The sequence below is a fragment of the Cololabis saira genome, chromosome 4, assembly GCF_033807715.1.
Source record: "Cololabis saira isolate AMF1-May2022 chromosome 4, fColSai1.1, whole genome shotgun sequence".
Classification (NCBI taxonomy): domain Eukaryota; kingdom Metazoa; phylum Chordata; class Actinopteri; order Beloniformes; family Belonidae; genus Cololabis; species Cololabis saira.
Window position 1 is genome coordinate 2671843 of NC_084590.1, and position 144179 is coordinate 2816021.

At 43.7% G+C, this 144179-nt stretch overlaps 3 protein-coding genes across 4 annotated transcripts in view; 2 read left to right on the forward strand and 1 right to left on the reverse strand.

Moving 5' to 3' along the window:
• LOC133442188 (tektin-1-like) overlaps positions 1-9936 on the reverse strand; it is a 10110-nt gene extending 174 nt beyond the window's left edge. The window contains exons 1-6 of the mRNA XM_061720137.1: positions 9756-9936; positions 9500-9665; positions 7689-7811; positions 4050-4190; positions 2888-3113; positions 617-792 (exon numbers count right to left, since the gene is read on the reverse strand). Coding sequence (XP_061576121.1) covers positions 617-792; positions 2888-3113; positions 4050-4190; positions 7689-7811; positions 9500-9665; positions 9756-9936 — 1013 coding nt within the window. The remainder of the gene's footprint in view (positions 1-616; positions 793-2887; positions 3114-4049; positions 4191-7688; positions 7812-9499; positions 9666-9755) is intronic.
• Positions 9937-12013: 2077 nt separating this feature from the next.
• tmem97 (transmembrane protein 97) lies at positions 12014-17131 on the forward strand. Its single transcript, XM_061718673.1, has 3 exons — positions 12014-12202; positions 12936-13080; positions 16586-17131. Exons 1-3 carry the CDS (start codon positions 12089-12091, stop codon positions 16861-16863), a joined length of 537 nt encoding a protein of 178 aa, XP_061574657.1. The 5' UTR covers positions 12014-12088; the 3' UTR covers positions 16864-17131.
• Positions 17132-22232: 5101 nt separating this feature from the next.
• On the forward strand, positions 22233-91252 carry ulk2 (unc-51 like autophagy activating kinase 2). Of its 2 annotated transcripts, XM_061718672.1 has the most exons (28): positions 22233-23182; positions 36086-36178; positions 36391-36432; positions 50629-50661; positions 52826-52862; positions 54022-54195; positions 57744-57817; positions 60223-60324; positions 61105-61163; positions 62057-62139; positions 62231-62281; positions 62367-62449; positions 63395-63563; positions 65235-65292; positions 72416-72565; positions 74873-75018; positions 76751-76843; positions 79547-79860; positions 80901-81049; positions 82544-82653; positions 82804-82932; positions 83313-83554; positions 83639-83817; positions 85379-85497; positions 86037-86194; positions 86282-86417; positions 88551-88651; positions 88682-91252. In XM_061718672.1, exons 1-27 carry the CDS (start codon positions 23093-23095, stop codon positions 88613-88615), a joined length of 3138 nt encoding a protein of 1045 aa, XP_061574656.1. In that variant the 5' UTR covers positions 22233-23092; the 3' UTR covers positions 88616-88651; positions 88682-91252. The 2 variants fall into 2 exon arrangements, with proteins under 2 accessions (XP_061574656.1, XP_061574655.1); XM_061718671.1 differs by having other exon boundaries at positions 88551-91252.
• The last annotated feature ends 52927 nt before the right edge of the window (positions 91253-144179 follow it).

Below are 144179 nucleotides of genomic sequence, written 5' to 3' on the forward strand. Positions count from 1 at the left end.
AGACACAAACACAACCGTTTCTGTCATATTTATGAACACAAACATCCATCAAAACCAGACATGAACGCTGCATTTCAGGGTCAGAGTTTTCTTTTAGTTGTTTGAACACGATCACAATTAATTGATAGTTACCATCTTGTGCTCATAATAGCCTACTGTATTTCCAACAAGTAGAAATTGCTATCATGATATTTAAAATCTTTGTTTTAGTTTTACATACATTCATCTTTACTTTGGTATAGCCCGGGGGTCGGCAAACCGCGGCTCTAGGGCCGCAGCGGCTCTTTAGCGCCGCCCTAGTGGCTCCTGGAGCTTTTTCAAAAATGTTTGACATTTTTTTTTCCTTTTTTTTTCTTTTTTTCCCTTTTTTCTTTTTTTCCTCTTTTTTTCTTCTTTTTTTCTTTTTTCTTTTTTTGTTCTTTTCTTAATTTTTTCCTTTTTTTCTCCTTTTTCTTCCCTTTTCCATACATTTCTGGTTTCCGACCCCTGGTCTAGCCCATGGAAGTCATAGGTCAAACACATATTTTAAATACTTTTAAAATAGGTGCCTGTGAAATAACATGCGCTGTTCTTTGACACGAGAAGTGAGTGTGATCTGAGTGTGATCTGTCCTTACTTGTGGATGTGAGTAGTGAGCTGCTTCAGCTCAGCGAGGAGCCGGCTCTCTGCTGCATCGTGCTCTCTGCCGGGTCTCAACCGGTCCTGGACCAAACTCAAACGATGCTCATTCTCTCTGACGGCCACTTGGAGATCCTCTCTGATGCTCTGCTGGCTCATAATCTCGCTCAGGATCTAAATGGAACAGAGCCGTCACACCAGAATCCACCAATACTGATGCTATTTACATTTTATTTAAGTGTACAAATGCAACTATGGAGTAGTGTGGGGGAGGGGGTCAAAAAAACAGAAAAAAAACGTGGAATTTGAGGAAACCCGAGAGCTAAAACTAGATTTAATCCTCTTTTTTGCCATAATTTCCTAATCTTTTTCTTATTCAATCCTAGTTTTAGTGATTAAGAATAATATGTTCCTCATTGATAGTTTCAACACAACTGACATGCTGAATTTTTAAAAATCACATCACCTCCACACTGTAAGTACTTAAACCATGATCCTTTTGTCTGCCCTTACACGTACAGTATATCTACACTAAAAATGGGCTTTGTAATTTAAAAAAAATCTTGTGCTATGAACAGAATGTTTGCAAAATAACTTTTTATTTCACAAATGCAGATCATTTTCTACACAAACGTGTAAATCAAGTTTTGTCATCCTGTAAACGAAATATGCTTGAATATTCAAGTGCAAACTTTGAAATGATGTGCAAACACTTATTTACAGCTGCAAAATCTTTGACCCTACATTGATCCCACATGTTTATCCCTCACTCTGCTGGTGATGACCTTCTTCAACCAATCAGAGTGCAGACAAACGCCACAGTGACAGAAGCAGATGGAGGATGGTTTGGGTTGGTTTTTTTAAACTACAGCCAGTCTAACCCCACGGGGGAACAGATCGATGGGCGGAACTGCATTTGCAAAATAAGTGTGCCTGAATTGAAATTTGTTTTGAGAAACACAGGAATTTTTTTTTTTAAAGTTGGAAGCTCTTCTGATATGCCCTTTTCTTCTATTAAGATTTTTATTCACTGCTTAATCGATTGTGCATCTCTTACAATGACAGCAAGCTCACCTGAAAAATGGGTATATTACAACTTAAGTCAGGGATCTTTAAATACATTTTTTTTTCAAAACAGTACAAGAGAAGCAAATAGTAAAATAACAAAAATGATGATCATCATCAAGACAACTTATCTAACTGAACAAAGAAACAAGACCATTACTGAGGCTTATTGACCAAAGGAACTGACATTTCAAATTAAGTTAGAAATCATAGTTAGGGCCCGAGCACTGACAGTGCTAGGGCCCTATTGTATCTGTAGGAATTTCTTTTTTTATTCTTTCTTTCTTTCTTTCTTCTTCTGACGAAATGAGGGCCTTTTTGCCTCCCTAAACGTGCCCCAAAAGTCACCCAATTTTGCACGCAAGTCAGGCCTGGTGAAAAATTTGATATTTCATGGTTTGCATTAATGGGCGTGGCCTAACGGCTCAACAGCGCCCACTAGAAAACTTTGTCTCAAGCCCCACAATACGGTTTGACGTACATGCACGACAATCGCTACACACCTGTATCATGGCACAACTTAAAGAAAAGTCTCTTGGGGTCATGGACGAAACCCAACAGGAAGTCGGCCATTTTGAATTAATCGTGTAATTTTGGCGCAATTTATGCCATTTCTTCGGCCGTTAAGGCGGCCCGAACCGTAACGTGCACCCAGGTGTGTTATACATCAAAATGTGCGTCTCCATCCTGCAACGAGGCGCATTACTTTTCTTAGTCAAAAAGTGTTACCGTGGCGACGCTAGACGCCAAAAAGCACACCCCCCCTTCATCTGATTGGTCCATATTTGATAGTTCCTACTTTCTGCCATAACTTTTGAATGGTTGGATATAGAGAGTTGTGGGTGGTGTCATCCCCTAAATGTCCAGGCCTGAAGAATCTACATCAAGCCATTCAAGTTTCCACTGCAGCCTGAACGTGCACAAGGGTGGAGGGACGTTCATCGCTGCTTGCAGCTTTAATTATGCTTGAAACTGTGTATTCATTATAGTTATATGACACTCATATAACACTAATAATAATAAATTATTGTATACTCTATAAAAGAGTTAAAGTTAATGTCTCTTTGCAGAATGTAAATACTTAACTGTTCTATTCAAAATTATATCAGATTCCCGACAAATATTGTGTTGTAGAAATAAATGAATTGTGCCTGTCTATGATTAAGGAGTACCGGTACACCCCCCCCCCCACACTATTCCTTACCTTAGGCAGTTTATCCTCCACCTGGCTCTTGGCAACCTTCATGTCCTGAGCGTTCTGCTGGATGGCTGCTGTTGTAGCCTGGAACTGCTTGTGCATGTCGGCAGCAGTCTGCTCCAGCACGGACTCCACCAGAGCCCGCAGGGACACGGAGCTGCTCTGCTGCTGCTCCGCCTTGGCTAGGTTCATGTACGAGACGTTCTCACTCTGCTCAGGAGTCACTGCCACACTGACACATTCAGAGGAAAACAAAGAGCTGGAACTAAAACATTTTATACACAATTGCACGGCAATAACTCCATCCATAGAGATGAACACCACAATACAGGACTGTCTCAGAAAATTTGAATATTGTGATAAAGTTATTTATTTTCTGTAATGCAATTAAAAGAAATTAAAAGAGTAATTAAGATTAAGATTCCCAGAATATTCTAATTTTTTGAGATAGGATATTTGAGTTTTCTTAAGCTGTAAGCCATGATCAGCAATATTAAAATAATAAAAGGATTGCAATAATAAAAGATTTGAAAAAAGAGAAAGCAAGTATAACTTAAAAGGAACAAAGATTTTTAAAAAAAACAAGATTCAGGACTAAATTGATGGAACGTTGTGTTTCTGTGAAAGGAATCAGTTAATGGAACAATCTGAATAAAGAAAACAAAGAATCCAAATCAAACATTACATTCAAATGAACAATTAAAGCCTGTATGTTAAGTAAATATAATGAAATATGTTAGTTAAGTTTGATTGACATACCCATAGACGGCGGTTATTTTATTTTATTTTAGTTTTTTATTTACTTAGTTGTTGTTTTTTTAATTTGTAATTTATGTCATTTGTGAATTTATTTCTTGGAAAAAGGGGCAGATTAGATAAGATTCTTCTTCTTTCTGCTCCCTTTTCATTCAGAATTTATGAACATTTGTATTTGTATTTGTATTGAATTGAATTGTTTGTTTTATTTTTTGAATGAAATAAAGAATAAAATGAATGAATGAAAATCACAATATTCTCATATTCTGAGACAGTCCTGTACAACAATAAACCATAGCGTCATCTGACAAATGTTAAGTAGGTTTCCCTTGTTTCCCCAAAGTACTAGTGACGTACTGGTGGACAGACATACGTTTGTTTTTGTGAAGAAAATCTAAATAAGGTAGTTCACCTTGGTTGGCCAGCGTTGTTGTGTTCAGACATCTGCAGGTTGTTGGTGTAACGGCTGTTCATTAAGGAGTAATCCACGCCCTGAGCTGTAGATAACTCTTTTAGATCCTGTTCTAAATAGTACTTTGCAGATCGATTCAGTCTGGGGAAGAAAAAACAAAGCTTTGTCCCGAATAACTCCCAACTCTTGTATTTAATATATACGACGGAGTATTAGGGCCAAACTAATACAAAAACAAAAAGGAAATTACGAGAATAAAGTCATAATAATCAGAGAATAAAGTCGTAAAATTACGAGAATAAAGTCGTAATATTTTGAGAATAAAGTTGTAATATTACGAGAATAAAGTCGTAATATTAAATATATTATAAATATATAAATAGAACTTCATAAGATGCTCAATATTCCTCATTTTAACACAGGGAGAAGATGCTCTTCCTGTTAGAGTTCTCATGAATTATATTCTCCTAATATTACGACTTTATTCTTGTAATATTACGACTTTATTCTTGTAATGTTACGACTTTATTCTCCTAATATTACGACTTTATTCTCGTAATATTACGACTTTATTCTCGTAATATTACGACTTTATTCTCATAATATTACGACTTTATTCTCGTAATATTACGACTTTATTCTCGTAATATTACGACTTTATTCTCATAATATTACGACTTTATTCTCATAATATTACGACTTTATTCTCGTAATATTACGACTTTATTCTCGTAATGTTACGACTTTATTCTCGTAATATTACGACTTTATTCTCATAAATTACGACTTTATTCTCGTAATGTTACGACTTTATTCTCATAATATTACGACTTTATTCTCATAAATTACGACTTTATTCTCATAATATTACGACTTTATTCTCGTAATATTACGACTTTATTCTCATAAATTACGACTTTATTCTTGTAACATTACGACTTTATTCTATTACGACTTTATTCTCATAAATTACGACTTTATTCTTGTAACATTACGACTTTATTCTATTACGACTTTATTCTCATAAATTACGACTTTATTCTCGTAATATTACGACTTTATTCTCATAAATTACGACTTTATTCTCGTAATATTACGACTTTATTCTATTACGACTTTATTCTCATAAATTACGACTTTATTCTCGTAATGTTACGACTTTATTCTCATAAATTACGACTTTATTCTCGTAATGTTACGACTTTATTCTCATAAATTACGACTTTATTCTCGTAATATTACGACTTTATTCTATTACGACTTTATTCTCGTAATATTACGACTTTATTCTCGTAATATTACGACTTTATTCTCATAAATTACGACTTTATTCTCGTAATATTACGACTTTATTTTATTACGACTTTATTCTCGTAATATTACGACTTTTTTCTCGTAATATTACGACTTTATTCTATTACGACTTTATTCTCATAAATTACGACTTTATTCTCGTAATATTACGACTTTTTTCTCGTAATATTACGACTTTATTCTATTACGACTTTATTCTCATAATATTACGACTTTTTTCTCGTAATATTACGACTTTATTCTCGTAATATTACGACTTTATTCTATTACGACTTTATTCTCATAATATTACGACTTTTTTCTCGTAATATTACGACTTTATTCTATTACGACTTTATTCTCGTAATATTACGACTTTATTCTCATAAATTACGACTTTATTCTCGTAATATTACGACTTTATTCTATTACGACTTTATTCTCGTAATATTACGACTTTATTCTCATAAATTACGACTTTATTCTCGTAATATTACGACTTTATTTTATTACGACTTTATTCTCGTAATATTACGACTTTATTCTCATAATATTACGACTTTATTCTCGTAATATTACGACTTTTTTCTCGTAATATTACGACTTTATTCTATTACGACTTTATTCTCATAATATTACGACTTTATTCTCGTAATATTACGACTTTATTCTATTACGACTTTTTTCTCGTAATATTACGACTTTATTCTCATAATATTACGACTTTATTCTATTACGACTTTTTTCTCATAATATTACGACTTTATTCTCGTAATATTACGAGAATAAAGTCGTAATATTAAATATATTATAAATATATAAATAGAACTTCATAAGATGCTCAATATTCCTCATTTTAACACAGAGAGAAGATGCTCTTCCTGTTAGAGTTCTCATGAATTATATTCTCATAATATTACGACTTTATTCTCCTAATATTACGACTTTATTCTCATAATATTACGACTTTATTCTCATAAATTACGACTTTATTCTCATAAATTACAACTTTATTCTCATAATATTGCGACTTTTTTCTCGTAATATTACGACTTTATTCTCGTAATATTACGACTTTTTTCTCGTAATATTACGACTTTATTTTATTACGACTTTATTCTCGTAATATTACGACTTTATTCTCATAATATTACGACTTTATTCTATTACGACTTTATTCTCGTAATATTACGACTTTTTTCTCGTAATATTACGACTTTATTCTCATAATATTACGACTTTATTTTATTACGACTTTATTCTCGTAATATTACGACTTTATTCTCATAATATTACGACTTTATTCTATTACGACTTTATTTTCGTAATATTACGACTTTTTTCTCATAATATTACGACTTTATTCTCATAATATTACGACTTTATTCTCGTAATATTACGACTTTATTCTCATAATATTACGACTTTATTCTATTACGACTTTATTCTCGTAATATTATGACTTTATTCTCGTAATATTACGAGAATAAAGTCGTAATATTAAATATATTATAAATATATAAATAGAACTTCATAAGATGCTCAATATTCCTCATTTTAACACAGAGAGAAGATGCTCTTCCTGTTAGAGTTCTCATGAATTATATTCTCATAATATTACGACTTTATTCTCGTAATATTACGACTTTATTCTCGTAATATTACGACTTTATTCTCATAATATTACGAATTTATTCTCATAATATTACGACTTTATTCTCATAATATTACGACTTTATTCTCATAAATTACAACTTTATTCTCATAATATTACGACTTTATTCTCGTAATATTACGACTTTATTCTCGTAATATTACGAGTTTATTCTATTACGACTTTATTCTCGTAATATTACGACTTTATTCTCATAATATTACGACTTTATTCTATTACGACTTTATTCTCGTAATATTACGACTTTATTCTCGTAATATTACGACTTTATTCTCGTAATATTACGACTTTTTTCTCGTAATATTACGACTTTATTCTCATAATATTACGACTTTATTCTATTACGACTTTATTCTCGTAATATTACAACTTTTTTCTCATAATATTACGACTTTATTCTCGTAATATTACGGCTTTATTCTCATAATATTACGACTTTTTTCTCGTAATATTACGACTTTATTCTATTACGACTTTATTCTCATAATATTACGACTTTTTTCTCGTAATATTCCGACTTTATTCTCATAATATTACGACTTTATTCTATTACGACTTTATTCTCGCAACATTAGGACTTTATTCTCGTAATTTCCAATTTTTTTTTGTCTTAGTTAGGCCCTAATATTCCGTCGTAATTATAGGAGTAAAGAAGTGTTGAGTTTTCCTACCGTGTCTGCTCGGTGAGCTGCTGGAGCACCTTCTGCAGAAGGGAGGCCGCCCCCTCCGTCACCTGCCTCTCCTTCAGCAGCTCGCCCTGCGCCGCATCACGCTCACACACGGGACTTTTCCTTCTGCAAGCCACAGCAAAAAGGCCTGTCTTTAGCAAACTCCTCTTTTACACACCACTTTTCTTTCTGAAAGTTACCGTATTTTCTGGACTATAAGCCGCTACTTTTTTCATAGGTTTTCAACCGTGCAGCTTATACAAAGGTGCAGCTATTCTGTGGATTTTTCTTCCACCGCTCGGGGCGCTCTAACCGGAATTAGAATCAAAACTAAGACAAAATAAATGCAAAGAAGAATACGCTACTTCTTCTTTAGCAGATAGAAGTAGAAGCAGATTTCAAACAGATAAATAGATAAATAAATACTGGTTATTTTCTCTTGGTTCTGTCCCGTTTTAATCAGCAAAGTTACTGCCGTGTTAAAAGATACTGTTAGGAAAGATCTATTTAGGTACAAAATGTACATCATTTACAGTTCAGAATCCTTCTGTACATGTAGTAAATATCTAATCTAACAACAGAAATATCTGCGGCTTGCATTTTTTTTTTTTTTTTAATAGAGCGGATGCGGCTTGTATATCGTTTTTAATTATTTTTTTTAAAATAGAGCGGATGGGGCTTATAGTCCAAAAAATACGGGTAATTTTTTTTTTTAAGAAAAAGGAAAAGAAAGAGAAAAACACTAGAGAAGACGGGTATAAAAAGGAAGTGCTTCAAAATCACTGAACAGACTGATCAGCATATGATCATCATCATTTTAGTTAGTATGTATGTAGCAGCTTTTGTGTTAAAAAGGTGAATGTCCCTGAGCTAAAGTTAATTTCCACAATACTTATTGAAGGTAATGAGCTAATAAGAAATTGTGTGTATCTTATAAGCTATATTATTTTATGTTACTTTATTAAGATTTTGGTTCGAATGTATTTTTCCATTTGTGTACTGCAGGTAAAACTTAAAGCAACTTAAGTGTGCAGTTTACAGATATGTTACAGTGAACTGCAGTACTTGAGATGTAAGTCTATACTGGTGTAGTTTGTCTATAAATTCTGTTTCCACAAATGCATTGTTGTAAAATATGATTTCAACTTAACAGTTTGCACAGAAGTGTTGATGTAAAATGTGATTTAAAAAAGGAAGGAAACACCGTATCAGTGGCGTGATCATTTATCCATTTATCATTAATTTATGATCTATGATCTAAACCCTACGATCCACAGTGAGGAAAAACGTATTGAAGATTATGGATTCTGTTAGAGCCAATTTGTATTATTGAATGACAGGTATGTGTGTGTGAATTGTAGTGCCATTTTTGTGCTGCAGGTGGTTTATGGAGCCAGGGAATATGTTTTATAAAGGTGAGGTTTCCCTTTGGCTTGGCATGTTGCAGTTTGGTCTTGTTTTACTGATCTCATGCAAGTTTTATAATATAAGTGCATGTAGTTCGTTGGTGACAAAGGAGCTTTTGTATACCAATAAATACCCCTTTTTTTGAGCATCATAAAGGATGTTTATGGACATTCATTCAAACCACTGACTGACAAGGAGACGCGTCATCTGTTTAAGGTTAATCAGCGTCTCAGTGACTTGTAGGTTTGGTTTGGGTCAAATCCATTCAAGTCACTACAGATTCAAACTTAAAATTCATTGAAAACTGACAGCTGCTAAATGCTGGACACAAAAACGAATGCAAAGTTAAGAATTGTATGCTTTAAATGGTCTAAGATGGTCTCATTTCCATGATGTGCCTGCTTCACCTCTCCTCCAGACAGAGATTGGTGACTCTCAGAGACTCTTTGCTGGCGTTGAGGGCTTTCATCCCTCTGCTATGTAAGGCTGAGAGGACATCAGTCTCCAGAATCATCTGCTCCAGCTTCAGCTCCAACTCCTCCTTCACAAACTGCATCTTTCTGACCTGCTGATCTGAAGAGCAGAGATGAAAATGGTCCATGCCGACAGGGGCGCCACCGGGGGGGTGGGGGGGGTGGCGGGGAATCTCCTTCATCTACTTACCAAGTTGCTGTTTTTCATCATCTTGCATGCGTTTGCATGTTTTGTCAAAATCAGATAAGAGCCTCTTGCACTCTGCCCTGAAGAGCTCAGAGTGGTTCAGTGCTGCCTCAGCGCTGTTCAGATCCCCCCCGCCCTGCTGGGGGCCCGGGGCCCGCTGGGGCCCGCGGCCCGGGAAAGACATGCTCCTCCACTGGCAGGCAGCATGGGGAGGGAAGAGAAGTAAATGGTAAAACAGCAGTCACAGAGTTGAGGGGGGATGAGGGGGGACGGCATCCCCCCCTGAAATAAAACGGTCCAAATCATCCCCCCTGAAATAAAAACGGTCCAAATCATCCCCCCCCTGAAATAAAAACGGTCCAAATCATCCCCCCTGTAAAACCATCCCTCCTTTCCATCTCTTATGTCATTTCATCAATGAATGTGGTTTTACTGATATTTCAACATTTAGAGTCATCACCAGAAAAATAACACCAGAAAAATAACTTATTTGACAATCTGCCAGTGGGACAAGATGTATCTTCTTATTACAAGCAAAAACATCTTTTTCTACTTATTTTAAGTGAAAATCTACTTGAAACAGGTGAAAATTGTTGTTTTTTCCAGTGATGAGTCTTCCAGTTCTGTATTGGCTGAATAAGGCTGGATTTATGGTTCCGCGTTACACCGACGCAGAGGCATACGGCGTTGGTTAAGCGGCGACGCATACCGTACGTTGCGCGTCGCTGCGTAACGCCGTAGGGCTACGCCGTCGTTTTAACGCAGGACCATAAATCAGCCTTAAGAAACAGTGCGTCTCCGCTAACGGTAAGTGCAGGCACGGCCAATCAGAACCCGACCGGTGAGCAAACCAACGATTAAACATTCTTTACAAAGTGATGGATTATGATATTAGCTCGTTTTTTTACTGTTACAATATCATGAATCCAAGCCTTGCCTTTGTTAATCAGCATTAACAGGAATTTTATCACCATTACACAACCTCCTTCAAACTCGAAACTCTTATTCCAGACGTGTTGCCTGCTGTTCCTGGCAGTGTCATAACGTTATCCAAAGCAAAGAAATCGAATAACAAACCAATCAATACTCAATTATAAATAGAGGAAAATAAACAAACATACCTCGTTTTTTACGCCTTAAACACAAAATACACCAGCTACTCCGAATGGTGTCAGACACAACCAAACAAAGAGGTTGCTATAGCAACACGACCACGCCACGGACGAACGCTTCAGTTTTTTGTAACTTTCAATAATGCAAGTTGATTATATGAAAATATATATTCAAATATGGTGTATTTGGATATATATTTTATACGGTTTCGCGGAGTCAAACCCCCCGCGTCGCCCATATATTTATGTTAATGTTTTAATAGTTGCCACCCGTCCCTTGAAATACGGAATATTTACGTAATTGGGAATTAAAAGTTGCGTTCCGTATTGAACCAAAACGGACATATAGTATGCTCTTATCTATTGATGTCATAATATACAGGTGAAGGTCTGAAAATGTGAATATATTGCAAAACTTAATTCATAGTAAATTCAACTAAAGGTGAAACAAATATCTTATTTCCCACTACATTCAAAGTGAGATATTTCAAGCCTTTATTTGTTATAATTTTGATGATTATGGCTCACAGTTTATGAAAACCCCAAATAAAAAATCTCAAAAAATTTGAATATTTTATGAAATCAATAAACAATTCAATCATCAAAATGATAACAAATAAAGATTTAATATAGCTTGCTTTCCATGTAATGAGACTATGTAATATATTAGTTTCACCTTTTAAGTTGAATTATTGAAAGTGAAGAATGAGTGAAGAATATTGTGTAAAAGTTAATTTAACTTTTACACCATATTCTTCACCTTTATTTAGTTTAGTTATTTAGTTTATATTCTACATCTTGGCTGATGGACATACTGTATATGCATAATGTTTTTCATTATTATACATTATTATTTCATTATTTTAGATAATGTCCTTTTTTATTATTCTATTAAATCATCAATTTCATAGGTTAAATGACATATCAGCGTTTTTATTTGAACTTGTTGCAGCACAAAAGCTCCATACATTTAAATGAAAGAGCATTAAAGACGTTGGCTGGCTGGTGAAGATGCCGTTTCGATGCTCACATTTACGAGGAACACCTGAATCGCCCGCGGGTATTGTGAGAGTGGATGGTGCGTTCAGGAACGCCCTCGTTTCCTTTGAGCCAATGGGATGGAGTGTGGGAAACAGGCGTTTTTACGACACACTGCTGCTGCGAGCGTGGACTTCAAACTTAACTCATTTTCGTCTGTCATTCACTCTGAATGAGTTAGAGACAATGTCCGTCCGTGTATTAGAAATCATCTTTTTCTTTTATTTTGCCACTCACATTCCCATCACGTTATTTATCGACTTACAAGCCCTGCTGCCTGGACATGTGTATCCCCAACCGGTAAGTGCTTTAACATGAACGGAGGTGTTTGCAGGGGCGGCTCCAGACGTGTTTCCTAGGGGGGGCCAGATGGGGCCACTTCAATTCTTGGGGTGGACACCAAAACTAAAAGCCATCATTACAGCATTTTATTATACTGTTGTAGTATGTGTTGTAGGCTCAGAAATACTTTTTTTTAACTTTCTAACTTGTCTGCATATATATTAATGGTTAATACCATGTAGGTAAAAACCTAAGGCATATATATATATATTATTTTTGTATTTTTTTTAAATATATATATATATATATATATATATATATATATATATATATATTTATTTATATATTTTTTTATTATTAGGCTCAGAAATACTTAAAGAAACGCCGACTGATATGCATTTGGCCCAAATAATTTGGGATGAAAGGCATAACTGATGATAGAATCTACAGGACTGTCTCAGAAAATTAGAATATTGATTGATAGTGATTTTCTGTAATGCAATTACAAAAACAAAAATGTCATAAATTCTGGATTCATTCCAAATCAACTGAAATATTGCAAGCCTTTTATTATTTTAATATTGCTGATCATGGCTTACAGCTTAAGAAAACTCAAATATCCTATCTCAAAAAATTTGAATATTCTGGGAATCTTAATCTGGTGCCCCCCCCCCGGTGGCACCACTGGCTGTTTGCTCTGAATGGTCTGTTTCCTCACCTGCGACCCCCCCGGTCTCTGTGATCCCCCCAGCTGAAGCAGCTCGTGGGCTGGTACGCTGAGGCGTTCAGGGACCCCCTGCTGCTGGACCCCCCGCACTGGTTCCGCTCCTTCATCCTCTGTGAGGCCGTGCTCCAGACTCCCTTCTTCCCCGTCGCAGCTTACGCTTTCCTCAAAGGTAAGTAACTCCCATGCCCTTGGTATAGAAAAGATTTAAGGATCTTAATACTTTAGTCCCCCTTTAAACAGTTTCAGTCTGAGGAGCTTGTGTTGCGTCCTTTTGCGTCAAAAGCAGTCTAATTAATTTTATCATTATTTCTTCCATGTTGAACACAAGCAGGTTTTTGATGGCAGTAGCTGGAACTCACTCCCTAAAGCCTGAATTAAGGTTCTGCGTCAAATCGATGCCGTGCCTACGCCGTTGCCGTGCCACCGTCGTGAACCTTCGGACTTCTCCGTCACTCCATTTCTCCACGGTGCAGTTCCCCCCGTGACCGCTAATTTGTGATCTTTTCCTGAATGGTTTATCCGACTTTTTCCGGTCACAGTGAATGAAAGAGATAAGGACAACTATTGTGCAAAAAAACAAAACCAAAAAAATCACACATACCCGAAGAAAAGAGGCTGAAAGTTCACGACTGCTTCAAACCGGAAACCGGAAATGGGTTGCTACCAAGCAAACCAATCACAGCCCTCTCGTCTGCGTCTGGTCTGCGTCGCCTCGACACGTAGTTACAATTTCTGGGAGGTGCACGTCAGTGACGGCGTCAGTGACGGCGTCAGTGACGGCGTCAGCGACGGCGTCAGCGCCGGTGTGTGGTCTGCGTCGACGCGTATCCTACGGCGTAGGCACGGCGTCGTTTTGACGCAGAACCAGAACTCGGCCTTTAGGGATGAAGGCATTATAGGACGGAGCTGGAGCTGCAACTACCGTTTTCGTATCGCTTTCATACAGTGTCTTGATAATTTGCAGTTTAAGGCTGAGCCTACCGTTAGTTTTTAAACTGTAAAAAGTAAGGGGAAAAAAAACATGATTTTGAAAAGACGGGGGGACGTGTGTCCCCCTGTTGCGCCGGGGAACTCACGGCGTTTAGCGCAGCAACGGCGTGCTGCCACTCACTCGCTTTATTTTATTGTATACTATTTATATACTTATTCTAACTTTTACTGTGACCACCAAATAATGTGGTTTTCCTGTCCTCCACATCATCTACAACATCTAGGTCTCCGTGAAAGTCAGTGTCACGGTGGCTGGACACCCTCTCATTCATTCTGACGCCAAACAGGCTGCAGGAAGCCACTGCGCATGCTCAGCAGTCTCATTCATATGCATTTATGGGCATTCAGCTGCGCAGCCTTCCAGCTGGTCTGTGATTCATAAAGGAACGTTGCGTGCAAATCTGCGTGCACATGGTTTTATTGATCCGGATTTTTTTTTGCGCCCGGCATTTTCGGCTTTTGAGTGTACGTGCACTTTTAGTATGAATTCTACGGAGTCCATTTTAAATGAGGCCCCTGCTGTTAAAAGTGCTCTGACACATATTAGGGCCCGATTTACTAAGATCCTAAATAAAGAGTACTAAATTGCGTGTGCACTGAAAAAGTTTGCGCGTGCTGTTGTTGTGTGTTTTGCGGGTGATCAACTAAGATTGCGTGCGCAATTGATAACAGGTGCAAACAGCAGTATTTAAATGAGGTGTTGTGCGTCTTACAGTTTGCGAGCGCAGATCTGCGCCATGGAGTCTGGATGGAAAGCAGGATATAGTCGCAAGCGCAAAATGAAATTTGACACGGTGGAGTTACAAATATTAGTGGAAGAGGCAAATAAACACATTCATGAACTACAGCAAAGACATTTAAACATTACCAAAAGAAACGCAATATCGGAGAAAATCTGCGATAGAATAAATGCAGTTATAAGATGAGGTTAAAACAGAGTCGGCGGCAGAACAGATCTAATAAGGGGGCACATAATAACCAGCGATGTAAATGCTTAATATGAGTTTGCCATCAACGATCACAGCAAACCAGTTTCAATTACACAACATACTGCAAAATCTCTTTTTAATACGCACACACACACACAAGTGTATTGTGCACCCAAACTGCAAAAAAACAAAAAACAACGACGTACAGGCCACGTCTCTCCCTCCCTCCCCCGCCCTCTCCATCTCTCTCTCATACAACGCATACACACAAAAATGTGAACGGTGAATCTCCAAATTTAATTTGACGAAATTAGACAGACCCAAACATTCCACATTTGCGTAATAATAAACGCCAAGGCTGGCGCCATGAAGTCAATTAAATGCATGTCTCACCTTTAGAAGAGTTGCACATCTTAATTTTCCTATTTCACCATAGATCACACTTTGGGAAGCCTTCTTTATATTTTAGCGTTATTTCCGCGTAGATAAGAGTGAGTTTGATGCTCCTTAATAAGTTTTGTCCGCGGATCAACATCATATTGTGATTAATAAGCACGGGTTTTAATTAAATGTAATTTACGAAGGATGATTTCACGTTCAATAAGATAAGTAATTAATAAAATACAAAGTTTGGCACAAAGGCTTGGCCTGCTTGTGGGCGAGTGGAGGGCGGCACAATAAAAGAAGGTGGCAAGATATAAGGCGAAGAACTAAAGAAAAAGTGGCCTTTAATAAAACTTGTGCAACCATTTTTAAAATAGCATGCAGCAGAATAAAGACTCTCTCTCTGCGTATTCTTTGATTTTGGATGTCGCCTCCTTGCCACAATAACAGCAGCAGCAGATTAGCACCTTCCTTTCGAACGTATTAAATACAGACGCAATCACAATACGCGCAATTACTTTCAGGCTTGGTAAATCTTATTGCGCGTGGTAAATGGACCAATTTGCATCTTCCCCTCCCAGTATTTAGCAATTTCTGCCGGGTACGCCCCATATTGATTATTCATCAGGGCAAAAGTACTAACTGAATTGCGTGTGCTATTTTGCTCATTTGAGAGGTGCAGTCGTCTTTGCACGCTGTTAGTAGATCAGCTGGCACATTGGTTTGCAGGTGCTGTCAAGTTTGCACACGTTTTTACACACGCAAACCTTTAGTAAATCAGGCCCTTAGTGTATAAAATGAACAACAAGGGTGAGAGCACGCCCCCTGGTGGTGAAAATGTGGAGGAACACATTCTGTCAGATAAAAACCCATTAACTCTCACTCTCTGTGTCCTGTTAATTAAAACGTTTAAAATCCAGCCCACAAGATTTGTACTCAAGTTGAAATGTTCTAAAAGTCTTTGTGTTAAAATGTGCGGCTGGATTGTATTAAAAAGCAGAGGAAAAATCAATAAATAAAAGCCGAGCATGACACCCGCTTCCTTGGAGATGGTTAAAAAGCAAATGAAGAAGAGTGAGTGTAGAATCCTCCACTCCTCTTTTAGGCCTGTAGGCAAATTGCAATTGGTCCAATCCACTCTCTGTATTTTTCAAGATTTCCAGGGCCACGTGTAGATGTTCTACCAAACCGATCTAACGAAACAGATGGAAAGGTGGAAGAACAAGCTTCATGGTGTCTGGATTGTGTTCCTCTGGATTGGACATGGATTGGAAGCTTTGAGTTTATCTGTGGGGGCTCCTAAGATCCAGTAACACGCCATGGAACGCTGGCATGAGCCCCTGAGTGATGTTGTTCCTGTTCTCCTGGCAGGTGGGTGTAGGTGGATCCGGACCCCGGCCCTGGTGTACTCCACACACGTGGCCACCACGCTGGTCCCCATCCTGGCCCACATCCTCCTCCACCAGTTCCCAGGGAGCCCCCACCCCGGCCCCCAGACCCCCCAGGAGCGCTGGCTGCTGGTGGCCGTCTACGCCCCCTACCTGCTGGTGCCGCTGCTGCTGCTGCTCACCATGCTGCTGTCCTCCACCTACAGCGCCCCCAGCAGGCCTGGAGGAGACACGGCCACAGCCAAGAAGAAAAAACACTGATTTACTCCGGATCTGGCGTCTTTATTTCTTTGTTGTGTGAGTCGAGGAGAAACTGCTTTAAATCAGCCAGAATGAGTCATTCTGTTTGAATTAAAATCCTTATTTGTTAGAATAGGCTTTGTGTTTTTGTATCCACGCATTAACATGCTGACATGGAAGTGTAACACGACCAGGACACATCAGGATTGTGGCTGAGAGTTTGGTTCTGTATTTTCGAGCTCTGGGCTGATTTCAAACAGATATGAACATTGAGAGGAGACGGGGGTGGGGGGGGGACTGATGAAGATGGTCAGCATCTTCAATTCAATTCAATTTTCAATTCAATTTTATTTATATAGCGTCTAATACAACAGAGTTGTCTCTAGACGCTTTACAGAGACCCATACCCAGAACATGACCCCCGAGCAGATATTACATAAACAATGGCAGGTAAAAACTCCCCTAGTGGGAGAAAAACCTTAAGCCAAACAGTGGCAAGGAAAAACTCCCCTTTAGGAGGGAAGAAACCTTGAGCAGGACCAGGCTCATCAGGGGGGACCCTCCTGCCGAGGGCCAGACTGGTGGGTCAGGGACGGCAACAGCACAGCAGGCAGGTGGAAGCAGCAACGGGATGACCGGGGGTGGGGACCGCAGGGGACCGCAGGCCAGCACACAGCTCCCGAAGCTCCGGCCCAATCAGCAAGTCCCAGGTTGGGGTGCAGGGTCAGGAAAAGACTTGTGCTCCGTAATGCAAGCTACAAGCCACCCACGGCCACCTGCAGGACAAAAGAGAGAAAAGGGAGGAGAAGGGGGGGGCAGCAACGGGATGACCAGGGGTGGGGACCGCAGGCCAGCACACAGCTCCCGAAGCTCCGGCCCAATCAGCAAGTCCCAGGTTGGGGTGCAGGGTCAGGGAAAGACTTGTGCTCCGTAATGCAAGCTACAAGCCACCCACGACCACCTGCAGGTTCCGGTGTCCGGCAAAGGATGCTGCAACATGGACAAAAGAGAGAAAAGGGAGGAGAAGGGGGGGCCAGCACAAGAAACTACAGGAGCGACTCTGACACACTAAAGTTTACACTACCTAGAGATTTACCAACACCAGCTAGAGGTTTACTAAACACTAACTATAGGCTTTACTAAACAGAAAGGTTTTAAGTTTAGTTTTAAAGGTGGAGGTGGAGTCAGCCTCCTTAACCCTGTGGTAACTTCAATGGGGGGTTACCACAAACTAAGATGAGATGGTTAACCAGGCCTCATGTACTAAGAGTGCGTGGATTTCAATGTGAAACCGTGCGTGGAATTTACACGTACGCAAAAATTCAGATGTACAAAACTGTGCGTACGCCCAAATCCACGCAGGTTGCTCTGTACATACCAATCAGCGTGGATTTGAGCGCACATGCGGGAGCACAACACTCCGCCCCGTCTCCTCCCTCAAATACATATGTTTAAATATGATGATGAAGATAATTGTCCATTAAAAACCGCTCATCTTAACAAGAAATGTGCAAAAACAGGTAAAACAAATAAAAAAAAAACATCAGCTCTGAGCTGGAATAAATCATTTATTTGGAGGGATTTCTTCCGATTTCAGCTGCATTGCATTATGGGTAATGCTGTTCTTTGTGTTGCATTCCGTGAAGAGTTGTGGTTTTATTATGATCGTACGGGTTTGTGAATGTTTATGGCAGCGTCAGTGCTTCATTACACTCTGCTTTTCTTGTTTGTATTTTAAGAACCGACACCAGGGGCCTGTACTACGAAGCGGGATTTGGGGTTAGCGAGGTAACTTCAGGTTTAACCCTGGGTTTTCAGGACTACGACGGTGGTTCACTTCTTAGCGGGGTACATCGCCATGGTAACTTATGCTGAACAGCTAACCTGCTCCGGAGCAGGTTATGTTCGAGATACAGATCGCCGGGTATAAAAGCACCGCCCACTGACCAATCAGCTCTCTTGGAAAATGGCATGCCCTTTCGAAGAGAATCCAGTGGAGCTCGGTGCGCGGATCGTGAGAGGATCCCTCCGAAGAGAACGCGTATTCAGGGACCACCAAAACCCCTTTGCTTTCCCTGATGAGTACCTGTATGAACGATCCAAAAAAAAAGAAAAAAGAGGTGGAGGAGAAAATAAAAAATAAATCAATCAATGAATAAATAAAACAAATCATCACCCAAAATCCGATGTACAGTCAATCCAAAACTAATACCAATTAAATAAATAAATCAAGAAGAAATGAAAAAGAAGATGCATTTGTAAGGGGATAGCAAAAAAGGGATTTTCAATTTCGTCCCTCGAACATTCTGAGAAGTCACTTTAAAATACTAAATACCCCCCTCCTGAAAAAATAGAAAATTAAATAAAATAAATAAAAAAACCCAATTCTTTGGTACAGCATCAGCACAAGTTATCGGTCAACAACAATAGTTATAGAACCAATATATACAGACTGTCTCAGAAAATTAGAATATTGTGATTTTCTGTAATGCAAACACAAAAACAAAAAATGTCATACATTCTGGATTCATTACAAATCAACTGAAATATTGCAAGCCTTTTATTATTTTAATATTGCTGATCATGGTTTACAGTTTAAGATTAAGATTCCCAGAATATTCAAATATATGTTTATATCCCTATGAATTTACGCATTTATACAGTCAGCGATCTTTTGCCAGCTGTCTTTCCTGCATTTTGCAGCTGCAACTGTGTTGCTTTTTGCCTGTATTCTATGCCTATACTCATCATATTTCCGTAAAATTATTGTTTGCTCTTCGCTACTGAAATAAGCGGCTCTGACAGCGGACTTCTTCATGCTTGCGATTGGTCATGCGCTGAAAACACCGCCCCTTTTATGTGCACGCGCTCATATCCAGATTGGAGAAACCTGGGTTGATATACCGAGTTGATAACCACCGTCGTGTGACCGCTTAGCGTGATTGCAATTGTCCGGGTTAGTGTATCTGGATAAGGAAAAGATATCCTGGATATGTTGAACTTGCTTCGTAGTACAGGCCCCAGAACTTAAGTTGGTGTCACGCGTATTATATACTAACGGATTAAGACCAATATACAGGTTTATTAGAAAAGTGCGTATACCAGCCTTGATGTGTGAGTGAAAGACCGCAACTTTCTACGTTCAAGTCCTTCTTTGTACATCCGGCCGTGAGCGTAGAAAGTGGCGTACGCACGTTTTTTGTGCGCCGCCACGGCTACAGTTTTAATCCCACAGTTAAATAAACGAATTTGGCATCTGCAATGTAAACACTCAACCAAGTTAACTTGAAGAAAAATTAACAAGTAATAAAATAGAATTGAAAATGTATAACCTTAATGTTTGCTGTATTGCTAAAAAAAGGGAAATATGGTAATTATATAATTTAATTTTGGAGATTGAGTTGTTACTGAAACACATTAGAATTGAACTGAACGTCATTGTTAAACTAGAGTCGTGCAGAGAACCATCCGTCAGGAGTATCATTATGTCAGCTGTTCACACAAGTAGAGGAAGAAGGAACATGTTCTTTTCTTATACAAATTTGATTATTTTATGTGCAGTTTTTGTGTAAATTTGCTTAATTTAAGGCTCATAACGTCTCTTTACTTTTACTAAATGAACAATTGTAAACCATGCTGCTGAAAGCTTCACCATTCATTTTCTTAGAATAAACTGTAACTTCATTATGAGAAGGAAAAGAAATGACTTGAATACAGACACAGAATCAATGATCATGGTGGAGTGGGTTCAATAAAATAGTTATCAACTGTATTTATTAAAAATTAAATCCAGAGTGACAAACAAAAGTGGTGGAGCAGCTGAAAATGACTGAGGTTCAAGCAGCTCAGCTCTCATGTTTCTGTTTCCTGAGTCATGAATAAATATGGCTAGCTGACAGCTACTCTGGTATGAAAAGCTGTTGACGTGTTGTGTGTGTTCTGGCAGCTTAATAGTTAATACTTTCAAAAAACCCTGGCAACAGTTTCAGATGGTGCAAGTGTTGGCAGGGATTTTGCTGCGTGACTTATTTCCCTCAGTCCGGTTCCCTCTGCTTGTCTTTTCAGACAAAGCATACATTTATCACAGACTTCTAAAAGTAAACGTTGCAAAGGTTTTATGATATTTGATTATCATGCAAAAATTCAGCAAAGTTAAATAAGAGACAGTCTTTAACAAAAACAGTTGTTGCCTTAAAATGTCCAAGTATTTTGCTGGGTTCCCACCAGTACTCGAGTTGTAAAATAAAATCAGGGGGGATGGTGGATTTTATCATATGGGGACAGATAATTTGTGCTGATTACAAATAATATAATATATTACAAATAATAGCAGTGACCAAAACAGCTGCAGAAATACTGCAGGAATGACATAGCAGCAGTTAAATGCAGCCTTCTGTAAGCTTTAAATATCCACTGGACTTACATCAAATACATCAAAACACAACAATAAAAAACACTTTTCTGAACTTATCAATATGACTCTGTCCTTCACAGGATAAGTGAAATGGATCACTGCAAAAACTCACAATCTTAACAAGAATATTTGTCTTATTTCTAGTTAAAATGTCTCATTTTAGTAAAGAAAATCTCATTACACTTAAAACAAGACCCATCACTGGAAAAAACAACAATTTTCACCAGTTTCAAGTAGATTTTCACTTGAAATAAGTAGAAAAATCTGCCAGTGGAACAAGATTTTTTTTGCTTGTAATAAGAAGATAAATCTTGTCCCACTGGTAGATTTTTCTACTTATTTCCAGTGAAAATGTACTTGAAACTAGTGAAAATTGTCAAATAAGTTCTTTTTCTGGTGTTATTTTTCTGGTGATGACTCTAAATGTTGAAATAGCAGTAAAACCACATTCATTGATGAAATGACATAAGGGATGGAAAGGAGGGATGGCAGTTTTACAGGGGGGATGATTTGGACCGTTTTTATTTCAGGGGGGATGATTTGGACCGTTTTTGTTTCAGGGGGGATGATTTGGACCGTTTTTATTTCAGGGGGGATGCCATCCCCCCTCAACTCCAGTACTGTCTGGTTCCCACCAATGAAAGGTTAAACCCGAGTCAGTTTTAGTTCCCACCACCAGAGGGCGCTGATAGACGGCTTGTTCAATGTCTCCCTACTGCTATGTAACAAGATGCACTTTAAAAAAAAAAAAAGATACAAATAAGTAAACACACTGCAAAGTCAAGTTGTGTACATTGTCTTATTATACCTAAGTTGTTCAAATGTTTGTTCGTGTCTTGATCCCAACAGTTTATGTACTTATGTCATGTTTTCTTACGTGTCCTAACTCGGACTAACTCTTCCAGCGGAGGGATGTGTCTCGCTCCGTCGGCTCTTCCGCGGAGGGACACGTGTATAAAAGCAGAACATGGAACTTTGTTTCTGTATTGTTTCTGTCGACAGCTGTGGATTTAGTCACGAAATAGCGCAGAACAGCGATTAAAGACCCCCCTTCTAATCAGCAAGTTAGTGCGCCGTCATATGCGTTGGAAGACAGAAACAGAAGGCTCTACCGAGACTTGTCCAGCCACCGGAGTGTTATTATTCCCACGGATGCTCGCGGGGAGAAACGACAGTTTCACAACAACAACAAGGAACCGACGTGTTTTCGGGACTCAAACGTCTTGTCGAAGATGACAGATAATCTGGACTAACGTCTTCAGATGAACAGATTATTCACAGGGTTGACATTTTTTGACCATGCATCCGTATGATGTTTTAGGCTGACGGTGTTCTGCCGATTTCTGCTGCTTCCACTGTGCGACTGTGCGCATGCGCAGAACCAGAAAGTAGCTATTTCCCGACGGGGAGCGAGAGTCGGCAGAACACCGGCTGCATCATGTAGACAGGCCGTCCGCTCGGCTGGACAGGGCAGGAAAAGTGTGTTACTGAGCCTCCGTGGGATGTATGCAAGGCTGGGTGTCAGCTGGATGTCAGACCGATGCAGTTTAGCCCAGGATCGGTGCTAGATTCCCCTCAATGCCGTTTGATCCGAGTCAATTCCCAAACATCCCACCTTGGAGGGGGGACGTGAACGCACCATGTCCTGGCTGCATCTCTTATTTATTCCATAAGGTGCATCATGAAATAATCCTGCAGGGAGAGAAACGACATTAGGACTGAGGGGATTGTTTCTGTGTGAAGAGGAGCCACACCGAGGCGTCTCCAGCAGGGACCAGGGACCGACCAGGGACCGACCAGGACCCGGCCGGACCGTCGCCCCCGGCGGCCACAGCCATGGAAGCCGTGGGGGATTTTGAGTACAGCAGGAAAGACCTGGTCGGACATGGAGCTTTTGCTGTGGTGTTCAGAGGAAGACACAGGAAGGTAAATATGCACAGATTACCCACCGGGTTCCCTTTGCAAAAAGAGGGCAAGGAGCAGCTTAATCTGCAGATCTGGGTCAGTCAGCAGAGAGAGAGAGAGCAGCTCTGCTGCAGCAAGTGCTGGCTTCTTCCACCACATTATTCTGTATCTTCTCATGCACTGATGTCATGTGGGAGAGCTGGCCTGGCAGCGGATCTGTACTGTAATTACATCAGACTGATGATAGTTGAATAAGTGTATTTGAGTCTAGTTCATTCATGAAAAGGATGACTCCGGGAACAGTGAATGACTTACTGATGTACTGATGCAGGAGAGAGGGATGGGCCCAGGTCTTTATTTGATTTTTATCTTTTAACCTTTTTCAGAATACAATATTTTCCTATTCAAGAGCTTCACAGGGGTCATTCATGCTGAAGCACATAATTATGCCCGAAAATTGAACTAATCCCTTAAAACTGAGCAGTTTGTGGGTTTTTTTGGACCGAGGGAAGCTGTGATCGTGGGCTTGTTTATGTTAGTTAGTTAGTTAGTTAGTTAGTTAGTTAGTTAGTTAGTTAGTTAGTTAATATTTATTTCGGTCAATCACAAACATAAAAATCAACAAACAAGATAACACAGGTTTTTCCCTGGTCAACATTGTGATTATTTTGACCGAAAAGGTCTGGGCTTGAAGAATAAAGCTTATCTTGCCCACCTTTTAACAGAATAGAATATACAAAAAGAAAAAAATGAAGTATCATGAGGCTACACATAATAATAATAATAACAATAATGACGATGATGATAATAATAATAATAGTAATAGTAATGATTATAATAATAATGATAGCTCTGAAAACAGAAAGTGAAAAGGAAACCGACAAAACCAATTTAAGTTGTCATTTTATTTCATGCATGTGTGCATTCTTCTTTGTTTGCTTATTGTGCTCCTATATATGTGTCCATTAGCTTTGCTTTGAATAATATCTTGTATGCTGTTATTGAGTTTGCTATGTGACATAATGCAGGAGATGACGTCACGCTGCCCCTGTTGTTGTGAATGTAACATGAATTCCTTCAATGGAAGCTTAGCAGAATCTCTCCATGCTTCCTGCTGGAGCACAGGCAGGGCAGCTGCTGCGTCTACACACAGATCAATGTATAGCTCCAAGCCTGGGATGAGTTCAGGCCTGGGACAACCTGCTTTTCGTGGAAGCTGCTGTGCATGCGTGTGTGCACCAGCATCCATTCACCGCTCACGTGTCTGTCTGTTAAACCAAAACAGACCTGGCGTGTTATCTGTTTGTTTGCTGGATAAGTGTCTGCCGTCTGTGGAGCCTATTTATAGGATTTTTTTCCACTGCTGATGAACAGGAATGTCAAAGCCACCTGCATGCAGCGTGGAGTTGTTCAACTCCAAGACGTCACGCCGTATATCGCTCATGTCATTTTAAGTTATTAAGAGAGTGTTCATGTAAAAATAGTCTAACTATGTATGTATGTATGTATGTATGTATGTATGTATGTATGTATGTATGTATTAGGGATGGGCGGTATGGACTAAAAAATGTATCACGATAATTTCTGGCATTTATCCCAATAACGATAAAAATGACGATTAAAAAAAAATACCAATTCAACTCCACCTTTGTAACTATAAATCTATCACCACATTCAGTCTTTGGAGCCCCCAAAACACTGCTCTAAAAGAATACTAAATGCTACTAAAATACACCAATTAAATTGAATTAATAAAAACCAATTAAATGAGTACACCTGTACTGCAAAACTGTAATGACTCAAATGAAACAAGTTTGAAATGTAAGAACAGATTCAACATTTATTCAAACTGTATGGCTTAAACAGTGGGATAACAGTGCAAACAGCAAAAGTACCATTGTCCTTCAAGTTCTCTTAGCTTATAAAATCACAAAGTAGAAAAAAATACAACCTGATAAATAAAGAAACAGGACAAATAAATAAAAGTTCACTGAAAATTAAATCCTATCAGTGATGACCTCTTCTAATATAAATAAAATGTGCAAATTAACCTGTGGTTGGAACATGCCACAAATTAGATACTATTGCAATTTATTTTCCTAATAGTCAAACGTTATATCAAAATGTAACAACCATTTCCTTCTGTTGGGTAACAAAATAGTGCAAAAGACAACACGATGAAGAAAAAAAATATATAGCCATCCTTTGCACTCACTGTTATTTTGCAGACTCTGCACACACATAATAGATTAAGTTTTCTCCTCGTCTCTCCTTTTTAAATCCAAACCAGTTCCAGATAACGGAGCTGGAGCCTCGTTTAACAACGAGCTCCTCACTCTCAGATCCGCCTTCCGCCGTGTTTGTTAAGCCTGATTTATGGTTCTGCGTTACACCAACGCAGAGCCTGCGCCGTAGGGTACGCAGCGACACGCACTGTACGCTGCGCGTCGCTGCGTACCCTACGGCGTAGGCTCAATATTATTTGGTATTTCTCAGACAGATTTATAGAAATGCTTTACACTCAAATCTTGCAAAGCTATTCTCCCCTTCTTGGAGGTTTGGGATATGGTTTAAGCCTTATAGTATTTTATAATAATACATTTTTAATGATACTTTTAATCACTCCATCCACTTTATTATATAACTTTATTTTCCCTGCCCAACAGTGGATTTCAGACTTGTTCAGCACAGAAATGATCATTTGCTGACAGTTTAATCGATGACCACATGAGTTGCTAAATACTAAATCAGAATCTTCTTTTCATCCGAACAATTTATAGTAAAGATGCGTACACTGATGTGCAAAGGTTGGTACCATCTCTTTGAATCCTATGTTTTAATTGTGAGGAAAATCATTTATTTGTAGAAAATCTTAGGATAAGGCAAATAGAATATATCAGGTGAACAACATGATATAACATATATCTCCAGTCGTCACTCCTCCACCACCGTGCTTCACAATGAGTGAGGGGTTTCTGCCTAAATGCTGCGTTTGGTTTTCTTCAGACGTTGTGTTGGGCATTAAGACGATCTTGTCTGTCTGAAGGAACATCGTTCCAGACGTCTTGTGCTTCGTTCAAATGGAGATTTGTCACACTTGCTTCTGCCTCTGTGTCATTTTAGACAGATGAGGCTTTGTCCTTCTTGTAATTGTGCTATGATGGACTTTTAACATTTGACCTGATATGTAGCCCTGTTTTTCTATTTCTATTTGTATTCATTGTTTCTTTGAGCGTACCATCACCTGTCAGTGGGGTAACTTTGCTGGGACATTCCGTCCCGGGAAGACTGGCAGCTGTCTTGAATGTTTTCCACTTGCGAATAATCTTTCTCAGTGTAAAACACCAAACTCCTGTTGTTTGGAAATGGCTGGAATAACCTTTTTGTAGATTAATGTGCAGCAACAATTGTTGTTCCCTCTTGGTGTTATGTTAAACACACACCTGAATGCTCCAGACCAGCAAGTTGCTGAAACATTGGCTTTTCTTTGCATTTTCTTTCTTCTTAAATAAATTATGACAGGTTAAAACTGTTATAGGATATATTACCTTAATACTGAGACTAGTTGAAATCTGCTGATAATTGTTACGATTATGATTTTACACTAACAAACAAAAACCAGAATAGAAAACTGAAACAACGAATGCTTAAAGGGGACCTATTATGAAAAACAGGTTTTTTCTTGCTTTAACATATATACAGTGGTCTCCCCTCAGAAACTCAGAGAAGGTGGAAACAACGAAATTCTGCCCGGATGAGCCGTCCAGTGTGATGTGGATCTACGAGCCAATAAGATTCTGCTCCCGTCGTTACGGAACCAAAATGCGAATTACATCGGTTGGCCTCCGATGCGTAAAATAGGGCTGAACGATTAATTGCATTTGCGATAGTACCGCGATGTGATAGAACGAGATTTTCTAACCGCAAAGGCTGCGATTTGACCAGTCACGTGATCTGGTCACGTTGCCGGCAGGGAAAAAAAGTCAACAGTGCTGCGTGTCCCTGTGTAACCTAAATCTACCATGGCCTCAGTGTTAGGGCTCAGCCAGGCAGGGCTTTATAAATATATGGGCTTTATAAAAGTATTAAATATATGAGCGCGGAGTCGGCGTGGCGAGGAGCTGCGCGCGGCGCGGAACACGAGCCGGGCGGACAGTGGAGTCGCGCTGTGAAGCCTGAATTATGGTTCCGCGTTACACCGGGTACGGGTACGCCGTAGGCTACGCGGTACGCGCACCGTACTGTGTGCATACGGCGTATCCTACGGCGTAGGCTCTGCGTTGGTGTAACGCGGAACCATAAATCAGCCTTAAACCACACCTGCAGCTCATCATCTCATCAGGAGGTTAAACAGCGGCTGCCAGTTGTTCATTACTGGTTCTTTTTGTTAACTCTGAGCTTTGTTGGTTTGTTTGTTAGTTTGCTGGTGGTTTTTTTTCTCTCTGTGATTTTTAAGTTATTTGTGAAGAAGTTCTGAGTTTCCTGTGAGGAAGGTTTTTTTGTTCCCTGTGGGAGTTCTGTGTTTTTCTATTAAACTACGCCTCGTTTTGGCTAAACTTTAACACGGTTTGGTGTCGTGTGATTGGGTTCAGAGAGAACGACCCATAACACTCGTGTGTACAGACGTGTGTAGACGTGTTAAAGAGGTAAAGCCACAGATTTGTTTTCTTTATTGTTGTAATCTGTGCTTTAAATAAATCTGACATTGTTTATTATAAAACAGACTGATTTATTGCTTGTGTAGTTGAAAAATACATAAGAACAGGATCTTGAAAAAATAATCGCATATTAAATCGCAATTGCAATATTGAGGAAAAAAATCGCAATTAGATTATTTTCAAAAAACGTTCAGACCTAGCGTAAAACCACGCCCACAACGCCGGCCGGAGCTTCCTCCATTTTTTCGTAGCGGTGTATCACGTCATTCAGGCAGCCAATCAGCACAGAGCCTCATTATCATAGCCCTGCCGAGTCTGAATCCTGCATAGATAATGAGGTTAGAGAATGGGAAGATAACGACATGGATCAGAGGCTGAATTCCTAATTTATTTAGCACAAACAATTAAAAGCCTGTTTAAAATAGGTATTAGATGCCATAATAGGTCCCCTTTAAAGGAGCAGGTTCCACCTTTTGCACATGCCTGTAAAGTGCATGTCTCCTTGGATGACAGCGTTGTCTCGCTCAGTCACCGAACGTCACAGTCTTGTTAATTACAGTGCAGTCAGCTGTGACTCGTAACTCAGTGTGGTTCCATGCACATCTAAATCAAGCTATTGGCAACATTCTAGCTAAGGATTAAATTGGAGGTTCAAATAAATCCAAATACACATATTCGAGAAGGCAATCGATTATTGAGTGAGGTGTGTTCGACTCTGCGACGCTAGGTGGTGCCACACACACTTTTTGGACACCAACATATGAAAATATGGACGCTAACGATGCAGCAGCTCTGTAAATGTCGTATATACTAAGTGGTCATGTTGTAGGTGAGATGCACAGTCTCCCTCTTCTTCTGTTACCGTGTTGTTGTGAAGCCGTTGTTAATCCTGCTCCCGCAGCTCGGGGGGGTCCTGGGCTGGTCAGTAGCTCGGCTCACGTGGGTTGGTATACATGCCGTGTTAAGCTGGGCATACACTGTGCGATATTTTAAATCGTTTGATTCAGCCCCATCTCAAACTGCACGACTAGATCGTTCTGAGTTCAAAAGTTCACAGCCCACGATTTATTGTCTCACACTGAACGACCCAATGCTCTGATGAGACCCGTCTGCTCACACTATACGTTCGTAATCCTCACGTCTGCTCACACTATACGTTCGTAATCCTCACGTCTGCTCACACTATACGTTCGTAATCCTCACGTCTGCTCACACTATACGTTCGTAATCCTCACGTCTGCTCACACTATACGATCATAATCCTCACGTCTGCTCACACTATAAGATCATAATCCTCACGTCGGACTAGAACTGCAATGTCAAAAAGAAGTAGAAGAGGAGAGGAGGAACCCCGAAGTGGGAGACACCGAAGATGCTCAGCAAAAACAAACGCGCTGCCTTAAGCCTGAATTATGGTTCAATTCAATTTTATTTGTATAGCGTCTAATACAACAGATGTTGTCTCTAGACGCTTTCCAGAGACCCAGAGCATGACCCCTGAGCAATTATTACATAAACAATGGCAGGTAAAAACTCCCATAGTGGGAGGAAAGCCTTAAGCCAAGGAAAAACTCCCCTTTAGGAGGGAAGAAACCTGGACAAGGACCTGGATCATAAGGGGGGACCCTCCTGCCGAAGGCCAGACTGGGGGTTCGGGGACGTCAGCAGCAGTGGTTCCGCGTTAAATCGCCGCCGTACCCTACGCCGTAGGCTCTGCGTTGGTGTAACACGGAAGCATAAATCAGACTTTAGCAACTTGTGCCATTCTGTGTGGAGATTAATGAAAAAAAGATTAGACAACGTTGTGATTGGACAAGGAATTGGCTGGGCAGACGTGGGAAATGCAGTCTCTTTTCTGCTATTAAAACATGATTTGTAATGTGAATTTGCAACACTTTAAACTACAAATAATAGTTTTTGACTTGACATCAGAGATTGCGCCTGCTCTCTGTTAAAGGAAGAGTCCAGTCGGGTCGTAGCTGCTTCAACTGTGATTCCTTCACGAGGAGCGACCAGGATTTCAAACACGTTTTGATTTTCTTGCGAGCACACGATTGGTGATCGGGAGCTTGTCGTGAGGTGTTAATCTCTCGTCGTGAGGTGTTAATCTCTCGTCGTGAGGTGTTAATCTCTCGTCGTGAGGTGTTAATCTCTCGTCGTGAGGTGTTACTCTCTCGTCGTGAGGTGTTACTCTCTCGTCGTGAGGTGTTACTCTCTCGTCGTGAGGTGTTACTCTCTCGTCGTGAGGTGTTACTCTCTCGTCGTGAGGTGTTAATCTCTCGTCGTGAGGTGTTAATCTCTCGTCGTGAGGTGTTAATCTCTCGTCGTGAGGTGTTAATCTCTCGTCGTGAGGTGTTAATCTCTCGTCGTGAGGTGTTACTCTCTCGTCGTGAGGTGTTACTCTCTCGTCGTGAGGTGTTACTCTCTCGTCGTGAGGTGTTACTCTCTCGTCGTGAGGTGTTACTCTCTCGTGAGGCACGACCAATGATTGAGTCGAAATCTGACCCGATCCAAAAAATAGTCGCACGACTGGAAAATTGGTTCAAAACTAGCCGACAATCACACAGTGTCTGCCCGGCTTTAGTGGCCAGCTGAGCTGGTTGTTTTGGAGATCCATGTTCCAGGTTACCACAGACCTTGGAGTGTGTAAGGCTAATTGCCCCACACTTGTGATTGCCACTTTTACCTGGGTTGCCACACAGAGAGCAAGGAGGGAGAGCAGATTAAGTAAGTCTGGGCCGTCCAAAGCCACGGCCCCCACAAACTTTGGGGAATGCGCATTTGCAGGAGTCGAGTTTTCCAGGACATTTTGGACAGCACATTTTCAACAAAACTACCCCATGTTTCATTTCTCATTCACCTGTAAGCAAGGCCAGTTTTAGGGGGGGGGCAGGGGTGGGCTGTGCCCACCCAAACGTGTGTCCTGCCCACCCAATCAAAGTTATGGGGATCCTTTATTTTTTTTTATAATTTTATTTTTTTATAAATATAAAAACATATCACAGAATATGTGTAACGTTTCCGATTGGGTGGGCACTGCGCATCATTTTTAGACGCAACAATGAACGCATACCGCCGAAGTCCCAGGAAAATGAGCACAACAGAGAAGTTCAGAACAGCACACAGAGCACACACTGAAGGCTGATTTGTGGTTCCGCATTACACCAACGCAGAATGGTGCGCGTTGCGGCGTACCCTACGCCGTAGGCTACGCCGTAGGCTACGCCGTACCCTACGGCGTAGCTGTGCCTCCAGAGCCTGCACAGCAGCGCACCGCCACGGGCGCTCTCCGCCCTCGCCGGGATGGAGACACCTCCATCCCCACGGACCCCCATACTGTTTTTGGCTGCGTTTACTGCGCCATTCTTCAGAAAACGTGACTCGAGTGTTTGAAGTTTTCAGGCAAGATTTTCGACGTGACGAGTGCGCGCATGGGACGGAGGGGGGCGTGGGCGGGACTTAAAAATTAAGGCATCTGATTGGTTCTTTCCCCCCTGACAATCCTCTGGTCCTCTGACCAATCCGTGCCACTCGGTGCGCAAAAAACAGATTGGTCAGAGTTTTTACAGGATTAAAGCTGTCAGAGAGGTCGGATGTTTTTCTTTCCTTTTTCTGAACACATTATTCACTGGCTACTCTCAGGATGGAAGGACCATTTCACCCAGTACAACAATAAATGTTTTTGAATACGATTACAGACTATACCTTTTAAGGGACTGTGTAATAAAGTGTGGGTTTTAAAGTAAAATGTGTAAACTTAAGATATTTTATGTGTGCAACTGTTGATATTTTGTTATGTTTTCAGTTTCATGGTGCTCGACGATGGAATAAAAAAAATTTGTACCGGTTGAACTCTACGCTGTATCATTGATGCCAAGGGCTGTTACATGCTGGAATAACTCTGATTAGGAGCATTATCTGGCACTAAAAGTTCCATCTCAAGAGCTTCAGTTTGACCCAGCTAAGGTGTATTCATGGCTTTTAAAAATTTGAAATCGGTCAGGTTAGGGCAACAATTCTACTTTCTGTTAGTGCATGTAGTGCACATCTTCACCCTTCAGTGATGCATGATGGGCCATTGAGTCCCTATACCCCCTCCGTCTTTGCATTTGCAGTGTTGGCAGCCCGGTCACGCTTGGGTGGCCAGGCAGTCGGAGAGCTGGAGAGGGATACAGTTCAGTTCTCAGGGCTTTGCTGCACAATGCACAGCAACTCACGTCACTCTTATCCACTCTCACTCAGCTGCTGGATCCTTTATCTGGCCCGAGGCAGACTGCACCCGCAGAATAAGAACATCTCCTATTGACCTAGTTTAATTTGGAAACATCCCTTTTTATCCACAGACCTGCATTTGGCTAACTTCTTGTCTGTCTTCTACGCTGATTTTATTCGTCCACGCCATGTGTGTGTATTTCTCAAAGGTGTGGACATGGTCAGATGCTTCCCTGGGTTTATTTTGCCATGAATGTGTGTTTTTGGGTGCAGGACATGCTCTTAGATCCTCACAGTTCATGTGGGTTCCAGAAGTCAATATATACACTTTCCCCATGTGGAAGCCGGATCTTAGTTATGTAAGGGTCCCTTTCCTCTGTGGCTCTAGAGGAAGTCGGCTGGCACTCGGTCTGGCTGTCATCTGAGCCCTTCGTCATTCAGTGTGTCATTCAGCTCAGGAGGAAGGCTTAGCTGTTAGAAAGCCAACTCACCTGATTCTAAAATTTCCTTCGCCATTTGAGCCAGGCGCTACGCAGCAGCGCTGACGGTGCACTTCAGGCCAAAAGGGCTTAGCTTTTTGCACTCGCACGTACAGTCAAATGTATCAAGAAAAAAATCATATGAATTCTTGCAATTAACTTCCTGATTTCAGATAAAATTATCTTTATTTAATTTATTCAAGGCAGGGGCCTTTCTGTGTGGAGTTTGCATGTTCTCCCCGTGCTTGCGTGGGTTCTCTCCGGGTACTCTGGCTTCCTCCCACAGTCCAAAAACATGCATGTTAGGTTAATTGGTGATTCTAAATTGCCCGTAGGTGTGAGCATGAGTGTGGTTGTGAGCATGGTTTGTGTGTTTCTATGTGGCCCTGTGATGGACTGGTGACCTGTCCAGGGTGTAACCCCTGCCTCTCACCTGAAATGAGCTGGGATAGGCTCCAGCAGACCCCCGTGACCCTGAAAAGGATAAAGCGGGTATAGATAATGGATGGATAGATAATGGATAATTTATTCAACACAAGTGACAAACGCAATGTACTTAAAGCTAGGGTCTACGAGTTTACATCTGTACATTTTTATCAAAATCATTTATAAGGTTGTTATGGCCCAATAGTGTTACCTATGAAATATGATTAGCAAAAAGAACTAAAAGAAAATATTTCTTCTATCTGCTGTAATCCTGCAAAGAAGTCGACCAATAGGCGCCATTCGGCCCGAACGGCGCCTATTGGTCAATCTGCTTGAATGTCAGTGATTGGACAGTCCTCACCTACTCCCCGCCTCCCAAAGTACGGCAACACCAAGGACACACACGGCTCCGCGTTGTATTTGTTTTCCAATGGACTTTTATAGTGACTTTGTTTTTGGTCCTGCTGGCTCCCGTACCAGAGGGGGAGCTTCATGTAAGGCAGAGCACAGGGGGGAGGGAGTTTTTGTGGGGAGTAGGTGTCTCTTTTTTTTAAAAACTCAAGATCGTAGACCCTAGCTTTAAGCTGCTAAAATGAAACGGTAATTTTTCCTGATTTAATTGATTATTAACCATCAATGGCACTGGAGGAAAAGATAAGGAAGTGGCTCTATAGTCTCATTTCTTGTGAGTCGATAGTTTCAAAAGCTGGAGTTTAATTAATGAAATAGGTTTGGATGTGTGTTGCAGAGTTTATTTTTTATTTTATTTAACCTTTATTTAACCAGGCAAGCAATTTAAGAACAAATTTCTTATTTACAAGTGCAGCCTAGGGGGGTAAGGGGAGGGAGCTAAGATGAAAAAAAAAAAACATATAAATACACAAAAATACATTAAAACACAATACAAAAGATAAAACAATTAATCAAGCAAAACAGTCAGTATGCATGAAAGAGGACTAAAGGCAAGTGCAGGAGTCGGTTGTACTTGATAAAAGATGACGTTTGAAGGTGGAGATGGAAGTGAGAACAGAAAGTTTAAGGGTTTTTTGTAGGGTGTTCCAATCAGAGGCTGCAGCGAACCGGAAGGCATTGCGCCCAAAGATGGTGCGGACTTTGGGGATGGAGAGATTGATGAAGGCGCTGGACCTTAGAGTGCGGGCAGGTTGTGAGAGGTGCAGAAGAGAGGAGGGGTAGGGAGGAGTAATGCCGAGGATAGATTTGTAGATGAGCAAAAACCAGTGATGGAGCCGTCTGGTGTGAAGGGAGGTCCAGTCTACCAGGTTATAGAGGTCGCAGTGGTGAGTGGTGAAAAGGAGCCCCAGTTGCAAAACGGATGGCGGAATGATGGAGTGGGTCCAGTTTACTGAGAGTAGAGTCAGGTGCGATTCTATAGATGGTGTCACCGTAGTCGAAAATGGGCAGAATGGTCATTTTGACGAGTGTGTGTTTGGCTGCACGGGTGAAGGAGGCCTTGTTCCAGTAGAGAAAGCTCAGACGAGCTATGACTTTTGACTGTAGGTGTTTGATGTGGGTGGAGAAAGAAAGGGATGAGTCCAACCAGAGGCCAAGGTATTTGTAACAAGATACGAACTCTAGTTCAGAGCCGTCGGCGCAGAACAATTTAGGAACAGTGGTGGGAGTGTGTTTCCGGTCAAAGACAATGCATTTTGTTTTTTTGGTGTTGAGGAGGAGCTGGAGACTGTGGAAGTGCTGTTCAACGGAAGTGAGGCTGTGTTGTAGTGTGGCTGCAGCGGACTGGAGGGACGGGCCCTCAGAATAAAGGATGGTGTCATCGGCATAAAGATGGATTTTTGAGTTGCCGGCAAACCTGGTTGTGTCATTGATGTAGATGGAAAATAATGTTGGGCCTAGAATAGAACCCTGAGGCACCCCTTTGGTGATGGTGAGATGGGCTGATATGAAGTTTTCCATGATGAAGAGTTCCATCGATTGATTAAAGATACTGAAACATTTTAATACAACACAATTAAGACCTGCACTAGGCTGGATGGAGGTAGAAAAACCAACTGAGTGTTTACACATCTATCAGTTTATCTTCTGAGGGAAACGGTTTAGGACTGTGGACTAGGAATGGGTGATATTTTACCGTTCACGATATACCGTCAAAAAAATTCCCCACTGTAAGAATTTGTCATCTCGCGGTAAAAATGATAAATTCCCGTTGATGAGGTTTTTGTGTAACAAACATGGCGGAAGGCGGATCTGAGAGCGAGGAGCTCGTTGTTAATCGAGGCTCCAGCTCCGTTATCTGGAACAGGTTTGGATTTAAAAAGAGACGAGGAGCAAACATCATCTATTATGTGCAGAGTCTGCAAAAACAGAAGGAAATGGTTGTTACATTTTGATATAACGTTTGACTATTACGAAAGAAAATTGCAATAGTATCTAATTTGTGGCATGTTCCAACCACAGGTTAATTTACACATTTTATTTATATTAGAAGAGGTCATCACTGATAGGATTTTATTTTCAGTGAACTTTTATTTATTTGTCCTGTTTCTTTATTTATCAGGTTGTATTTTTTTCTACTTTGTGATTTTATGAGCTAAGAAAACTTGAAGGACAATGGTACTTTTGCTGTTTGCACTGTTATCCCACTGTTTAAGCCATACAGTTTGAATAAATGTTGAATCTGTTCTTACATTTCAAACTTGTTTCATTTGAGTCATTACAGTTTTGCAGTACAGGTGTACTAATTTAATTGGTTTTTATTAATTCAATTTAATTGGTGTATTTTAGTAGTATTTAGTATCTTTTAGAGCAGTGTTTTGGGGGCTCCAAAGACTGAATGTGGTGATAGATTTATAGTTAAAAAGATGGAGTTGAATTGGTATTTTTTTTGTGGAGAGATGGAGAGAACCAGAACCTTTTCATATGCTTTTTGCCTTCAATATGAAACAAAGAATACCAATTTTATGAACTTAAAAAATGCATGAGGAGCAATAAATATCAGAAGCTGTTTATTTATACACACGTGTGACCAAGGTGTTGGAGGAAGTTAGGAATTGCAATTAAACAGGGATGAGCGGCAACACCAAGATATAAAACGTCACGCTTTTACTAGAACTTCATGAATAAATTGTATTTTAACCACTTTTCTCTGTTGTCCCGTTCTCTTTGCTGTGAAGAAAACCGACTGGGAAGTGGCCATTAAGAGCATTAATAAGAAGAACCTGTCCAAGTCCCAAATCCTCCTTGGCAAGGAAATCAAAATCCTTAAGGTGAGCATGTGGACTAATTGCCTGTCTCGTATCTTCTCAGTGTTCTTACAGAATGATCTGACGCTGAGCTTATTTGAGCTTGCAGCTTTGACATGATGGGCCTAAAAGCCCTTAAGGAAATGTCGGTGATGAATTGCATCAGCAGCTTCAGCTAGGTTGATGAGTTAATGTTCCCACTGACACATCCTGTTCTTTCTGTTGTCTTTACTCAGGAACTGCAGCATGAAAACATTGTGGCTCTTTATGATGTGCAGGTAAGTTTGAAAACATTTCTATCCTGAAGTGTTGCTAATCTCTTTGCAATTCCAGTGCAAATGTGCATCTCTATCAACTATTTGTTTACTCAATACTCTTAGTACTTAGACTGCACAGACTTGTCTGTTCCAGTGTCTGACTGATGAAATAAAATCAAGTCTGTTTTGGTCCACGTTCAGTGACAGTTTGGTAGTTGTCATGTAAATGTGGATTAAATCCACTTTGTGGAGGTTCCATGTAGCTCAGCTACTGGCAGCTGGTCCAGGTTCAGATCCTGGTCTGTTGCTGCAGGCCACTCCTTTCTCTGTGCCCCTGTTTCTGATAACTGATGGGGGCATTTAAAAGCTCCATTAATCCTTTAGATCAGTGGTCCCCAACCCCCGGGCCATGGCCCGGTACCGGTTCCTGGGTCATTTGGTACCGGGCCGCACAGGCAGAAAAAATAATTTCTGTAGCCCCGACTGATGATGGTTGACTCTCAAACTGATGGTTCACAATGTTTTTATTCCTTGGATCATAAATGAATCATAAATCAGGCCTACCGTTAACCACAATACATGAGTAACCATGGCAACCAAACTCAAGCTGGACATAAATACAGCATAAAATTTGCAAAGAAAACAAATTCTTATCAGCAGGTGCTTTTTGTGTCAGTTAGGCTCCACTTTAGCATTCCTGACACTAGTTTAGCGCCGTCTGAAGCGCCGGATGTTTACAAGTTCTCGGCGAGACGCCTTCAAAATAAAAGCGCTAAATATAGGTCTCCTTAATATATAACAAATAAAATAAAAGCCTGGCTTTAAATAACGTTAATGAGAAAACAAACATAAAAACACATTTATAGGAATACTCATGTTAAAAGGTAATTTACAATTTCCATTATTTTATTTTTTCGAAAATGATGTTTTATTATTATTATTCATTATTATTATTATTATTATTATTATTACTATAGAGAAAATCCCACAGTTTTTAATGCCGATCTTGTCATTTTATTTAGTTTTTATCAGCTACACCTTTAGATTGGGCTGTGAAAATATTGTCAGACATTAAACCGGTCTGCGGTTCAGAAAAGGTTGGGGACCACTGCTTTAGATTCCCTCTGCTTGTGTAAGGTGGTGTTTCACACAGTTAAAGGCATTCTATGCAACAAATTCCTGATCCCTGATCAGCTAGCAAGATTTGAAAGAGGCACCTCTAAGCCCCCCCCATTCGGTCCGAATGATACGGATTGGTCCAGGTCCAGGAAGGGAAAGAACCAATCAGATGTCTTCATTTTAAACCACGCTCCCCCGCCCTGTCCCATGCGCGCACTCGCTTCCAGCAGCCCGACGTGTTCACTTCCCACGGGTCCTCCTGGGCTCACAGTGTCCCAGTGTAACCCCCTCCCTCCCTTCTGCCACGGACCCCAGTATATAGATATTATGTACCGGTAGTTATTTCCAGAGCGGGTCGGTCCCGCTGTGTGTGACCGGGGAGCGGGAGCGTAGACGCCGTAGGCTACGGCGTAGCCGTGGCTTTAGAGCCTGCTTTAGAGCCTGCAGCGCACCGCAGCGCTGCCGTGCCGTGCTTTTGGGCATGATGCACGTTTGGGTGGGCACTTGGGTGGGCACAGCCCCCCCCCTGCCCCCCCTAAAACCGGCCTCGCTTACAGGTGAATGAGACATGGGGTAGTTTTGCTGTAAATGTGCTGTCCAAAATGTTTAATAATCGTATGCGCGTTCGTGTTTGTGGGGGCGTGGCTTTGGACGGAGCGCTCGTGGGTGGGGGCGGGGGGGGGGCGGGGCTTAGAGGAAGCGCCACTTTCAAATCTTGCTAGCTCTAGGAAGTTGCATAGAATAACTTTAAAGGAGCTTGAGGCTCCTATTAAGAAATTAGACTCTCTAGCGCCACCCTTCACCACGACGGTCGTTGGGGGTACTGCAGCCAACAGTGAAGCCGGCACGGGAGAACGGGGAGAACGCACATGCAGCGTCATGTGACGTCACATCCGCAGCCCAGCGCGGGAAATTCGGGACCGAATTGCAGCACATTTTGCAGCACACAGCCTGTTCAAGGCAAAGGAGAGATACACTAGAGGACTCATTCTTTTGGGTTTGGAACGCTTCATCTGACATTATTACTAGAAAACTTAAAATGTATACTGATTTTTTTCATAAATCCTGCCACAATCCGGCCTCAAGCTCCTTTTAAAGCTTAGTTTAGTATGGTGCATGCCTGCCTGTCTGTCTGGGGTTTTCCTGCAGACTGGTTCAAGGCTTCAGGCCTGGAAGGTCATGCCGTCCGTGGACTGGTCTAACAAGGTCTTAAGGCTGAAATATGCTTCTGCGTCAAACCAACGCAGAGCACACGCCGCAGCCGTGACGCCGTGCTGAACCCTTCGGACTTCTCCGTCTCTCCATTTGGTCGCGGTGCAGTACCCCCCACGGCCACTAGTTAGCAATCTTTTTCTGAATGGTTTATCCGACTTTTTCCGGTCACAGTAAATCAAAGAAATAAGGACAACTATTGTGCAAAAAACAAAAACAAAAAAAATCACACATAAACAAAGAAAAGAGCCCTGGAAGTTCACTACTGATTCAAACCGTAAACTGGAAATGCGTTGCTCCCAAGTGAACCAATCACAGCCCTCTCGGTCTGCATGTGGTCTGCGTCTCCTCGACGCGTAGTTACAATTTTCGGGAGGTGCACGTCAGTGACGCCGCAGGTGACGGCGTGTCGTCTGCGTCGATCCAAACCACACGCCGTAGGCACGGCGCCATTTTAACGCAGAAGCATAATTCGGCCTATACTCTGCATTCAGACACTTGACGATTTAGAAAAAGGGACTATTGAAATCATCATGTTACTGCAGGTGAAATATAAGACTTTATTTTTGGGGCTTGACATTGATTACTGGATGTGCTGTTGCAGATCAGCAGTGTCATTCATTTCCTTCCCAATAAAGGTCAGTGGTGATGGTGTGAGAGATCGCGTCAGGTGGGACTGCTCGCTCATGGCAGTTCTGATACGGTTGTTTGTTGGTTGGTGTTTTTGTCAGTATTTAGCTCATTATTAAATGCAATCACACACTCACTTTGGAAACAATAGAGGGTCTGCATCGACGTCACATTCCCACTGGACCTCCCCCCCCCCCCCCCCCCCCCTTAGTCACACTGAGTGGTAAAAACAGCTGCTACTAGTGGAGAAGACGGGATAACAGACGATTATCGGCTTAAATTAGCGTCAGTTGGACTTGACAGTGACCCATACAGTTACCCCAAGAACCGGTGGTCCATGGACATTAATATTTGGTACAGTTACCCCAAGAACCAGTGGTCCATGGACATTAATATTTGGTACAGTTACCAAGAACCAGTGTTCCATGGACATTAATATTTGGTACAGTTACCAAGAACCAGTGGTCCATGGATATTAATATTTGGTACAGTTACACCAAGAACCAGTGGTCCATGGACATTAATATTTGGTACAGTTACCAAGAACCAGTGGTCCATGGACATTAATATTTGGTACAGTTACCCCAAGAACCAGTGGTCCATGGACATTAATATTTGGTACAGTTACCAAGAACCAGTGGTCCATGGACATTAATATTTGGTACAGTTTCCCCAAGAACCAGTGGTCCATGGACATTAATATTTGGTACAGTTACCAAGAACCAGTGGTCCATGGACATTAATATTTGGTACAGTTTCCCCAAGAACCAGTGGTCCATGGACATTAATATTTGGTACATTTACCCCAAGATCCAGTGGTCCATGGACATTAATATTTGGAACAGTTTCCAAGATCCAGTGGTCCATGGACATTAATATTTGGTACAGTTACCAAGAACCAGTGGTCCATGGACATTAATATTTGGTACAGTTACCAAGAACCAGTGGTCCATGGACATTAATATTTGGCCACGAATCCAGTTTCCTGATATTTAGTTAATTTCTACGCCGGGGAAATACACGAAGCAAAGCTTGAAGGCTTACAAAAGTCTTGACGCTTGGTCCGACTTCAAAGCAGGATTTGTTGTAGAAATTAAAATGATGAGGACACCGAACTTTATGATTTGACCGTTTAACGTTAGCTACCCAAAAATCCAACATTACCTGATACAAAATGGTAACCGCAAATCCACGTTTCGGTGCCTGGAATCCAGTTGTTTCTGTGAATTGCAGCGATCCATTTGTCTCTGTTAAGCTTATTTTTCGTCAGTCTGTAAAACGATAACTCTGATTTCTTGCTAAATCTATGAGTACAGTCGATCGCACAACAGCTCTTTCCCATTTTAGATGTTTTCCAGTTGCTCAAACTGAAATTTTACGCTGCCACTCAGTCTTTCTGACACTCAGTCTTTCTGACACTCAGTCTTTCTGACACTCAGTGGGCGAAACACACTGTGACTGTGACGACATGAACATTCCCTCTATATTATTATTGTTGTATCTGTAGGAGATGTTTTTATTTTCCTCGTTCGCGTTTTTATTTTTCTTCCGATGAAATGAGGGCCTTTTTTCTCCCTAAACGTGCCCCAAAAGTCACCAAATTTTGTGATAAGCCAGGCCTGGTGAAAAATTGGATATTTCATGGTTTGCATTAATGGGCGTGGCAAAATGGCTCAACAGCGCCCCCTAGAAAACTTTGTGCCTCAAGCCCAACAATATGGTTTGACGTACATCCACGAAAATCGGTACACACCTGTATCATGTCGCAACTTAAAGAAAAGTCTCTTGGCGCCATGGCCGAAACCCAACAGGAAGTCGGACATTTTTAATTAATCGTGTAATTTTGGCGCAATTTATGCCATCCCTTCGGCAGTTAATACGGCCTGAACCGTAACGTGCACCCAGGTGTGTTATACATCAAAATATGCTCTTGATCCTGCGACGACGCGCATTACTTTTCTCAGTCAAAAGCGTTACCGTGGCGACGATAGACGCCAAAAAGCGCGCCAACCCTTCATCTGATTGGTCCATATTTGATAGTTCCTACTTTCTGCAATAACTTTTGAATGGTTTGACATAAAGACTCGTGGGTGGTGTCATCGGACTCTGTATTGAGTCCTCAACCATAATTGTTGCAAATTAGCCCCGCCCCTTCTTCTGAAAGTTGTGTTGTAAACTGCATGTATTTCTAATCCATGCTCTGTTGTTGGACTCTTTGATGATTTAGTTTTGACCAAAGGCCAGTTTTCAAAGATCTTTGCGTAAATACTAAACATGCTACAGCGTTGTGGGGTGTATATTTGTAAAATCTCGTGAAATGAAACATGGCACAGCTGATGTTATTGTTGTTATTTACTCCTTTGTTTTCACCGTTGTTAGACTGAGTCAATCTTTGTATGACAGATGCCAGCTCTGGCTCTGCAGGCTTTTTCAGGCCTCCTTTCTTGGATTTTCTTTCTCATTCTTCTCTTTTATTTCTTCCATTCCAGAAGTCCAGGATACTGTAGTAAACTGTAATGGTATCAGTGTTAGATATCCCAGGTAACACTGCAGGGCGAGCTCCGTTGTTATTTTCTTTAGCACAGTCAAACACCAAAGTGGTGCGATTAAAATGCAGTGAGATAAGATCGGTCTTATCAGGGATCTGCGTGTAAGTTTGTTGTTGGGTTTTTTCCCCCTGATAGGAAATGGACAGCATGTTCATAATCTGATACTATGACCCCAAAAAGCAGTTATTTTTGACCTGTGTACTGTAAATTATGACTTAAACTACTGCCGTTTCATAAAAGGCGGTGACTCAGGGATAGTTTGACCTTTTTTTAAATAATCACAACTAGTTTAGTCTGCTAATCACCGTAAGAGTTTTAAAAGCTTTTTTTCCCTTCTTATTTGTCCTTTTCTAGCTGATGGATATTTGGATGAGAGCAGACGGAGGCAGTCAGCACTTACAGATGCACTGATTGTTTTTATTTACTGGACTGTTCACATTTTCTTAAACAAATGATCTGCAGATACCGTCTTTGGTGTGTTTATCCCATGTACTTTACTAGTTTTATTTTTAGCCTCCCGGCTGTAATGACCCAACACATCGCATGGATCCCATTCCTAGTCTTTGAGAAGTGCACAGGCGGGACTTTTGCAAAACGTCAAAGGAAAGCAGCTTGTCAAAAGCGGAGCTTGGCACAACAGAAACAAAACGATGCCCCCAAAGCAAGTGTGTTATCCCGTTAAAGTGGACATTGTTATACATCGCTGACTTTGATAAACAAGAGGAAATATATCTCTGTTGTTCCCCATTAAAAACCACGGAGGAGAAGCTGCTGGTGAACGTGGCAGGTTTTCCACTTCTGTACGGAGGAATTTTAGTGCCATTTCTATCTTCATTTACCCCCACGACCACACACGTTACTTAAAGCAGCACAATGTAACTTTCAGCTTTAGTTGAGTTTGGCGGCTCCTTTGGACAAAAGCGGTAGTGCTTTACCAGAAAGAACACTACATTTCCCATGAGCACCAGCGCGTACTGCCGGAAAACTCCTGTCCCCGTCGCTGCATTTGTTTTGATAGTGAATGAGAGACGGGACCGACTTTCAAAACTACTTTTCTGTTTCACCAAGTGAACAGACGGAACGCAAAAAAAAAGATGTTAAACTGCTGGAAAGGAACTGGAATTTACTGGGATACCTTAAACAAGGAAGCCAGGGAGCGGTATATGGAGAAAATAATGATTTATTAACGGTTTAGATCCATATGAAATCCCTATCAAAGAGTGGAGCTCCGATGAGGATTTACTGCCGCAGTTCTGCACAACCCACATCTCCGGCTACCTTGTTTAGGAGTGTTTGGCAGCTGCTTTGGTTGTTGCTTTGGTTTGACTCGCCACATGTTTCAATAAATTAGTATAATAGTACAACATACAGTACATGTTTTGTATCACTCTTACTTCTCTTTTCTTTTTTTTTTATTGCTATATTATGCTGAAGAGGCTCCGAGGCGTGAGCAATATTTTTGTTTTCCTCGTGAGATTATTTTTTTCCTCTGCAGCTACAAAAAGAGTTAATATTTTTTCCTCAACGAACTAGTTTTATCTGAAGATTGGGGTTAATCGAGAGCTGGCCAGCAACTGCGTTTAGCTGGAGAAGTGGGGAATAAAACCCGTATGAATGATCCGACCCCGGTCTGTGTGAGTGTTTGTTTGTGGTTTACTGTGGAAGGTGTTTGGTCGTTACAGCCGCGATCCAAGCGAGCTGACGACTCTTTCACTCTTTTACTCTGTTATATCAGATACTTGGCCTCCGTGGTTCTGCCTCCGAGCAGGAAAGCGGTGAAAAGTTAAACCATTAGCGATCTTTTCCCCACGTCTGTTGTGTGGAGCTGCTGCAGCCACAACACAGCAACGGGTTACCAGCTTCTGCTGAGCTCTGCGCTCCACGCCCCCGCCCATTTTCGTCTCGACTACGAATCGGGAAGGAGGGGGAAGTGACGTATGCCGTAAAGCAGTCAAAGCCGTAAAAATGTGTAGTTTTTTAGTGTGGCAGGGTTCCTACCATGCTCCTCACAGTTACATTGTGCCAGTGAAGGCGATACAGACCCCTCAGACCATGACAGAGGTTCATTAAACCTGTTGGAAGTTGATGTACCATCACAATGACTCTGGAAATATGATATTAAGCTGGAAAAGTTACAAAGTGCTGCTTTAAGACACAGTATAAAGAGGAATAAATGCTGACGTGATTAAAGAAGGGTTTTATTTTTTTCTGGTAAGCATTTGTAAAGGGGTTACTTGATTACCTGGTTAACATGCATTACAACACAGCAAGGTCAAAGTCACCCTGCTCGTCGGCCTTGTCCTGACATTCTAAAGTGCACACCTTTTTATGAAATGATGCTGATGCACTCGTAGTAACTGCTGCCATGAACTTCAGGAGGATACACAGCCTCAGCTGCTGTGGTACCTTTTAAAATATGGAACAAGTGTTTGTCCAAAGCATTGTTGTTGTTGCCCTGCATGTTGTCTAGCCTTGCATGTTATACCTGTTACTATGACGACGACGAGGCAATGAGGGTGAAAAAACGTCCCCATCAAAGACGCTTTCCGGTGACTGACATCATGATGCACCTAGTGACCAGAAACAGACTCCATGTTGATGTATTTATTCAAGCGCTTTAAAGGAGAGGCAGTGACTGCGTTTCCATCAGTCAATAACCCTTTTAAAACCAGAATATTGGCAATAACCCGAATTTGCACGGCCATGTAAACACCAATAACCCCTTTTGAATAACCAGAATTTGCTCATATTCAGGTTTTTAAAAACCCGAATATGACCCCTGGGTTACTCCTTTTAAAACCTGAATATTGGGTCATGTAAACGCCAAACGGAATATCCCCATCAAACGGAACAGGAATTTGTTTTCTGCACATGTTCTGTTCACAAGGAATCCTGGTCTTTTGAGTCACGGAAGTTCTTATAAACACGGAGAAACACAAGACCAGGAGGAGACTAATCACTTCATAAATGTAATGAAGGATATGAACATTTCTGCATTTGTAGACGGTAGAAAGTACCGGGATAGAAGATTTACAAGAAGGTGGGAGAAAAGTTGCACGAAGCAGCATTTGTTTTGAATTTGGATACAGGAAGAAGAAGCAGAAATGACGGGAATTGCGTCATCACGTTCTCTGTGCGTCGCTGGTTTGATCCAGATATCCTGAATGATTAATTACCATGTAAACGGAATATTCCGAATGTTTCAGTAACCGGAATATTAGCAATAACCCCAATTTTGACTGCATGTAAACGTAATCAGTGAGAGATCTGGGCTGTGCATGGAAGTAAACACTGACCACATGATTTGTTGAGTATTCGTTGGTCAGAGCGACTGCTGAAAATCAGTTGTAAAGCATGATCAGCAGCTGGTGAGTTGGTGAGTCTAGCGAGGATCCCGTTGTGGTTTCTGCGTTTATTCCAGTCAGACGTGCAGCCCACACAGAGGACTAACCAGGGACCAGCAGACTTCACAAATACACGGATCTGGACCTGCTCATTGTTCAGGAAGAAAAAAAAACATCTTCAAATTCTACAATTATGGAAATAATCTCAGTTATGTTGTGGATTTGACATGATGAAAGTAAAATAAACTTTTTATGTTTATAAAATAAGGTCTGCTGACTAAAACCACTGAGGCATTTGGACTCTCAACAGATTCTTGTTTGGGTTTGTCACATGTGAACACCGGTTCTGAGGAACATAAATATATGGAGGGCGTGAGATGTGGGTTAGGAGGTGCAGCTGTTTTCTGCCAGTCAGAAGGTCAGTGGTCGCTGGTTTGATTCCTGCTCTTGCACTCTCCTTGGGGCGAGAGTTTGTGGAAGGAGAGGAGAAGCAGCTGGAGGGATGCAGAGCTCCGGTGACGCTCCCAGCACCGTCACTGCAGACAGGGAGAGGAAATATGTCACACATGGAATTACTGACACATATACAGGACTGTCTCAGCAAATTAGAATATTGTGATAAAGTCCTTTATTTTCTGTAATGCAAAAATGTCATACATTCCGGATTCATTAAAAATCAACTGAAATATTGCAAGCCTTTTATTATTTTAATATTGCTGATTAGGGTTTACAGTTTAAGATTAAGATTCCCAGAATATTCAAATTTTTTTAGATAGGATATTTGAGTTTTCTTAAGCTGTAAGCCATGATCAGCAATATTAAAATAATAAAAGGCTTTCAATATTTCAGTTGATTTGTAATGAATCCAGAATGTATGACATTTTTGCATTACAGAAAATAAAGGACTATCACAATATTCTAATTTGCTGAGACAGTCCTGTATATAAAAATAAGAAGTTCTTGGATACTTTTGACACATGATTATAGGGATTTTGGAGCAAAGTGAGCTTCCCTAGAAAACGTGCATGGGTGTATATTCCCTCACAGAGCTGTGCTTTTCAGGCATTGAGCCAGGTGGACTGACCTCACAGCAGAACGGCGTTGCTGCACCGGCGCACGTGAACGTGTTCTCAGTCACATGCAGCGTAACATGAGCTCACTGTGCAATAAGCTAAATCACAACATCCGTGCGAGCACGCTCAGATGACTCCAGGACACGCGGGTCACTGCTGAGGTGTCTGGACTCGTCCGCTCGTGTGTTTTTTTTTTTGTACTGGGTGTGAAGTTATTGGGGTGTTTTGTTAGACGGCCGTGTGCAGTTGACCTGCCTGGAAAACAGTAAACGTCTCTGGCCGTTTACTGTCTGTGAGTGATGCTGACCCTTTATCCCTGACAGTCATCTGCTGCTTCTACTCAAACCTGGATCCTGCTTGCGTGACACGGACCCGCTGGGTCTCTGCTCACTCCTAATCTGCTCCTTTCCCATTACACACAAACATGCACACACACACGCTCTATTATCTCCACCCTCTGCAGTTTTGCTCTGACCCATCCCCCATGCGGTTGCATAACCATCCAGTCCCAGAGTTGAGGCGTGACGCAGCGCCGGAGCAGCCGGAGCAGCCAACCAGACGCTCTGTTGTTGTGGCTCACATTAACTCCTGGCAGGCCACAGTGTTTGTGCATTTTTCAGTTTGTGGCCCTTTTTTTTTTTTTTTTTTTTTTTAAATGAGCTCAGTTTCAGAACCAGAAGGAACAACATACAGTTGTGTGAAAAAGTATTTGCCCCCTTCTTGATTTCTGATTTTTTTTTGCATGTTTGTCGCACTTAAATGTTTCAGATCAAACAGATTTAAATATTAGAAGAAGATAACACAAGTAAAGACAAAATGCAGTTTTTAAATGAAGGTTTTTATTATTAAAAAAAAATCTAAACCTACATGGCCCTGTGTGAAAAAGTGATTGCCCTCTAGACCTAATAACTGGTTGTTCCACCCTCAGCAGCAACAACTGCAATCAAGCGTTTGCCATAACTGGCAATGAGTCTTTTACAGGCTGTAGAGGAATTCTGGCCCACTCATCTTTGCAGAATTGTTGTAATTCAGCCACATTGGAGTGTTCTGGAGCAGGAACCTCCTTTTTAAGGTCATGCCTCAGCATCTCAATGGGATTCAGGTTGGGACTTTGACTAGGCCACTCCAAAGTCTTCATTTAGTTTTTCTTAAGCCATTCAGAGCTGGACTTGCTGGTGTGTTTATGATCATTGTCCTGCTGCAGAACCCAAGTGGCTTCAGCTTGAGGTCACCAACAGATGGCTGGACATTCTCCTTCAGGATGTTTTGGTAGACGGCAGAATTCATGGTTCCATTTACCACAGCAAGTCTTCCAGGTCCTGAAGCAGCAGAACAGCCCAGACCATCACACTACCACCACCATGTTTTACTGTTGCTAGGATGTTCCTTTTCTGAAATGCTGTGTTACTTTTACACCAGATGTAATGGGACATACACCTTCCAAAAAGTTCAACTTTTGTCTCGTCAGTCCACAGAGTATTTCCCCACAAGTCTTGGGGATCATCAAGATGTTTTCTGTCAAAACTGAGACGAGCTTTATGTTTTTGCTCAGCAGTGGTTTTGGTCTTGGAACTCTGCCATGCAGCCATTTCTGCCCCGTCTCTTTCTTATGGTGGAGTTGTGAACACTGACCTTAACTGAGGCAGGTGAGGCCTGCAGGTCTCTGGATGTTGTTCTGGGTCTTTACTGACCTTAACTGAGGCAGGTGAGGCCTGCAGGTCTCTGGATGTTGTTCTGGGTCTTTACTGACTCTTGGATGAGTTGTCGCTGCTCTTGGGGTCATTTTAGTCGACTGGCCTCCTGGGAAGGTTCACCACTCTTCCATGTTTTCTCCATTTGTGGATAATGGCTCTCACGGTGGTTCGCTGGAGTCCCAAAGCTTTCCAGACTAATAGATCTGAATTACTTTGTTCCTCATTAGTTCCTGAATGTCTTTGGATCGCAGCATGATGTCTATCTTTTGAGCATCTTTTGGTCTGCTTCACTTTGTCAGGCAGGTCCTATTTACTGTAAGGGATTTCTTGATTGAGAAGAGGTGTGTCAGTAATCAGGCCGGGGTGTGGTGGGAGAAACTGAACTCAGCTTTCCAAAGATGTGATAAACTACAGTTAATTTATGTTTTAAAAGGGGAGGGCAATCACTTTTTCACACAAGTCCATGTAGGTTTGGATTTTTTTTTCCCTTAATAATAAAAACCTTAATTTAAAAACTGCATTTTGTGTTTACTTGTGTTATCTTTGTCTAATATTTAAATTTGTTTGATGATCTGAAACATTTAAGTGTGACAAACGTGCAAAAAAAAAAAGAAATCAGGAATAGGGCAAACACTTTTTCCCACAACTGTATGTCCCGACTGCAGACTGTGATGCTTGTGAAGGGCGTCTTGTGATTAGATGAGTGTTGTCCATTTATGATTAGAGAAGCTATTTTTATCACTGTTGTTTTAGAATATTTTGTCCTGGAAAGGATTGTTTTGGAGCCCTGCCCTTAATGGACACCAGTGGGAAAAACCGCTTGTTTTTATCTGAGATGCAGCTGGTGTCTGAACCAAAGTTTCAGAAAGCGCTTGCACACGGAGCAGCCGTCTCTGTGAGGACTGCTCCCTTCAGCAGACAGAGGTTGGCCTGTGTGCAGCCGCCTCCACCTGCCTGCTGAGCTTTATCTGTCCTCTTAGCAGCGAGGCAGGAGCAGCAGCCGCCGGGGAGACATGTGAAAGTGGAGGAAACCAGCCGTTTCCCCTGAAGTAACCTCACCCCCTGGTAGTTGATGTCCTCGGCTCACTCTGACCTTACTACACTGACTACGTTTCCATGCAGTCAAAATTGGGGTTATTGCTAATATTCCGGTCACTGAAACATTCAGAATATTCAGTTTACATTGTAATTAATCATTAGGGATATGTGGATCAAACCAGCGACGCACGGAGAACGTGATGACGAAATTCCCGTCATTTCATCTTCTTCTTCCTGTATTCAAATTCAAAACAAATGCTGCTTCACGCAACTTTTCTCTCACCTTCTTGTAAATCTTCTATCCCGGTACTTTCTACCGTCTACAAATGCAGAAATGTTCATATCCTTCATTCCATTTATGAAGTGATTAGTCTCCTCCTGGTCTTGTGTTTCTCCGTGTTTAGAAGAACTTCCTGGACTCAAAAGACCAGGATTCCTTGTGAACAGAACATGTGCAGAAAACAAATTCCTGTTCCGTTTGATGGGGATATTCTGTTTGGCGTTTACATGACCCAATATTCAGGTTTTAAAAGGAGTAACCCAGGGCTCATATTGGGGTTTTTAAAAACCCGAATATGAGCAAATTCAGGTTATTCAAAGGGGTTATTGGTGTTTACATGGCCGTGCAAAACCGGGTTATTGCCAATATTCCGGTTAGAAAAGAGTTATTGATGCATGGAATTGACTACGTTTCCATGCATCAATAACCCTTATAAAACCCGAATATTGGCAATAGCCCGAATTTTGACTGCATGTAAACGTAGTCACTCACTCACTCACTCGATCACTCACTCCCATCCCCATCCCTCCTCTTTTTCAGATTATAACTTTTGTACATCTCTATTTCATTAAGACTTCATGAAAATATGAACACTTTTTTTTTTTTTTTAAATGATACATGTCCTTTAAAATCTGACAGTCCTATGACGAGACTTTTAGACTTTCTTATTGTCAGACGTGAGCTGCAGAGTCTTCAGTAGGCGTCATGTTTAGAACAGGTCCAGATTAAAGGGGATACACCAAAGAAACCAGAATGTTTCTTTCTTTCTTCAGCTGTTTTGGATGAAACAGAGCTTTCAGTTCTCAAACATTTATCGTGTGAACTTGAATGATGAATGAGATGAAGCTCAGTGTTGTTTTGTCTTTTTCCTCAGTGTTTAGACTTGCAGTTGATCCCATTATCTATAGGTTTGTTTGCACACCCTTTAAGGTATCACTTAGGGATCCTCTTATTCAGCAAAGACGGTTTATGTAGCACGTTTCCTCAAATACACTTGGTATCTATTACTGTGTGCAATTCTGTTTTTAATCTCTTAGGTTGACTCTTTCCCATTCTCCTCCAAACCTCTGTCATCTTCTTTCCTGGACATTTCTCTGTATCTGGGATGTATCTGTGTACTAAACTCCCTGCAACCACACCAGCCAAAAAATGCACAGATTGCACTGTAAAAAAGAAAAGGTCACAGTCTTCAAACATGAAGTGCTACTATGATGTAGTTTGGACATATTTGGACACATGATAACTGATTTGTGATTGTGTGTTGTCTCCTCTCTTCAGGAAACTCCCAACTCTGTGTTCCTGGTCATGGAGGTGAGTACTACGACCCGCCTTTTACTCCTGTCCTTTTCTTAACCGAACCCTCTCGGCTCGCTGCAGGAACAACAACCAACTCTGACTGCAGTTCCTAACTAAAAACTCAGCCGTCTCTGTTCTTGGAACCATGTTCCTCGCAAAAGCATTGGCTAAAACCTGGTTTTGGTGGGTGTAGGGAGTTTTACGGTGGACTGGGTCCTCCGTTCCAGAACACTACGTTATCTGAGACATGAACAGAAGATAACGGAGGAAATCCTGGCTGTGGGTTTCCCCTGAACACAAGTCTTCTCTAACTAACATGTGTACTTGTGAAAATGTCATGTGATGTAATTGGTGGTAATAGGTGGCAGAGCGTTGAGCATGTTTGAAGAAATGAATGATGGATAATTCACACACAAATGATGACAGCATCACCCTAAAGCCCCCAGACTGTTGTCTGGAAGAGAGAGAGAGGCTGAAAGAAATGGACAAGTCTTTCTCAGTTCTTCATGTGCATGTAACTGCTCCATACCTGCAAGTGAGCACATTACTTTAATCATTTACTTTAATAAAGTGTGTCCCTACGGGGCAGGGCAGCGTGCACCAGCTGCTACCAGCTGTGCAGGACCAGCTTATGTTGGTCCTCTTCTTCTTCTTCTTCGCTCATGCTTTTATGGAGGAACCAGGGCTGTTCTTCATCTCCATGGCCATTCTCAATCCACCTGTAAACATCACACCACCCGCTTCTGTCTGTCCTCGTTGTTGTCTGGAGAGTTCCCTGTCCTGCAGCAGATCTTGGAGCAGCCGTAAAGCTCCAGCCCTTCAGCAGAGTCATGTATTGGTGCTTTTCCACCAGTACCTACTCAGCCCGACTCCACTCGTCTTGCCCTGGTTTCTTTTCAATACCCAGATCAGAAGTAGGAGGTTGGAGTGAAGCTGCTGTGACGTATGTGATTGTGTATCTAAATGAAGAAGACAACAACAGTAAAGCCTGAATTAAGGTTCTGCGTCAAACCGACGCCATGCCTACGCCGTTGCTGTGACGCCGTCGTGAACCTTCAGACTTCTCCGTCACTCCATTTGTCTGCAGTGCAGTTCCCCCCGCGACTGCAAGGTTGCGATCTCTTCCTGAATGGTTTATCCGACTTTTTCCGGTCACAGTGAATGAAAGAGATAAGGACAACTATTGTGCAAAAAAACAAAACCAAAAAAAATCACACATACACGAAGAAAAGAGTGCTGAAAGTTCACGACTGCTTCAAACCGGAAACCGGAAACCGGAAATGTGTTGCTACCAAGCAAACCAATCACAGCCCTCTCGTCTGCGTCTGGTCTGCGTCGCCTCCACGCGTAGTTACAATTTCTGGGAGGTGCAGGTCAGTGACGGCGTCAGTGACGGCGTCAGCGACGGTGTCAGTGACGGCGGTACGTGTGGTCTGCGTCGACGCGTACCCTATGGCGTAGGCACGGCGTCGTTTTGACGCAGAACCATAACTCAGCCTTAAAGATGTAGAACCTGGAGGAGATGATAGATGTGCTGCTGGTCTGTGGCTTGTGTTTGATACCAAGTTAAAAAATGAGAGTGAGAGAAGATTCAAGCAGCAAAGCTTTTTTTTTTTGTTTGTCTCGGCGCTGCTGAAAAGTAAAAAAAGTGACAGAGCTCCTGGTAGATCTGGTCGTTCCTTATCTCCGTCTAGATCCCTTTTTAATTCTCTCCTCAGCACCAGGTTTATGAACATCTGACCCTCAGAGTTGGATCATGAAACAGACTTTTGCTGCCGTTGCTGGTTGAATAAAATGAACCAGAATCCGTCAGAGTCTCTTTCTCTGATTTCCTCCTCCTGACTCAGACGTCTGACTCCAACCCCCCGACCAATCAGTGGTCTGTAGTGTGATGATGTCAGATACAGCAGCTCAGCAGCTTAGAATCTCGGCAGAATAGATGCAGAGAAGTATCAACTCTGCACGTTAGACCTCTGGTGGAAAAGAACCAAACTGAGGTGGGACGAACCGGGCTGAGTAGGTACTAGTGGAACAGCGGCGTACGTCTCTGTCATTTCTCAGGATGTAATAAACTCCCATAATGCATGTGTACGTAAACACGGAGAGAAAGTGCTTTCAGCTGGACATTGTTGCACTTGAACTGCAAGAGTTTCTGATGCTGGTTTGTCATCTCACACAGTACTGCAACGGAGGTGATCTGGCTGACTATCTGCAAGGTAAGCATCACACTAATCCGTCACACACACATCAGAACAGTTATTAGGGAGGAGGAGGAGAAGCAGCCGTGTGAGCGTAGGTGAGGGGAATGTGAGGGGGATTATCTCTGTGTCAGGGTTGTGTGTACAATAGTATAAGTGGAGTGTCAAAGAACATGTTTGTGTCAGAGAGAGAATGTGTGCATGTTCTCCACGTGTGTGTGTGTGTGTGTGTGTGTGTGTGTGTCAGAGGGAGAGTGTGTGTGGGAATCTCTTCTTTGTACAGAGGCTTCCTTGTCATCTCTCTTTCAACAAACAAACTGTCTTTGTAATGGTTACCAGTCTTTCCTTCAGGCTTGTACAGTCAGCTAACATAAACAGATTCGGATACTAAGAACAAACAGATTTAAATCTGTTTTGCATGACGTGTAGAAGTGAAGAAAAAAGTTAGACCAGCTCACTCTTGTTTCACCCTTCTGATGGAGCCACTAGTACCGCGACGGTTTCACCCATCTAATTCTAAAAAGCAAATGTACGCATGTGGACGTCAGCTCATCTCGCTGATTCTTTCCAGGCTGACGGTCTTTATTTAATTCATCGACATTGAGAAAACCATCATTTAGAACTCACTGTGTACGTTCAGGTTTTTTGGTCTGAATTCTTATGCAAAAGAAGTGTGTGTCTATAGTAACTCAAATCCATTTATCCCAGAGGTTTGGGGTCTGTCCCACTGTGGCCTCATCCCATCAGGTGATGGATGAGAGCCACAGACCACAGCTTAAGAAAACTCAAATATCCTATCTAAAAAAATTAGAATATTCTGGGAATCTTAATCTTAAACTGTAAACCATAATCAGCAATATTAAAATAATAAAAGGCTTGCAATATTTCAATTGATTTGTAATGAATCCAGAATGTATGACATTTTTGACATCAAATAAGTAACCATTTCCATTCTCCGCTGGGAAAACACCAAGAGCTCTTCCTGATGGGAAAGGGTGCATGTGTAAGAGCACTTAAGGAATGATGCATTCCCTCCCGGGGGAGAAGCATTTACAAGCTGTCAGCTACTGGATCACCTTGTTGTTGAAGTATGCTATAGGGAAAAGAACTTTCCTTCTGTTGCCTAACACTTTGAAAGTGTTCCTAAGTAATGAAAACCTCCTTGTCCCCCGTCCAGCTAAAGGGACGCTGAGGGAGGAGACGCTGAGGGTTTTCCTGCAGCAGATTGCTGCTGCCATGAGAATCCTCCACAGCAAGGGAATCATCCACCGAGACCTGAAGCCCCAGAACATCCTGCTGTCCTACGTGGGCCGCAAGAAATCCAGCATCAGCGGCATCCGCATCAAAATAGGTAGGAAGAGAAGGAGTGGGCTGATTATTAACGCATCTGAATTATTTATGTGCTCAAGCTCGTTCTGGTTTGAATAGAAAGCTGCAAAGTCCTGCATGTGTGAGATAAAACTAATGATATCCTACTCCTTAATTCACAGATCTAATCAAACAATTGAAACAATTACACTAACATTTTAATAATACCATACATAAAATGTTACAATAAAATATAGAAAACTTGTCAAAAACATTTTAAATGAGGAAATATCCCATCTTAAGAATACAAATTGTAATATATGAAATATATGTAATAGAAAAGTTGTCATTGTCTCTAAAAATAGAGACGGAGAAATGTGACCAGATGTGTCTAATGGGACTGAGAACATAAAACTTATTAGGTCTGACTTTTACTAACTTGACAAAAATAAGGAGTGGGATCAAAATGTGTTTTGTAATATGATATATTGATATAATTTACAGCACGATCTTTACTCATTCTGTTTTGTGTGTAATTTTCTGTATGTAATATTTGAGATGAGAAGCTTTCCATGTTCCATGTAAATATTTTACAAAGAAAATTCTTGGAAGAGACAGGAAGCAAATTGGACATCAGAAGTTCTACAAAATGTCATGTTAATGTCATGTTAACTTACCTGAAGTGATTTTGACGCTATGTGAATCTGCATCTGTGAAATCAAGGCTTTTCCAAATAAAAGATCCTAAAAAATAAAAAGAATAGAAATAGTAATAGTGAATTTGCCGTCCTGGCCTGTGTCTCAGCTGGACAGTGATGTTGACCGGTGCGTAGCTTCCCCTCTTCCTTTGAGAAGGATCTGGATGCGTCTGGGAACTGAACAAACCAGTTGAAGGCGTTTTTGGAGAGAAATGCCGACCCATTGTTGTCGGATGTTGGAACAGTTTGCTGTTTTTTGGGGGGTTTTTTTGTAGTATTTTTAATTCCATGATACACCAAATGTGTTTAGCTGGTGCAGGCCACTGCCGCACTGAGACTCTTCTACTGCAAAGCAATGCTTTTGCAATGGAGTACACGCTATAAGGTTGTCTTGCTGACGGACTGGCACTTTTCCACCAGCACCTACTCGGCTCTGCTCATCTCAGCTCGGCCCGGTTTCTTTTCCACTACAATCCAGCACCTGGAGCAGAAGTAGGAGGTTGGAGAAGCTGCTGTGACGTATTTGATTGTGTGATCTAAACCAGGGGTCGGCAACCCGCGGCTCTAGAGCCGCCCTAGTGGCTTTTTCAGAAATGTTTGACCTTTTTTTTTTTTCTGCTTTTTTTCTTTTTTTTTTCTCTCTTTCTCTTTTTTCTGCTTTTTTTTGGTCTTTTTTCAGCTTTTTTTCTCTTTTTTCTGCTTTTTTTCAGTTTTTTTTTCTTTTTTTCTCTTGACATTTCAGCTTTTTTCTCGACATTTGAGACTTTTTTCTTGGGATTGGACTTCAACATTAATCAACATTTTGACTTTTTTTTCCTCGACATTTTGACTTTTTTTCTCGACATTTCGACTTTTTTCTTGAAATTGTACTTGTACTTCTAAGGCTGATACAAGACTTTTCAATTTTTGCGGCTCCAGACATATTTGTTCTTTGTGTTTTTGGTCCAATATGGCTCTAAAACATTTTGGGTTGCCAACTGCTGATCTAAACAAAGAAAACAACAGCACTAAAGATGTAGAACCTGGAGGAGATGATAGATGTGCTGCTGGGTCTGTGGCTTGTTTGATATCAAGTTAAGAAATGAGAGTGAGAGAAACTTCAAGTGGCAACGCTTTTTTTTTTTGTTAGTTTGTCTCGATGCTGCTGAAAAGTCAGCTGGAGCCGTGAGCAGCTATGAAGAGACAGATCTCCTGGTAGATCTGGTCGTTCCTTATCTCCGTCTAGATCCCTTTTTAATTCTCTCCTCAGCACCAGGTTTATGAACATCTGCACCTCAGAGTTGGATCAGAAACAGACTTTTGCTGCCGTTGCTGGTTGAATAAAATGAACAAGAATCTGTCAGAGTCTCTTTCTCTGATTTCCTCCTCCTGATTCAGACGTCTGACTCCAACCCCCCGACCAATCGGTGGCCTGTAGTGTGATGATGTCAGATACAGCTGACTCAGCAGCTTAGAACCTCAGCAGAATAGATACAGAAGAGTATCTACTCGACACGTTAGACCTAGTACTGGAGTTGAGGGGGGGTGATTTGGACCGTTTTTATTTCAGGGGGATGCCATCCCCCCTCAACTCCAGTACTGTCTGGTTCCCACCAATGAAAGGTTTATTCAGTTTATTTCCTTTTTTAAAAACGGTCCAAATCATCCCCCCCTGAAATAAAAACGGTCCAAATCATCCCCCCTGAAATAAAAACGGTCCAAATCCTCCCCCCTGTAAAACTGCCATCCCTCCTTTCCATCCCTTATGTCATTTCATCAATGAATGTGGTTTTACTGCTATTTCAACATTTAGAGTCATCACCAGAAAAATAACACCAGAAAAATAACTTATTTGACAATTTTCACCTGTTTCAAGTCAATTTTCACTTGAAATAAGTAGAAAAATCTGCCAGTGGGACAAGATTTATCTTTTCTTCTCAAGCAAAAAAATCTTGTTCCACTGGCAGATTTTTCTACTTATTTTAAGTGAAAATCTACTTGAAACAGGTGATGAGTCTTGTTTTAAGATTTTTTTTACTAAAATGAGACATTTAACTAGAAATAAGACAAATATTATTGTTAAGATTGTGAGTTTTTGCAGTGATCCATTTTACTTATCCTGTGAAGGACAGAGTCATATTGATAAGTTCAGAAAAGTGTTTTTTATTGTTGTGTTTTGATGTATTTGATGTAAGCCCAGTGGATATTTAAAGCTTACAGAAGGCTGCATTTAACTGCTGCTATGTCATTCCTGCAGTATTTCTGCAGGTGTTTTGGTCACTGCTATTATTTGTAATATATTATATTATTTGTAATCAGCACAAATTATCTGTCCCCATATGATCAAATCCACCATCCCCCCTGATTTATTTTTTCAACTCGAGTACTGGTTAGGCCCCTAGTGGGAAAGAACCAAACCGAGTGGAGGCGATTCGAGCCGAGCTGAGTAGATACTAGTGGAAAAGCACCAGGTGCAAGGCCTTGGATTTGTATTTCTATTTGTGCAGTCCGCCAGGAGCAGAATGAGAGTGTAGGGCCTGGACGATCACAGCAGCTGCTATCCTCGTCAAGCTCAAAACCAGTATTTTTTTGGGGGGGGGGCAGCAGATGGCTCCCCTACCTGAGCAGGTGCATCCAGGCTGCAGTCCTTTAGGTTTGTCTGTGGGCCTGCCCAGCCCTTCACACCTGCCCCCTCCCCCTCTCGTCCTCATTGTTGGGCTAACTGCTGTTAAAGGCCTGTACGATCCACAGAAAAGTCTCTCTGACAGGGTAGGTGTTGCTTCCCGCCCGTCAGACCTGCGTGGGACCTGGTGGGACCTGGTGGGACCTGGTGGTCCCGTGTGCAGCAGCAGGGGGTGATGTTGGGGGGGGGATAACCTGTGTTTACTGACTTGTCTCATGCTTCTGTCCTGCAGCTGACTTTGGCTTTGCACGTTACCTCCAGAGCAACATGATGGCAGCCACGCTGTGTGGGTCTCCCATGTACATGGTCAGTGTGTTTCCTGTACCTGTGTGTGTGTGTGTGCGTGTGTGTGTGTGTGTGTGTGTGTGTGTGTGTGTGTCTGTGTGTGTGTGTGTGTGTGTAGGGGACAGGGATTACCTGGGGAGAGGGCCAGCCCTCTGAGCCAAGAAAATGTGGATGCTAGACTTTTTTTGACGGCCAGGAATGTTGGTGGTGGTGGGATTTGGGTAAAGTTGTTCTAAAGTTGGTTTGATTAAAATCAAAAGCTAAAATGAAAATCCCACGGTTCTCTTGTTGTGCCGTCTTTAAAGTGGAACCTAAAGAAACATGAGCAGTAGTTGGATACTGAGTTTCCTGGCACGGCTGACGTCCCGTCACCAGAGATCTGTCTGGTAAACACTGTTCATAAACCTGGACCGTCAGCAGGTTGTTTCACAGACAACACTGAAACTAAAGGTGGCGTGTTTCATATCAGCCTAAGGCCCAATCCCAATACACCCGCTACTTTCTACCACTAGCCCTCCCTCACTACCACTACCCCTAAAAATGAAGGGACAGATTTTAGGGCCCTTGAAATCTTCCCAGGGGCCTGTCCCAATACTCCCACTACCCCTACTTTCATCACCACCACTAATCAGGAAGCTGAGACCAAAAGCTGTTTTAATTTCAGCTGTAGCGCTGTTAATATGCCACTTTATTAAGTTTTAACATCTTTTCAGGCGTAAAAGTAACCGTTAAGATCCCCAACCTGGGCTCAGTTTATCCAATTAACGCCTGTTAAGAAATTTGACCCGATGTTTTGGGAGAAGAGCCGCCGGCTCGGAGCAGAATAACTCAAAGTATTGATTTTATTCACTAAAAAATAAGAAATGTCTGCCATGTTTTTTTTTTTTGATTCAGTTCGCAAATGACGACGAAAAGCATTCTGGGAAATGTTTCTGGCCCTAGTTCAGCTAGTGGGCATTGGAAAACCCTCGTCTACTGCAGCGTTGCACTGCGCCTGCCTGCCCGAATTGAACATTTTTTTATTTCACCGTGCCACGCTGTGAAGACATCTCGGCACGGAGAGAAGAGAGAAAGTTGTGTCCAATAGGAGAGAAGAGAGAAAGTTGTGTCCAACAGGAGAGAAGGTGGTGGAGGCTGCGCCGACTCTTCTCCTTGCACCGGTAGCACATGCACATGAATGGAGTTGTGTGGGTTACTGTGTGGATTCTGTTCTCACTGCAAACGAACCGCTCCAGGTCTGGAATGGCAGCGAGTCGAGACCACCTCTCCTAGGAGATCTGGGCTCGCTTGTTCTGTCCCGCATCCCAGCGCCATTGTCTGCAGCACTGACACACCCGATCGGAGAGGATTTGGTCTTATTGTTTAAACTGTGTTTTGTGATTAATAAGCACAGTTTTAAATTATTTTGCGTCGATGTAGCAAATAAAGTGGGGGGAGAAAAGAAGTAAGGGAGGGAAGAAGGAAGGAAGGGAGAAAAGAAGGGAGGGAGGGAAGAAGGAAGGAAGGGAGAAAAGAAGGGAGGAAGGAAAGGAGGAAAGAAGGAAGGAAGGGAGAAAAGAAGGAAGGGAGGAAAGAAGGAAGGGAGGAAAGAAGGGAGGGAGGAAAGTAAGGGAGGAAAGAAGGAAAGGAGGAAAGAAGGAAGGGAGAAAAGAAGGAAAGGAGGAAAGAAGGAAGGAAGGGAGAAAAGAAGGAAAGGAGGAAAGAAGGAAGGGAGAAAAGAAGGAAAGGAGGAAAGAAGGAAGGAAGGGAGAAAAGAAGGAAAGGAGGAAAGAAGGAAGGAAGGGAGAAAGGAAGGAAGGGAGAAAAGAAGGAAGGGAGAAAAGAAGGAAAGGAGGAAAGAAGGAAGGAAGGGAGAAAAGAAGGGAGGGAGGAAAGTAAGGGAGGAAAGAAGGAAGGAAGGGAGGGAAGAAGGAAAGAAGGGAAAAAAGAATGAAAGAAGGAAAGGAGAAAACAAGGAAAGAATGTACGAGGGGAGAAAAGAAGGAAGGAAGCGAGTAAAGAAGGAAGGAAGGGAGAAGGAGAGAGCAGGAGGAAAGAAGGAAGGGAGGAAAGAAGGGAGGAAGGGAGAAAAGAGGAAGGGAGAAGGAAGGAGAGAGCAGGAGGAAAGAAGGAAGGAAGGGAGTAAAGAAGGAAGGAAGGGAGAAAAGAGGAAGGGAGAAGGAAGGAGAGAGCAGGAGGAAAGAAGGACAGGAGAATGAGGTGATTTTGACCCAAAGACAGTACAGGGATAAATGTAAATGACACCAGAGAGCAGCAGCAGCTCAGTCCTGTTGCACCTGCAGATAATGAAGAGTCTCATTTATAGCAGGGTAAACCCAAGGATAGAGAAGCATCTCCCAGATGTTTAGAGCTGAAGCTCCAAGGACATTCTGGGGACCGTAATTCTTCCTCTAACCTCTAACCTGAATGTTTTGCTCCTCCCTCAGGCCCCGGAGGTGATCATGTCCCAGAACTACGACGCCAGGGCCGACCTGTGGAGCATCGGGACGGTCATCTACCAGTGTCTGGTCGGCAAGCCTCCCTTCCAGGTTAACACCACGCAAACATCACTTTAGAGGTTTATCTGGATCCCCATCAGCTGCAGCAGAACTGCAGCTATTCTTCCTGGGGGGTGACACATAATACACAGTACATTACAACAACAATTAAAAGCAAACCTAAAAAGGTAGCATTCAGGACTGTCTCAGAAAATTAGAATATTGTGATAAAGTTCTTTATTTTCTGTAATGCAAAAATGTCCTTAAAGGAGGAGGAGCGGGGCAATGATTGACAGGAAAGGGGGAAAAGGACGCGTTTTTCACTGCGCAAAAAACACCGTCATAAAAGAAGCCAGGCATGGAGTACTGGAGTGAACTTTTTCTTGTTACACCCTTTTAGACACATTTGAGGGATATTGGCCAAGACTTTTAATAGTGTTAAAAGCATGTTAAAAATTATGTCACAATACCTGAATGAATCCAGAATGTATGACATTTTTGCATTACAGAAAATAAAGAACTTTATCACAATATTCTACTTTTCTGAGACAGTCCTGTATGCATATACATACATGTATCTATGTACACATACCCATATACTATCTACATTATTCATTTTATAATAATTAAACAAGTTTTATATGTATCTATTGAAGAGATGTTTCTTTACTAACAATTTAAATTCTTTTATGTCAATAGTTTGCTTAAAGAGTTTGTGAAGTGTGTTCCACGCAGACACAGCTCTGCACATCACAGTTCTTTCACCATAGTGTGTCTTTAATTTCAGTGAGTGTGTGTCAGCACGTCTGATATCTTTGTCACTATTTTCAGGCCAACAGTCCGCAGGATTTAAGGATGTTTTACGAAAAGAACAAGAATTTACAGCCGATGTAAGTGGCCTCCTTTTTGACCGTGTCTTTTGTCAGGTGTTGACGGCATATTAACGTTTCTAGTTAGTTGTTCCACCGCTGACGTTAGCACGAGGCTACACCGTGCTGCGGTTGTCTTGTGCTAAACATCAGCAGGTATTCATGCAGAACTACAAACATCATATTACTGTTTATGGGTCAATGACGTGACGCCTATATTTTCAATTTTCATTTTCAATTCAAAAAAGGTTTAAATGGATAAAACAAAATACCAGATATATGAACTACCTGTCCCACATATGGACTCACTTGAATTTTACAAAAATACTAGTTATTTGGGATTTTGTTGTTGTTTTAAGCGTCAAAATGTCACGTTGTACAACCGTCCGACCAGGACTCTGGTTTTGAAAACTGTTTTTGGAATCACTCTAAATGTTTTTAAATCAATCTTCTTCTATCTGGCAGGATTTCCTAAATGTCTTGTAGTGTGTAAGATTTATACACATTTATATTTATATTTCCATCATAATATACAAACAAAGTTTGACTGATGTCCATTTTATGAAATATCATAAAAAAACAACCATTTTTGTATAATACTGAAAACTTGTAAAAAAAAAAGATGTCAAGATGTTAAGGAAATTAATTTATTTTAATATAAATCATGGTTGCACCACATGACTTTTTTAAGGCTAGTGCCAATTCATCTTGACAAAAAACTCTGAAATCACTTAATTTAAAATGTTTATATGAATTTATGTGTACACAACATTCTTAATGTTTGAACTACTGCAATAGATATTCTTTTTTTATTATTTTAAAATTGACCTGTTGAAAATCCCTTTTGTCATTGACCCTTATAGTTTTGTAAAGTCTAACCAAGCTTAACAAGTGTTTGTGCTCCTGTGCTGCAGAATCCCGAGGGAGACGTCCCCCCAGCTCGGTAACCTCCTGATGGGGCTGCTGCAGAGAAACCAGAGAGACAGGATGGACTTTGGTGAGTGTTTAACTGTGGTAGTGAAGGATGAACGGTAACAGTAGTGGCCTGTGAGAAGACTGATCTCTCCTCTGTGCTGTCTCTTTAACAGACACGTTCTTCACTCATCCTTTCCTGGAGCCGTCATCCAACATCAAAAAATGTAAGCAGACGGATACCGTCCACCGCGCTTCCCTTTCTCCTCCTCCAGCTGGAACGTTGGTTAAGTGCAGATGTTTTCCCCCCAGCGTGTCCCGTGCCGGTGCCCAGCGCCTCCATCGTGGTGACGGACAGCTCCTGCTCCCCCTGCATCCGCTACAACTCTCCTCCCGTGAGTCCCGTATCACTTCATACGTCATCATTTAGAAGAGATGCGTTTACATGGGAAGTTTAATTCCTCTTTAATTCAGAATTCAAATTAAATCTGATTTAAAATGAGTAAAAATGACCACGTAAACACCCGGTCCGGTCTTTCTTTCTGCTCGTTCCCTCGCCCGTCTGTCTCCATGACGCTTATATTCCTGCTGGGCTGGTTTTCCTAACAAAGTTTCAAGATGCAGCAGCAGTAAACGCTGAGAGCAGAGACCATTTATTTAATAAATAGAAATAATTAAAAGAACAGATGGAAACAGGAAACATCAAAATTGTGATCTTTTCAAAGTTGTAAGTCTAAGTTAGTTTTTCTTCCGGTAGTTTAACTTCCGGTCCCCCCCCGATCCAATCAGAACCTTCCCAACCCCCAGACCTGGAGAGGAATTGGAGAAAGACCATCAAATGTGTTTTCCATGTAAACCTCAATTCAGAATTACTATTTCCATGTAAACTCCAAGGAAAATAGTTTAATTATTAATTATTTAATTTGGAATAATTAATTCCAAATTAAAAACCATCATGTAACCGTGGCCACTTAGCTTAGTAATCAAACATTAACCTGGTTTTCTGCTTCTATTGTCCCTGATATGTCCATCAGTACAAACAGTCCCTGATTACTGGAACGTAAACGCAGCTTCTTAACAAAACCTCAACTTTCTGTTGGTAGCACATGACATACTTTAATATAACCTTTCTGAATGCTGCTCGTGTAAGTGCTATTACTATTCCATTATTGCTGGTTATGTCAGCCTGTCTGCACAAGGGCTGATCTCATATCTCAATGTGATTTCATTAGTTTGACAAAAGGCCCATCCTTGAAGCTTTACTGGCATCTTTCAGCCACACACTAATCTAATCCTCCTCTCTCCCCTCCACTCTCCATTTGTGTTCCGTCTGAACGCAGTCTCTCCCAGACATGCAGACTCTGACGGAGGACGGCCTGTCGTCCCCTCCGCTCGGCCCGCCCAACTTCCTCCAGCTGTCCAAGGACTCTGCAGGAAGCACGAGCAGCAAGAACTCGTCCTGCGACACCGACGACTTCGTCCTGGTTCCGCACATCTCTACGGACAGCTGTAGGTGCCGGCTTCACCCATCCACACCTTTACTGTCAACCAGTACTCCAGTTGTAAAATAAAATCAGGGGGGATGGTGGATTTGATCATATGGGCACAGATAATTTGTGCTGATTACAAATAATATAATATATTACAAATAATAGCAGTGACCAAAACAGCTGCAGAAATACTGCAGGAATGACATAGCAGCAGTTAAATGCAGCCTTCTGTAAGCTTTAAATATCCACTGGGCTTACATCAAATACATCAAAACACAACAATAAAAAACACTTTTCTGAACTTATCAATATGACTCTGTCCTTCACAGGATAAGTAACATGGATCACTGCAAAAACTCACAATCTTAACAAGAATATTTGTCTTATTTCTAGTTAAAATGTCTCATTTTAGTAAAAAAAATAAAAAAGACTCATTACTGGAAAAAACAACAATTTTCACCTGTTTCAAGTAGATTTTCACTTGAATTCTTTTTTGCTTGTAATGAGAAGATAAATCTTGTCCCACTGGCAGATTTTCCTACTTATTTCAAGTGTAAATTTACTTGAAACAGGTGAAAATTGTCAAATAAGTTATTTTTCTGGTGTTATTTTTCTGGTGATGACTCTAAATGTTGAAATAGCAGTAAAACCACATTCATTGATGAAATGACATAAGGGATGGAAAGGAGGGATGGCAGTTTTACAGGGGGGATGATTTGGACCGTTTTTATTTCAGGGGGGATGATTTGGAGCGTTTTTATTTCAGGGGGGGATGATTTGGACCGTTTTTATTTCAGGGGGGATGCCATCCTCCCTCATCCCCCTCAACTCCAGTACTGCTGAAGACTGACTCTTGTTTGGCCTTTGCATGATCACAGTGGTTTTCTCAGTCATCATTACCTTCTCGAGTGTCTCAGCTGCTCCGTCTGGATGTTCCCCCAGTCAGTCCCATCAGGGTTAATGTTTGACGCGGCGCTGTATCGTGATGCAGTGCTGTTGCAGGAGACAGCCAGGACGGGAGTCCAAAGTTACACCACAACCTTTCATGTGGGGATTTGAGAAGCATTATCTTTACTGCTGTTACGGTGTTTTTAAAGTGTGTAATTCACAGTCAAAGGTTTTGACACAGCCGCTGTGAATGAGAATGAACGGCATTATTATGTGTTTTGCTCTGAAGACCAGAGTTATTACTGTTCACAGGGACTATGTTACATAAGAGGAGCACAAGCCTTGACTTTTAGACAAGAGAATAAATAAATGATCCCTCATAAACCCCAGTCTGAGTCATCACATGTACATGGCGATCTGAACACGTACTTTTGTACTAGGAACACAAATGTTGAGGAACTGCACACGTGCAGGAACACTGCAGTGCACATGAAATGGATGTAATACCTGCTGGTGAACCCACACACTCTCATGCCCCCAGATCTACAGCCGGTAAATTAGACGGCTACTAACCATGACGGGCTGTAATTGAACACTAGTCTGTAAATGATAAGGACACACTCTTCACCTCTAGCCTGCTGTCACACTCACCTGCCAGGCCTCAAACCATGAGCAGGCCGGGCAGCAAGAGATGCTGCAGGGTTTAGGACGGGACAGCGGGCACTTTATCACCTAACTATTGATTTATACATCGGTAGAAACTTTGTGTACTGAAAAATCCTTCCTTTTTTGTCTTCCACAGACGACCAACCGGCGGGAGGAGGTCGTCGGCCTTCCAATGAGTTTCCAATGTGTGGAGGGTAAGTAAAGCTGCTGCAACAACGTAAATAAACCCAAATAGGCATGTAGAAATGTGTGTGTGTGTGTGGTAGCAAGAAATAGTGAACCCTTTTGAATGAAGTGGTTGTCTGCACTGAATTGCCATTAAAATCTGACCTTATTTTGTGTAAACCACTCTGTTTTTTCTGAAGGCATTCTGTGGTGGATTTGCTTCCACGCCTAATTCAATTTTATTTGTATAGTGTCTAATACGGGGGTTGTCAGCCCGCGGCTCTAGAACCGCATGCAGCTCTTTAGCGCCGCCCTAGTGGCTCCTGGAGCTTTTTCAAAAATGTTTGACCTTTTTTTTCTCCTTTTTTTCTTTTTTCTCTTTCTTTTTCCCCCCTTTTTTCTTTTTCCTTTTTTTCTTTTTCCTTTCCCTTTTAATCTCGACATTTTGACTTTTTTTCTCAACATTTCAACTTTTTTCTCAAGATTGTACTTCACCATTAATCTCGACATTTTGACTTTTTTCTCGAAGTGCATTATAAAAAAAAAAAAATCTTCCCCCAGTTCTAACTAATATAGAAACATGCAGCATGTGTTTCTTCATTCTAAGGCTGATACAAGACTTTTAATTTTTTGCGGCTCCAGACATATTTGTTTTTTGTGTTTTTGGTCCAATATGGCTCTAAAACATTTTGGGTTGCCGACCCCTGGTCTATTACAACATAGTTGTCTCTAGGATCTTTCCAGAGACCCAGAACATGAACATAAACCCCCGAGCAATTATTACATAAACAATGGCAGGTAAAAACTCCCATAGTGGGAGAAAAACCTTAAGCCAAACAGTGGCAAGAAAAACTCCCCTTTAGGAGGAAGAAACCTGGACCAGGACCTGGATCATAAGGGGGTAGAAACCTGGACCTGGACCTGGATCATAAGGGGGTAGAAACCTGGACCAGGACCTGGATCATAAGGGGGTAGAAACCTGGACCAGGACCTGGATCATAAGGGGGTAGAAACCTGGACCAGGACCTGGATCATAAGGGGGTAGAAACCTGGACCAGGACCTGGATCATAAGGGGGGCCCTCCTGCCGAATATATTCAGTGGAATATTTTATTAAATATGGGTATTTATTTACTTTCCACTCCATGATGGCCGGTGATCAGAGCCGGGCCCTGAGCCCTGAGCCCTGAGCCCTGAGCCCTGAGCCCTGAGCCCTGAGCCCTGAGCCCTGAGCCCTGAGCCCTGAGCCCTGAGCCCTGAGCCCTGAGCCCTGAGCCCTGAGCCCTGAGCCCTGAGCCCTGAGCCCTGAGCCCTGAGCCCTGAGCCCTGAGCCCTGAGGCAGAGAAGCTCGGCCAGCTCGTGATGCTCCCCGGGAGAGCCAGTTTAAGGGAGGTTTCCCCATCTATCCATCCAGCCATCCCCTTTTATTCCTACTTCAGGGTCACGGGGGCCTGCTGGAGAATACCCTGTAAGGAATGCTGCATATACTGTATTCATTTAGCTCAGCGTCGAACACAGTTCATGGAGTATTAAACCTGCCAGGACTACATCGGCTTTCTTTTCAAATTCATCCTTAAAGGAGACCTATCATGGCATCTAATACCTATTTTAAACAGGCCCAAATCAATATCGGAATCAAATCCTGATAATCGATTCTGAATCTTAAGAATCGAATCGCTTCTTGACATTTGCATCAATCCCCCGCCCTTATTGTGACTACTGGCACTGCCTACTCGGCTAAGTTAACTGCTAATAAAATCCTATTTAACTGCTGTATTGTTACTTCTAGGTTGCTCCACATTTCAACAACCAATGCCTTCCAAACAGCCAAAGCTGAATGTTATTTAAAGGAGACCTATTATGGCATCTAATATTTAAACAGGCCTTCAATGTCTTAAAAACAAGCTTTTGATTGTTTTTGCTAAATAAATTAGAAATTCAGCCTCTGATCCATGTCTTTATCTTCCCATTCTCTAACCTCATTATCTATGCAGGATTCTGAGTGGGCGGGGCTATGATAATGAGGCTCTGTGCTGATTGGCTGCCTGAATGACACGATACACCGCTACGGAAAAATGGAGGAAGCTCCGGCCGGCGGAGTTAGTTGTTAGTGGTTTCACGCATCGGAGGCCAACCGGTGTAATTCGCATTTTGGTTCCGTAACGACAGGAGCAGAATCTTATTGGCTCGTAGATCCACATCACACTGGACGATCATCCGGGCGGCTGTACAGACACTGCAGAATCTGGTTATTTCCTCCTTCTCTGAGTTGGCAGGCTGAGGGGAGACCACTTTATATATGTTAAAGACAGAAAACCTGTTTTTCATAATAGGTCCCCTTTTAAGTTTGCACGAATGCAAGATCATCATCTATTCTTGAAATGTTTATGTGTCAGCGCGGTTTCCTTTGTTGCGTAGTTTCTTGGTGCGGCTCCCAGACCGCTGCAGAAACGTCTCTGCATCAGATCAGCCATCACATACGTGCTGTTCATCTGCCCACATCCAAATCTGCAGGATGACCGAGTTATGAATCAGAAAATGAGCCAAACAACAATGTGACGCTGTGTTAAAAATAGCCCCAAACCAACAGAGAGCTGGTTGATTAAGAATAGCTTCACACTCCCACCAGAATCCCGCCTGCATTAGCAAACACTGACTGTTATTATTGCTCATCATGAACTGCAGCTGCTTCCTTTTAAAAACGCTGCCATTGCACTTGGATCCAACTATTACTAGTAATAGTTTTGCAGTTTTGTACTTAAACCAAGATAAATAAACTCCTTAACACTTTTCCTCCAAGGTTTTTACTCAAAGTGCAGTAATAAATGGAATTGACAAAGCAATAATAACGTTTCTGTTAAACAATTAAAAAAACATGGGTTTACAGTGGGTACTGAAAGTATTCGGACCCCTTTAACATTAACATTGCAGCAATTTGCTAAAATCCAAAAGGTTTATTTTATTTCTCATTAATGTTCCTGAGCAAGGCCCTTAACCCTTACTGCTCCCCGGGCGCCGTGCAAATGGCAGCCCACTGCTACTAATTCAACTAGAAAATGGGTTTAATGCAGAGAGAGAATTTCCCCATTGTGGGACTAATAAAGGAAAATTAATAATAATAATAATAATAATAATAATAATATTAATATTATTATTATTATTATTATTATTATTATTATTATTATTATTATTATTATTATTATTATTATTATTATTATTATTATTATTATTATTCACTCAGAACCCCATCTTGACAGAAAAAAATAGAAATGTAGAAATATTTTCAAATGTATTAAAAAAGAAATATCAGATGGACATAAGAATTCCGGCCCCTGGCTCAGTGTTGAGCTGAAGCAGCTTTTAGCGTAGAGCCATGAGTCTTCTTGGGAATGATGCAACGAGTTTTTCACAGCTGGATTTGGGGATCCTCTGCAGATCTTCCTCTTTGATCCTCTCCTGTTCTGTCAGGTTGATGGTGAATGCTGGTGGACAGTTATTTTCCAATCTCTCCAGAGATGGTCAGTTGTGTTCAGGTCAGGGCTCTGGCTGGGCCACAGTTGTCCCGAAGCCACTCCTTTGTTATTTTAGCTGCTTAGGGTCATTGACTACGTTTACATGCAGTCAAAATTGGTGTTATTGCTAATATTCCGGTTACTGAAACATTGGGAATATTCCGTTTACATGGTGATTAATCATTCAGGATATCTGGATCAAACCAGCGACGCACGGAGAACGTCATGACGCAATTCCCGTCATTTCTGCTTCTTCTTCCTGTATCCAAATTAAAAACAAATGCTGCTTCGCGCAACTTTTCTCTGAACTTCTTGCAAATCAGGCTATCCCGGTACTTTCTACCGTCTACAAATGCAGAAATGTTCATATCCTTCATTACATTTAGTAGTAATTAGAAGTGATTAGTCTCCTCCTGGTCTTGGTTTCTCCGTGTTTAGAAGAACTTCCTGGACTCAAAAGACCAGGATTCCTTGTGAACAGAGCATGTGCAGAAAACAAATTCCTGTTCCGTTTGATGGGGATATTCCGTTTGGCGTTTACATGACCCAATATTCAGGTTTTAAAAGGAGTAACCCTGGGGGCATATACAGGTTTTTAAAAACCTGAATATGAGCAAATTCTGGTTATTCAAAGGGGTTATTGGTACATGGCCGTGCAAATTCAGGTTATTGCCAATATTCTGGTTTTAAAAGGGTTATTGATGCATGGAAACGCAGTCACTGTCTTGTTGGAAGGTGATGAACCTTCAACCCAGCCTGAGGTCCTGAGCACTCTGGAAGAGTTTTTCTGCTAGGATTTCTCTGTGCTTGGCCGCATTCGTCTTTCATTCCATTGCAACCAGTCGTCCTTTCCCCTATAGCATGATGCACACCCATGTTTCCCTGTTGGGATGGTATTGGGCAGCTGATGAGCAGGGCCTGCTTTCCTCCACACAAACCACTTAAAATGAACACCAAAAAGTTCCATCTTAGTCTCATCAGACCAGAGAATCTTATTTCTCATAGACTGGGAGGTCTGGGGGTGTTTCTTTGGGAAACTCTGCAGGCTTTCATGTGTCTTGCACAGAGGAAAGGATTCCGTCGGGCCACTCTGCCATAAAGACCCGGCTAGTGGAGGGCTGCAGTGATGGTTGACTTTGTGGAACTTTCTCTCATCTCCCTACTCCATCTCTGGAGCTCAGCCACACTGATCTTTGGGTTCTTCTTTACCTCTCTCAGCAAGGCTCTTCTCCCACGATTGCTCAGTCTGGACGGCCAGGTCTAGGAAGAGTTCTGGTCGTCCCAAACTTCTTCCATTTAAGGATTATGGAGGCCACTGTATGGAGCTAGAACAGTCTCATAATTCACAAATGCACAGGACAAGATTTACAAATGCACAGACCGATTTGCAAATACACACACAGTTTCACACGTGCACAGAACAATTCACACGTGCGTAGGACAAGATATACAAATGTATTTTTGATGCACACACAAATATAACCTGATTTACAAATGTTTTTTTGTCTGTGAGCTGCGCTGGATTTGTGTGTGAGTTTTGAGACTCCCTTGACGTGACTCGATCCACAAATACGTTTTTTTTAACACGGAAGGATCCGCAACCAATCGGATGTCTTCCTTTGTTCCAGCCAATCATAAGAGCGCACCCACGTGGGGGACGCAGAGCAGTGGATAAAACACGATTTACTCTAAACCAATCAGATTAAAGGGGCGGGTACATCTGCTGTTAGCGTTAGCGCTGTTCGCTTAGAAAAGTGATTAATATTTGGAGTTGGTGGAGTAAACACAAATAAACAGCAACAGGAGATAAAAGATAAATAAACAGGATGGAGAGGAGATCACTGTTCTGATTTTCTTGTGATCCCGGTAAAGAAAACAGCGCGATCAGAGATGGTTTGTGGGGCCGTTCAACCAGAGCCGTCAGGAGACTGCAGAGCTCCAAGCTCTGTGGAAGAAAAAAAAAAACGGTGTCACCCAATTTGACAATGGGAATACCTTGAAAGGAGTGTGTGTGTGTGTGTGTGTGTGTGTGTGTGTGTGGGAGGGGTAGACATACATGCAAAAAAATACTTATATTAATAGTGACTAGTGAGATTATCATTGGCCCCGGTTACATGATGTTTTTTAATTCGGAATTATATTTTACTAATTAAATCATTCAGAATTAAACTATTTTCCTTCTAGTTTACATGGAAATAATCTTGGTCTTTCTCCAATTCCTCTCCAGGTCTGGGGGTTGGGAAGGTTCTGATTGGATAGGGGGGGGACCGGAAGTTAAACTACCGGAAGAAAAACTAACTTAGAAACAACTTTGAAAAGCTCACAATTTTGATGTTTCCTGTTTCCATCTGTTCTTGTAATGATTTCTATTTATTAAATAAATGGTCTCTGCTCTTGACCAGCGTTTACTGCTGCTGCATCTTGAAACTTTGTTAGGAAAACCAGCCCAGCAGGAATATAAGATCATGGAGACAGACGGGCGATGGAACGAGCAGAAAGAAAGACCGGAATTAATTTAAAGAGGAATGAGCGTGATCACGGAATTATTCTATTCGGATTTAAAAATAAAAAATAAAATTTCGGAATAAACCAGCCACTTCGGAATTAAGTTTAATTCAGAATGGCCATTTTCATTAAATCAGATTTCATTTTAATTCTGAATTAAAGAGGAATTAAACTTCCCATGTAAACACACTGATTGTAAAGAGAGTAGGAGATTAGAAAGGAGGACAAAAGAGATGAGGCAAGTAAAGGATAAATGAGAAGAGACAAGTTGAGGTGTGAACTGAGGGAACCGTCCCCCTCTACTGGGCCGCGCCGTTAAAACCCCAAACCGGGTCAGAGAGGCGGCTGGCTCTGGATCACTCTGATCTCCCCCCTCCTTTTTTTTTTTCCTTCTAATGATCCATTTTTCAGACTTGATTTTATTTTTCTGTATTTACCGCTGGAATCAGCACGTGCGTCCTCTGTGAACTGGAGTTAAATTTAGTTAAGACCATCCCTGTGTCTGGATCAGCTGCACGTTTGGCTCCGGTCGGTATCACAAAGCTCTACCGTTCTTTGTCTGGACGAGTCCTCCCTCACATGTACTTGTTCTCACAGAACCCTCCCAGCTTTTGCATAATGGTGCTTTCCAACTGTCTTAACCCCTTAACTCCCACCCCACCTTTTCTTTTTCAGTTTTTTTTTAGAAAAAGCGTTCTATATGTACACAAGGGCCCCTTGTTGACTCAGTCATGACTTCATGTTCAGAACATTTTGTCTCCTTGGGAATAACAAAATGTAAATGTGTGCTTCTCCTTGCACTTCCCCTTCTGTGTCTGCTGAGAACACGTGCCTGCGTCTGGCCCCGCCCCCCAGCAGGCGGAGCTGCAAGCTCATTGGTCGTCCCTCAGTGTTTACATGGAAGCCCCGCCCCATTTTTTTCCTGCTGTTGTGATCAGGCTGAACCCTACATTCAGTCTGCCTCCTCCAGCACAGGGAAACAAAGAGGCACGTTTCTGCCTCCTCCTCCGCCGCTGGACCGTTGGAGCTTCAGTTATCATGGGTGTTGTTGTCCAGGAGGAGGTTTTGCAGATGTGGAGGCAGCAGCCTCACACGGGCTGGCTAACTGCGGTCCTCTCCCCGTTGTTGCCCTGCAGGCAGCCCCAGCTCAGCCAGGGACAGGCCCCCATGGTGTCTCCACGTGCCGAGACCACCCCCATCCCCGTCCCCACCCAGGTCCGCAACTACCAGCGCATCAAGCAGAACCTCTCCAGCAGCCCGGCCAGCACGCTCTACTGCTCCCCCAGGTAAGAACCCGGCCAGCACGCTCTACTGCTCCCCCAGGTAAGAACCCGGCCAGCACGCTCTACTGCTCCCCCAGGTAAGAACCCGGCCAGCACGCTCTACTGCTCCCCCAGGTAAGAACCCGGCCAGCACGCTCTACTGCTCCCCCAGGTAAGAACTCTGCTTACTTCCCCAGCACAAGTCACTTCTTAATGCCGAGTGATGACACAGCTATGATACCAGACTGGCCCTAGGCAGAAGTGTCAAGTAACGAAGTACAAATACTTTGTTACCTTACTTAAGTAGAAATTTTGGTTATCTATACTTCACTGGAGTCATTATTTTCCAGACGACTTTTTACTTTTACTCCTTACATTTTCACACAATTATCTGTACTTTTTACTCCTTACATTTTAAAAACAGCCTCGTTACTCTATTTCATTTCAGCCTTTAAATAAAAACTATCCAGTTAAATTGCTCCATCCGGATAGAGTGAATTTGGTTGTGGTTGTTTCAGATGTTCTTGTCCAGTTTTGTTCTTACATCCGTTCCCTCAGATTCCTGCAACTAAACTTGGATGTACATTCCAATAAAGGTTAGGATAAATGATAACATGAACATGAAGTTTGACTTTTTGCACCATTACAATACTTATAGGCAACTAGTCATCATATCTGCTGCTCTCTGAAACACATGTTAATGCTCAATAGTACACATATATGCTTCTTTAATATATTTACATTATACTAAGATACATTCATTTTCAATGGCTTTTGTCCTTAATGGCTTTTCCCCCCTTACATTACTTTTACTTTTATACTTTAAGTACTTTAATACTTTTACTTGAGTAAAAAACTTGAGTTGATACTTCAACTTGTACAGGAGTATTTTTAAACTCTAGTATCTATACTTGTACCTGAGTAATGAAGGTGAATACTGAAGACACCTCTGGCCCTAGCTCATCACTTTTCTCTGCCTATGCCCAGAACCAATGCATTTAAAAACCAGTAATGTATAGAGCAGTCACACACTGGAACCATCTCATAATCAATAATCAAGGAGACTGAAGCAGCTGTGGTTCAGAAGGAAGTTATGATCGGTCCTAGGTATACATTGTGATTATGTTGCAAATTGTAAGTATATTATAAAATGAATAGTAATATGGAGTGCAACTGCTGATTTGAAAGAGCTGCAACTATTAGCTATTGTTGAAAAGCTGCAGGTGAATGGATGTTGGGATGGTTCCGATGTAAAACCTTGTGGTTTTGTTGTTGCAACTATTTTTGTATATAAGTGGATACAGATCTGGTGATAGTAACAAATATTGTAACTTAAGATGTTGATGTTTTTGGTTGGTTATTTAATCTCTTGTTTTTGTTTTAACTTATTATTTTAGGAATTCTGGTGAATGTTTTCACCCTTTTTTTATTTGTGATTATTGTAATATTTTGTATGTCTTTGTGTGGACCCCAGGAAGAATAGTCTTCACATGGTGAAGACTCATGGGGATCCTTATCAAATAAACAAATAAACAGGACTGGAACAGACTCTCCGCGGTTATCAGGTCATGATGCGTCATGAAGTCACTGCTTAACTCTCTACTCTGGTGGTGAAACCTAGAGTGTGATTTCATCAGCTGTAAAGTTCCACTGGAGTGACGTCAGCTCTGTGCAGGCGTGTGTTTGGCCTCTCCACCTGCTCTGGGGGGCCGGGGTGTTTAGTTGGTGTTTTTAATGTGAAGAAAAAGCAGATGGGAGGACAGAGGAAGAGATCAGGGTAGCACCTTGTTCTACAGGAAGATGAACGCCATTGTTCCCCCGTTGCTCCGTCGTCAGGAAGGGAGAGCCCTAATGTGTTTATTATTCAAACGTTTTTAAATGTAAGGGGGATTGTTGGAGTCTTTGTCCAGAGTAGGAGAGCTGAGCCTTCCTGTCCAGTAAAGGTGTGAAGAGAGGATTCAATCTCTTGGTGGTTTCAGCATCTAGATCTGGGTTTTTACACTGTGAATTGTCTTTTTTTTATTCAGATCCAGGGTTTCTCTCCAGTAAATGTCCTCCACATGACTGCATGCCAGAGTCTGAGGCTTTTAATTAGTCCAGCCTTTGTTTTTGTTGTTTTTCTTTATCTTCTTAGGGAAATTCTTTCACTGTTTTGAACAAAATAAGACATGGATACAGTACAAGAACCCATTTCTGAGGTGCAACGAATACAATATGATGCGAACGGACTGGAGGAACCAGTTTATCTCCAGACATCACATACATTTGATCCAGTTTGCACTTGTTAAGTAAATCAAGGTGCTTTATTGAACGACGTGTGTGTGTTTTTAGGTCTGGAACGGTGCGGCGCTCCAACACCAGTCCCATGGGGTTTCCCAAAGTGGGCTCGGGGTCCCCCAGCTCTGCAGACGTCCCTCAGACGGTGGGCCGGCGTCTCTCCATCGGCAGCTCTCGGCCGTACTCCCCCTCACCTCTCGGTAGGGCGTCCAGGCATGTCCCCAAATACATCTCTGTTTAGAGAACACCTCACCTGGAGGTGGAAATGAATGAAGGAAGTTTACTCAGTCATGACAACACGAAAAACAACAAAACAACACTAAAAAGAGCAGAAGCAAACTGCTTATAAAAGCCTATCCTATATTATCAACTTTCTTTTTTTGGCTACCAACTTCCAGAAAAGCAAAGAGACAACAGAAAAGCAAAGAAACAGATAATCAATTGCACTTATAAGCTTCAAAAATAGCTTTACAAACCATTTTCTTAAAAACCAAAAGAGAATGACATGTTTTTAAATGTATGTTGGCATCATTCCAGAATTTAACTCCAGTAAAGCCGGGCAGACACTGTGCCATTATCGGCTCGTTTTGAGCCGATTTTCCAGTCGTGCGACTTTTTTTTGATCGGGCCGGATTTTGACCCAATCGTTGCTCGTGCCTTGTGCAGTAAACGTGGAGTAACGACGAGAGATTAACACCTCACGACGAGCTCCCGATCACAAATCGTGAGGTCGCAAGAAAATCAAGCATGTTTGAAATCCTGGTCGCTCCTCGTGAAGGAATCGCACAGTTGAAGCAGCTACGACCCGATTTACCTCATCCTTTCGCAGAGAGCATGCACAATCTCTGATGTCACGTCAAAAACTATTATTTGCAGTTCAAGTGTTGCAAATTCACATTACAAATCATGTTTTAATAGCAAAAAAAACCCGCATTTCCACGTATGGTGCGGGTCGCCGCGTACCCTACGCCGTAGGCTCTGCGTTGGTGTAACGCAGGACCATAAATCAGCCTTACGGCGTACCCTGCGCCGTAGGCTCTGCGTTGGTGTAACGCGGAACCATAAATCAGCTTTACGGCGTACCCTGCACCGTAGGCTCTGCGTTGGTGTAACGTGGAACCATAAATCAGCCTTTAGTGTGTGCGCCTTCTGCTGTTCGGAACAACTCTTTTTTTCTCTTCTCATTTTGCTGGGACGCCGGGTTCCTCCGCCGAGACACAACTTTTGCGGTATGCGTTCTTTGTTGTGTCAAAAAACAATGCGCAGTGCCCACCCAATCAGAAACGGTACAGATATTTTGGGATTTTTTTTAATATATATATATATAATTATAAAAAAATAAAGGATCCCATAACCTTTGATCAGGTGGACAGGAAGCACGTTTGGGTTGGAACAGCTCACCCGTGCCCCAAAACCGGCCTAGAGTTCCAGTACAGAGAGGTCCGACGTGAGGATTATGATCGTATAGTGTGAGCAGACGGAGCATCCGAGCATCGGCTCGTACAGTGTGAGACCATAAATCGTGGGCTCTGAACTTTTGAACTCCGCGATCTAGTCGTGCAGTTTGAGATGGGGCTGAATCAAACCATTTAAAATATCGCACAGTGTCTGCCCGGCTTAATGGAGACATGTCTCCTTCTCATACCTTTTTTAAACTTTTTGTACAGTAAAATTGCAGACACCTTTAAGATTATACGGAGTCTCCTGAATTGAAAAGAACCTCTGTATTGAGTCAGGTTGCATTGATTTTGCTCTGAACATAATTTGCATGATTTTTATAATAAAAAAATCAAAAGTGGCTCTGTGTGAGCATATAGTAATCAGCCTTACTGATGATACGTATGGCTGGTTTTTGCAGTTTTATTATTGAATTTAAGGTGGTTTTAAAGGTGGAATTCTCAGAAAGCAAAGCGGCTGTGTTTGTGTTTGCAGTGGGGACGATCCCGGAACAGCTGGGCCAGTGCTGCTGTCACCTGCAGAGCCAGGAGCCCCGCAGCCGCAGCTCCTCCGGGGGCCACTTCACAGGTAAACCTGCTCCCTGCAGACCTGAGGCCTTTAAACGGGACCTATTATGAAAAACACCTTTTTTCTTGCCTTAACTCGTTGCCGCACGGAGGCCAGCCCTCACCCCCTCCAGCCCATATTCGGTGCACACTCACTCCAAAATTTACAAAACTAGGTCATTTACAAATCTTGTACAAACCAAATGTCTATTAGATCCTATTCAGTAAAGTATTTAGTCCAAAATACATTATACCAGTAAATATCCACAAACAGCTGCTCTTCATCTCGAGTGTCGCCGGAGAAGCACATGTTATTATTTGTTTACACGTCTGTAACTCCTCCGTCCTGCACGTTAGACGGGAGAGCGCGATGCTAAAATGGAGCGTACGCTCTACATTGATTGACAGGTAATTCGGCCAATCAGGAGCTTCCTGTCCCCTCATAGCGAATGAGTGCCTGTTTTGGGGCGGGACGAGCACGTCCGGCTTTTGTCATGAGAAAAATGAGAAAAACCTACGCAATTGCAGCATTCGCCCAGAAGATGCAATTGGTGCAAAAGGTGCAATTGTATAGCAAATGAAATGCTGAACACAATGATACATATATGTGTGTGTGTGTGTGTGTGTGTGTGTGTATGTGTGTGTATGTATATGTATATATGTATATATGTATGTATATATATATATATATATATATATATATATATATATATATATATATATATATATATATATATATATATATATATTCTCTCATCTGCAGACATCTGATTACAAAACCAATTTCCGGCTGAAATAAAAACCTTCTATTTCAGTGTGTTCAAACTGAGATTACTGAATTATAGTAGCAGTTACAGTGATTCTGACAGTTGAGGGGAAAACTTGCATTGGTTGTTGAAATGTGGAGCAACCTAGAAGTAACAATACAGCAGTTAAATAGGATTTTATTAGCAGTTAACTTAGCCGAGTAGGCAGTGCCAGTAGTCACAATAAGGGCGGGGGATTGATGCAAATGTCAAGAATCGATTCGATTCCGATTCTTAAGATTCAGAATCGATTATCAGGATTGGAATCGATTCCGATATTGATTTGGGTTAGTGTTATTAAAACTTTTTTTTTAGCTGTTGCATGAATTATATGACTGTGTAGTTATGCAATGTATTAATTCTAGTATTATATTGAGATTAAACAGCAAGTGATGGAAACAACACACGCTTTCTTTTTTCAGTCCAGTTTCACTTTAATGGGTAAATATCGGGTAATTATTTGTGTATTTAATGAGGAAGTACCAGGTAATATTATGGAAACAACACACGCTTTCTTTTACAGTCCAGTTTCACTTTAATTACTGAGTAAAAGCCAGGTAAAAATGTCTGTGCTTATTGGGTAAATACTTAGGAAATAGAATTACTGAGCAAGTAACTACAAGGTAAGTACCTGGATTTCCAGGTAAAACATGGTAACTATCAGGTTAATTACAAGGTCAATAGAGTCATTTACACCCTCGGGGGTACATGCACCAATCTATTGATAATACATAAATCAATAATGAATGGGTAAATACCCGGTAGTTATCCATGAAATGTATAGTAAATACTAGGTAACTACATGGTCATTGAAGTGTAATTAGCTGGTAACTACCTCAAATATAGGTTATAATTTCCTGGTAGTTTGCAGAAAAATACTTAGTAATTACCTGGTACTTACTTAGAAATAATTCATGTAATTTCAGAGTAATTACATGGTAGATTGACTGGTAGTTACCAATATTAACCTAGTAAATACCTGTAATTTCCCTCATAGTTCCCATCTAATGTCTTTGTAATTACCTAGTAATGTTTAGTTTAAACAACCAGGTATTTACCATGTAATTACATGGTAAATACACATAATTACATGGTACAAGAAAATACCTAATAATTACCTAGTACTTACTGGGTAAATTGCCCGGTAGTTACCATGTAATTACCTTGTAAATAGAAGGTACTACTAGGTAATTACAGTGTAATTACCATGATATTACCTGGTTAATACTGTACTGTAAAAGAAAGGGTTACCCATTTTTCTTTTAGAACAAAAAACAAAAAGACAGTGGTCACTTAAGTATTGTAGCATACACGAACAACCTATACAAAACTAGAACAACCACAATAAAATAATTAGATAGATAAATAAAAAAATAAAATAAAACTACGACAGAAATGGACAATTACCGGTACAAAAAATAAATAAAAAATTGTAATGAGAATTATCAATTACATTTAAAATAATTAAAAAAAAGAAAAGAAAAACAAAAAAAAAGGCACAGGCACATCAGTCAGGTAATAGTGAATTGCAATAGAGATAGCAACAGACATCCCAAGTTAAAGCGGCATCCAACCCTCATCACAACAGAAACATCTTCTTAACCAATTAAAGCAATGGGCCCCATAATTTCCCAAATTTACTGGGGCAGCCAGTTAAGGACAGTCTGATTTTCTCCAATTTAAGAAAATAAAGGGCATCTCTAATCCAGCGGGCATGACAGGGCGGTATTGCTGATTTCCAATTAATTACATGAATCTTCCGGCTAGCAGGGTAGCAAAAGCCAGTACATCCTTTTTAGACTCAGTGAGGGAAGTGGGAGCAACCCCAAACAGTGCACTCAACTAACCCCAACTACCTCTGACAGGGTATTAGGTTGAAATGGTTTGTAACCAGTCCCTCCTCCCTCCACCTTCCCCAGGTTCCCCCGTCCCGTCCTCTCAGCTCCTGGGGGCACGGCTGCAGAGTTCCCCCACCCTGACCGAGGTCTACCAGACCAGACAAAAGCTGCACAAGCAGCTGTCGGACCCCGTGCAGCCCTCGTCCTCCTCCTGCAGTCACTCCCCTCAGCTCGGCCGTCCAGCCAACCTGGGCTCCTCCCCCACCAAGCTGCTGGGCTCCTCCCCCACCAAGCTGCTGGGCTCCTCCCCCACCAAGCTGCTGGGCTCCTCCCCTCGCACGTCGGACTGGCTGCAGAAATCCCCCCTGCCCACCATCATCGGCTCCCCTACCAAGGTGAGTGCGCTTCTCCGGATGTGCTGCAGATTGTTGACGCCTAATTCAATTCAAGTTGTCTCTAGGCGCTTTCCAGAGACCCAGAACATAAACCCCCGAGCAATTATTACATAAACAATGGCAGGTAAAAACTCCCCTAGTGGGAGAAAAGCCTTAAGCCAAACAGTGGCAATTAGGAGGGAAGAAACCTGAACCAGGACCTGGATCATAAGGGGGGACCCTCCTGCCGGAAGCCAGACTGGGGGGTCGGGGATGTCAGCAGCACACAGCAGGCAGGTGGAAGCAACAGCGGGATGACCAGAAGGGGGGGGCGCAGGCAGGTGGAAGCAGTAGCGGGGTGACCGGGGATGGGGGGAGGGGCCGGGGCCGCAGGCCAGAACGCAGATCCCGAGGCTCCGGCCTGCAAACATGCACAAAAAAGAGAAAAGGGGGGGCCGGCACAAGAAACTACAGGAGCGATGGACAAAAATGATGGCTATGAGATACTTATAATAAATAAAAATGGAAATGGAGAAGAGAGTAAGGGAAGAGGAGAGGAGAAGAAGGGTGAGAGGCACCGCCCAGTGGATCATGTCGGTGTCCCCTGCAGCATAGGCCTCTAGCAGCATATCTACCGCGAAGCTATATTTGAGACTAACTATTATAGTCTTGTTCTATAGCTGCAACTATGACTACTGACTCTAACACACTAAAGTTTACACTACCTAGAGATTTACCAACACCAGCTAGAGGTTTACTAAACACTAACTATAGGCTTTACTAAACAGAAAGGTTTTAAGTTTAGTTTTAAAGGTGGAGGTGGTGTCAGCCTCCTTAACCCAGATTGGAAGTTGGTTCCATAGTAATGGTGCCTGATAGCAGAACGCCCGCCCTCCAAATCTACATTTGGATACTCTAGGAACTACGAGTAAACCTGCACTCCGAGAACGGAGAGCTCAACCAGGAACATAAGGCACTATCAGGTCTTGCAAATTATGCGGAGCTATTTCCACTTGTGCACCAGTTGCTAATGTTTATTTGTCTCCACTGCTTCCGTCCAGCCCATGTCCGCGCCCTTCAAGATCCCTAAAACCCAGGCCTCCTGTAACCTGATGGCCCTGGCGGATACGCGGGACACGTGCGCCCACCACAGCAGCCCGTACCTGGTGGGACGGGCCACCACGCCAGAACCCAGCAGAACATTCGGCAGGTGGGATTCAGGGCTGATAAAACGCCTCCTATAATATCATGGGTATAATACCATATTGGCCTGAATATAAGATGGTATTTTTTGCATTGAAATAAGACTGAAAAGTGGGGGTCGTCTTCCATTCGGGGTCTAGACATTATACCCATTCACAACGCTAGATGGCGCCAGATATCTTTAAAGCCAATGCTGAACTAAACTCCCCAGGCCAAGGCCAAAGCCAACCCCTGTCACGAAGAAGAAAAATAAAAATAGCGGTAAGAAAGAAAAGAGAAGAAAATAATAGAAGAGATAACAAAAAATTGAGAAACTTAGTTTCTCCAATCTGGAGAAAAGTGGGTGGAAGATCGGCAGGTTAACCGGCAGCTGAGGAGAAGTTATGATCCTTGTTATAATCATTTGTTTCAGATGTACTGTAATTATTTTCTGTATAAAAATTTAATTTGGTGTTCAAAAATAGCGATGCACCGAATGTTCGGTAACCAAAATTGTCCGGCCGAAAATAGCAAAAAAAAAACACTTTCGGTGTTCGGTGGAATAAGTGGGGGAAAAAAAACGAACAATTGATAACGGCGTGTGATGATGCAATCAAACAGTGAACAGCTGGAGTGAGGGAGCGGTGTTAAATGCAGCAAACATGTCGGATCATTACTTGGATGTGGGAGAAAGCTGAGGACACGAGAAATGATCAGAAATGATCAATGCAAAGATGGCACGCAGGGAATAATAATAATAAGCTGTACAGTAATCCCTGGTTTTTCGCGGGGGTTACGTTGCAAAAAGAACCCGTGATAAGTGAAATCTGCGAAGTAGCAACTTTTTTTTTTTTTTTTAACAATTAGTATTTTTTTTACGATTATTATACAAGGCTTCAAATTGCAGAGATCAGCACCGCCCCACCGCGACCCGATAAATTGGATTTGAACAGGAGAAAATGAAAAAGGATTATGAGGAAAAAATACAATAAGTACAGTAAATTGTGACTGGTGTGTATTTCACTGCACATTTATTTGATTTATGCAATGGTGAAAAAATTGGCAAAATAAATGAGAAACTGTGAAGAACCATTGTTCGGTATTATTCTGTATTCAGCCAAGTGTTCATTATTATTTTCGGTTTCGATTTCGGCCACAAATTTTCATTTCGGTGCATCACTATTCAGAAAGTCTTTTTTCAAACTTGAGTCTTGAACAAGAGGGGGGCGTCTTATATTCAGGCCGATATGTTACTGTTCCCCTGTAAACATCTCCCACTGATCCTACCTGTAGAGAGATAGATATGCAGCCCAAAAGATTTTCATGTGACATTTTGCACTGAACAGTTGTAATGTCTTCCTATGCACAAGTTTTAGGCGTCCACTTTAAATGTTAACAGGATTAGTGGAAATAGGATTGGTGTAGGATTATTGAAAATAATGAAACAGCCCAAGAAAAGGAATGAGGAACACCTGTGGCGTTATTTGATTGTTCATGCGTGATGTCTGTGTCTCATGTACAGGTCTGTGAGTGCAGGGCGTCTGTCTGACCATCCAATCAGGATCACTCTGGGGGGACAGGCCTATCAGGGCAGCACCGACAGCCTGAACACGGAACGACCAATGGACACAGGTATAACCACATAGATGTGTGTAATCAGACATTTTTACCTAGGTTTAAGTGTTTGTTGTGTAGGACTGATTACATCCTGCTTAATTAAAAGATGATCAGTCATACTTGTAGTGTTTCATGGTGATATTAAAGTGTCTCTCCTCCCTGCAGCCCCCAGTGTGCTGGCTCTGGGAGGATCAGCGAGTCCACGGGCCGTTGTCTTCACTGTGGGTTCCCCGCCGGGCAGCAGCACCCCCCCCACCTGCAGCCACCTGGGGACCCGACCACGCACCACCTCCGGTGAGGAACCTCCACCCTAGCTCCACCCTAGCTCCATCAGGGCTCCAGCTAACCCTCCACCCTAGCTCCACCCTAGCTCCATCAGGGCTCCAGCTAACCCTCCACCCTAGGTCCGTCAGGGCTCCGTCAGGGCTCCGTCAGGGCTCCGTCAGGGCTCCGGCAGGGCTCCGGCAGGGCTCCGTCAGGGCTCCGTCAGGGCTCCGTCAGGGCTCCGGCAGGGCTCCGGCAGGGCTCCGTCAGGGCTCCGTCAGGGCTCCGTCAGGGCTCCGTCAGGGCTCCGTCAGGGCTCCGTCAGGGCTCCGTCAGGGCTCCAGCTAATCCACATGTAGAACATGTTTTAGGTGAAATACTGACCACCGTTCTCTGCTCGTCTCTCTCAGTGGGCTCCAACAGCTCGGCCGGCTCCCTGTGCTCCACCAGCGGCCGGGTCTACGTGGGCTCTCCTCCAGGCATGGCCATAGGATCCTCTCCCCCAGGGAGCTTTGGGGGGGGGCAGCTGGTCCCCGGGGCCGAGGGGGCCCCCAGCAGCCTGCGCTACATCCCCTATGGAACCTCTCCTCCCAGTCTGGAGGGCTTCATCACCTTCGAGGCCCCAGAGCTTCCTGAGGAGACCCTGATGGAGGTGAGGTCCCCCCACCCCGTTAAGATGTTTCCAGTCACATGACAACAGCGTTCCTGGGTCACTGATGTTTTCTTCTCCCTGCAGCGCGAGCACACAGACACGCTGATGCACCTCCGGATGATGCTGTCGTTCACCGACTGCGTGCTGGAGATGGCAGCTCTCCGGGCCCGGGTGGCAGAGCTGGGGGTGTCGGCCGCCGCCCTGTACCCCCCCCAGGACAGCGTGGTGGTGGACCAGATCAGCCAGCTCAGCAAAGAGTGGGGGTGAGGAAGAGAAGTCTGCTCCGACTCTGGGATAACCTGCTTTCATTAGTTTTATGCTGTAGACTAAGGATGTCAATGAAACCTTGTTTATATAGCACTTTTCATGCACGAGTAACGCAAAGTGCTTTACATAATAAAATTAACATTGAACATGGAAAAACTCTCACACTCATGGTTAAACTCACAACCAGTCACACATTTTCACACACATCCTCACTTAAATACCCACACAGCACACACATACCCCCCACCCCGTCACACGCACACACACATGCATTAAAACATAATCACGAACATTGTAAAAAAAAAATAAATACATATGTACAGGACTGTCTCAGAAAATTAGAATATTGTGATAAAGTTCTTTATTTTCTGTAATGCAATTACAAAAACAAAAATGTCATACATTCTGGATTCATTACAAATCAACTGAAATATTGCAAGCCTTTTATTATTTTAATATTGCTGATTATGGTTTACAGTTTAAGATTAAGATTCCCAGAATATTAAAATTTTTTGAGATAAGATATTTGAGTTCTCTTAAACTGTAAGCCATGATCAGCAATATTAAAATAATAAAAGGCTTGCAATATTTCAGTTGATTTGTAATGAATCCAGAATGTATGACATTTTTGAATTACAAAAAAAAAGGACTTTAGCACAATATTCTAATTTTCTGAGACAGTCCTGTGTGTGTGTGTGTGTGTGTGTGTGTGTGTGTGTGTGTGTGTGTGTGTGTGTGTGTGTGTGTGTGTGTGTGTGTGTGTGTGTGTGTGTGTGTGTGTGTGTGTGTGTGTGTGTGTGTGTGTGTGTGTGTGTGTATGTATGTGTGTATATATATATATATATATATATATACATATATATATATTATATCAACAATAAACTAAACCACACTAAGAAAATAAATAAAATTCAGCTACAAGCTAAACTAAAAAGGAAGGTCTTGAGCCTCTTTTTAAAAACGTCAACAGTCTCTGCGGCCCTGAGGGTCTCTGGTCACAGATGAGCACCGTAGTACTGGACCGTAGTACTGGACCGTAGTACTGGACCGTAGTACTGGACCGTAGTACTGGACCGTAGTACTGGACCGTAGTACTGGACCGTAGTACTGCACCGTAGTACTGGACCGTAGTACTGGACCGTAGTACTGGAACAAGGTCTCGCCAAAAGTTTTTGTTCTCATAATTTAAAAGCAGATCAGATAAGAAGTCCTAAGACCATTAAGACACTTATAAACTACTAAAAGAACCTTAAAATGAATCCTGAACACACAGGGAGCCAGTGCAGTGATTCTAAAACTTCTGTAACGTGGTCCCGCCCTCTGGTCCTCGTCAGCACACGTGCGTCTGAATTCTGCAGTAGTTGTAAACTTGAAATACTCTCTTTAGGAAGAGCAGAAAGCAGGGCTTCACAGTAGTCTATTCTACTAGAAATAAAAGCTGCATCAACACCTCCCAGCTGGCAAGAGAGAGAAATGGACTGTGACTCAGAGATCATTTAATCTGTGGTGTTGCAGTAGGCCCTGTGTGTGACTGAGTGTACTGTGCTGCCCCTGCAGGCAGGTGGAGCAGCTGGTGCTCTACATGAAGGCAGCTCAGCTCCTGGCCTCCTCCCTCCACCTGGCCAAGGCTCAGATCAAAGCTACCAAACTCAACCCCTCGGCTGCCGTCAAACAGGGTAAGACATGACACTTCTGATATCACTGTCTTAACCCTTGGGCTGGCTGTGGGTCAAGGGAGGGGGGAGGGAGAAAAGAAGGAAGGAAGGAAGTAGGAAAGGGAGTAAGGAAGGGAGAAAAGATGGAAGGGAGGGAGAAAGAAAGGAAAGACGAGAGAAAAGGAAGGAATGGAGAAAAGGAAAGAAAGAAGGGAGGGAAGAAGGAAGGAATGGATAAAATAAGGAAAGAAGGAAGGAAAAGCAAAGAACATAATAAAGGAACTAATGAAGGAAGGGAGGGAGGAAGAAAAAGGAGTAAAGGAGGGTAAAAAAGGAGGAAAAGAGGAAAGGAAGAAGGAAGGAGAGAGCAGGAGGAAAGAAGGAATAGGAGAATTGGGTCATTTTGACTCAAAGACAGTACAAGGGTTAACTTGTCTCCACCTGACTCACAGGAAAGAGTCAGCTGTTAAATGAAGCCAGATCTGATATAAGACTTATTATTTAAATAAACCGGTTTGCGTCTGCATGCAGTTCAGAAGTCTCTCCTTTCATCCTTTCAGTGGTGAAGAATCTGAACGATCGTTACAAAAGCTGCATCTCTCTGTGTCGCCGGCTCACCGACAAGCTCAACCACTTCTTCTCTGATAAGCAGCGCTTTGTGGACGAGATCAACAGTGTCACGGCGGAGAAGCTCATCTACAACTACGCTGTGGAGATGGTAGGACACACACTCAGTTTCACATTGTGATCCAAGTCACCAGACATGTCTAGCCTACAGCTGATGTTGTGTGTGTTTGTGTGTCAGGTGCAGTCAGCAGCGTTGGATGAGATGTTCAAGCAGACGGAGGACATAGCGTACCGCTACAGTAAGGCCTCCATGCTGTTGGACGGCCTGTCGAAAATCCTGCAAGACCCCACTGACATTGAGAACGTGGTCAAATGTGAGGACATACTAACGCACAAACAACACACACGGGACATGGATCGCTCATATGAACAAACCAAATGTTACGTGACATATAAATATGATTTTAACCTCTAATTTAACCTATGGTACCTCTAGAGTGGATTAGCTCTAAACAGAGTTCTGGAGGCTTGTAATTGGTGGATTCCTAGAGGCTTGCTGATGGGTCGCACTAATGGCTCATGAACTATCATTACTTGCTCGGTTAGTAGAGTAGACATGGTTATGGGTTAATAGGTGTAGCCTTACTAGCAAACACAATATATTAATATTAATAACCCAATATCGAGCTGCAGTTTGTCACCTCCACGACACGTATCGTGACGTTTTTGTATCACGAAATTCCATGGCACGAAATATTGTTACACCCCTACTTGACAGTGACCTGTACAGTTACCAAGAACCAGTGGTTCATGGACATGAATATTTGGTACAGTTACCAAGAACCAGTGGTCCATGGACATTAATATTTGGTACAGTTACCAAGAACCAGTGGTCCATGGACATTAATATTTGGTACAGTTACCCCAAGAACCAGTGGTCCATGGACATTAATATTTGGTACAGTTACCAAGAACCAGTGGTCCATGGACATGAATATTTGGTACAGTTACCAAGAACCAGTGGTCCATGGACATTAATATTTGGTACAGTTACCCCAAGAACCAGTGGTCCATGGACATTAATATTTGGTACAGTTACCAAGAACCAGTGGTCCATGGACATTAATATTTGGTACAGTTACCAAGAACCAGTGGTCCATGGACATGAATATTTGGTACAGTTACCAAGAACCAGTGGTTCATGGACATTAATATTTGGTACAGTTACCAAGAACCAGTGGTCCATGGACATTAATATTTGGTACAGTTACCAAGAACCAGTGGTCCATGGACATTAATATTTGGTACAGTTACCAAGAACCAGTGGTCCATGGACATTAATATTTGGTACAGTTACCAAGAACCAGTGGTTCATGGACATGAATATTTGGTACAGTTACCAAGAACCAGTGGTCCATGGACATTAATATTTGGTACAGTTACCAAGAACCAGTGGTCCATGGACATTAATATTTGGTACAGTTACCAAGAACCAGTGGTCCATGGACATGAATATTTGGTACAGTTACCAAGAACCAGTGGTCCATGGACATTAATATTTGGTACAGTTACCAAGAACCAGTGGTCCATGGACATTAATATTTGGTACAGTTACCCCAAGAACCAGTGGTCCATGGACATTAATATTTGGTACAGTTACCAAGAACCAGTGGTCCATGGACATTAATATTTGGTACAGTTACCAAGAACCAGTGGTCCATGGACATTAATATTTGGTACAGTTACCAAGAACCAGTGGTCCATGGACATGAATATTTGGTACAGTTACCAAGAACCAGTGGTCCATGGACATTAATATTTGGTACAGTTACCAAGAACCAGTGGTCCATGGACATTAATATTTGGCCACCAATCCAGTTTCCTGATATTTATTTGTACTTAATTTCTACGCCGGGGAAATACACGAAGCAAAGCTTGAAGATACAAAAGTCTTGACGCTTGGTCCGACTTCAAGGCAGGATTTGTTGTAGAAATTAAAGTGATGAGGACACCGAACTTTATGATTTGACCGTTTAACGTTAGCTACCCAAAAATCCAACATTACCTGATACAAAATGGGAACCACAAATCCACGTTTCGGTGTCTGGAATCCAGTTGTTTCTGTGAATTGCAGCGATCCATTTATCTCTCTTAATCTTATTTTTCAGCAGTCTGTAAAACGATAACTCTGATTTCTTGCTAAATCTATGAGTACAGTCGATCACACAACAGCTCTTTCCCATTTTAGATGTTTTCCAGTTGCTCAAACTGAAAGTTTACGCTGCCACTCAGTCTTTCTGACACTCAGTCTTTCTGACACTCAGTCTTTCTGTCACTCAGTCTTTCTGACACTCAGTCTTTCTGTCACTCAGTCTTTCTGACACTCAGTGGTTTAACCCGCTGTGAAGTTGCATCTGTGACGTCGTGCACATTCCCCTCTATAGACCAAACTGCACCAATCCTTTAACGAGTCGTGTTAACAACCGTCCTCTTTGTTGTTGTTGCAGATAAGGCCAGCGTGGACCGCAGGATCTCAGCTCTGTGTTACTGTACCGTCACACTGTATGAGTAGACGGCCCTGAGCACCTGAACGCACCACCCCGGGGCGCTGAGCACCCGAACCCACCACACGGGGGCCCTGAGCACCCGAACGCACCACACGGTGGCCCTGAGCACCCGAACGCACCACACGGGGGCCCGTCTCCTCAGACTGCAGACCAGCGTTCTCACCAAGCCCTTTCCTTCCTGTAGCAGTTCAAGCACTTTTCATTTTCAGGTTTCATCCGTGTTCCTCATCACTTCCACTGGCTGCATTGTGAACTGAACTGAACTGTGACGATGCACAAACCTACAACCAAAGATGTTCTTGAGATGGAACGCTGAAAACTGGACGGGGGCTTCAAAGTTTGCACTTTAATGTGCACTAATGTCTGTTCTGATGGATCATCGTCAGATCAGCGTTTATTCTGGGCGTCGCTGGTTTTTATCAGAAGAAACGGAGGAGTCAAAGGACTGAAACAGTGAAGTGGACTTCAAAAAGTCTTGAACTCTGTATGAAGAAGCTTATCTTTTTTTTATTTTCTTCAGTGGTTATTTACTCTGTGTTTAATTTGTCATTGTGCTTTATTTATTGGTTTAAATGAACGTGGAATCTCCTGCCTGTGATTAAAAAAAACCTCAACAATTGAAATGGATGGAAAAGAAAGAAAACAAATGGACGAAAGGCTTGTAGCCACTGAGTGTCCCGCTGGAGCTCAGAGACACGCTGAACCCGGACACGCTGAACCCCGACACGCTGAACCCCAGCCCCCGTTACACAAACTGAGTCCTGGATAGTTGTCATTTCTTCGTTTTTTATTTTTCTTGCGTTTTTATCTCAAGCACTTTATAGTAGAAGGATTAGCGGACGTTGACGACATCCAGCAGAAACGTGAAGGGGGTTGTTGTCCCAGCGCTCCCCGTCCCTCCTGCTCCGTGTGCAGGATCAACAAGTCTCTCCACGTGGACATTCACCTCTAAGTGACGTGGACAGAGATGCTCTGGAGCCGTTTGAAGGACCACACACTTCTCACAATACTCCCAGTGTTGAGCAGAAGACGACAAATGTGCTGGAACCTTTCTCCACTTTTGAATCCCTCGGCAGTTGAAATGTCACCTTTTTGACGTGGTGACTTTAGATCATGCAGACGGGGACGTGTTGATCATGTTTGTGCACAGTGAGGGGGTTTGGGGTGCCGGTGTTTCTGGCTGCAGCAGGACGAGTGGCAGCAGGTCTTTCTGTCACTGCAACAACCTGATGAAGTGAAACTGACTGGTTAAACTACTTGACAGGTTACCATAATAATATGCTTCGTTTTACTAAAAAAAAAACTACAGCTTTTTATCTTATCTGTCAGAATTTGTAGCTATATGTTTTAAACAAAACAAAACAAAACAAAAAAACAACTTGATGTTTGCAAGCGTGTATATATTTGAATGTGGTGCATGTGATTTGGTTTCTCCCCCCTTTTTGCAGGCGGGGGTGTGTGTGTCAGAGTGTGCGTGCGTGCGTGCGAGAGCGTGCGTGCGTGCGTGCGAGAGCGTGCGTGCGTGCGAGAGCGTGCGTGCAAGAGCGTGCGTGCGTGCGTGCGAGAGCGTGTGCATGCGTGCGAGAGCGTGTGCGTGCGAGAGCGTGCGAGAGCGTGCGAGAGCGTGCGAGAGCGTGCGAGAGCGTGCGTGAGATCCGTTTTAGGGGCACCGACATTTTCATCCGATGCCCTGCCTGTCAAAGAGCACAAATCTTTGTACGTAGATAGATGAGTTTGTGTTGATTTTCTTCAAGTCTGCCAAGGGTTTGATACAGAAAACCAGTTCTGGCACCAGAGGAGTGTGCCAAAGATGACCAGAAAACTCACGGCAGCTCCTAAACTTTCCAGAGAACTCTTCCTGCCAGGACCCTTGCTGGTCATCACCCGTCAGCACACACTTCAAGACCAGAAATCCACATTTCTTTTTCCACTCTCGACCCTTGTTTTGAGTCGTACTGCCCCCTAGTGGCCAGCAGGAGTCTGAGGCCCCGGCAGAGTTTGTACTGTACGTCTGCATCGCCAGCTGTGCATTAAGGTCAGCTGTGTGTGAGGAGCGATGGAAAAGGAGGTGCCTTCTTCTGGTGAAAGCAGACACAGGCCTGCTCCTCTGTACAGGTGTGAATATGTTCTGTTTCTCTGTATAAACACATTCACAGGTTGGTCTTTAGGCCTATTCCTACCATGTACTGTTGTTCTTTTTCTAAACATATCTGGGTTTCAGTTTCCCCTGGTCTCTGCCGTGAGCACTCAGAACCACACGAAGCCTTTTGTTGCTCACGCAGACGGACTGACCAAGCTGAACATGCAGCCCACCTGAAAACTTTGCTCCGTCTCCTTTTGGACTGGAACAGAATATTGACTTTTTTTGGACAAAGCATGGGTACCAAGTCCGCATTTGACCCCGTAGATCCTTTAGTACGTTGAATGTATGTACCCTGTTGTTTTTGCACCTCCAGCAGAATGCATCCTGATCTGAATGCATTCTGAAGAACCCCCGACCTTGATGAAATGTTTTCCAAGCACCGATTTTTTTTTTTCAAGGAGAAATGTTAATGTCATACTTGTGTCTCTCACCGAGGGACGTCTCTGTTCTTTATGGAACTCCAATACGGTCTTTATTATTAAAAAGAGGGAAAAACTAAGCTGTCTACGAATGCTTTTATTTTACATTATTTTTATGTGGTTGTCCCAAATCCTGACATTTATTCATCCAACTTGGAAAAAAGGTTTAAGAGAAGGTATGTTGCAAGATTGTTGGAATAGTTTAGAATTTTTAAATACTTTATATTTGTGTATGTTTTGGATTAGTTCAGTTTAGTTTCAATTGGTTTTACATGCACATCAGTAGTTTTAGTTTAGTATTGACTTACAGATAGCAAAAACATCTAGGGTGAAAGATGCCGATCAACAATGTCATACTGTACAACATTCCTCTATTCTTTCTCTTGAGTAATTAGAAAAAAGATGAAGATAAAACATATAAAAAAACAGTACGAACTGAAAATGAAGTTCATTTTTCCTGCAAATCTATTTCGTTTCAGTTTGTTTTGCATTTTTATTTTTGTAAGTATCTAGTTAACTGCATTATTTTTTCATTGTTTCTTAACTACAATAACTGTGTGGAAGGACGTGTATCAGTAAACGATGGCTGATCTCAGCCAAAATTGATGTCAACAGAAACTGAGTGGTTCCTGTTGCACCAGCTCAAATTTTGAGTATTACAAGCAAGAAAAAAGTCCATTAGCTCTTAAATAAAAAATCATTAATCATCCAAGAGCCACCAATTAAACCTTAAACTTGCTATAGTATGATTATTTTCTCTTCTCTTCTAAAAGGTTCTGACCAGCAGAACTAAAAGCTGTATAGACACTGAATACCTTTGACCTCTAGGGGGCACTACAGCAACTTTAATCACTGTTTTGGCTCATAACTGGTCAAGATTGGACCGAAAAATGATTTTTCCCTGTATTCCTGACAGGCTCCAGAATCACCCAGCCTAATCGAATCTTAATTCATAAAGCAAATTTAAGTTGACCAAGCTGTAGTAGTTTAGTAAATATATATATTAAAAAATAATAAAATAACTTTAGGGACCAGAGGCCTCATTTAAAATGGACTGCGTAGGATTCATACTAAAAGTGCACGTACACCCAAAAGCCGAAAATGCCGGGCGCAAAAAAATATCCGGATCTATAAAACCGCGTGCACGCACACTTGCAAGCAATGTTCGCTTTATAAATCACAGTCCAGCTGGAAGGTTGCTCAGCTGAATCCACCTCATATTCTGCCCTCTACACGCCCACTTTTTACCATAAATGGTATGTTTTTGCATATGAATGAGCCTACTGAGCATGTGCAGTGGCTTCCTGCAGCCTGTTTGGCTTCAGGATGAATGAGAAGTATCCAGCCACCGTGCCACAAAATTTCACTGAGATCTGAGATCGAAATGTTGAGGATGAGTTTGAGGACAGGAAAACGACATTACCTGGTGGTCCCAGTACAAGTAGAAAAAGTATATAAATAGTGGATAAAAAAAAGCGAGGGAGTAGCAGAACGCCGTTTCTGCGCTAAACAACGTGAGTTCCCCGGCGCTACAGGGGGGGACATGTCCCCCCGTCTTTTCAAAATCATGTTTTTGTCCCCCCCACTTTTTACAGTTTAAAAACTAATGGTAGGCTCACTCTGTGATTGCAGATCATCAAGACTCTCGATGCGAAGACGGGACGGGACCCGCTCCCCCTCCTCACAGCCTGCGTCGCCAGTTCCCCCTGTCTTAGGTAAATTCTTACGGGAGGGTGAGGGTTGCCGTAGGGATCCGCAGATTTTTCGTTTAGTTTTTTCTTTTTAAATCCGAGGCTTTGCGGAGATGGTGGCTTCCGCAACTTTCAGGCGCTTTTTCTGCGCAAGCAAGCTTTATAGATGAGGCCCCAGGTTTTCTAATTGTTATTGGCACATAACTGAAGGAATTTGCCAGATCACAATTCTATCAATAAGCTTTCATCAGTGTTGTCTTGACATGATAAACAGGAATTGTCATGGCAACTGGAGGAAGTGCTTCAAAAAGAGTTTTTTTCCTGACCCTCTTAGAGAAATTGTAAGAAACACTCAAAAGCCTTTTAATGTCACGGAATATGGTCTCAAAAATCCCAAAACATCTATTAAGGACCAATCAAGGAAGATTACGCATGATCCCTGTTTAATAAACTCAGTTTTTAGAGACTTTTACTACAAACTATATTCATCACAAATCAAACCATCCGACCAATCCATCGATCAGTTTCTTGGAAAAATTAATCTGCCGAAGTTACATCAGGAGCAGGTTACGAATTTAGATTTGCCACTCTCAATGGGAGAACTCCATGAAGCTCTTCAGCATATGCCTAATAATAAAGCTCTGGGCCCAGGTGGTTTTCCAGACGAATTCTATAAGGAATTCTGGACCATATTAGCACCAACATTTTATAAAATGATCCTAAATGTTGAGGAGAATAAAAGCTTACCCTTAAATATGAATTCTGCTAATATTAGTCTTTTATAAAAACCAGATAAGGATCCTTTGCTCCCATCGAGCCCAATATCACTAATAAATGTAGATCTTAAAATAATCAGCAAAGCTCTTACCAAACGTCTGAAAAGAATTACCCGTTCTATTATACATCCAGATCAAACAGGTTTCATTAAAGGTAGACATTCTACTACTAACACTCGGAGATTACTCAATATTATAGATTATTCAAGTATCAATAAACAGGAAACTACTATTATATCTTTAGACGCTGAAAAGGCATTCGACCGGGTAATCTGAAAGTTTCTATTGGCAACTTTACATAAATTTGGATTTGGCGAATCTTTTATCGACTGGATAAAAATATTATATAGCTCTTCCAAGGCACGTGTAAGGACAAATGATCAAATCTCTACAAGTTTTAACTTGCAAAGAGGCACTAGACAGGGTTGTCCTCTTTCTCCTTCACTATTTGCAAAATTATGGTTTTACCAAAAATAAACTATTTTTTTTCAATGATACCATCCAAACCCCCTCCATCTTGGTTTAAATCATTGGACTCATATGTGTCAAAATTTCTGTGGAAGAATAAAACACCACGTATTAGCTTGAAGACATTACAAAAATCCAAAGAATGTGGAGGCTTAGATTTACCTAACTTCCAGTATTACTTCTTAGTGAATAAATTACAGTATATTTTAAAATGGTGTAAAAATCATTCTTTAGATAGTCAATGGCTGGACTCAGAGCAAGTGTTTTGCAATGATCTGGAAATCTCAGATTTACCAGTCATCAGTCAAAGCATTAAACATCATAAATGTTTCAAAAGCATTAATATCAGCTCAACTCTGACAGCCTGGTGGGAATTCTTTAAAATAGCTAAAGTCTCACTTTTTCCATGTGACCGCACACCCATATGGAACAACCCAGACATCCTGAAAAATGATAAAAAGATGGTAAAATTTGCTCAATGGAGAGACCAAGGAATAAAGTATCTACAACATATAATCATAGGGGGACAGTTTGTACCTTTTTATACACTTACTGTTCAATATGGAATTAGCAGTAACATATTTTTAGAATACCAACAACTTAAAGCCATAATAAATAAAACATATACATTTAACCAATTAGACCTACAACTTCCTGCCAGGATAATAGAATTATTGAACCTAAGCACTCTAAAGTTGCTGTCGAAACTTTACAGGTTAGTGTCCAAAATAGACAACTCAGTCTCTCTTTCGATTTCAAAATGGGAGGCGGATCTCTCTCTTAACACCGACCAGATTCCTTGGTCACAAATATGTTTAAATACTTTCACTATGACTAAGAACCGAAACTTACAACTTATACAGTACAAAGTTCTTCATAAAATACATTATACAGGACAAAGGATGTTCCAGAAGGGCTTTGTCACCTCTAATATCTGTTCACAGTGCACAGAGAACACCCCTGATAATTATATGCATGCTTTATGGTTTTGTACACCGGTACAGAAATTCTGGACGGAGATTTGTGAGGATTTATCCACATGGATCAACTACAGAATTCCAGTGTGCCCCACGATATGTATATTAGGTCACCTGGGAGAGATTCAAATGGAATCTAACTGGACACACCTGGTTCTCACTGCCTTATGTATTGCAAAGAAAAACATTCTAATGAATTGGAAACAAAAGGGGGGGTCGGGCCTCCCCTGGCCGGGGGGTGGAGTCATTCTCAGGTGTCTATGTCTTATGTCGTCAGTATGAATGGAGGGATGTTGGGCCATTTTCCCCTCCGCCTGGGGTTCCGCCAGCGCCGGGGGTGCCCGTGGAGGTACGGTGGGGCCCTGGCCCAGCTCGGCGGGCCGGCCCCCATCAACTTGGATGGCCGGTGGGGGAACGTGGGCGTCCTTCCAGGGCCAGCTCTGCTGGCCCTGCCTCCTGGCTTCGGCCTCCGCTCCCCCTCCTTCCCCCCCCTACACGATTCATACGCACATAGGCGAAGGGGCGGGGGGTCCGGGGCGTGGGGGACATTGTCCCGCGTGGGGGATCGGATTCTAAAAAGGAATTTTGTGGGTATGTATGTTATACAGAGTTTGCAGTGTTTGTGTAGTATATTTATTAGACTGGAAATACGTGGATATACTTTATACATGTGCATACTGAATGAGTGAGACTTTTGCTTGCTCTATGAAGTTAGCATGCTAAGCGGAAAAGTTAGCTTAGCTAACTAACCACTTTGCTGAATTGCTTTCAGTCTACAGAGGTTAGAAGATGAAAAGAAAACACAACATATCACATTTTTTTGGCAAGAGTGGAACTAATGAGAAGAAAAGTGAGAATGTTGAGAAGCAGAACCCCGATGTGGAAGAAGTACCAGGATGCAGTGAGGATGAGTCCAGGGTGAGAAGAACAAGGACAGAAGGTACAGACGATGTATCAACAATTCCTGGGCCTGATGGTGCAGAAGATGAATCAAAAATTCCTGGGCCTGCAGTTAATATTCAGCTACTGAATTGGATGATGAAGACATCAGTAGTAGAAATCCATTGATCTTGCTGTTGTGCATTAAGTGTTAAATTAGCCATTATGAAATGTTACAAAAAATGGGTTGGATGTTTCTTCCTTCTAATAGGTCATGTTGATTTATATGCTTGAACCAGATGTAAATATGTGTAGGCAAAATCCACAAACCATGGCTTTGACTATGAGGGAAATGCTGTCTCCTGTTCACTTAGATGGAATTCTTAGACATTAGAAATACCTATTGAATATGGAATTCTTCACAAAAGCTTACAACTGATGCTAGTAGTAATGTAACAATGAGTATGTTATTTTGTTATTTTGTTATCTTACCTTGTCATTGACATGACAGCTGGAAAGGCTCCGGGTGCAGACGGAATACCCTCTGACCTACTGAAGTACTGCAAGGAATCCCTGCTACCATCCTTACACAGAATCCTCCTCTGCTGTTGGTATGATGGTACAGTACCTCAAGAAATGCGCGACGCAGTCATAGTAACATTGTATAAAGACAAGGGTGAAAGAGGTGATTGCAATAATTACAGAGGAATTTCATTGCTCAGTGTGGTTGGCAAAGCATTTGCGCGTGTCGTGCTTAAAAGACTACAGAAACTCGCGGAACGGGTGTACCCGGAGTCTCAATGTGGTTTCCGCGCTGGAAGGTCAACGACTGACATGATTTTTTCACTTCGACAGATGCAGGAAAAATGCAGAGAACAAAACATGCCGCTATATGTAGCCTTCATCGATCTTACGAAGGCATTTGACCTTGTCAGCAGAAATGGATTATTCAAGATATTGAAACGCATCGGCTGCCCGCCGAAACTTCTCAGCATAATAGAGTCGTTTCATGCAGATATGCGGGGTATGGTGCAGTACGAAGGTGATATCTCTGACTCGTTCCTTATGCGGAGTGGCGTAAAACAGGGCTGCGTCCTTGCACCAACTTTGTTTGGAATCTTCTTTGCTATACTTCTGAAGCATGCGTTCGGCGACTCAACGGAAGGAATATACATGAGAACGCGATCTGATGGCAACCTGTTCAACCTGAGCAGGCTAAAAAGCCACATCTAAAGTACGCGAGGTGCTGATTCGCGAGTTGCTGTTTGCGGATGATGCTGCCGTCGTCTCCCACTCAGAGCAAGGGCTACAAGCACTGATGGATCGCTTTTCGGCAGCCTGTGATGAGTTTGGCCTGACAATCAGCATCAAGAAGACCAACGTTCTTGGCCAAAACCTAGTGGAGCCACCATCAATACTCATCAATGGAAACGCGATTGATGTTGTTCACGACTTCCAATACCTCGGATCCACCATCAGTGACAATCTCAAACTCGATACCGACATCAACAAACACATTGGGAAAGCCTCATCGACCATTGCACGTCTCAAGACCCGTGTCTGGGAAAACAGCAAGCTGACTACAGCAACAAAAATGTCTGTGTTCAATGCCTGCGTTATCAGCACTCTGCTCTATGGCAGCGAGGCTTGGACCACATACGCCCACCAAGAACAGAGACTGGCTAGATTCTACATGCGAAGCCTGCGACGAATACTCGACATTACCTGGCAGCAACACGTAACAAATGCGGAGGTACTCTCACATGCTGGCTTACCAAGCATGAATGCGTTACTGAAGCAACGGCGACTACAGTGGTTATACATGTCTCACGTATGGCGGATGGCCGTATCCCAAAGGATGTACTCTTTGGTGAGCTGAAAAACGGAAAGCGGAGGCTGGGAAGGCCAAATCTGAGGGCTGGCTTGCTGCTTGCTGCTTGCTGATTGGGTAACGTATTGCGTCACGCATCGCGTCACTTCCTGGTGTTTGCGGTCTGTGCTGCTGCACGGCGTTTGCAGGCTCAGATCTCTCCCGACTTTTTATCTAAAACTTAGACTGTTTTCTGGTAAAATAGCACTATATCTGGTACATTACTGTCTTTATTTCAACACTCGCTCATTTTCTCTTCCGTAACTTTCACTGTCACCAATCACCGATACATTTTCTGTCCGTTAGCCTCCGTTAGCATCTTAGCATGGCCTCTCCGGCTCCCACCGCTTCACCTCTTTCCTGCTCAGTGTGTGAAATGTTTAGTTATTCCTCTGCCTCCTTTAGTGAAGACGGTAAGTGCTTAAAGTGTAGCTTATTTGCAGGGCTGGAGGCGAGGCTCAGTCAGTTAGAGGTCCGGTTCGGCCAACTGGACCATAGTCCGATAGAATCCTCTGCGGACCGGCCCGTAGCAGCTGAGCGTAGCCGCTCCCCTGCAGCTCCCCGGCAGCCGGCCAGGCAGGGCAGCTGGGTGACGGTTCGGAGGAAGGGTAGTCTTAAAGGGCTCACGGAACACCACCACCCGCTTCATGTGTCTAACCGTTTTTCCCCACTCAGCGACACATCTGTTGAGAAACCGACCCTGGTAATTGGAGACTCTATTGTGAGACATGTGAGGCCGACTCCAGAGACCATAGTTAGGTGTATCCCGGGGGCCAGAGCGGGCGACATAGAAGCAAATTTGAAGCTACTGGCAAAGGGTAATCGTAAATATGGTAAAGTTATCATCAATGTCGGAGCTAATGACTCCCGTCTTCGCCAGTCGGAAGTAACCAGAATGAATATTGTCTCGGTGTGTAACTACGCCAAAACCATGTCGGACTCCGTAGGTTTTTCTGGCCCCCTCCCCAATCTGACCAGCGATGACATGTTTAGTCGCATGCTCTCGCTCCGCCGCTGGTTGTCTCAGTGGTGTTCAGAAAACGACGTGGACTTTATTGACAACTGGGAGACATTCTGGGGAAAGCCCGGTCTGATTAGAAGGGACGGCATTCATCCCACCCGGGATGTTGCAGCTCTTATGTCTAGAAATCTGGCCAATGTTATTAGACACTCCCCCTGACAATGCAGGGTCCAGGCCAGGATGCAGAGCTGTAGTTTAACACACTTCTCTGCTGCTTCTCGAGGACCAACGCCTGCCAATCAAACTGTAAGATTGCATTATGTAATTAGCGACTCTAAAACTGTAGGATTACATGATATTGGCGACTCTGGCCAGGTGCCTAGCAAAATAGAAGTGGTTGCAGTTCCCCGCCCTCCAAAAGTTCACCAGGTGCAGCGTTTTGGAGGCATTAACCAAAATAACCTTGTAAAAATTAAAACCAATGTACATTTGGTACCAACTACAGACCGAAAAATTAGATGCGGATTACTAAATATACGATCATTAAGCTCTAAGTCTCTGTTAGTAAATGATATAATTACAGAGAGCAGGAGTGATATTTTCTGCTTAACAGAAACATGGTTACAGGAGGAAGAGTATGTTAGTTTGAATGAATCAACTCCGCCCGGCTACTTTAATCATCACATTCCTAGAAGCACGGGCCGAGGCGGAGGAGTCGCAGCAATTTATAACTCCAGTCTCCAAACAAAAATTGAACCTAAGTGCAATTATAATACATTTGAAAGCCTCATGCTTGGTCTGAAATTTCCGAGCTGGAAATCAGAAAAGCCAGTTGTGTTAGTGGTAGTGTACCGGCCCCCTGCTGGTGCGTATCTAGAGTTTTTGTCTGAATTTTCAGATTTCCTTTCTGGATTATTGATCAGCACAGATAAATTCATCATAGTGGGTGATTTTAATATTCATATGGATGTTGAAAGCGATAATCTTAAATTAGCCTTCGATTCTCTTCTAGAATCAATGGGTATCTCACAAAAAGTGAATAAACCGACGCACTGTTTTAATCATACTCTCGATCTCGTTCTCACCTACGGTGTTGAAACTGATGGTCTGTTGGTGTCACCTGTAAACTCCCTTTTATCCGACCATTACTTAATAACGTTTGAATTTAATTTTGTTGATGTTGAAGTGCAAAATAGGAGGTATTATTTTAGCAGATGTTTGTCTGATGAAGTTATTGTTAAATTTAGGGAGGCCATTGCTTATCTTACGACAGTGCGAAATAGTGATGTAGTCGAGGCCAGTGACCTGGGTTCTACCTCTGCAGATGTTGATTTCCTTGCTAGTAACACTGCTGATTTGTTGCATTCAGCTTTAGATGAAGTTGCTCCTTTGAAAAGGAGGGTTTCTAGCCACAGGAGCTTAACTCCCTGGTATAATTCAGATATCCGCATGTTGAAACAAAACGTGCGTAAAATGGAAAGGAAGTGGTACTCTTGTAGGTCTGTAGACTCTTATCGTGAATGGAAAGATATTTTAATAGTATATAAAAAAGCCATTCGCAAAGCCAGAACAGCTTATTATTCAACGTTGATAGAGGATAATAAAAGTAACCCACGTTTTCTGTTCAGCACTGTAGCCAGGCTGACAAAGAGTCACAACTCTGTTGAGCCGTGCATTCCTGCAGCTCTCAGTAGTGAAGACTTTATGAGCTTCTTTAACAGTAAAATCACAATAATTAGAGAAGAAATCAACCAGCCGGTTGTAGGTGTTTCTTCAGCTTTAGCGACTTCCCTAGGCTCTGACTTGTCTTTAGACTATTTTGATCCTATAGACCTCCCTGAGCTGACTTCACTCGTTAATAGAGCTAAGCCAACCACATGTATGTTAGACCCCATCCCGACTCGACTATTCAAACATATTTTTTCTCTTATTGGTACGACAATCCTGGACCAAATTAACCTATCCCTAAGTTTAGGATATGTACCACAGGTTTTCAAAGTCGCAGTAATTTAACCTTTACTTAAAAAACCTTCTCTTGACCCAGACACCTTAGCTAATTATAGGCCAATTTCAGACCTTCCATTTGTATCTAAAATTCTGGAAAAGGCAGTTTCAAGCCAGTTATGTGACTATTTGTATAGAAATGATCTGTTTGAAGTCTTTCAGTCAGGGTTCAGAATGCATCATAGCACAGAGACAGCACTGGTTCGAGTCACGAATGACCTCCTTATGGCCTCAGATAAGGGATTAGTTTCCATACTGGTTCTACTGGACCTCAGTGCTGCTTTTGACACTATAGATCATGGCATTTTACTGCACAGGTTAGAGCATGTTGTTGGGATTAAAGGGACAGCTCTATGTTGGTTTAAATCATATCTATCTGACAGGTTCCAGTTTGTTCATGTACATGAGGTTTCTTCAGAACAGTCAAGGGTCTGTTATGGTGTTCCGCAGGGTTCAGTGCTAGGGCCAATCTTGTTCAGTTTATACATGCAGCCGTTGGGAAGTATAATCCAGAATCACGGCATACACTTTCATTGTTATGCTGATGATACGCAGCTCTACTTGTCTATGAAGCCGGATGAAACAGAACCGTTAGTTAAACTTCAGGCATGTCTTAGGGACATCAAGGACTGGATGTCCAGAAATTTCTTGCTTCTAAATTCAGATAAAACAGAGGTTATCATTCTTGGTCCAGAGCATCTTAGGAAGGGATTAGATGGTGTTGCGATGGCTTCCAGTGCAACTGTGAGAAACCTTGGTGTTATTTTCGATCAGGATTTGTCGTTTAAACCATATGTCAATCAGGTTTGTAAAATAGCCTTTTTCCATCTCCGTAATATTGCAAAGATTAGGAAAATCCTCTCGCAGAGTGATGCAGAAAAACTAGTTCATGCGTTTGTATCTTCTAGACTAGATTACTGTAATGTGTTGTTAGCAGGATGTCCAAGTAATTTGCTGAATAGGCTCCAGCTGATCCAGAATGCAGCAGCACGAGTGCTGACAGGAATCAGCAGGAGAGACCACGTCTCTCCAGTGTTAGCGTCGCTCCATTGGTTACCCGTAAAATTCAGAATCCAATTTAAAATTTTATTACTTGCGTATAAAGCCCAAAACGGCTTAGCTCCGCATTATTTGCAAGACCTGATAGTGCCTTATGTTCCTGTCAGAGCTCTCCGTTCTCAGAGTGCAGGTTTACTCGTAGTTCCTAGAGTATCTAAATGTAGATTTGGAGGGCGGGCGTTCTGCTATCAGGCACCACTACTCTGGAACCAACTTCCAATCTGGGTTAAGGAGGCTGACACCACCTCCACCTTTAAAACTAAACTTAAAACATTTCTGTTTAGTAAAGCCTATAGTTAGTGTTTAGTAAACCTCTAGCTGGTGTTGGTAAATCTCTAGGTAGTGTAAACTTTAGTGTGTCAGAGTCGCTCCTGTAGTTTCTTGTGCTGGCCCCCCCTTCTCCTCCCTTTTCTCTCTTTTGTCCATGTTGCAGCATCCTTTGCCGGACACCGGAACCTGCAGGTGGTCGTGGGTGGCTTGTAGCTTGCATTACGGAGCACAAGTCTTTCCCCGACCCTGCACCCCAACCTGGGACTTGCTGATTGGGCCGGAGCTTCGGGAGCTGCGTGCTGGCCTGCGGTCCCCACCCCTGGTCATCCCGTTGCTGGCCCCCCCTTCTCCTCCCTTTTCTCTCTTTTGTCCTGCAGGTGGTCGTGGGTGGCTGTAGCTTGCATTACGGAGCACAAGTCTTTTCCTGACCCTGCACCCCAACCTGGGACTTGCTGATTGGGCCGGAGCTTCGGGAGCTGCGTGCTGGCCTGCGGTCCCCACCCCCGGTCATCCCGTTGCTGCTTCCACCTGCCTGCTGTGCTGTTGCCGTCCCTGACCCACCAGTCTGGCCCTCGGCAGGAGGGTCCCCCCTTATGAGCCTGGTCCTGCTCAAGGTTTCTTCCCTCCTAAAGGGGAGTTTTTCCTTGCCACTGTTTGGCTTAAGGTTTTTCTCCCACTAGGGGAGTTTTTACCTGCCATTGTTTATGTAATAACTGCTCGGGGGTCATGTTCTGGGTATGGGTCTCTGTAAAGCGTCTAGAGACAACTCTGTTGTATTAGACGCTATATAAATAAAATTGAATTGAATTGAATTGAAATCTCCGGTATAAAGATGTCTGCAAGAAAGATCTGATTGTAGTACCGAACCACAGTGAATGGCAGAGGCTGGCAGCAAATCGTGAGGCATGGAGAGACACATTGAAAGAGGCTATGGTAGCGGATGACGCCAGACTTGCACAGAAACAAGCGTCAAAGCGCCAACGCCGTCACGCTCCAAGTCAAAGTGAAGAATACAAGTGTGATCTGTGTGGACGGATCTGTGCTTCACGAATAGGCCTACACAGCCACAAACGGTCAAGGAAGTGCACTGGCAGGCATCCATAGTCAATAAACGACTGACGGAGGCCGACGACTTAATGTTTTCAAAGGTAAACTGGTGTCTACTCTTCCCGTGTAAAGAATATTCTTCTTCTATTTTCTTTAAATAAATAATAGTAATTTCCTCTCTCATGTTGTTTATTCTAGACATATCCCAGTCAAGAGCAGAAGGACCCAAGCAGCCACAACTGAAAGTCTTCCCTCGGACCCTTCTAGGCAGCCAGAGAAGGAGCTTCATGAAAGAGTGGTACTCTGGCCATAAATGGCTGGAGTATTCCCAAAGTAAAGATGCTGCCTTTTGTTACGCCTGTCGGCATTTCGGTCTTCCCTCTGCAAGAGATTCTGCATTTACAGGATTTAAGCACTGGAAAAAAGCTTCTTACTCCGATGGAGGATTTGCTGCACATGCAAAGTCAGAGTCCCATAGAAATGCCATGATGGCCTGGAAAGACTATGAGAAAATGCCAAAGAGCATATGTACTTCCCTGAGCACAGGGAATGAAAAATTAATCAAAGAGAAACCGTGAATATGTGAAAGCTATAGGTGAGGCCCTACTTCTAACTGCAACTCAAAATATTGCTCTGAGGGGTCATGATGAGACACACAATTTCCTAAGTATAATGGAGTTGTTGGGCAAACATGATAAACTGGTGGAAAGAAAAATGACAAGCCAAAGGAATGCCACTTACCTGGGTCATGCAACTCAAAACGAAATGTTGGACTGCTTAGCTGAAATTGTGCGTAACTCTATCATTAATGAGGTTACTCAAAGTGAGTCCTTTAGCATTATGGTTGATGAAACTAAAGACATTAGCAAGAAGGAGCAGATGTCCTTTGTCATCAGGTACTATTATAATGGGTCTATAGTGGAAAGTTTCCTGGGGCCTCATTTATCAACCGTTCGTACGCACAGATCTGTGCTTAAAGCGTGCGTACGAGCATTCCCACGCAAAGTATGGTATTTATCAACATGTATCTGTGCGCAGAAACGCGTGTAAATATACGCACAGCTCTGACCATGCGTACACACAAAACCTAGTGGTAGAACAGTGAAACTACAAATAGAACCCATTAAAGAGTGACAGTGTTCAGCGATCTCAAACTTCACATGTGAAGTTTGAGATCGCTGAACTTTGACTGAACGTTTCCTCCAATTAATAAAAATTATCCATTAGTAATTCAGACATTTTGAATAATTGGTGTGACAAGCTAAAGACAGCTTTGGCAGGACGAGCTGAAAAGAAAATACAAGTACCATGGCTTATCTTGCACTGGAGGAGGATTTAGAGACCGTGCGCTCCGAGGGAGCGCGTTTTCCAAGAGCTGATCTGTTGATCTGTGAGAGCACGGAGCGGCTTCTCAGCAGGTACCGCTTCCCCAAAAACATTCTGATGGATCTATGCCATGATTTACAACCTATGTTGGAGCGAGAGACAAAACGCAAGCCATCCCAGTCACATCCAGCTCCTGTCCACCCTGGGATTTTTTGCCACCGGAACATTTTGACGTATGCGGCATTTCGCAGCCGACACTAAGCAAAATCATGCCGGCAGTGTTGGATGCAATAATTTCTCCTGCCATCATTTACACCCAGTTTCCATACACACATCACCAAGTCGAAATTAAACGAGGATTTCACGCCATCGCCGGATTCCCAAACATAATTGGAGCTAGATTGCACCCACATCGCCATAAAAACACCATCAAACAATGAATTCAGTTACGTGGACATGAAAGGATTTAATTCAATCAATGCACAAATAATCTGCGATGCAACTATGTCTCTGTTGCCCGTCGTTGCCCGGTGGCCTGCAGGAACGCAACACTCATTTATTCTGCAGAACAGCTCTGTTGGACTTTGAAGCTGCAGAACGCCTGGATGCTGGATCACTTGCACAAAAAATGACCCAGCTAATGCAAAAGTATGGGCTTGACTACAGACACAACTTAGTCGGGCAAGCATATGATGGGGCCTCAGTTATGAGTGGTAAGAACACGGGAGTGCAGGCACGCATTAAAGAACAGGCCCCATTGGCATTCTATGTACATTGCAACGCACACTGTTTGAACTTGGTGTTAGTTGACACAGTTAAATCTCTCAACGAGGTCAACTGTTTCTTCTCACTAATGCAAAAGTTGTATGTGTTTATGTCTGGCTCTCATGTCCACCAAAAGTGGATTGAAATTCAAAGGGAAATGTATCAGGGACCACCAAGAGAGCTGCAGCGATTGATTGAAACCCGGTGGGCATGCAGATACAATGCCTGCAAAGCTGTTAAAGATAGGCTGCCTGCCATAATGTGCCTATTGAAACAAGTCTCGGAGGAGAGAAATGGGGATAGGTCCATTGATGCTAGAGGTCTTCTTGCACAAATTGATGTAAGGTTTATTGCCCTCCTCCTCACACTGACTCGTGTTTTTGGTGATATTAAGACACTTTCAGATGCTTTACAGTCACCACAATTGAATTTGGGAATAGCAGTAACCCTTGTCGATTCAGTTGTTAATGCACTGAACAGTTACAGAGAAGGCCCCGCCTTTGATGAAATATGGGCCAATGTCCTGACTCTTGCTGATGAATGCAGTGTCAATGCTGGCACAACAGGGCGTCAAGTAAAGCCAAGTTCTAGGCTAGAGGGGCATTACTTATCCTTACCAATTGCTCAGAGGCAGGTAAACATAAATAAGGAGTCTTTTAGGACGGGCTCATTTCTTCCGATTCTGGACACGCTTGTCTCAGAAATTAATAAAAGATTCTCTAAAGAAAACTGTGTGATTATGGAAGGGATAGGTGCTTTGAATCCTGCCAGCCCCACATTTTGCGAGAAAAGGCTTATTTTGCCTTTTGCCTTGCAATATAAGTGTATTGTGGATGATCTGGATCACAAAGTTCCTCAACTGAAAAGAGTATTGCAGAGGAAAAAAGAGTCTGGTGGTGATATACCATCAAATTTATTAGAGCTCACATTTTTTCTTGAGCCATATGCAGAAGTTTTCACCGAAATGTTCAAACTCTGCAAGATTGCAATTGCTTTACCTGTAAGCACAGCAGCATGTGAGCGCAGTTTTTCGGTTTTAAAATTAATCAAGACAGTGCTGAGAAATTCAATGACCGATGAAAGGCTGAGTAACTTGGGATTGCTCAGCATTGAATCTAGGAGGTCAAGGGCAATTAATATGGATGAGTTTGTTGATGTCTTTTCAAAAAGGCACAGCAACAGAAGAATAATCCTGATCTGAACTGGATACTACTCTAAGAAACTGGCTTAGTAGACAATGACACCTGAGGGCTATCTATTAGTAGGTTTACCACTTCCAGTAGGTTAATTTAGCCAGCCAGCCAGGGAATACTCCCCTGTAGATGTCTGATTTGTAACAAAATTCCAGTTGTAATGTTATTTAATTTGTTCTGAAAATATTTTTTATTTTTTAAATTATTTATTTTATTTTGTGGCAGGTGCAGAATTGGTTCTGAGCCTGGTGAAATATATTCATTGTAATAAAAGAGTATTGAAAACAGTTGTTGTGTTCAAGTGCATTGATCATGTAAAAGTCAGTAAATTAATGTGGGTATAATTTCATTACAGTATATTTATTATTAATCAAAATAAGTCAATTTATTCTGTTTGGAGCCCTGCACAGTTACTGCCTTTTTGCTTTGTAGAGCAGTACATCACTGTGCCTTATTCACAGACTGTAAAAGAAAACGTTATACATGTCACTGGCCTTATTAGCGTAACGATGCCATCTAATGGTGATATAAGGTGCCCTCCATACCCTGATGCGGGTTGGTCTTCAAGAAACAACAGTAGTCTGTCAAATGTCAAATTTGTGTTGGCCATTGTATTGTCATGAATAGTTGAATAACATAAATATACAAGTTAACTCATTCACTGCCATTGACGTTTATAGACGTCATTTGTGTCTAATATTTGTCTAATATGTGGTACTGGGGCCGCTAGACAGAGCACCACAATGAATAGGCTATTAGAGTTTTGGACATTGTAGTTTGTGTCCGGATCCACCAGAGGGCAGCATTGCCACTCTCTATGAAGCCCCTCCATTTGCCCCTCCCCGAGGGGCATCTGCGAGTGAGAGAGGAGATGGCTGCCGCATTCTACTGCAGATTACGAACGAACGGCAAACGGTATGAACAAAATTCCTTTTTCTGAGGACAGAAGAGACTCTCCCCTTTATTCAGGGGGGCTTCGGTGTTCACATAGTCGTGAAATACGATATTATTTTGGCTTCGGTAGATCGGAAAACGGACTCTGAAACGGGCTGGCAGTGAATATAAGTAAAGTGATAATAAAATACTGTTAAAATATATAAATATAAAATATACAAAAGTAAAGTATATATATATATATATATATATATATATATATATATATATATATATATATATATATATATATATATATATATGTATATGTATATATATATGTATATATATATATATATATACATATATATATATATATATTTATTTATTTATTTATTTATTTATTTTTTGGTTGGGTGTGTCACCCTAAGAATTTGCCTTGCCACCCACTAGCCACCATCAGATTTTTTTTTCTGCTGGCGCCACTGGGTCAGGGGTCCCCAAACTTTTTTCAATAGGGGCCACATCAACTTTCCTTTGTGTGCTGGGGGTCTGAGTTTAGTCTATAACAGGAAATGATATGGGCCAGTGTCAGAGTCGGCGGCAGAACAGATCTAATTGGGGGGCACATAATAACCAGCGGGGGGGCACAAACTGCCGTTCAAGAACGCAATATGATGTAAATGCTTAATATGAGTTTGCCATCAACGATCACAGCAAACCAGTTTCAATTACACAACATACTTGAAAATCTCTTTTTAATACACACACACACACACAAGTGTATTGTGCACCCAAACTGCAAAAAAACAAAAAACAACGACGTACAGGCCACGTCTCTCCCTCCCTCCCTCGCCCTCTCCATCTCTCTCTCATACAACGCATACACATAAAAATGTGAACGGTGAATCTCCAAATTTAATTTGACGAAATTAGACGGACCCAAACATTCCACATTTGCGTAATAATAAACGCCAAGGCTGGCGCCATGAAGTCAATTAAATGCATGTCTCACTTTAGAAGAGTTGCACATCTTAATTTTCCTATTTCACCATAGATCACACTTTGGGATAAGAGTGAGTTTGATGCTCCTTAACAAGTTTGGTCCGCGGATCAACATCAACCCAGCAAGCCCTTGCTCCCAGTGGATGATTTATGGTTCCGCGTCACACCAACGCAGAACCGACGGCGTAGGGTACGCGGCGACGCACACCGTACTGCGACCCTACGCCGTCGATTTAACGCAGAACCATAATTCAGGCGAAGCTGCAGTCTGTCTGCGCTGATCACTGACACACCGGGTCGGAGCGGATTTGGTCATGATGTTTAACCTGTGTTTTGTGATTAATAAGCACGGGTTTTAATTATATATTATATAGCAAAGGTACGCGGCGACGCGCCCCGTACAGTGCACGTCGCCGTGTACCCTACGCCGTAGGCTCTGCGTTAGTGTAACGCGGAACCATAAATCAGCCTTTAGTGTGCGCTCTGTGTGCTGTTCTGAACACTTCTCTTCTCTTCTTTCGGCCATATGATGGTCCCGTCTGTCACGGGATTACACATTTACTGTTAGTGTTTGCTATATAATATATAATATTTGCAATATACTGTGGACATCTGAATAAAAACTTAACTCATAAATAGATTGAATCAAAGCGCTCTCCAGCTCTGCGTCTGATATACGTCTTTTTCTCCTCAGATCATGCCAAGCACAGAATCTCTGACGCTCATTTCTGAGCCTTGCAGGAGACCTATCTGCTGCAACGTGCAGGAAATGTGTTTGTGCGTCAAACCGCTGTGGAACAAGTCCTTAATCAATCTTTAAAAAATAATCCTTAATCTGTTGTTCCAGCACCGCCATGGTAGCCATGGTTACCCGAACTGCCGCACCCGAACTGCCGCATGTACCATGGATGTAGGACATTTCCGGGTCACGTAAACTCGACCAATTAAATATTAAAATGAAATTCAGTCCTGTGGCCCTTTTTTCTTTTTCGTATTTTTGATCTGTGCCAAAAATTGAAATATGAAAAACCAGACGTTTTTCCGTTTTTTGTGTTATAATAAAAAACCAAAAACAAAATAACCAGTCACTTTTTCATGTTTTGGTTTTTGATTGCCAATTGAAAATGGAATGAACGAATGATACACGGATTGAACCATTCCTCTGGAGAATTTTCTCAACAAGTATCCGTTGCTTGGTCTTTTGTTGCTTCCAATTTTGGATAGACAAAAGGGCCCTTTTGATTTTCTTCCAGTCCAATGGGCAATAGAAGCTATGGTGTGTCCCCTTATTGTCATGGTAACCCCTTAGCAACCTATTGTGCCTCACGTAAACTATCCAGGTGAAACAAACAGACTCAGGATGCAATCTTCATTGTAAAATGCCTAGAATTTAATTATTTACTTTATGTACCTGCCCCATTGCCTGGTAGGTTAAGTAATCTGATCCAGGACTACAGAAAGTAACCAACATTTGGCAGGTGGTGGGAAGCTAATCTATAACCCTGATTCAGACACTACTAGAAGCTCCGGCCGGCGGAGTTAGTTGTGGGTGTGGTTTCACGCATCGCTCCCGTCGTTAACGTAACGATGGTGTTATGTCTCTGTAGGCGTTGGGCTCAAGTGCACGACACAGGATGGCAGAGATTTGGTTTAATGCTCGGGAGGGCCTTTATTGCTGTTTGGGGGGGAAAAAGGGTTGAGGCCTGGCAGGCTGGATCCAAGGAAGGCTGGGGTGACAGCAGGGTGAAGGAGTGGAGTAGGTGGGTAAGGGGTCAAGCCAGACCACAGCACAACGGTGAGGGCAAAAACTGTGGAGCAAACAAAAAGAATCACAAAAGGTAGCTTCAGGAGTGTCAACATATAAACGAGCAGCTAGGTATGCGACAAACACAGACAGGATACTTGCCAGGCCATTCTTAGGGAAGATCTGGCGATGAATGACTGGAAAACCGGGGTTTAAATAGACGGAGGGATCTGATGAGAAGAGTGGCTGCAGCTGGGCTGGACCTGGCTGGAAGCTCCTTCCCCAATCACCCACAACTCACATCACCTGTGGCGAAGAGCACGCAGTGCACGAGCTGTGGGGGTGGGGCAGGCTGGTTGTTGTGGAGGGTGAGTGTTAGGTGGAATGAGTGGAGGTGACACCGTAACAGGACCCCCCCCTCGAGCGGGAGACTCCTGGCGACCTGCCGGGGGCGTCCGGGTGGGCCTGGAAGAACTCCCGGAGGAGAACGGGAGACATGATCTGGGACCGGGGAATCCAGCTCCGCTCCTCCGGTCCATACCCCTGTCGACCAGGTACTGGAAACCCCGGCCACAGCGACGGGCCTTCAGAAGCCTCCTCACTGCCCACTGGGGGTGGCCATCCACCAACTGGGGAGGAGGCGGTGGGGGGGCTGGGGGTGACAAAGGGCTTTAACCGGGAGACGTGGAACACCGGGTGGACACGTCGGAGGGACTGAGGGAGGACCAGCCGGACGGCAGCGGGGTTGATGACCCGGTCAATGGTGTAGGGCCGATGAATCTTGATGCCAGCTTCCGGGAGGAGACGTTGAGAGGGAGATCAGCTGTGGATAGCCAGACCTGCTGGCCGGTCTGGTACTCTGGGGCTGGAGACCGGCGTCGGTTGGCACTCCTGGTGGCTCGGGCGGTGGCCCGGAGCAAGGCAGTGCGCACAGAGGTCCAGACCCTATGACAACGATGGAGGTGAGCCTGCACCGATGGTACCGATGCCTCAGTCTCCTGAGCTGGCTTAGGGGAGGCTGGTAACCCAGGGAGCACTCAAAGGGTGAGCGACCGGTGGAGTCATTGACCATGGTGTTCAGGGAGTACTCAACCCAGGGTAAGTCCTTGCTCCAGGATGACGGGTGAAGAGAGGACATGCAACGGAGTGCCGATTCAAGGCTCTGGTTGGCCCTCTCAGCCTGCCCATTGGTCTGAGGATGGTACCCAGAGGAGAGGCTGACAGTGGCCCCAATCCCTGAGCAGAAGGCCTGCCACACCTTGAGTCGTCGGTAGCTTTGCCAGGGCCACCAACCGCACGGACCTAGAAAACCGGTTCACAATGGTGAGGATGACAGTGTTGCCCTGGGCGGGAGGGAGACCAGTAACAAAATCCACGGAGACGTGGGACCACGGTCGGCTGGGCACAGGGAGAGGCTGCAGCAGGCCAGACGGTGGTCGGTGGGATGCCTTGCTGCGAGCGCAGGTGGGACAGGCAGAAACAAACTCCCTGACGTCCTTGGCCATGGTGGACCACCAAAATCGCCGACGTAGGAAGGACAGGGTACGTCGGATACCAGGGTGGCAGGCAAAGCGGCTGGCGTGACCCCATTGCATCACCTGGGTCCTTACGGAATCTGGGATGAAGAGACGGCCCTGTGGACCCGTCCGGGGGTCGGGCTGGGTAAGCTGGGCCCTTCTTACCACTGTCTCGAGGTCCATGGTGACCATGCCGATGACCCGGGAGGAAGGAAGGATGGTGTCGGGAGTGGTCACTTCCTCCCCTGCCGCATGAAGCCACGACAGGGAGTCAGCCTTGGTGTTCTGGGCCCCCGGGCGAAACGTGATGGAGAAGTCAAATCGCCCGAGGAACAGGGCCCAGCGTGCCTGCCGCGAGTTCAGCCGCCTGGCCGACCTGATGTACGTCAGGTTCTTGTGGTCTGACCAGACGGTGACGGGATGCTGGGCGCCTTCCAGCCAATGACGCCACTCCTGGAATGCCTCCACGACAGCCAGCAGCTCCCGGTTACCGATGTCATAGTTGGCCTCAGCTGGGGTATAGCGGCGGGAGAAGGCGGCACAGGGGTGCATCCTCTCGTCTGCCGACCGCTGTGACAGGACGCCGCCAACGCCTGTGTCCGAGGCATCCACCTCGATGAAGGGCTTGGAAGGATCCGGGTTGACCAGGACTGGTGCCGAGGTGAAGCGCCTCTTCAACTCAGCGAAAGCAGCACTGGCTGCAGATGTCCAGTGGAAGGGGCGCAGAGAGGAGGTGAGGGCAGTGAGTGGGGCAGCCACCCGACTGTAGTCCTGAATGAATCGCCGGTAAAAGTTAGCGAAGCCGAGGAAGGACTGCAGCTGTTTCCGGGTGGTGGGTTGGCTCCACTCGACGATGGCCTGGATCTTTCTAGGGTCAGGCCGAGTCTGCCCACCCTCCACGATGAGCCCCAGGAACTCCACAGAGGGGGCATGGAAGGTGCACTTCTCAGCCTTGATGAATAGGCGGTTCCCCAGGAGGCGCTGGATGACGAGTTGAACATGCTGGACGTGCTCCTCGGGATTCCTGGAGAACACCAGGATGTCATCCAGGTAGAGGACCACAAAGATGTCCAACATATCCCTAAGGACATGGTTCATTAGGGCCTGGAACACTGAGGGGGCGTTGGTGAGCCCAAAGGGCATGACCAGGCCACGGGGGGTCTTGAACGCCGTTTTCCACTCATCCCCCTCATGAATCCGGACCAGGTGGTAGGCGTTCCGGAGGTCCAACTTTGTGAAGATGGTGGCCCCGAGGAGGGGCTCGAAGTTGGAACTCATGAGGGGGAGAGGGTAGGTGTTCCGGATGGTGATGGCGTTGAGCGCACGGAAGTCAATGCAAGGCCAGAGAGACTCATCCTTCTTTTTCACGAAGAAAAACCCTGCTGCCACCGGGGAGTGTGAAGGGCGGATGAGTCCCTCGGCCAGGCAGTCAGAGATGTAATTGTCCATGGCCGCTTTCTCAGGGGGAGCAAGGTTGTAGAGGCGACTGACCGGGAGTTTGCTGCCAGGGCGGAGGTCAATGGCACAGTCGTAAGGCCGGTGAGGAGGCAAGGTGCGGGCTCGCTCCTTGCTGAAAGCCTCTCCGAGGTCGTGGTAGACTTCCGACACCAAGGAGAGATCAGGGGCAGCAGGAGGCGGTTTGGGGGGTGACAATGGGACTGGTGCGGCACGGAGACACCGTGCGTAACAGGCCGTGCTCCAGCTCAGGATGCGTCCCTCACCATAGCTGACATGGGGAATGTGGAGTTCCAACCAAGGTCGACCCAGGATGAGAGGGGACTGGGGGGACCTCAGGATTTAAAATCGAACCTCCTCCACATGGTTCCCAGACATGGTCATGGTGAGGGGGCTCGAGCGATGGGTGAGGGGTCCCAGATTGTGTCCATCCAGTGCTGACACAGCGAGCGGGGACTCCAGGGTGACAAGGGGAATTGCCGCTGAGTCAGCCAGTTGAGCGTCCAGAGAGTTGTCATCTGCCCTCAAGTCGATGATGGCCTCCAGAGGGAGAGTTCTGCCAGGCCACGAGAGGGTGACTTTAAACTTGGCTGGGTTGGTGGTTGGTGGGGAATGAGTAACACGGCTCACTCGGAATCCCCCCTCGGGTGGGCCTACTCTTTTGGCAGTACAGGGCAGGTGTCACGGAGGTGCCCCTTCCTCCCACAGTAGAGACACAAGCCCTGAGCCCTTCTCCGTTCCTTCTCAGCCCCTGTGAGACGGGCCCGGCCTAGTTGCATGGGTTCTTCACCAGGGGAAAGAGTGGCGCTCGGCTCCGCTGCAGAAGGGGGATTAGCTCTGGGTGTGGACCGTGGGCCAAAATCCAGGAGGCGAGGTTGTCCGGTGGCGTCCTCTTTCTCTCCGGCGCTCCCGGATGCACCTGTCCACATCGATGGCCGTGGCCACAAGTTCATTAAGGGTGGTGGACTTGTCCCTGACGAGTTCGTCCTTGATAGCCTCACTCAGACCCTGGCGGAAAGCACACTTCAGCCCTGCATCATTCCACCCACTGCTGGCAGCCAGGGTGCGAAACTCGATGGAGTAGGCTGCAACTGTCTGGTGGAGGGACATTAGCCGTACCCCGACATCCTGTCCTGCAGTGGGGTGGTCAAAAACCCTTCTGAACTCAGTGAGGAAGGCAGCATAGTCATTGAACAAGTCGGGGCGGGTGGAGAGGATGGACTGCGCCCAGTCCAGGGCGTCACCGGTGGTGAGGTTGGTGACGAAGGCGACACGGGATGCAGGTGAGAAGAACTGGCTGGGTTTTCTGTCTCCGAAAACTTTCTAAATACCAGGTCGATTCTTCCCTGATGTCTATGTTTTATCGCTCTTTCATCGAATCTGTCATCACTTTTTCTTTCATTTGTTGGTTTCAATCCTTAAAAGTCAAAGACAGAAACTTGCTCAATAAGGTTGTCAGTCTAAGCAGCAAAATAATCGGGTCGGCTCAACAAAAATTACAAGAACTTTATAACAAACAGCTGATCAAGAAGGCAAACTCCATATTGTCTGATTGCTCACATCCCTTACATCAACAGTTTCAGTTTCTACCATCAGGTACACTGCTTAGACTCCCTTTTGCAAAGACTAACAGATACAAACACTCCTTTGTTCCTCCGCTATTGTTCTTTTAAATGCAGGAAGGAAAAGGTAGTGGGTGAAAAGGTAGTGGGATGGGAAAGGTAGTGGGGGAAGCTTAAGTCTATACTATTATTGTAATTTAGTATGTATATTTTGTATATTTTATAATTTAGTATGTATATTTAGTATGTATATTTTATGTATATTTACCCATTGTGTGCTTCTCTTGTTGCGAAACTAATCGCCCCCTTGGGGGACAAATAAAGTAATTGATTGATTGATTGATTGGTGGGAAAACAGCAACTCACACTGCATCATGAAGCCTCGGAAATGGGCAAAGGTTCCGTCGAAGGGGGGTGGACTGGCAAGGCGGGGTTCACGGGGCTGGCCAGCTGGGGGAGCAGCTGGAGCTGGGGAGCAGCTTGAGCAGCAGGGGGGGCGGGGGGTTGGGGGACAGCTGCAAGTGCAGTAACCTGTGCCGGACCTTGCTGGACCTGGGCGTCACGTCGCTCCTGGTTAGCCTCCTGGACCGCCAGGCGGGTGTTCAGAGCCCGGACCGCTGTAGAGGCCTCTGCGAGGGCGTGGGAGTGGTCGGCAAGGACCCTCTCCTGAGTTTGGAGAGGCGTGAGTGTGGGGCCAGGGGACGGAGCTTGCATCTGGCTCCCTGAGTGGGCTGAGTCAAATTTCATGGCCAGATCTTGTGTTATGTCTCTGTAGGCGTTGGGCTCAAGTGCACGACACAGGATGGCAGAGATTTGGTTTAATGCCCGGGAGGGCCTTTATTGCTGTTTGGGGGGGAAAAAGGGTTGAGGCCTGGCGGGCTGGATCCAAGGAAGGCTGGGGTGACAGCAGGGTGAAGGAGTGGAGTAGGTGGGTAAGGGGTCAAGCCAGACTGCAGCACAGGGGTGAGGGCAAAAACTGTGGAGCAAACAAAAAGGAGGCAATTATCAAAAAATCACAAAAGGTAGCTTCAGGAGTGTCAACATATAAACGAGCAGCTAGGTATGCGACAAACACAGACAGGATACTTGCCAGGCCATTCTTAGGGAAGATCTGGCGATGAATGACTGGAAAACCGGGGTTTAAATAGACAGAGGGATCTGATGAGAAGAGTGGCTGCAGCTGGGCTGGACCTGGCTGGAAGCTCCTTCCTCAACCACCCACAACTCACATCACCTGCGGCGAAGAGCACGCAGTGCACGAGCTGTGGGGGTGGGGCAGGCTGGTTTTTGTGGAGGGTGAGTGTTAGTTGGAATGAGTGAAGGTGACACCGTAACAGATGGGAGCAGAATCTTATTGGCTCGTAGATCCACATCACACTGGACGGCTCATCCGGGCGGCTGTACAGACACTGCAGAATTTGGTTGCTTTCCTCCTTCTCTGAGTTGGCAGGCTGAGGGGAGACCACTTTATATATGTTAAAGCAAGAAAAAACCTGTTTTTCATAATAGGTCCCCTTTAATCTTTCTGGGTCTTTCCGTTCAGATGGAAGTTTTTATGGGATGAAATTTTGTGCTCCAGGTACCAAATGTCGTACCTCATGGACGCCTGCTGGAGTCCAGTTAGACCCTCTGTTTTCTTCACTGCAAAGATGGATGGCGTCCTGGATGGGACATCCTATTCAAACAGAATGAGCCCAAACTAAGTATCAAGGTGATCTGATCTTACCTGTAAACCTAAAACCCCAAATCAGAATTTACTCTGTTGTTTTAGCAGTTGATGAAGTTGATCCGTGTTTTTCCGCACAGGTGTGCGACAACGTTTTGTACAGCGTCCGTGTTCAGGATAACGGGCGTCTGTTGGGATGCGGCTCTCAGCAGGGAGACACCACGCTGCTGGAGATCAGCTCTGGAATGTCAACTGCAGAAAAATGAGAAGTCTCTGCTGGCTGGTGTAAGAAACATAAAGACTCTAAATGAGGGAGAGAGGGGTATTTTTTAATTATTTTTTAATGGAAAAGGTTTGGGCACATTGACGTATATGAATTTGGTGTTGCTGTACATGGAAGAAATGTCTGTTTCTAAATGGTCTGCAGATGTTTGAACGAGAGACAAAAAGAGAGAAGATCCTGGAGGCCCGGCAGAGGGAGATGCGCTTGAAGGAGAGGTGTCGCTCAGAACAGAGCAGATCAGAGGAGACGGGGCGGGAGGAGGGAGAGGAAGACCTGGAGCAGCTCATTTCCAGGGCTGAGAGAGACTTCTACACCATGGCGGAGATGGAGTTACAGAGGAGAGAGGAGAGGAAGGAGAAACTGCAGGTGAGATTCATGACACCAGTCCGTGTCCTTCTGATACTTCATGTGGCTGTTCAGAGTTTATATCACACTGAGTAGACATGTTTACCTTCATCTTCTATATCTTGCTTAAATTGATCTGTCACAAGGTAGAATTAATCCAAAATGTTTATTTATCAGTCTTTTTTTTATTTTACAGGAAAATCTGTGAAGAAAAGGAAATGAATGAGGAAGCAGAAATTCTGGATTAATTTTCACATCTTTCAGAGTTAAGCACATTTCAAATGGATCTAGCTCTTTGTTGTTAATAAAAAAAAGATTCATAAGTAAAATTGAGGGATTGATTGGGAATAGTTTAAGGTATTACATTAAATACAGTATTCATGAACTCTTCTTAAAATGATATTATCTGTGTTCAGGCACCATTACTATGGAACCAACTTCCAATCTGGGTTAAGGAGGCTAACACCACCTCCACCTTTAAAACTAAACTAAAAACCTTTCTGTTTAGTAAAGCCTATAGTTAGTGTTTAGTAAACCTCTAGCTGGTGTTAAATGTGGTAAATCTCTAGGTAGTGTAAACTCTAGTGTGTTAGAGTCAGTAGTCATAGTTGCAGCTATAGAACAAAACTATAATAGTTAGTCTCAAATATAGCTTCGAAGCCCTGTTCACATGCCAGGCTACAATGTATTACTGTATTGTGGGGTTTTTTTTTTTTTTTTTTGTTCGGCACATCTATATATTATTTTGTACAGCCGTGCAATTGTGGGTGGGTTGGGGTTTAAAAGGTGGCATATTGGATAGGGTTGATTTTGATTTTTGTTTTGTACCATTTTATTTTTGCCAAAAAATACCAATAAAAAGATTTATAAAAAAAAAATATATATATAGGCTATAGCTTCGCGGTAGATATGCTGCTATAGGCTTATGCTGCAGGGGGCACCAACATGATCCACTGGGCGGCCACCTACAGAGATGGAAAGAGAGGGAATTGAAGTTCTGCAGGCTGAAATAAAGCAGCGCTTAACAAAGTTGCGAAGAGCAGAACAACTCGCTTCCACCTGCCTGCGTGGATGTCTGCTGTGTGCTGTTGACGTCCCCGACCCCCCAGTCTGGCCTTCGGCAGGAGGGTCCCCCCTTATGAGCCTGGCCCTGCTCAAGGTTTCTTCCTCCTAAAGGGGAGTTTTTCTTGCCACTGTTTGGCTTAAGGTTTTTCTCCCACTAGGGGAGTTTTTACCTGCCATTGTTTATGTAATAATTTCTCGGGGGTTTATGTTCATGTTCTGGGTCTCTGGAAAGCGTCTAGAGACAACATCTGTTGTATTAGACGCTATATAAAAAAAATTTAATTGAATTGAATTGTTCAGTGTGTGACGACCCTCTTTGCCTTCCTGCCTTGTGGCTGGTCTTCTCCCTTGCAGGTAGCAGTGGGCGGGGCTGAAGGTCATCAGAGAAGTGTAGTTGCTTGAATAGGAAAGTTAATTTTGTTCTTTAGTTTGGCTGTGGTTCAGTTGGAGGTTTGTCCTGCGTTCAGAGTGTTTATTGAAAGGGCAGGTGTGGGCTATCAGCAGTGAGGCAGGGTCCTCTGGTGTGTTGAGTGTGGTTTTTGTGGAGTTTCCCTTGATAGGTATAGCAACGTGGTCCTTTTCGGCTCGTTGATTTGTTTTTTTTGTGTGGTGTGCGGGCAGAGCAGTTGTCTCGGACACTTCCGTAGCTGTTTGGTGAGTAACCGGCTAGACTGGGGGCTTTACCAGGCTACTGGGTTCAGTGTTTAAAGATCCCACCGCTAATCTACATGAAGACTAGGGTTCAGTGAGATTAGGTTAGTTTGGTATAGGCAGTTTAGTTAGAAGGGGAGTTCCACATCAACTTGGGGGGACACGGGTTGTGTCTTTGTGCACCAGTTGGCCTGTGCAGCACTGGCTGTAGCTCTGTTTTGTGTTTTGCTGAGCTTAAGACAGTGTTTACTGTAGAATGGCAGGGATAGGGGAATTTATTTCTGCCCCAAGTGAGGGTTTTCTGGATCGTTGCACTAAGGGTCAGCTGTTGAAAATTGCAGACGAGTATGAAATTGGTTTGAGTGATCTTAGGGATAAACGTAAAGACAGTGTGAAGGCTACGCTTAAGCTGCAGTTAGTGGCGAAAGGGGTGATGGAGGCAAAGAAAGAGGGACTTGGTCAGGCACTAGCAGCGCAGCCACTTTCAGTTCCAGCAGGAAATTTGACTTTCGAGCAGCAAAAAGAGCTGTTTCTGTTGCAGTTATCACATGAGAAGGAGAGGCAAAAGGCTGAGACGGAAAGGCATAGGCTGGAGGTAGAAAAGCAAGTTGAAATTGAACGCTTGCGGCATGAGACAGAGCAGGCAAAGATAGCACTACAGACTGCTAGGTTGGGGTTAGTCAGAGAAGGTAAGCTTGCTGGGGATGTCTTACAAGGAGAGGGTGGTTTATCTTCGCACTCTGGGGCTCCTGATGTTGTGAGGAATTTGCGGCTTGTGTCAAAATTCAATGAGAAGCATCCAGATGTTTTTTTCTCTGTTTGAGTGGATTGCACAGGCAGGGGGTTGGTCAGACTCTGAGCAAATTTTGCTGTTGCAGTGTGTATTGTCTGGGAAGGCACAGGAGGCTTATGCGTCCTTAAGTAATGACAATCTTACTTATAAGTCAGTCAAAGATGCTGTGTTAAAAGCCTATGAGTCCCAGAAGCCTATCGCCAGCGTTTTAGGACGTGGGAAAAAAGGGTTCACCAGTCGCATATGGAGTTTGCGAGGGAACTGACTACCCATTTCAATCGTTGGTGTATGTCCTCTGATGTTGATGACTTTGAGAGTTTTTGCGAGTTGATCATCTTGGAGCAGTTTAAGAACTCTCTGCCCAGTCGTGTTGCCACACATCTTACGGAGCGTAAGGTTAAGACTGCTGCGGAACTGGCGGATGAGTATGTCCTCATTCATAAAAGCCGGTCCAGTGACCCGGTGCGGGAGCCTGTGGGGCATAAGAATGCTGGTGGTGGATCGCCGGTTCGCTCTGGGGGTTCTTCGGAGAAGGGAGCCCGGGGAACACCTGGAAGAGGTGAGAATTTGTGTAATTACTGCCGGGAGCCAGGCCACTGGAAGTCAGACTGCCCAAAGCTTAAGGGTAGGAGGCAGCACCCAGAAAGCGGTCGTGTAAAGCCGGCTGCCCTGGCGGCAAGTGTTCCTGATTCTGTGGATGTTGGACGGTGTCAAGATGGGCAGGCTGAATTCGGTGTGGTTGAGGACTCTAGCGTGTCTTATGGGCCTTTCATTTCTGATGGGTTTGTAACACAGGCTGGGAGTGACACTAAGGTTCCTGTTAAGATCTTGAGATATCGGTAGTGTTAATTCTTATGTTGTGGAATCTGTTTTGCCATTTTCAGAGAAGACTGACACTGGGGATAGGATCCTTATGCGAGGGATGGGGTTGTTGCCTGTCCCAGTGCATAAGATGACTTTAGATTGTGGCTTGGTGCAGGGGGAAGTGCCTATTGGGGTGAGACCAGCGTTACCAGTTGAAGGAATTGATATAATTCTGGGTAACGATTTGGCCGGCAGTCGGGTTTGGGCACATGAGCCGCCGCCTCCAGTTGTCACTAATTCTCCCTTGAGTTCAGAACAGCCTGAAAGTTCTGTGTGTTTCCCTGAAGTGTTTTCTGCATGTGCGGTTACATGGTCAATGAGTCGGGCTGAGTCGAAGGAGGAGGAAAGGGAGGTGGAGACTGCTTTCCCATGTTTGCCTGATTTTCCTTTGTCTGTGTCTCACAGTGACCTGAGGAGTGAGCAGAGGGCTGACCCATCGTTAGAAAAGGCATTTCAGTCTGTTTTGTCAGCCAGTGAGGTGGAAAATGTTGCCAGTGGCTACTTCATTCAGGATGGTATTTTGCTGAGGAAGTGGTTGCCCCATGTTGAGGACTTTGTTGGTGACCCTATTTTTCAAGTTGTAGTTCCATCTAAGTTGCGTAGCCATGTGTTGGGTCTTGCTCATGATAAGTTAGGGCATTTTGGGGTCCGGAAAACCTATGACATGATTTTACGCCACTTCTTTTGGCCTCGGCTAAAGAAGGATGTTTCTCTGCACATTAAGAACTGTGGTACTTGTCAGCTGAGTGGTAAGCCGAACCAGGTCATTAAACCAGCTCCGGGTCGTAGGAAGCCTGAAAAACTGTTCCATGTGAATCTGCTGAAACCCTACTATGCTCACTCTGCTAGTCCATCCAGTGCTGTTCAGCAGGAGTCAATGGGGGAGAGTCCTGTTTTGATTGCTGACACAGTGGGTGAGTTTTCTGATGAGAGTGGGGGTGAGGCTGTGTTTGAGCCTGATGAGGGTTTATTGTCTGGTCGGCTGAGAAATTCAGAGACCCTCAAGAACTTGAAGAGCCTGTTTAGACATTTGCCAACAGCGCAGGCTTTGGAGTTTGAAGCGACGATTTTGAAGTATCCTTTTGTTTGGTGACGTGCCCTCCCGTACTGATTGGGTTGAACACGATATTGATGTGAGTGATGCACAGCCTATCCATCAGCATTTTTATAGAGTTTCTCCTGAGAAGCGTAAATATTTAGATGCTGAGGTAGAGTATATGGTTGATAATGACATTGCAGTGCCTTCTTCGTCAAGCTGAGCTTCTCCATGTTTGTTGGTGCCTAAAAGTGACGACAAGCCCAGGTTTTGCTCTGACTTCTGAAAAGTTAACAAGGTGACGAAGCCAGATTCTTTTCCGCAGCCTCGAATGGAGTGTTTGGTAGTCCAGGTGGGTGCTGCTAGGTATGTCAGCAAATTTGATCTGGTGAAGGGGTACTGGCAGGTGCCCTTGTCCCAAAGAGCACAGGAAGTGGCAGCTTTTATTACACCATCTGGGCTGTACTCCTATAAAGTGATGCCATTTGGGTTGAGGAATGCAGCAGCAACTTTTTAGTGGTTGATGAACCGTGTGGCGGCTGGATTGCCTGGTTGTGCAGTTTATCTGGATGATTTAGTGGTCTACAGTGATACCTGGTTTTCTCACATGCAACGGGTTAGAGCTTTGTTTGATTGGTTGGTGGAGGCAAAGCTCACAATCAATTTGGCAAAGTGTGCGTTTGCTTGTGGAACTGACTTACCTGGGTCGAGTGGTCTGGCAGGGGCGGGTGGCTCCTGTGCACGCTAAGGTGTTGGCAGTTCAGCAGTTTCCACAGCCTACTATCAAAAAGGAACTCATGAGGTTTCTTGGGATGGTGGGGTATTACAGGTGTTTCTGTAAGAATTTTTCTACAGTGGTGGCACCGTTGACTGATTTGTTGAAGGCCAGGGCTAAGTTTGTGTGGTCACCCAAGTGCCAGGAAGCTTTTGAGAATGTAAAGTCTCTGCTGTGTGCAGCACCAGTGCTGGCTGCACCCTGTTTTGACAGACTTTTTGTCCTACAGTGGTCAGTTTCTTTTCTAAAAAGTTTAATCGACATGTTGTAAATTACTCAGTCATCGAAAAGGAAACCCTTGCTCTGATTTGGGCCTTGCAGCATTTTGCCATTTATGTTGGGTCTGGAATGAAACCGGTGGTGGTATATACGGATCACAATCCACTTACCTTTCTCCACACCCTGTGATGCCCCAACTCAAGGCTAATTAGGTGGTCATTGTTCCTCCAGTCTTACAACCTGGATGTCCAACACATTAAAGGCCGTGATAATGTGGTAGCAGATGCATTGTCACGGACTCCAGTTTAATGTTGCCTGTATGTGGTTTATGTTTTTTTTTTTTTCTTTTCTCCCCCATCTTATGGGGGGCGGGGTGTGACAACCCTCTTTGCCTTCCTGCCCTTGTGGCTTGTCTTCTCCCTTGCAGGTAGCAGTGGGCGGGGCTGAGGGTCATCAGAGAAGTGGCAGCACCTGTGCTCCATGAGCCTTTAAAAAGCTCTGGCTGCTCACTTCTCCCCTCTCTCTCATCCCTGATGCAGCATTTTGTTTGTGGTTTGGATTTGTTTTAGTTTTACACCTTACACACATACACACACATTGTTTCCCGCATGCACTCACTTACACCACTGATCTACTGACTACACACGCCATATTTAATTAAGGTTCTTTTGTGTTTATTTGGTATTTAATAAAAACCATTTTTGATTGGCTTTCCTTGTGTTGCGTCTCCCTCTTTGTCATGGCCGTGCGGCCCGGTTCGTGACAAGTGTTTACAGGTTGAAACATTTGTGAAAAATAGAATATATTCTGTCTGAAAGGGTTAAGATATCAGACTGAAAAGCACGATTCATTCTTCTCCACTGTGTTTCACAACTGACGATGTGTCCCAGGGGCTAAGTATGGCTGTAAAGCAGCAACTCCTCTTCCACTCAGGTATGTGCAGTCAGGCGCAAGCTTGGCTCAGGGAAGAGGACGCCCCTGCCATGCATAGTCCCGGGGGATTGTACCATCTAGTCCAAGAGCAACTGACAATCAGGGAAAGACGAAATGGCAGCCTGGAAAAACTGCTGACAGGAGGGAATGGACCCCAACGGGGCTGGTGTGGGTTAGCAACCCATACTGGCAGTACCCAGCGCTACATAGTGTTTCTGGTTCCACCCCTCATTGCTACGAAAAAGTCAAGGAAGAAAATACCCCCAGGGTGTGCAAGATGACCCAGTACAAACGGAACACACGGTGACAGACAACGGAACGGAACTGAAAACAAACGGAACAACCAGCACAGCAACAAATGGTTCGCCAACAGGAAAAATGCTGCAGAGCTGCACCTGGTCAAAATAACGAGGGGCCTTAAAATCCACCAAGGCAAAAAGAAATGCCTCAGCGAGCTCAGCAAGGGGTCCCGCATTGATCAGTACTTTTTAAGAACTAGGTCAAATCAGTCGAGTGAAGCCCGGAGGCAGGAGAACCCCCACAGTCCTCAGGGTATCAACACCTCAAATGAAGCTCAGAGTCTCATAGACCCTCCAACAGTCTCCATCTTGGAGCCTAGCCAGCCACCAGTAGTCTCCAGCTTCGAGCCCAGTCAGCCAGCAGCAGTCTCCAACTCGGAACCCAGCCAGTAAGCAGCAGGTTCCAACACTGAGCCCAACCAGCCTCTGCCTTCAACGGAGAGAAAGATGGAAGGAAGGAAACCTCTGATCCTGTGGCCCAAATCCAACCAGAAGAGTGGGAGACCATTGACTCAGACCTGGTCCTTCTTTTAGAACAGCAGAAGGGTCCTGTTGAAAGAAAACTGGACAATATGGGAGCCATCACTTACAGCTATGGCGCCGAGCGATTTGGAGTAATGCACAGAGGCAGCAGAAAGGCCCTCCAAACCAGTCAAAGTCCAGGAGGCAGCATGAAATTGAAAGCTTGGTGAAAGAAAGAAGACAGTTGAGAAAGCTGTGGAGAAAGGCTACAGAGATGGAAAGAGGGAATTGAAGTTCTGCAGGCTGGAATAAAGCAGCGCCTAACAAAGTTGCGAAGAGCAGAACACCTCAGACGACAACGAACGAGGGAAGAACGTACAAGAACCTTCTTCTTTAGCAATCCCTACAGCTTTGTCAAAGGCCTCTTTGAGCAAGAGAAGAGTGGGAGCCTCAAGGTGCCCATAAAAGATCTGGAAGAGCACCTGAGTAAGACGTACTCTGATGATTGAAAGCATGAACCAGTTACCATCCCAAACGACATGCCACCATCTCATGCACCTGAACACCAAATGGACATAAGACCCCCCACATGGAGAGAGGTGGAGACGACTGTGAAGCAGGCAAGATCAGCGTCGCCACCTGGGCCCAATGGCATCCCTTATAGGTTTTACAAGAATGCCCCAGGAGCCCTCATGGCGGGCTGCACAATTTCTCCTCAGGGTTTCGTCATGGGAATGGAGTTGGTCATACGGGCATCCCGCTGGGTAGTGGGAGGTGAAAGGAACAAGAGTGGCCTGTGTCTTCCGCCTATTAGAGCCTATATGGACGACATGACCGTCGTAGCAACACCAAAACCATGCACGAGATGCTTGCTGCAGAAACTCCAGGAAAAAATTCAGTGGGCGCGAATGGACTTCAAACCAAGCAAGTCACGCAGCATCTCCATCGTTAAAGGCCAACTGTCGGGTGAGCGGTTCCACATCAGCGGTGAACCAATTCCAACACTCCTAGAGAAGCCCATCAAGAGCCTTGGGCGATGGTATAATGCAGACCTCAGAGACAACCAGCAAATTGAACAACTGCAGCAGGACACAGCCAACGGCCTTAGGCAGATCAACAACACTGCACTACCAGGGAAACTGAAGCTCTGGTGCTTCCAGTTTGGGTTGTTACCCAGACTCCAATGGCCGTTGACCATGTATGAGGTCTCTATATGCCACGCTACTCGCTTGGAAAGGCTGGTGAACTCCCATGTAAGGAAGTGGCTCGGACTACCAAGGTGCTTCAGCAGCGTTGGACTCTACAGTGACGGAGCCTTGTCACTGCTCATATCCAGCGTGGTGGAAGAGTTCAAGTGTGCGAAGGTGAGGCTGGAGATGTCCCTCACTGATTCCCGGGACCCTGTAGTGAGAGGTGCCCCTCCCACCTTGGAAACAGGGAGGAAGTGGACCCCAGCCACAGCTGTCCTACAGGCCAAGTCTGCTCTCCTTCACAATGGTTTGGAAAGGACCCAGCGTGCCCCCTGTGTACGACCCCAGCAACACTTAAGCACATTATGGTGGGCTGTAAAACCAGCCTCACTCAAGGCAGATATACATGGAAACACAACCAGGTCCTCAGATGTCTGACTGATAAGCTCGAGTGCAAGAGGGTTTCCATCAACGCCCAGGCCACCAACAACCAGGATGTGCGGCAACACCCACCATGGTTTGTTCAGGAGGGGGAAAAGCAGAGGGCAAGGGCTTCACACCCTGACCTGGGCCCACTGAATGCAGCCAGAGAATGGCAAATGCAGGCTGACCTGGATCGGAGGCTCATTTTCCCCCCGGAGATCGCAACGACCACCCTACGTCCAGACCTTGTCCTATGGTCCAACACCTGCAAGCTCGTCTACATCATTGAGCTGACAGTTCCTTGGGAGGATGCCGTTGAAGAGGCGTATGAACGCAAGAAACTTTGTTACTCCGAACTAGCAGCTGAGGCAGAGGACAGGGGCTGGAAGGAGAGGGTGCGCCCAGTGGAGGTCGGTTGTAGGGGTTTTGTGGCCAGCTCGACAGCGAAACTCCTTAGGGAGGTCGGAACCAGGGGACACACTCACAGACAGGCCATCAAAGAGCTGGCCAACACTGCCGAGAGAACAAGCTTTTGACTGTGGATGAAGAGGAGCGACACCATCTGTGCTGCTAAGCCAATGCTTAACCCTGGGACACACACCCGGGTCTGATCAACCTGTGGTGGACCTGCCTCGGCTGAGGGCGTCTTGTGATAATTGGCCGAAACGACCCATGATCTGAGGACACGACTGACGATGTGTCCCAGAGGCTAAGTATGGCTGTAAAGCAGCAACTCCTCTTCCACTCAGGTATGCAGTCAGGCGCAAGCTTGGCTCAGGGAAGAGGACGCCACTGCCATGCATAGTCCCGGGGGATTGTACCATCTAGTCCTTTCATCGAATCAGCTGCCTTGGTGTTTATTGTTTATTGATTTGTTTATTGATGTTTATTGTTAACATGGCTGTAAGTTACACAAGTAGCTACAATTTTTCCAAATCTATGATGGAAAAACTGATAATTAAATCATAAATTGATGGTTTTATTTATTGTTCCCTTCTGTATTTGCACAGTGTATGTATAATAAGACTTATTAGACATACACTGATGATTAGTTTGGTAAATTTGACTCTAGATTTAAGTTATCAGTCTGTGGGCTTGTGATTTTTGTACACTTGAATTAAAGAGTTTACTTGGTATGTCTCAAAAGACTGAGATATTGAGTACATCACCCGTTTCGAATGCTATCAGTCCACTGAATAGGAATTTATCATGTGTAATCAGAGCCTTGAATGGTGTGAGTAGATGGGTTACTGTCTACCCGGTAGATTTTTTATCATTATTCTTTGGGTTGATAATGCTTTCTCTATGTATTTTAACCCAGCTACTAAAAATTTCCCAGAATGCTTTACGTCATCATTTGCAGACCTCCAGGTTTCTTATATAGGATTATAGGGTAAAGTTTTCTTTTAGTTGTGTTATGCTGCAGTTGCAGACTTTGCAATATCCCACGAAGTTCCACTGTGGGTTCAGTGTGTTTCTCAGTCTGACGTCAATGGTTTTGTGGAGCCACACTCGATAAAACAACTGCACACATCTGTAAAGACCTAAGAGGGTTATTTGAGGACAACAAAGACTGAGAAAGATGCTGTGTGACGTGTCAATGAGCGTGTTTATATGCACACTAGTATTCAGTTTATTATCGTCTTTCTGTAGTTATCATATTATTCAAGTGGTCATGTAATCAGCATAATCTGATATATTTTATCAGATAATTGTAGTTATCTGATTATTCCCAGTTATCTGATTGTGTGCATATAAACGCACTCAGTGTAAAAAAAGTTCAATACACCTACTGTTCCTTATGTTTGTTATGTTACTATTTTGATAATTTAGGTGTAATCCAAATCCACATGACACATCAGCCACCTGATATTCATGCACCACTGATGTAGCATAAAAAATAATGTGCAGCAACAACACTCATTGCAATGTCTCTGTTACCAGGTTACACTATCCGAAGAGAAGCTTGTGGCAGTGGAGTGTATGGCGTGTTCCTGTGCTGCAGGTAAAGCTCTATGTAATTACATAGTGGCCCTGCTATTTCTGACAGCACATTACAGCCCCATGGGCTTCAAGACTGTGCCGTTGCCACTGTCCTGTACCAGCATGCTGCAGACCTGGCACCGGCCAAGGACACAGGTCAGATATTTATATTTGCTACTCTTGATGATGTTGGACTTGCAGTTTGCATTGCCTGTTGTCAATTATTTGATTATTATTATAATCATTATTATTATTATATTATAGGGAATTGCACCAGAGGCATCAAATGACATGACTGTATGTAAGCCCAAAAGAAGAGGTATAAGGACTGGTGCAAAGTGCACACTTTACAGAGCAGATGCTGCTGAGTCTGAATGAGCTCTCCTCTCCTCTTTCCACTCTTCTACTCTCATCCTCTTTCCTCTCATACTCCACTTTCCTCTCCTCTCTAATCATCTCCTCTTTAACAAACAGTTATTTTGGAGAGTTTGCATTACAAAATGATAGTGTGAAAGTTTGGATGACACTGCACTGTAATTGAAATTAAACTTTACATATTTCTCTTTTTTCGTCAGGGCCTCTTCCAGATCCTCACATGATGGCCAGTGGGGGAAAACTCAAAGACATTCGTCCACAACCGGGGATTTGCCAAATGCTGCACGGGTTGGAGAACCTTAATTTAGTGGACTCTAAATTTGGCCCTGTACCATTTGGGTCTGTGCTGTTCTACCAGTGCCCTCCTGAAAAAACAAGAGACATCATTAGACACCCTGATGCCCCTGCATTTCCTCATTTACCTGTGGATGGATACAGTTTTAAATGTCCAGTACATTTTGAGCCCAACTACAAACAGAAATGCCACCTGGAGAGCCTAAAGGTTTTTATTTCTTATTTATCTATTTATTAGTTATCTTATTTTATTGGCAGTGATGTTAAGAGTGTTATCTTTTTCAAGTGTGCCCTGATCACATTTACACCTAACCTAATGTGCATGATTTTTTTTTTTTTTTAAGGTAACACGGGAGATCTCAGCTGCTATTGAAGCTGAAACCCGGCAGCAGTCAGAATGCCAGCTATGGACCCAGGTACGCAAACCCCGAATTACAGCCAGTAGATTCCGTGAAATATGCCACGTTCGTGGGGTGTCTTCTGCCAAAGCCTTGGCATCTCGTATCCTGAGGGGAACTCCCCAGACAGCTGCCATGAAAAGAGGGTTGGACCTGGAACCTGAGATACTGCAGCAGTATGCAGATTTTTGTGACTTTTCAGTGACACAGTGTGGAATCATCATCCACCCAGATGCACCTCACCTTGGGGCTAGCCCTGATGCTAAAGTCTACAACCCAAGAGAAAGACCAGCATTTGGACTAGCAGAGGTCAAGAGTTGTGATGTGGAAATTGTTGCACAAGTTAAACACCTGACCACAGTTCAAGGCCAGGCCTGCCTACGGAAGAGTCACAAGTACTATTATCAGGTTCAAGGACAACTAGCCATAAGTGACTTCAGTGGTGTGATTTCATCAAAGATACGCACAATGACTTCACAGTTGAGAGAATCTTTAGGGATGAGGAGATTATCCACTCAATGCGCCAGAAGCTTGATGATTTCTACTTTAACATCTACATGGATGTCTTCTTAGGTTGTAAACCTTAAAACATTACTTAAGGTATATCTACTTAAGGTATATATCTCATATCTGCATGTATGTAGTATTTTTATTGTTTGCCATTGTTCCTTATCTGCTTATTACCATGGCACTAATTAAATTATTTTTGCAATGTTTGTGGACTGGTGTGAACAATTTTTAAAAATATTAATTAATACTGATTTAAAATAAATATTGATAAATGGTGCACTGAGATGTACTGGGGATTTGTTTGTTTTTCCCCCCCAAAAAAATCTAATTTCTGTTACAATTGTCATGTGTACCAATAACCTCGTGTTCCCAGGAGAAGGACACACTTATGTGGGTTAACAATTTTGTTTGATAACTTTTGGATGATCAGGACAGGGACATTGAATTAATGATTTATACCCTTGGTAACATTTGTCATGCAGTTACTTTCAAATAGCTCAACACTAAACAACCCATTTTAAGAATTATGCATTCTTTGATTTTATATACTTTATTTTGGTCATCCTTAGAGATGTAAGGATATGAACATTTCATGTTCAAATGTGCTCAATGTACTTATACACACATTGAAATCATTTCATCAGGTTTTATTTTCAGATATATATATATAAAATCAGCAGCACTATGTACTTTTTGTTGGTATAGACATTAAAATAATGAAATTCATTTAAAATATGGCGTTCCTTATGTAAACATTGAATCTCATACAAAAATACATTAAATATGCCACCTTAAGGCTATAAAAGGTAACTGCACTTTATTCAAACTGCAGATAAGATCCAAGAGCACATTTCTTTACATTCAGTGCTCAAGAATAGTCTTACAGATTTCCGAATAACTGGTGCAGTACTTATCAACTGATGCTTTGCTGAGCAGTATCACAAAGAATTTTTCAAAGTGTAATAATATTGAAAAAAGTTGTAAAATGTTTAGGATAAGTGGTGAAATTAAGCAAAAAAAGACATTTCTCTTGCTGTCAAAAACAGTGGTGTATTTTGAGACTAATTGATTATGTCAGTATTATTTTAAATGGAATTGTTCATTTAGCTAGACATATGTGTTAGATATGTGACCTGAATAGGAGGCCTCAGACTGGTTTGTCCCCCATGATATCAAGAGGTCCTTGATAGTTGGACATTAGGCAACAGATGACCCACAGCTGATTGACTGATCCAACCATAGAGAGAGGAACAAGCCCATCCCAAATGTGGTATTCCTTTACCCTGCGTATGGCCCTCTCCACTAAAATCCTCAGACGGGCAATAGCCTGGGTCTTCTGGGTGTCTTCCTTGCTGAGCTGGGTGGACCTCTTAAATGGGGGGATGATACAGTGGGGAGAACAAGTATTTGATACACTGCCGATTTTGCAGGTTTTCCCACTTGAAAAGCATGTAGAAGTCTGTAATTTTTATCATAGGTACTCTTCAACTGTGAGTGACAGAATCTAAAAAAAAATCCAGAAAATCACATTGTATGATTTTTAAGTAATTAATTAGCATTTTATTGCATGACATAAGTATTTGATACATCAGAAAAACAGAACTTAATATTTGGTACAGAAACCTTTGTTTGCAATTACAGAGATCGAAAGTTACGCCTGTAACTACGGTTCTATGAGTCCCGGATGACCGCCAGGCGGTGCTGTAAGCACTGGATATCTCCCCTCGCGCATGCGCATGTCGAGTACAATACCAACAATGTCACGTCACCCGTGACCCCTGCATGACCCCCGGAAGGGGTATATCTTCCGGGGTCAAGCATGGGATCGGCTCCTAGAATCTTCTCGCGAGAGCACGAGGATTCGGAGTGACCGGCAGGCCTGGCGGTCATCCGGGACTCATAGAACCGTAGTTACAGGCGTAACTTTCGTTCTATTTCGTCCCCACTGACCGCCAGGCGGTGCTGTAAGCACTGGATGACGAATACCAACAATGTCACATAGAATCCCGGTCACATACCTCACTGATCAGGGGCAGAAGGACCCGGGAGTAGAACCACGCCCAATGGTTGGGGAGTGGCGACATTGATCCGGTAAAACCTGGAGAACGTGTCCGGCGACGTCCACGAAGCTGCTGCGCAGATGTCCTCCAGAGGCACCCCCTTCAGGGCAGCCCAAGAAGCTGCGACGCTTCTGGTCGAGTGGCACCTCACCCCCACTGGTAAGGGGCGGCCACTGGCCCTGTAGGCGTGCTCGATGGTGTCCACCACCCAGTGGGACAGGCGCTGTCTAGAAATAGCGCGCCCCCTGTTAGGGCCACCATGACAGATAAAAAGCTGCTCCGACCGTCGCACAGGCGCGGTGGCAGCAACATAAGCAGTAAGGGCCCGTACGGGGCACAAAGGGCTTGGCCCACCCTCCGCAGGCTCGGGGTCGAACCGGGCAAGCTGGATAGGCCGATTAGCATGATCGCGTGGCAGGACCTTGGGCAGGAACGCCACGTTCGGCCACAACGTAACCCCTGAGCCATCCGGGTTCCACCTCAGGCAGTACCCACTGACTGACAGGGCATGTAACTCACTGACTCGCTTTGCTGACGTCATAGCGAGGAGAAAAGCCGTCTTCATAGAAAGACACTTCAGGTCCACCTGGGTCAAGGGCTCAAAAGGTGGAGAAGAGAGGGCACCTAGTACCATAGACAGGTCCCACACCGGGGCCCTTGGGGTCCTCGGGGGGCGCAGCCTCAGAGCCCCCCTAAGAAAGAGAGAAACCAGCCGGTGGCACCCCACGGTGGCATTCTCGACCAGGGCATGTCGTGATGAAATGGCCGCCACGTACACCCGTAAGGTGGACTGAGCACGGCCATCATCCAGGAGGGACTGAAGGAACTCCAGGATCGTGGCCACAGGGCAAAGCATAGGGTCCTCTGCCCTGTCCGCACACCAGGCAGAGAATCTCCTCCACTTGCACTCATACTGGAGGCGGGTGGAGGGCGCACGAGCGTTCAAGATGGTAGCCCTGACGGGCTCAGTACAGCTTGACACTAACGGGTCGGGCCCTGCAGTGGCCAGACCCAGAGTTGAAGGCGACGGGGGTCGGGATGCCAAATCCGACCCCCCAGCTGGGACAGAAGGTCCCTCCGGTCGGGTAGGCGCCATGGCGTGCCGCAGCAGAGCCTCCGGAGTAGTGGGAACCACGGTCTCCCCGGCCAGAAGGGGGCCACCAAGAGGAGCCTGTGACCTCTCTGGAGGACCCTCTGCAACGTCGGCAGGATTAAAGGTAGTGGGGGGAACGCGTACAGGAGCCCGTCGGGCCACTCGTGCCCTAGGGCATCCTGACCCAGAGGACTGGTCTCCTCTGTCCAGGAGAACCAGAGGGGGCAGTGAGCCGAGACGCCCGAGGCGAAGAGGTCCACCACCGCTCTGCCGAAGAGGACCCAAATCATCCCCACTACCTCCGGATGAAGCCGCCACTCTCCTGGGGGAGGCTTGTGTCGGGACAGGAAGTCTGCCACCTGATTCCTGACCCCTGGCAGGTATATCGCCCGCAGGCTGAGGAGGCGAGGAGCGGCCCACGTCAGAAGGCCCCGAGACACCCGCAGCAGCCGTGCAGACCCGGTGCCCCCCTGGTGATTGATCTGGGAGACAGTGGACACATTGTCCGACCGAACCAGTACGTGCCTCCCCCATAGGTGAGGTAAAAAGTGCTCGAGTGCTCGGTGTACAGCACGGAGCTCCAGCACATTGATGTGGCGTGTGCGGTCCCGCGCAGACCACTGCCCTTGGGCAGGCCTGCCGCGCCAAACAGCACCCCACCCCGAGAGGGAGGCATCTGCGGTGACAGTCTCCCGGAAGGAGGTGATAGTGCCCAAGGGCACACCCCCCAGCAGGAATGCCCCGTCTTTCCAGGGTGCCAGGGCATGGACATGTAGCATATATTTGGCTGTAACTACTGAAATAAAAATGTAGCAAATAGCTAGAGGTAGGCTAGTAACCTCAGAAGACTAGATTCAGCCGAGGAGAACACGTATGATGCACAATGAATGACACGGAGGCAGATGGCTTCAGTTTAGGTACCTTGTATTAGAAAAAAAACACAAATTAAATTACTCAAACGTTGAAAAATAAATATGGCCACGTAAAAAATAAACTTTCAAGTATTAGAATTCAAATGAACAAAAAAATATAAACAATGACTTCAGCTTAGTTAGCTTATGTCAGGTGCACCATTAGTTTCAATTCTGTTCTGTTCCACACTGTTTACTCAAGTGTGGAATAAAAGAAAATACATCAACTCAAAACCATCCCAAAAACAACAAAACAACCCACCAAAACGTAAACAAATTAATGTGGGTTCCCCACTCAAAAAATAAAGTTCACTCTTCAAATTAATGTGGGTTCCCCACTCAAAAAATAAAGTTCACTGTTCTTCACAGTTCTGGTCCTCAGCACCGGTCAAAGCAGTCAGTCAGTCAGTCAATTAGTCAATCTGGGTGCTGGGTCCAAGCGTTTGGTTGAGTGAATGGGGCAGAAGAGATGAATGGGGGGGGGGGGTTTGCTGCAGTGGCCTACCGCTGTGGCAGACACCTGATTACTGTCGAGTATGATTCCTGGTTCCTCCACGTGGACTCCTGATCACTGGATTCTGGAATAGCTCACCATCCGGGATCACAAAACCTGGCCTGGTCAAACATAAGGCCAGAGCTCTTATTACAGGTTATCATTAACACAGAAAATAATTATTTGCTGGTCATCTTATCATCCATAAATGTACTGATTAAATAGTTCAAGCATTTAAACTAAACAGTACTTGCGCACTGAATGTGCGTTCCTCACCGCAGCATCAGCTGTTACCAATCAGCTGATTGACACGCTGCGTCAACATAAAACAAACATTTTAACAAAAGACCCGGTAATTAAACAAACAAAACAAACCAAAACAAAACATGCCTTACTGGAAGTGCTAAAGTTCAGGTAACTCAGTCATTTGGGAAAAAAAACTAAATGACTAAACTTAAAACACAACTCACCAATTCAGGCAGTCAAGTATTCAACAGGTTTCTGACAGACAATCAAGTATTCACAGGTTTCAGACTTCGACAACCTCCCGACAGCCAGTGGACAATCTGCAGTTGGCAACAAAGTGGCTGTTAACCGTCATATAACACTTTATTGTGAAAACGCCAGCAACCTTTTACTAACCTGCAGCCGCTCCGCTCCGTGCATCAGCTCCCATTCATCCACAATGAGAGCGTCTGCTTCCTGTAAATAGCGGAGCGGCTCAGCTGATTGGCTGAACGCTAGTCACATGACGTCACACTGATGGGGTCTGAATGAGCTTGAAATTAGTTTATAAATATAAACATAAATATATATAAAAAATATAAATATGAAATAACTGCTCATTTAGCACCTGGGTTACATCCTCCCCCTCTAAATCCATGCACGTCCCGTTGCATGCTAAGAGGCTATACTACATGGATCTTTGAAGTAGGAAAGGACTTGGACCCATTACTGTCACTCAAGGCTTCAGCGCAGGCTGAAGACAAACTTTGGAAAAGAGACTGTACAATATTAATTAAAGGATGGCCTAACTGATGGTACTGAAACCTATCTGGTTGTTTTCTGTCTCTTTGTGAACGTCTGAGGGAGCTTTCAGTCTCAGGGGTGTCACTTGGATTGGTAACAGGTTCAGTAGACATGTCAGCGGGGTCTAATACTAGTTCTCCAGGCACTTCATGTTCAGGTAGGTTTTCGTCGAGTAGGGTATCAGTGGGAAAGTTCTCCACAGAGTCAAATAAGTTGTTTTCCTCCACAGATCCAGGTAAGATGGTTTCCTCCACAGATCCAGGTAAGTCGTTTTCCTCCACAGATCCAGGTAAGATGGTTTCCTCCACAGATCCAGGTAAGTTGTTTTCCTCCACAGATCCAGGTAAGTTGTTTTCCTCCACAGATCCAGGTAAGTTGTTTTCCTCCACAGATCCAGGTAAGATGGTTTCCTCCACAGTAATGGGTTCAGGCAGATGCTCCGCTGTGGGCGGAGGGCCCAAGGGTGACGGTGATGAAAGTTTGGATGATAGAGAGGCAGGGTAGACAGCTTTGGGGGTCTTAATCTCCTCTTCAGCATCGAAATGCCCTCCCACAGTAAACTTAGCTGTCGGCTGAAAATGACTTCTAGAGACCCAAGTGTTGAAAGTCTCGTCATCACAAAAGTCTAGATCAACAGTGTCAGGTTCATAGTTGGCTGAATGACGACGTGTGCGTGGCCGGCTGACAGGCGTAGGCGGAGAGAGTTCTTCTGCTGTTGTCACAGGGAGGAACCCGCAAGGAAGAAGAAGGTCCCTATGCAGGGTGCGTTTAGGGCCGTCTTTGGTTTCCGGACATACAGTGTAGACTGGAAGCTTTCCAGCCCGCTTGATCACAACATAGATGTCAGCCTCCCACTTGTCCATAAGTTTGTGTTTGCCACGGATACGCACATTCCTGACCAAGACCCTGTCGCCCACATCCAGTTCTGAAGTAGTCACCTTTTTGTCGAATCGGACTTTATTTCTTTCTGCTATTTTCAGAGCATTCCGAGAAGCTAGTTGGTAGCTTTCTTGCAACCGGCTTTTGAGATTTTGCACATATTGAGAGTGAGATTTGGGCTGATCTCTCACAGGTAAACCAAAAGCCAAATCAACAGGAAGTCGAGGTGATCGTCCAAACATGAGCTCATAAGGAGTGAACCCAGTTACCTCATTACGAGTGCAGTTATAGGCATGGACCAAGGGCTTCACAAACTCTCGCCACTTTGATTTCTGCTTATTTTCCAAAGTCCCCAACATATTGAGCAATGTTCGGTTGAATCTTTCAACGGGATTTCCCCGAGGGTGATACGGGGTGGTTCGAACTTTCTGAATTCCAGAAACTTCACACAGTTCTTTAATCAAGCGAGATTCAAAATCGGGCCCTTGGTCAGTGTGCAACCTCTCCGGGATACCATAGTAAACAATAAAGTTATCCCACAAGCATTTTGCTACAGTCTTTGCTTTTTGGTTGGAAGTGGGAATAGCTACTGCAAACTTGGTGAAATGATCAGTTAACACAAGAATATCTTTAGTGTTGCTGGTATCGGGTTCAAGACTGAGAAAGTCCATGCACACTAACTCCAAAGGACGGGTTGCTTTAATGTTCACCAGTGGAGCTGCTTTCTCAGGCAAAGCTTTCCTGCGTATACAGCGATCACAGGTCTTGATTTTGTGTTGCACAGCTGCTGCCATTTTGGGCCAAAAGAAACGTGTTCGGACAAGATCTAGAGTTCGCTCTATGCCCATGTGACCCATGTCATTGTGTAAGCTCTGTAAGACAAGTGCTCTCAGATCTTCCGGTAGAACAAGTTGATAAGAAATTTGTTCCCCTTCTTGCCTTCGCCGATACAGAATTTCATTCTGTAACTCAAGCTTGTTTAACTCCCTCAACAGAAGTGGAAGTTCGGGGAGTTCTGTCCTTACAGTTGGAGGGATCTTTTCTCCAGATTCTATTTGGAAGATGATTTCACGAATGCATGGATCAGCTCGCTGTTTTTCTTTGAGGTCGAGATGGGATAATGATGGAATGACAGGTAAACCAGTCAGATCCTCCGAGACATAACTGTCCGGAATTGCTGCTGTAGAAAGAGCAAGAGACTCCACCAGTGTAAGACTGCACTGACTGGAGACAGAATCAAGATTAGTTCTGACCAGGCAACCCTGGCAGATAGCATCGACAACATCTGAGGAGAGCACCTCGGTGGAATTGGCATCAGCCAGGTGTTCCTGAGTGAAGCGATTTATTCGATGCTGCTCTTTCTGAGACTGGCTATCATCCAGATAAGTCCCATGAGGTTTCCGAGAGAGTCCATCAGCATCAAGATTTTGTTTTCCAGCGCGGTACTGAAGTTTGAAGTTGAAAGTTGACAGAGCAGCCAGCCATCTATAGCTGGTTGCATCTAGCTTTGCAGAGGTGAGTATATATGTGAGGGGATTACTGTCTGTGACTACAGTAAACTGACCTCCATACAAGTAGTCATGAAACTTTTCAGTCACACTCCACTTGAGTGCCAGAAACTCAAGTTTATGTGCGGGATATCGTGATTCACTGTAAGACAGACCACGGCTGGCAAAAGCAATAACTCTCAACTTTCCATCCTGCTCTTGATATAAGGCGGCTCCCAGCCCAGTAGTACTGGCATCAGTATGCAAGATGTACGGTTGCTTTGGGTCTGCAAACCCAAGGACTGGAGCAGTGGTGAGTTTGTCAATGAGAGTTAAGAAAGCATCTTGACACTGAGAGGTCCACCGACCTTCAAATGGCTGCTTCGGATCATGATACTGATTGCTTGTCCCTTTAACCTTTGCAGTTTTTCGCAGTGGTGGATAACCACGAGTGAGTTCGTTAAGGGGTTTAACTATGACGGCGTAGTCTTTAATGAACCGTCGATAGTAGCCCGAGAAGCCTAAGAAGGACTTCAGCTCTTTCAAGTTTCGGGGAATTGGCCAAGTTTTTAAAGCATTGACTTTTTCAGGATCTGTTTCAACTCCATTCTCAGATACCACATGCCCTAGATATCGAACAGACGTCTGAAAGAACTTGCATTTCTCATGTGACAGTTTCAATCCATACTCCTTTAACCGAGTGAGTACTTTCATCAGCCGGATTTCATGCTCCTCTAGAGTGTCAGAGAAGATGATCAAGTCATCCAGAAAGACCAGCACTTCCTTCAGGTGTAATTTTCCCATGCATTTTTCCATCAATCGCTGGAACGTACTAGGTGCATTTGTTATGCCCTGTGGCATGCGATTGAACTCCCAAAAGCCAAGTGGAGTAACAAAGGCTGTCTTAGCCTTGTCTGCCTCTTCCACTTCAATCTGGTAATATCCAGACTTTAAATCAAGCACGGTAAACCATTTGGATCCTGTTAATGCTGAGAAAGTTTCTTCAAGGTTGGGTAGGGCATAGACATCTTTTACTGTTTGCAGATTCAACTTTCTGTAGTCTATACATAGACGTACAGCTCCATTTCGTTTTCTCACGACCACGATGGGTGAGGAAAAGGGCGACTCTGACTCTCTTATGACACCAGCCTCCAACAACTCATGAAGGTGCTGACGCACTGCCTCAATATCATGAGGATGAATAGGCCGGGCCCGATGCTTGAAAGGAGTTTCATCCTTTAGTTTGATGTGATGCTTTACTTTATCTGTACGCCCAACGTCCAAGTCATGGTGAGAAAATACCTCAGGCATTTCAAGGAGCTTGTTGGTGATACGCTCCCTCCATTCTGATGGCAGTGGAGAGTCACCAAAGTGGAAGTTCAAGTCTGGCTTTAAGGGTTTCTCAGGAGCAGGCAAGTTTGTGACACTGTGCTGCAATATTATGCTGTGAAAAGCTCCAAGTTCTGCAATGACACTGAGGGATGGAAGAGTAATTGCTTGCTCTGTCTCATTAGTGACCATAACAGGTATTTTGTATGGTGCAGTAGAAGGAAAAGTAACAAGACAACTTTTGACACAAAGGCCACCAGGCAAGGATGACTGAGTGGGATGTTCCACCACCGTCCACCGGTCTGTCACAAGAGTATGAACTTTGGCTAATCCCTCAAGGATGACACTATGGCCGGCAGGGATGAGTATCGGTGTCTTGCTCAGCATCCTCACAACTCCCACATTGCCCTCTTTGTTCTGCTGGTGCCGTAATTCAAGCGTTTTTAGTAAGGCTTGGTAGCCATAAAGACTGGGCTGCTGATGTGTAGCGTCGCCATCAAGATATTGCTCATAGAGCACATCCAAAGTGTTTGTCCCTATCAAGACTTGAGATGGGGTTTCAGGGCGCAAATCTGGGACCACAAGAGCAAGGGTTGGTACGTCAATATCTGCTCCCAGAAAGTCTTTGGGAAAGCCAACTGTTAGCTCAACGTAGCCCAAATATGGCACAGACTGTCCAGCAGCACCCTCAACCTCTAACAGGTTGTTAAGAGGTTTTACTGGCTGATCTGACAGGTAGTGGTTGTAAAAAGACACTGGGACTGTAGTGACTTGAGAACCTGTATCCAAAAGGCAGTTGCGGTCAGCACCAGCTATTTTAACGACAGCTGTGCATCTTGAACCAACTAAACCTTTAGGCAGTTTAACAAGTGGGTGTTTTACCATTGACTGCTTATTAGCACAGCGCTTGTGCTGACGGTTAGCAGGACATTTTTCATCAGTTCCAGTCCCCATTCGTCCTGTAATAGGAACTGTGGTTAGTTTAAAGCACTGTTGGAAGCTGAGGGATGTTGAGTATCCCATTTGCGACACTTTTCATTGAATTCTCTTCTTTTTTCTGCAACTAATGCAGGATTTGGCTCACCATCGCACTGAGGTTTGATGTGGCCATCCTCCCCACACCTGAAACAGTAACCTGGTTTTGGTCTGAAAGTTGGGGTTTTCTGGGATAATGGCACATGTCTTGCAGATTTTTCAGTTTTTGGTCTCTCAACCTGCTTAGGATGTGATTTTGAAGTAAAAGCAGGTTTGGCATTGTGCTGGTTAGCTGTAAGAGCTGCTAACTGGCGTTGAATATCTGCCATTTGCTTTGCCAATTGCTGGGTAAGTGTCGTTAGTGCAGCATAGGCTCCTTTCTCCTCTTCATCATCGTGAACAACATGACGATGAGATGCTACTTTCTGCTTGGTAACACCAAGATGTTGCTTCATGCGCAGATTTTTAGCTGCTTCACGATCTTCTTCTGTTCGGAGAAGCAGTAAAAGTTCAGCAAAAGAAGGGGGGTTTGCTTTCTTTTGCTTCAGCTGAAGCTCTGAGATGAGTGAGTTATCCCAACAGCCTCTACAAAACTGATTTAGCAGATGTTTATTAACTTCCCTCACAGGTACACCACCTCTTTTCACAGTAAGGTTCAAAGCTACCTGCAGACGCTGCAAATAGACTGATGGCTTTTCACCTGCATCTTGGAATGTATCCATGAATTTAGCATACAACTCGTCACCATCTTGAACTGTGCCAAAAGCTGAGTCAAGTTGCTGTAAATATACAGCAGGCAAAGTGTCAGGACTTAAGTGCTTGACAACATCAGCGGCTGGTGGAAGAAGACTTTCAAGCAATTTTCTAGACCGCTGAAGATCTGATACAGCAGGATCTTTCATAAGTAAGTCAACACTAGAACGCCATGTATCATAGTCTGCTTCCTGTGGAGGCCTCTGTATTTTGCCTGAAAAAACTCGAAGTCTCTGGGATGAAAGCATGTGCATAGCGGTATCTTCGCTCTTTACTATGTGCTCAACCACATACCGTTGGACTTCGGGTGGATTGACGTCATCAGCAGCGATAGTGTTAGATTTTATCCCAGCACTTTGAGCTCTGGGCAAGGGCTTGAAGACTGGATGGGCTGCACTTCCAGGAGAGATTTTCCAGGGTGACTGGGGTGGAGATTTTATCTCTGGGGCGCCGTCCTCCTCCTCTTCTTCTTCAGCTGTAATGGCAGGTTCAAGAGCAGTGATGGATTTACTGATGTGAGACATCATGCCTTTAAGAACTTCAGCATAGTTCATGCCACTGACTTTAGCTAGTTGCTTCAGGTCTTCAAGATATGCTTGAGTCTTTTTGTCTCCTTCCCTCTCAGCATACATACTCGACAGGTCTCTGATCTGATAAGTATTTTTCCCATCTTTAGTGACAAATGTGTATGGTAGTAGGGACTCTAAGGTTACAACAGCAGTTCCTGAACTGTATTCTACAACCCAGTTTTCGTGAAAGTCGGACTCTATTGCATCCACTACTGTTGCTCTACCAATAACCCCATATTGTTTGAGAAAATCTATGACCTCTTCTACGTCAGATAGATCCTTAGTGTTTCCACTGACCAACACAGCATTAGGAATTTTAATACCAAGGATATCAAATACCTCCATCTTTTGATAGTGTTCTGACTGAATAAACTTAGTGCTTATTCATAACTGTATTGTGAGGGTATCTTGATCATTGCACATCATAACTGGTTCTCCTGGCTAGCTCACCAGAATTGTGTAGCATATATTTGGCTGTAACTACTGAAATAAAAATGTAGCAAATAGCTAGAGGTAGGCTAGTAACCTCAGAAGACTAGATTCAGCCGAGGAGAACACGTATGATGCACAATGAATGACACGGAGGCAGATGGCTTCAGTTTAGGTACCTTGTATTAGAAAAAAAACACAAATTAAATTACTCAAACGTTGAAAAATAAATATGGCCACGTAAAAAATAAACTTTCAAGTATTAGAATTCAAATGAACAAAAAAATATAAACAATGACTTCAGCTTAGTTAGCTTATGTCAGGTGCACCATTAGTTTCAATTCTGTTCTGTTCCACACTGTTTACTCAAGTGTGGAATAAAAGAAAATACATCAACTCAAAACCATCCCAAAAACAACAAAACAACCCACCAAAACGTAAACAAATTAATGTGGGTTCCCCACTCAAAAAATAAAGTTCACTCTTCAAATTAATGTGGGTTCCCCACTCAAAAAATAAAGTTCACTGTTCTTCACAGTTCTGGTCCTCAGCACCGGTCAAAGCAGTCAGTCAGTCAGTCAATTAGTCAATCTGGGTGCTGGGTCCAAGCGTTTGGTTGAGTGAATGGGGCAGAAGAGATGAATGGGGGGGGGGGGTTTGCTGCAGTGGCCTACCGCTGTGGCAGACACCTGATTACTGTCGAGTATGATTCCTGGTTCCTCCACGTGGACTCCTGATCACTGGATTCTGGAATAGCTCACCATCCGGGATCACAAAACCTGGCCTGGTCAAACATAAGGCCAGAGCTCTTATTACAGGTTATCATTAACACAGAAAATAATTATTTGCTGGTCATCTTATCATCCATAAATGTACTGATTAAATAGTTCAAGCATTTAAACTAAACAGTACTTGCGCACTGAATGTGCGTTCCTCACCGCAGCATCAGCTGTTACCAATCAGCTGATTGACACGCTGCGTCAACATAAAACAAACATTTTAACAAAAGACCCGGTAATTAAACAAACAAAACAAACCAAAACAAAACATGCCTTACTGGAAGTGCTAAAGTTCAGGTAACTCAGTCATTTGGGAAAAAAAACTAAATGACTAAACTTAAAACACAACTCACCAATTCAGGCAGTCAAGTATTCAACAGGTTTCTGACAGACAATCAAGTATTCACAGGTTTCAGACTTCGACAACCTCCCGACAGCCAGTGGACAATCTGCAGTTGGCAACAAAGTGGCTGTTAACCGTCATATAACACTTTATTGTGAAAACGCCAGCAACCTTTTACTAACCTGCAGCCGCTCCGCTCCGTGCATCAGCTCCCATTCATCCACAATGAGAGCGTCTGCTTCCTGTAAATAGCGGAGCGGCTCAGCTGATTGGCTGAACGCTAGTCACATGACGTCACACTGATGGGGTCTGAATGAGCTTGAAATTAGTTTATAAATATAAACATAAATATATATAAAAAATATAAATATGAAATAACTGCTCATTTAGCACCTGGGTTACAGACACACACCCGCGACACCCTGACTAGCCTGTGCCTGTGCCTTTCGGCATCCAGGCGAAGGCTGTTCAGCCACATCTGCAGGGGGCGTAGCCTCAGCAGGCCCAAAGGCACAACAGCCGAGGTGGCTGTTAATCTGCCCAAAAGCTGCAGGAACTGGAGGTAAGGCAGCCGTCTGCCCCTCCTGAATCGGGGGAGGAGCCGCAGGATGTCGCTCACACGCCGCGGTGAGAGACAGGCCCTCATGGTCACCGAGTCGAGTACCAATCCTAAGTAGGCGACTCGCTGGGAGGGAGCCAAACAGCTCTTCCCTCTGTTCACTGTGAGCCCTAGTTTGGCCACATGCGACAAAAGGAGGGCCGTGTCTGCCACCACTTGTTCTCGGGACGGCGCGCATATCAGCCAGTCGTCCAGGTACGGCAGAACCTTCATACCCTGTGCCTGCAGGGGAGCGAGGGCTGCCGCCACGCACCTGGTGAAAACTCTTGGGGACAGGGAGAGCCCGAACGGGAGCACCCTGAACTGGTAATGGCGGTCCTGATAGGCGAACCTCAGGAACCGCTGGTGCTGTGCCGCAATCGGCACGTGAAAGTAAGCGTCCTGTAGATCTACCGTCGTAAACCACTCCCCCTGACCGACCGCACGCAGAACATCTGCTGTGGTCAGCATCCGGAAGGGCAGGGCCTTCATGTACCTGTTGAGGCCTCTCAGGTCCAAGATGGGACGAAGGCCGCCGTCTTTCTTGCTGACGAGAAAGTAGGTTGAGTAGAACCCCTGGGGCTGCAGCAGGGGGTCTACCGGCACAATGGCGCCCTTGGCCAGCAGGACGGACAACTCCTGAGTCAGAGCCAGAATGTTCGCCGGGTCTCTGATGACGGTCATCTTGACCCGGCCGGAGGTAGGGGGCCGGTGTCGGAACTGCAGTACGTACCCGTGGGTTAAGGTGGAAATTACCCAGGGGTCCGACGAGCAGGCAGCCCAGTGACTGAGCTGCTGCCGGGAAAAGCAGCCGACGACCGGCCCCGTGGCCCTAGCGCCGTCTCCCCCGGCCTCTGGACGTGCCGGGGGGGCGATGGTCGAGGCCAACACCCCGACGCTGCTGGGGCGGTCCGCGCACAGGGGGGCGAAACCCCCCGGCAGGCTGTCCAACGGGCCGTTGGGAGCTGCGCTGGCTCCTGCGGGCAGGAGGCTGGGGGCGACGTCCAGGGGCGGACGAAGGGCCCCTCGGTGTACTGGAAGCGGGCGCCCTCCTGTGAAGGTGCACCAGTCGCTGCCTGGTCTCATCGGCCAGGGCGGTGCGGTTCAGAGCTTCCAGGGCAGTTGCCCCAAACAGCTCCCCCGGTTCTGCCGGTGCCTGACGAAGAACCCTACGAGCAGTCTCTGTCAGGGGTGACTGCGCCAGCCAGACATGACGGCGCGTGTGCACCAGGGTGGACATCAGCCGCCCCAGTTCCCTCGTCTGGGAGGCAAAA

What these genes read in the sequence shown, in the direction of transcription:
- tmem97 (XM_061718673.1), top strand. Translation starts at nt 12,089, where the DNA reads ATGTCCGTCCGTGTATTAGAAATCATCTTTTTCTTTTATTTTGCCACT. An exon ending in GACATGTGTATCCCCAACCG is followed by an intron (nt 12,203 to 12,935) that starts GTAAGTGCTTTA and finishes TGATCCCCCCAG; the next exon opens with CTGAAGCAGCTCGTGGGCTG. An exon ending in AGCTTACGCTTTCCTCAAAG is followed by an intron (nt 13,081 to 16,585) that starts GTAAGTAACTCC and finishes TTCTCCTGGCAG; the next exon opens with GTGGGTGTAGGTGGATCCGG.
- ulk2 (XM_061718671.1), top strand. Translation starts at nt 23,093, where the DNA reads ATGGAAGCCGTGGGGGATTTTGAGTACAGCAGGAAAGACCTGGTCGGA. An exon ending in CTGTGTTCCTGGTCATGGAG is followed by an intron (nt 50,662 to 52,825) that starts GTGAGTACTACG and finishes CATCTCACACAG; the next exon opens with TACTGCAACGGAGGTGATCT. An exon ending in CCGACCACGCACCACCTCCG is followed by an intron (nt 82,933 to 83,312) that starts GTGAGGAACCTC and finishes CGTCTCTCTCAG; the next exon opens with TGGGCTCCAACAGCTCGGCC.